Raw genomic sequence first — 136,048 nt, forward strand, 5'->3', positions numbered from 1 at the left:
TTTTCCTTTAGCTGCACGCCGTCTCCCTTGTAGCAGTGCTGCTGCAGTGTAATTACAGCATGGGGTGTACAGCGGTAATTACACTGCCCCACCACTACAACATAGAGGCCGTGCAGGCAAACACTGGAGAGGGCACAGCTCTCGCACTACAGCCCCTTCAAGTAGCTGACTGACGGGGGTGCCTGAGGATAGCTCATCCATTTCATGAAACTAGAAAACCCCAATAATTTATGCTGCAGATTTTTGCTGGTACTGTAAACTGCTGTGATTTTGCCACATTTCGCAGCATATCTGTCCCATGGGGATGTCCTCTAACGTCGGCCAGTCACATTTATCTTTATTTAAGCCAGTTTTCTGGCATCAGTGAAGAGAGAAAGCTTGGAGCTGCCACAGAATTCAATTTAGGTGTCAGAGCACCCGCCTAATATCTGACGAAACCTGCACCTCAGCACATCCTCCAGCAGCAGGAAATAGCAAGACCGCCATCAAAAAGTCTTAATAAATCGATCTCCTCCCATGCGTCTAACATTAAGGCTAGGTTCACATCACCGCTTCGTTTTCTGTTCTTCTCAACTCTCAAAAATGGATCCTGTATTTTAAGCATCCGTTATGCACATTTTGCATCTGTTTTAGCCATTTCCGTCTTCGATCCATGTGCACGCACACTTTTTGGAGTCTTTTGCTGTCAGTATACACCCCTGGGGTGACTGTATCCCCTCACAACCGGTTAACCATAATCCAACATAATTTATATTTCACGCTGTCTAGGCTAACCGTGTGGGTCTTCCTTGCTCCCGCTATGTATATTCTATTATTCATCAACATAAGCTTAATGAGTTTAGGAATATCTGGGACCGGTCTATTGATCAAGGCTTCCCAAAAATGGGATTTGTGGAGAGAAATGGAGACGAGTGAAGTATTTAAAAATTTGATTCGGCTGCTTAGGCAAATTTAACAAAAAATAATAATAATCTGGTGACGGCGGCCCATCGCAAGCAAATGGAGCAGGTAAGTATTATTTTTTTGTTTCGTTTTTTTACACAATTTCAGGTTAAATTGACTCACTACCGAGAAGCACAAGGAAATTCGGCTTTGCGGCAAATCGAGTTTATCCGGAAATTCGGATCAACATCCACTTTGTGGACTTCGATTCGCTCATCCCTAGAGAGAAACATCAGTTACAGATTTTAAGAAATAGAAAAAACATATCCAGAAATGACAGTCACTGAAACCTCGAAAGTTACAGGAGGACAGGAGACGCTGGTCTTAATGACCCCTATAGCTGGCGCTGGATCCACCGAGGTTATGAAGAGGCGCCGGCCTCTACATAACTTTGGCGCATCCAGCACCAGTCTAAATCTATGCCAGCTTCCTTGCTGTCTTATATTTAGACTATTTTCTACGCCTAAAACAAGTGTACAAAATGATGAATGAGACGGTCTGCCGGCCTGTCACCTTCCTCGCCCAAGCCATACCAGCTTTATAAGACCTGGCGTGAGCAAGGAAAAGTTGCAGATTGTGGCCCGAATAGCCTTTCTGCTGCAATCTGCACCAGAAATACAAATAATATAGGCGTATTTCTGGATAGTAAATGACCCCCATTGTGTATATAAATTTGTAGGGGTGCCCTAAGAGCCATTTACAAGAGACAGTCCTGAAAACAATTGGCCAGGTCCATGTCAGTCTCCACGGTGCTACGAGGATCAGCAATCACTTTTAGGCTTATTGCACACAAACGTGCGCGCTCCGTGGCAGTATTGCGGATTCGCAATACACGAGCACCATTCCGTGTGCATATCAAAGTTCATTTTCTGGGGGATTGAAACACCGCAAAAGTAAAAAAAAAAGTACGATTCACATGATATGTGTGTGCACCGCAGTGCAGATGGGAAATGAGGCGATGGACTCCCTGTAAACCAGTCAATTCACAAGCAGCAAGTGACTTTTTTGGACTGTGATGGAAAAATGAGCGATGAATGGTCCTTTGAGGTCCATTGTCCCGATGATAAAACGAGATTTTTGAATAACTTACCAGTAAAATCTCTTTCTCGCTCTTTCCTTGGGGGACACAGAAGACCTTGGGGTATAGCTCATCTCCATAGGAGGCGTGACACTAAGTGAAGACTGTTAAGCCCCTCCTCCACAGCTATACCCTCAGCCTGGAGAGAGAGACTGCCAGTTGTGTGTCCAAGTAGTGAGAAAAGGCAAAGTCCAAAAAGTGGAACCAACAAGCCAACTACCCAAAGGGTAAACAAACTCGGAAACCGTCAGAGAAGAACAAAGAATGGGTGGGTGCTGTGTCCCCCAAGGAAAGAGCGAGAAAGAGATTTTACTGGTAAGTTATACAAAAATCTCGTTTTCTCGCCCAGTTTCCTTGGGAGACACAGAAGACCTTGGGACGTTCAAAAGCAGTCCAAAAGGGGAGGGACCACAGCACCAAGGCGAAGCACCCGAAGGCATCAAAAAACCGCCGCCTGCAGAGCAGGCGGCCCAAGGCAGCATACGCCGAAACCCGAGTATGCACCCTGTAGAACTCGGTAAGGTGTGCAAGGAAGACCAGTGACCGCCTTGCACAAATGCATGGCCAAAGCCTAATGCCTCCGGCCCAGGAAAAACCGACAGCTCTGGCAAAATGAATGGTGACACCAAAAGCAGAACCCTGCCCTTGGTGCGGCAACCACAGCAAGAGCCACTCTGAGAAAGCGGAGGAAAGCCACCCTGGAGGCCGTCAACCTTTTGCGCGGACCTCCTGGAAACACAAGAGACCGAACGTCGACAAGAGTCGGAGATCTCCAAGCAAAAACTGCAAGGCCCAAACAACGTCCAAATCGGTGAAATGTCCGTTCCCGGGGGTGGGAAGGGGAGGACGACTGCCTCAATGAAATGAAGGACAAACACCACCTTCCGAAGGAAGGAAGAGACGGAATGGAGAACAGCGCTGTCCTGGGGGAAGACAGAAGGCTCAGAACAAGAAGGGCCGCCACTCAGGCACCTGTCAGAGACACGATGGCTACAGAAACACAACCGTACAGGACAGAAGGAGTAGAGAGAACTTCTGTAACGGCTCCAAAGAAAAATTGGAGCGCCAAGAGCCCAGTATGTAGTTCCCAGGACGGTACCGGAGGGCAGTACAAAGGAACCCAAGAGCCGCTCCATGGAAGAAGGTCCTGACAGGCCCAGAGGGTCGGGGAACGCTGAAAGAGGAAGGACAGGAACGACACTTGATACTTCAAGCAACAGAGTCCCAGCCCCAGGTCCAGGCTGGACTGGAGAAAGACAGAACCATGGAGAGAGAAAGGCAGAGTGGGGGAACGCCCAGCTTCCCACAGAACCCCAGGTAAAGCCCTAAGTCCTACCACAGATCCTGGACGAAAACTCGGCTAGAAGCGAACACTAGCGAGACCACTAGAGTCGCCTGGGCAAGCGGGTGAAAACCCAATGATCAGTAACACAGGCAGAACGGTCGGTAGATCTGGTCCCGTCGGCCCCGAGCAAAGTTGTCCCGTATCCACCCGGAGTGGGGGAGCAGACGGACAGGAACCGAAGGGTCCGCCCAGCAACCGCCCGATGCCAGGACAAGACAGGCTAAAGCCCAAGCCGATGTAGCCACCACAGGAAGACGGACTAAATGGTAGTCCTCCCAAGTTACCGAGAAGGTAAATCCATAGCAGAAACATTGCCTAGAATGGAAAAAACGCAATCTGCACCCAGCGGGAGGACAGAACGCGGTAGACCCGGTAAATAGGCACACAGCTAGTACAGTCAGTGTGGACAAGGGGGACAGTACGAGGCCAAAAGGAACACCAGAACCATCCACATGAACAACCATGCTCTCCCCAGAGGGGAGGGCAGAGAAGGAACAGCCTCTGAAGCGTGGCCGGAACAGAAGCCACATCGGAGAGATCCGTACCGAGTGGGAGCCAAACAGAACCGGCGAGAAAAGGCAGTCGAGACAGAGGCCGGCATAACACCCTCCAAAAGAAAGGAGGAGTGGGCAACAGAGAAGCCATAGGACAGCTCAAAAGCAGAACCCCGCTACACTGAGACGCCCGGTTCACCGCCTCGCAGAAGGCGAATACCCTGAAGAACCCAAGGTGGAGGTCCTCCGGACCTGGGTAAGCGAGCACCCAAGAGAAGTTGGGTGACCTTCCCAAGAAGAGCGGCCCGAACCTGGTAGGAGGAAATAGTAGTAGGCGAGGGGACCGTAGTCCCGCCAGAGCCAACATAGAATGCGAAGGGCACTGCAGACAGCACTCTCGACCATGTGACCGCTAGCGCAGGGAAACAATGCTGCGGGAAGACGAATGGGTACGTATCTAGGAACCACGAACACTCCCCGGCGGAAGGGCCAACGAAATGAATGAGCACCGCCCAGCTCGGTGCAGTAGTGAGCAGGTAGAGCCCGTCTACTTATATATAAGGCATTCATTTGTTGTTTGTAGGACAACACCTTAGGCTTACACAGGTGGACAGAATGATCTCTTTAGAGAATAGTGCAAGGCTTGCTGCAAACACCGTCTCCCAAGAGAAAAAATATGTCGCAGGAGGAAAGGAGGCATACGTACGAGTAGCCCCGTAAGCAGTGAGAAGGCCAACCCACCTACGGGATGAGAAGGTATACACGGCCCAAACAACGCACAAGAACGTCCGCTCACTGCAAAAATATCACTCAGCGGAGAGGGCCAGCCACAGAGTGCCACAGTATCTACGGAAGTGCAAGTGCAAACTGAAAGGGAGTTATGCACAAGACTAGTATGGTATGCGATGGAACGCAAAACTGACCGCCCCGAAAGGGGGGAAATGTACCTGGCAAACTGCAGCCGGCAAGGGTGCCAAGGCCCGCCCCAAAAAAGGGGGGAATGCCCAAGGCCGTACCTACGTCAGAGAAGTAGGGCATACCATACTTCGCCCCGAAGGGCGCCATGCACATGGCCACACAGTATCCAGCAGGAATGCAGGAGGTCCACCTAGTGAAAGGGGGATATGCACAGGGCTATCCTAGCATTAAGTGAGTGTGCAACAATTCACCCAACACCGAAATTTCGTGAGAGTGTAACTACTCCGCCAATGAAGGGGAACATGTGCAAGTCCAATACGGCACATACAAGGACAGCCTTGAATCTCGTGAGCGTGCAAAATTCCGCCCATGGAATGAGGGGTGGTCACGCACAAGGCCAGCACCGTATCCAATGGGAGCGCAAGCGTTCCACCCATGTTAGAGGGCCATGCTCAAGGCCAACGTATCCGGTGAGAGTGTAGTATGCCACCCAGAAAAAGGGGGGGGGGGGGGTCATGCACATGGCCAGCATCGCATCCAGGGAGAGTGCGATCAGTCGGTGAGAATGTGTGTATGTCACCTGAAGGAGGCATGCCCATGGCTGGCAGCGAATCCAGTGAGAGTGCGTACACCGCCCACGGAAGAGGGGTCATGCATATGGCTGGCAGCGGATCCAGTGAGAGTGCAAGCACCCCGCCATGTATGGGGTTCATGCACATGGCCAACAACGTACCGGCGAGAGAACATCACCGACCGAGGGAGTGTATGTATGCCGCCACAGGGAAGGAGGCATGCCCAAGGCCGGCAGCGAATCCAATGAGAGTGCATCATACCACCTATGGAAAGTGGTCATGCACATGGCTGGCAGTGAATCCAGTGAGAGTGCCGAATGCCGTCCACGGAAGGGAGTCATGCCTATGGGCGTCAGCGAATCCAGAGAGTGCAGCGTTCCGCCTATGGAAGGGGGTCACGCACATGATCGGCAACGAATCCAGTGAGAGTGCAGCGTTCCACCTATGGAAGGGGGTCGTGCACATGGCCAGCACCGTATCCGTAGCCATACAGGCCCATCTGAAGCCGGCCTGTACCCAAAGGGTTAACAGGGATCCGGCCTGGAGGGCGGCGCTGCGATCCCCTGGGGGCAGCCATACAGGCCCATCTGAAGCCGGCCTGTACCCAAAGGGTTAACAGGGATCCGGCCTAGAGGGCGGCTCTGCGATCCCCTGGGGGCGGGGGAACCTCCCGGCGGGAAGAATTCACGCCTGGAGAAGTTCCAGCCCCCTCTAACAGAGGCCGGAATCATGCGGCCTAGTAGGCCGTGAAGCCGGGGCCTAAATTTTTAGCGGCGCCCGGCTGACCGGGGCCGCACAGTATTCAAGTACCGGCCGGCGCATGCACATGCCGGCCGTGGGTGCCCACCCCGCGGGCCGGAAGAGCCGGGGACCCGGATAGACGGTCGGCCGGGGGCTGTTGAAGCATAGCGCTCATATTGCAGGCCGCGGGTGCCCAACCCGCTGCCCGGAAGCGAGGACCCTGCGCTCGGCAGCCAATTCACCCATGGAGCGGGCCCTGGCTTGTAACAGCGCACCATGTGGCCGACAGCCACAACCACCTTGCCCTTGGGCCGGTGCCCGTGAGGGCAGAGGAGGGTCAGGGGAAGCAAGGCTCTGGCCCTGAAGCAGTAGCCGGTAAGAGGGAGGGGGACCCTGAGACCGGGTGCCTGTTAGGGTGGGACGCCTGCATAACCCCTCTGTCAGGGGCAGCTAGGTGCGGACCTCTGCAGCTCCCCAGGCATTCTTCTTGTAGGGAGAAGGGTGCCAATGACCTATGGAGGCCAGGAGAGAGGGAGCAGAATGTCGCCCTGCGGCAGCCCAGGGGCCAGCCTAGGTCTAGCAGGGACAGAAGGGTCCATAGGCCCAGTATAGGGTCAGGCACGCAGGAGACCGGGGGGGACGGGGACGTAGGGCTGGAGAAGCCAATCTCTCACCATAGCCGTCTTCACCCTCGGTCCGTTCCAGCAGGGTCGCCCCTTCAGCTACTGGCACCGTAGTGGCAGGACGCTGGAAGAGGGACTTGGCGTGCGGGCGACCCTTGCGCTGGCGGGATGCAGGGGAGCTGGGCTGCCCTGATCCACCTTGTCTTCTGTGGGGGAGGAGGCAGTGCGGGTGACCGGCACTGGCGCAGCTCAACCCCGGGAGAAGCAGAGAGGTCTAGTGCGTCTCTGTTGTCCCTGATGATCTGGAACAAAAAGAAAAGAAAAAAGTAAAAATCTAAAATTTAAACAAGGAGAAAACAGCCCTGCAGAGCAGGGAGTGTCTTGCCTCCTTGGACACTAAGCAAAAACTGGCAGTCTCTCTCTCCAGGCTGAGGGTATAGCTGTGGAGGAGGGGCTTAACAGTCTTCACTTAGTGTCACGCCTCCTATGGAGATGAGCTATACCCCAAGGTCTTCTGTGTCCCCCAAGGAAACTGGGCGAGAAAACAGATCTGTTAGTTCTCCACGCTTGATGTACCAATGAAAAAAAAAATGGTGTAGTCCGGAGTTCACATAAAAGGGAATTTGACAGAAAAGAAAAAAAAAAACATTTCTCATTTCTAAACTTTCAGTCTGAAAAAATATGAAAATTTTGAAATAAAACAAAAATGCCAGATACAGACATATAAAGAGGCTTTATTAAAAATCCATTAGATACATTAACGTCTCACAGTTACATATACATTGTAGTGGGTGATCGTGGTACCATCAATGCAGAGAGGGGGAACCGCAAAGGTTCATGTCTAACAAATGTGCTGCAGACATTTATGCAACTATTCCATGCGCCTGAATAGTGCAGACCTTTCAGATGTACAGAATCCAAATCTACTGTGTGTGAACACAGTCCAAAGGTGATCGGGCAGAATCAATGTTGGAATCAGAGAGTATCACTCAGTACTGCATTATCCAGTTAGTACGTTGCTGATAGAACTACAGCTCTGGAGGATTTAATTTTCACTTAGTGTAACTTTATACACATTCTACAGAAGTTAGATCTGTCTCATCATAGATGTGCTTTAAAATATATGTAAAATCATAAGAAAGCCAGACATAGTCACATTACACTACACATACATAGCTGGTGAGGCAGAGATCGCTCCCAGTGTAGCTGCTGGCCAGGGCCCCTCAGCACTGGTATCACTGGTCATGTACAACCGGTACATTGTTGCTGTGAAGTTGGGGGAGCGTGTCCTGTCTGTTATGTATAAGGTTATAGGTCAGTACAGCTGCAGGTATGTTATATAAGGGCGGGGGTCTCCATTCTGGATAATACTGAGTGAGGACTTCATGTTACATACATGTTACATACTGACAGAACACGCAGACATTACATTATAATACTAGCTGCATGCTGAGGACTTCATGTTACATACATGTTACATACTCACAGATCACGCAGATATTACATTATAATACTGTTCTGCTGGTGAAGCTCATGAACGTCTTTGTCACCGAAATCTGAATAATTAAAAGAAATAACTTTATTTTGGACTATGTTAAACAAGACTCCATTTACACTGTATATTCTCCATATCTGACTCTTATTCTACAGGATGAAAAGGTAGCCGCCTCCAGCAGTAGTACAAGATGAACGAGCCACTTCTCCACAAGTCACAGAAGATGCTGGAAGTGGTCCCCGTTCAGGTCGGATTCTGTCGGATTCTGATACGGCTTGTGATGCTGCGGATGGTGTTTGTGAAGTTCTCCTTGAGTTCCTCCAGGGGATGTGGATGGTTAGAGGACACTTTCTGTTTCAAATTTCCCCACAGATAAAAATCGCATGTGCACAAGTCTGGGGACCATAACCCCTCGCTTACAGTTTGGTCGTCCATAAACCGTTCAGGAACCCGTCCAGTGAGGTCTGTGAGGGGCGGCATGTTGCTCCATCTTGTTAGAAAAAGCAGGACATTTTTTCTTCTGCAGCCTCACTGCTGAAGAGCTGCGAGCAGTATCAGCCAAGATAATCCGACCGGAGACCTGGACGGGGACCACTTCCAGCATCTTTTTTGACTTGTGGGTAATTAAAAAAAAAAAAACGATCCGCTTACTCGTTCAACTTGTCATAGCTGCTCGTCAGTGGAGGTGCAGAGATGCATTTACAAGCAGAGATCACCTCCACTGTGAGGCCCCTTTCACACGGGCGAGAATTCCACGCAGATGCGATGAGTGAGGTGAATCCGGACCCATTCACTTCAATGGGGCTGTGCACATGAGCGGTGATTTTCTGCGTGAAAATCGCAGCATGTTCTATATTGTGCGTTTTTCATGCAACGCAGGCCCCATAGAAGTGAATGGGGCTGTGTGAAAATCGCAAGCATCCGCAAGCAAGTGCGGATGCGGTGCGATTTTCACGCATGGTTGCTAGGTGACAATTAGGATGGGGACCTGATCTTTATTATTTTCCCTTATAAAAATAATAGCATTCTGAATACAGAATGCTAAGTAAATTATTAAACTCACCTCATCCACTTGTTCGCGTAGCCCGGCTCGTCTTCTTTCAGGACCTGGGAGGAAAATCTGGTGACGTCACTGCGCTCATCACATGGTCCATCACCATGCGCAGTGACGTCAAAAGTCCTTTTCCTCCCAGGTCCTGAAAGAAGAAAATGAAGACAAGCAGGGCTGCACGAACAAGTGGATGAGGTGAGTTTTATTATTTATTTATTTTTTAACCCCTCCATCCCTAATTTACTTAGCATTCTGTATTAAGAATGCTATTATTTTCCCTTATAACCAGGTTAGGGTACTTTCACACTAGCGTTTTTCATTTCCGGCATAGAGTTCCGTCCTAGGGGCTCTATACCGGAAAATAACTGATCAGGCATATCCCCATGCATTCTGAGTGCAGAGTAATCCGATCAGGATGCACCAGGATATCTTCAGTTCAGTGATTTTGACTGATCAGGCAAAAGATAAAACCGCAGCATGCTACGGTTTTATCTCTGGCGAAAAAAACTAAAGTCTTGCCTGAATGCCGGATCCGGCATTTTTCCCCATAGGAATGTATTAGTGCTGGATCCGTCCTTCCGGTCTGTGCATGCGGTAAAAATGTAAAAAAAAGATACAAGACGGATCCGTCTGTCCGCATGACAAGCGGAGAGACGGATCCGTTCTTGCAATGCATTTGTGAGATGGATCTGCATCCGGATGCGCCTCACAAATGCTTTCAGTCACATCCAGATCGGCAGATCCGGCGGGCAGTTCCGATGACAGAACTGCCCGCCGGATCACACTGCCGCAAGTGTAAAAATAGCCTTATAAGGGAAAAAATAAATATTTACACAACACCTAACCCAAACCCGAACTTCTGTGAAGAAGTCCGGGTTCGGGTACCAAACATGCCGATTTTTCTCATGGGCGTGCAAAACGCATTAAAACGCATTTTCCCGCAACGCACCCGCATCTTGTCCGGCCCTCACACCGACGCCCATGTGAAAGAGGCCTAAGGGGCCAAGCGATGTCTAGTGCAATCACTCGTCCAAACACAGCACAATCTGCTGCCCTGAAACAGTGATTGCGGCGTCAGCACCAAAGATAATTTCACACAATGAAGGAGCGCTACGCTTTTTCTTTGGGTGATCTGCGGCACCTTTACAGGCTCGTTCCTATTAATCTGCCCGACAACCGTAAGTGAGCAATTAGTCACATGTTGGTGTTCTGCATTAGGCATTGTTATCTAAAATCTGGAGCAAAATTAACCTCTTAAGGGCTCATGCACATGACCGTGCCTTTTTTGCGGTCCGCAAATTGCGAATCCGCAAAAACCGGATGCTGCCCGTGTGCCTTCCGCAATTTGCGGAACGGAATAGGAGGCCCATTATAGAAATGCCTATTCTTGTCCACAAAACGGACAAGAATAGGACATGCCTCATAATTTTTGCGGGGCCACGGAACAGAGCAACGGATGCGGACCTATTGAAATGAATGGTTCCGTATACAGACCGTATGCAGAATCAAAATATGGCCCGTATACGGAACGCAAAAAAAAGTCACTTTAAAATTGGAAAACCCTCCCAAAAATGTCACTTTTTTTTATTGTATATTTTTTTGTGTGTGTCCGCAGTAAATCTTGTTGGCACACAACTCAGGGGACACTATTGCATTTTTAACCCCTTCGTGACTTCATTAATTTTAGCCTTAAGGACCAACAATATTTTCCCCCTTTGTGTTCTAGCAGTCACAACTTTTCAATTTTTTCTTCTAAATGTTTTTTTTTATTTATTTATTTATTTATTTAGCGGGATTAGTTGTAGGTTTTTTAGGAACCATTTTGGGGTACATATAGTGTATTAAGAAACTTTTATTATTTTATTTTTAGTGTGAAAGATAAAAAAACAGCAATTTTTACATTATTTTGTGTATTTTTTTTTTACGGAGTTCACTGTGTGGTAAAAATAATATAATTTTATTATGTGGGTCCGTACAATGATGATAATGTCATATTTCTATATATTTTTGCTGTTTTTTTCTCTCCTCCTGCAGCGGTCAGCTCTGCTGCTGCTCCCTCATTCTCCTCCACACTGAAGGGGATGGGGGGGAAGCTGCTTTTTATCTCCGGTTTGGTACCAGCTAGAAATATTGTTTGGAAGCTGACATTCCACGCATTTAGACAATACCAGAATGACAGCAATCTGTTCAGTACAGGGGAAGATATCACTGATAGAAATCGCGATGTAGTGAATGCAGGTGAAAGTGAAAGTAAAAGCAGGTTTTACCCCAGATTATTCCAGACTCAATTTCTAACAGTGATATAGAAACATAGAATGTGTCGGCAGATAAGAACCATTTGGCCCATCTAGTCTGCCCCATATACTGAGTACTATGGATAGCCCCTGGCCCTATCTTATATGAAGGATGGCCTTATGCCTATCCCATGCATGCTTAAACCCCTTCACTGTATTTGCAGCTACCACTTCTGCAGGAAGGCTATTCCATGCATCCACTACTCTCAGTAAAGTAATACTTCCTGATATTACTTTTAAACCTTTGCCCCTCTAATTTAAAACGATGTCCTCTTGTAGCAGTTTTTCTTCTTGTAAATATTCTCTCCTCTTTTACCTTGTTGATTCCCTTTATGTATTTAGCAGTTTCTCTCATCTCCCCTCTGTCTCGTCTTTCTTCCAAGCTATACATGTTAAGGTCCTTTAATCTTTCCTGGTAAGTTTTATCCTGCAATCCATGTACTAGTTTAGTAGCTCTTCTCTGAACTCTCTCCAAAGTATCAATATCCTTCTGGAGATATGGTCTCCAGTACTGAGCACAATACTCCAGATGAGGTCTCACTAGTGCTCTGTAGAGCGGCATGAGCGCCTCCCTCTGTCTACTGGTAATGCCTCTCCCTATACAACCAAGCATTCTGCTAGCATCTCCTGCTGCTCTATGACATTGTCTGCCTACCTTTAAGTCTTCTGAAATAATGACCCCTAAATCCCTTTCCTCAGATACTGAGCTTAGACTTTAGCTGTCATGTTTCCATCATACCTTATCCTGGTGGAAGATCCACTCCTAATTTTGCATCACTTATCAATCACTTATGCAAAACACTGACATGTGAATAAGGCCTAGGGGGTGTAGCTACTTAGGCCATACAAAGTAGACTCTGCAAATACACAGCAAAATTTGCAACGATTCAGCAACAGAATTCCTGTGCATGCTGTGAATTTTGCACAGATTTTTAATGCTATATGTGGATGGGGTATCGAAAACCGTATCCTCATATACCGGACTGTGAACTGTTGTAATATATTTGTAACATGTAAACTCACTCCAACAGTTGCCTGAGATGCTAGTTACCAGAGATTACCAATACTCTGCAGAGGACACTACTACAACTGAGAAGTGATGATGGATATTCAATGTATTTAAAGGGAATCTGTCACCACCTAGATCGCTTCTAACTCTTCATATGGCACTGTAGCTCTGCCATAGCCTTTTTCATATAAACCTTAATGTCTAGAACAATATTCACTATCCCCCCAACACACGTTTTTATAAATATGCTAATTGGGTTTAAAGGAGCCCAACGGCTGTACTTAACCATCTATGTTACAGATTCCCTTTAACACTGAGATATGCAAGTTAATTCTGATTTTTATTTGATATCTACTAATAACGCAGCGTCTGATACTCACCAGCTATCTGCAGCGCTCCCGTACTCTTTTGCATGGGCTGCTCAAGGCTCGGATGTTCCACCTGGAAAATGAATTCTGCGCCCTGATCCGATTCCACAGTGGGAGTGAAGATCAGACATGACTTATAGCAGTATGTATTACTGGGCTGTCGGCCTAACTCCTGGTTGCAGATCCTGTACGCCCCTTCTCCAGCTATGGGATGAGTCTCTCCGGATAGTCTGTCCTTCTTCAGCCACATCCCATTCAATACACCTGGAAAGCAGTTGGAGATTGTACATTCCAGGGAGGCCTCAGTGTTATTATAAAGAGGGGGCACCTGTATCTTCACTTCAGGATGATATGGGAAATCTACAGGAAATCAATGAATTCTGCGTGATTCACATGATCCGATAAAAATTACAGCAGTAACAAAACATTACAAAAAAACTTTGATAACAATTAAACTACAATATAATTACAGTGGTGCTTGAAAGTTTGTCCAGTTTCTGTTATGCAGTAGACTCCTCTCCTGCATAACAGAAACCGGACAGATCCGTTATGCTGGCCATAAGCTTCTAGTTCCTCTAATGGCACTCCGTTATGCAATTCCGTCATTGAATTGCTTGTTAGTCCGTGGTAACGGAATCCATAACATAATTCAGCAAATAGCCAAACCTCAAAACTTGAAGTTCGCTCATCCTTATTTGTGAACCCTTCAGAAGTTTCTATAGTTCTACATAAATTTGACCAAAAACTACATAAAGCTATGAATATTTTAGAATGGCCAAGTCAAAGTCCGGACCATAATCCAATAGAAATGTGATGGAAGGACCTGAAGCGAGCAGTTCATGGGAGAAAAACCACCATAATAACAGAGCTGAAGATATTGTGTATGGAAGAATAGGCTAAAATTCCGATGTGCAGGAATAATCAACAATTACTGAAAAGTTTAGTTGCATTTATTGCTGCACAAAAAGGTCGCACCACATACAGAAAGCAAAGGTTCACATAATTTTGCCACTCACAAACATGATATTAAAGGGGTTTTCCGAGAATTTTATACTGATGACTTATCCTCAGGATAGGTCAACAGTATCTGATTGGTGGGGGTCGGACACACGGGATCCCCTCCGATCAGCTGTTTGAGAAGTCAGCAGCGCTCCTGTGAGTGCCATGGCCTTCTCGCTGCTCTTCCTAGGCCAGGGACGTCACGTTCATCGTTCACGTGGCCTAGGAGCAGCTCAGTCCCATTCAAACAGCTGAACGGCGGGGGTCCTGGGTGTCGGTCCATCACCGATCAGATACTGATGCGCTATCCTGAGGATAGGTCATCAGTATAAAATGTTGGAAAACCCTTTCATTTAACCTAAAAAAATAAAATGGCCAAATCAAATATTTTGACTTATTAGTTCGATTTGGTTATCTTGATCAACTTTTAGGACTTGTGAAAATCTTATGTAGCTGTAGGTCAAGTTTATGCAGAAATATAGAAAATTCGGAAGGGTTTACAAACTTTCAGTCACTGTATAATGTTCACAAATAGATGACAATTATCACTAGAGTAAATTGTACATTGCACCCCAGGAAGGTATGTACTTACTGCACAGCCACTTACCGCCACTCACATACAGTCACATTACATTATATTTCTGGCTTCATTGAGTCCTGAGCTATAAGTACTTGGCTAGATTAGATAGACATAACAACTAGGGATGTCCCGATACCATTTTTTTAAGACTGAGTACGAGTACCGATACTTTTATTTAAGTACTCACCGATACCAATTACCGTTACTAATTTTAACAATAAAATACACACACATGTATTTTCTGACCACTGACCAACCAAAAGGCCCAAAAACAGAACTATAACATTCCAAGGAGACGTTATACTGTATGGGGGCAGCCACAAAGAGACGTTATACTGTATGGGGGCAGCCACAAAGAGACGTTATACTGTATGGGGGGGCCACAAGGAGACGTTATACTCTATGGGGCGGCCACAAGGAGACGTTATACTGTATGGGGGGGCCACAAGGAGACCTTACACTGTATGGGGGCAGCCACAAGGAGATATTATACTGTATGGGGGCAGCCACAAAGAGACGTTATACTGTATGGGGGCAGCCACAAGGAGACGTTATACTGTATGGGGGCAGCCACAAGGAGACGTTATACTGTATGGGGGGGCCACAAGGAGACGTTATACTGTATGGGGGGGCAGCCACAAGGAGACGTTATACTGTATGGGGGCAGCCACAAGGAGACGTTATACTGTATGGGGGGGCCACAAGGAGACGTTATACTGTATGGGGGGGCAGCCACAAGGAGACGTTATACTGTATGGGGCGGCCACAAGGAGACGTTACACTGTATGGGGGCAGCCACAAGGAGATGTTATACTGTATGGGGGCAGCCACAAGGAGACGTTATACTGTATGGGGGCAGCCACAAGGAGACGTTATACTGTATGGGGCAGCCACAAGGAGACGTTATACTGTATGGGGGCAGCCACAAGGAGACGTTATACTGTATGGGGGGCAGCCACAAGGAGACGTTACACTGTATGGGGGCAGCCACAAGGAGACGTTATACTGTATGGGGGCAGCCACAAGGAGACGTTATACTGTATGGGGGGGCCACAAGGAGACCTTACACTGTATGGGGGCAGCCACAAGGAGATATTATACTGTATGGGGGCAGCCACAAGGAGACGTTATACTGTATGGGGGCAGCCACAAGGAGACGTTATACTGTATGGGGGCAGCCACAAGGAGACGTTATACTGTATGGGGGCAGCCACAAGGAGACGTTATACTGTATGGGGGGGCAGCCACAAGGAGACGTTATACTGTATGGGGCGGCCACAAGGAGACGTTACACTGTATGGGGGGGCAGCCACAAGGAGATGTTATACTGTATGGGGGCAGCCACAAGGAGACGTTATACTGTATGGGGCAGCCACAAGGAGACGTTATATACTGTATGGGGCAGCCACAAGGAGACGTTATACTGTATGGGGCAGCCACAAGGAGACGTTATACTGTATGGGGGCAGCCACAAGGAGACGTTATACTGTATGGGGGCAGCCACAAGGAGACGTTATACTGTATGGGGGGCAGCCACAAGGAGACGTTACACTGTATGGGGGCAGCCACAAGGAGACGTTATACTGTATGGGGGCAGCCACAAGGAGACGTTATACTGTATGGGGCAGCCACAAAGAGACGTTACACTGTATGGGGGCAGCCACAAGGAGACGTTATACTGTATGGGGCGGCCACAAGGAGACGTTATACTGTATGGGGGGCAGCCACAAGGAGACGTTATACTGTATGGGGGCAGCCACAAGGAGACGTTATATACTGTATGGGGGCAGCCACAAGGAGACGTTATACTGTATGGGGCAGCCACAAAGAGACGTTATACTGTATGGGGCGGCCACAAGGAGACGTTATACTGTATGGGGCGGCCACAAGGAGACGTTATACTGTATGGGGGCAGCCACAAGGAGACGTTATATACTGTATGGGGGCAGCCACAAGGAGACGTTATACTGTATGGGGCAGCCACAAGGAGACGTTATATACTGTATGGGGGCAGCCACAAAGAGACGTTATACTGTATGGGGCGGCCACAAGGAGACGTTATACTGTATGGGGCGGCCACAAGGAGACGTTATACTGTATGGGGGCAGCCACAAGGAGACGTTATACTGTATGGGGGCAGCCACAAGGAGACGTTATACTGTATGGGGCGGCCACAAGGAGACGTTATACTGTATGGGGCGGCCACAAGGAGACGTTACACTGTATGGGGCGGCCACAAGGAGACGTTATACTGTATGGGGGCCACAAAGAGACGTTATACTGTATGGGGCGGCCACAAGGAGACGTTATACTGTATGGGGGGCAGCCACAAGGAGACGTTATACTGTATGGGGGCCACAAAGAGACGTTATACTGTATGGGGCGGCCACAAGGAGACGTTATACTGTATGGGGGGCAGCCACAAGGAGACGTTATACTGTATGGGGCGGCCACAAGGAGACGTTATACTGTATGGGGCGGCCACAAGGAGACGTTATACTGTATGGGGCGGCCACAAGGAGACGTTATACTGTATGGGGGCCACAAGGAGACGTTATACTGTATGGGGCGGCCACAAGGAGACGTTATACTGTATGGGGCGGCCACAAGGAGACGTTACACTGTATGGGGCGGCCACAAGGAGACGTTACACTGTATGGGGCGGCCACAAGGAGACGTTACACTGTATGGGGCGGCCACAAGGAGACGTTATACTGTATGGGGCGGCCACAAGGAGCCGTTATACTGTATGGGGGCAGCCACAAGGAGACGTTACACTGTATGGGGGCAGCCACAAGGAGACGTTATACTGTATGGGGCAGCCACAAGGAGACGTTATACTGTATGGGGCAGCCACAAGGAGACGTTATACTGTATGGGGCAGCCACAAGGAGACGTTATACTGTATGGGGGCCACAAGGAGACATTATACTGTATGGGGGCAGCCACAAGGAGACGTTATACTGTATGGGAGCAGCCACAAGGAGACGTTACACTGTATGGGGGCCACAAGGAGACATTATACTGTATGGGGGGCCACAAGGAGACGTTATACTGTATGGGGGCAGCCACAAGGAGACGTTATACTGTATGGGGGCAGCCACAAGGAGACGTTATACTGTATGGGGGCAGCCACAAGGAGATGTTATACTGTATGGGGGGCAGCCACAAGGAGACGTTACACTGTATGGGGGGCCACAAGGAGACGTTATACTGTATGGGGGCAGCCACAAGGAGACGTTATACTGTATGGGAACAGCCACAAGGAGACGTTATACTGTATGGGGGCAGCCACAAGGAGACGTTATACTGTATGGGGCAGCCACAAGGAGACATTATACTGTATGGGGGGCCACAAGGAGACGTTATACTGTATGGGGGCAGCCACAAGGAGACATTATACTGTATGGGGGGCCACAAGGAGATGTTATACTGTATGGGGTCAGCCACAAGGAGACGTTATACTGTATGGGGCGGCCACAAGGAGACGTTATACTGTATGGGGGCCACAAGGAGACGTTATACTGTATGGGGGCAGCCACAAGGAGACATTATACTGTATGGGGGGCCACAAGGAGATGTTATACTGTATGGGGGGCCACAAGGAGATGTTATACTGTATGGGGTCAGCCACAAGGAGACGTTATACTGTATGGGGCGGCCACAAGGAGACGTTATACTGTATGGGGGCCACAAGGAGACGTTATACTGTATGGGGGCAGCCACACTGAGACATTATACTGTATGGGGCGGCCACAAGGAGACGTTATACTGTATGGGGGCAGCCACAAGGAGACATTATACTGTATGCGGGGCCACAAGGAGACGTTATACTGTATGGGGGCAGCCACAAGGAGATGTTATACTGTATGGGGGCAGCCACAAGGAGACGCTATACTGTATGGGGGCAGCCACAAGGAGACATTATACTGTATGGGGGCAGCCACAAGGAGACGTTACACTGTATGGGGGCAGCCACAAGGAGACGTTACACTGTATGGGGGCCACAAGGAGACGTTATACTGTATGGGGGGCAGCCACAAGGAGACGTTACACTGTATGGGGGCAGCCACAAGGAGACGTTACACTGTATGGGGGCCACAAGGAGACGTTATACTGTATGGGGGCCACAAGGAGACGTTATACTGTATAGGGGCAGCCACAAGGAGACGTTATACTGTATGGGGGCAGCCACAAGGAGATGTTATACTGTATGGGGTCAGCCACAAGGAGACGTTATACTGTATGGGGGCAGCCACACTGAGACATTATACTGTATGGGGCGGCCACAAGGAGACGTTATACTGTATGGGGGCAGCCACAAGGAGACATTATACTGTATGCGGGGCCACAAGGAGACGTTATACTGTATAGGGGCAGCCACAAGGAGATGTTATACTGTATGGGGGCAGCCACAAGGAGACGCTATACTGTATGGGGGCAGCCACAAGGAGACATTATACTGTATGGGGGCAGCCACAAGGAGACGTTACACTGTATGGGGGCAGCCACAAGGAGACGTTACACTGTATGGGGGCCACAAGGAGACGTTATACTGTATGGGGGCAGCCACAAGGAGACATTATACTGTATGCGGGGCCACAAGGAGACGTTATACTGTATAGGGGCAGCCACAAGGAGATGTTATACTGTATGGGGGCAGCCACAAGGAGACGCTATACTGTATGGGGGCAGCCACAAGGAGACATTATACTGTATGGGGGCAGCCACAAGGAGACGTTACACTGTATGGGGGCAGCCACAAGGAGACGTTACACTGTATGGGGGCCACAAGGAGACGTTATACTGTATGGGGGGCAGCCACAAGGAGACGTTACACTGTATGGGGGCAGCCACAAGGAGACGTTACACTGTATGGGGGCATCCACAAGGAGACGTTATACTGTATGGGGGGGCCACAAGGAGATGTTATACTGTATGGGGGCAGCCACAAGGAGACGTTATACTGTATGGGGGCAGCCACAAGGAGACGTTATACTGTATGGGGGCAGCCACAAGGAGATGTTATACTGTATGGGGGCAGCTACAAGGAGACGTTATACTGTATGGGGGCAGCCACAAGGAGACGTTATACTGTATGGGGGCAGCCACAAGGAGACGTTATACTGTATGGGGGCAGCCACAAGGAGACGTTATACTGTATGGGGGCCACAAGGAGACGTTATACTGTATGGGGGCAGCCACAAGGAGACGTTATACTGTATGGGGGCAGCCACAAGGAGACGTTATACTGTATGGGGGCAGCCACAAGGAGATGTTATACTGTATGGGATCAGCCACAAGGAGACGTTATACTGTATGGGGTCAGCCACAAGGAGACATTATACCGTATGGGGCAGCCACAAGGAGACGTTACACTGTATGGGGCAGCCACAAGGAGACGTTACACTGTATGGGGGGCAGCCACAAGGAGACGCTACTGTAAGGAGTCAGGACAACAATTTTTAAAGCCCCCCCTCCTCAGTATAATAGTCTTGTGGCCATCATACAGTAATGTATATTTCTTCTTGCCCTAATGCCTGCTTTTAGAGATCAATGTGCAGCTTGTAGGCAGGAAGGGAAGGACCAGGGCCATAGAAGACAGACACTATCACTTTTAGAGGGACTCGCTCCTGGCAAACACAGCTCTGCTGCAGTGAATGCAGTGGAGCAGACTGTGATGTAATTACAATGTATAGTTATTGCAGGGACTCAGAGAATCGTCTGAGAGTTTATTAGTTAAAAGAATCTAATGAGTCAGAGACTGTGTCTCCGAGTCCCTGCCGGGCCTCCTGCTCTGCTACATGCCCCCTGTACACACACAGCTCCACTACATGCTATGTTAATAATGCCCCCCCTTCCCCCGGACGGACTTACAGGGAGCCGCAGAGCAGGAGGCCTGGCAGGGACTCGGTGACACCGTCTGTGACTCATTGGATTCTTTTAACTAATAAACTGTCAGACGATTCTCTGAGTCCCTGCACTACGCTCCCTGTGCTGTGAGTCTCTGATTGGTTGGAGGGCGGGGCGGGCGGGGCTAGCTTCCACTGTCTGCTCCTATTACACTGCCTGCTGCTGCCTCTGAAGCTGTTAGCTGTGCGAGACGCAGGGGCCGCGGACGACACATAGAAGCGGCGCACAGGTATCGGCAGTGGTATCGGGGACATTTGCACGAGTACATGTACTCGTGCAAATGCCCGGTATCGGTCCCGATACCGATACTGGTATCGGGACATCCCTAATATGGAGCCGAAAGTGCCAGATGGTAAATGATATAAATATAGACTTTTATTATAATATATCAAGACACAATTAAAATTGCAATTACATGCATATGATGCCAGAGGACAGGGAACAAAAAAGGAACAGGGAAGGAAAAAACGGAGCCACCCTGGGAGGGACACACTGGTCAAAAATACGTAAATACATAGGATCAATAGGGATGTATATGGTATAATAACCTACCCTAGGATCACATACATGTACATAATGAATGGTGAGTCACTAATCAACTGCAGAGAGCCAATAGCAAACAAAAAATAATAAAGTAGGTGAAACAAACACCCCCTGACGAAGGCACGCCGAAACGCGCGTTGGGGTAGCGCCATCCTGGTTGTCACACTTCTGGTCTACTTTAGGTGAGTCCCTTCTGCATGTTTACCCTCTTGATTTCTCTTACCTGGATGTTTACTGACATCTTAGGTTCACATCCAGTGTGGCTATCATCTACAGCTGTTTGTTTCACCTACTTTATTATTTTTTGTTTGCTATTGGCTCTCTGCAGTTGATTAGTGACTCACCATTCATTATGTACATGTATGTGATCCTAGGGTAGGTTATTATACCATATACATCCCTATTTATCCTATGTATTTACGTATTTTTGACCAGTGTGTCCCTCCCAGGGTGGCTCCGTTTTTTCCTTCCCTGTTCCTTTTTTGTTCCCTGTCCTCTGGCATCATATGCATGTAATTGTTATATTATAATAAAAGTCTACATTTATACCATTTACCATCTGGCACTTTCGGCTCCATTTTCTTTTGTTGTTCTGCCATTGTACTCGGGAGCTTGTGCCGAGTTATTTCTCGGGGGTGTCATTTGTGGATATATTAGGTGGGCACTGTCCCCCCTTTTCACTCTCCAAACCCCCTGGGGTCTTTTTCCCTTTTCTGATTAGATAGACATAACCTAATATTTATACTAATTATTAGGGATGTCCCGATACCGATACCAGTATCGGGACCGATACCGGGCATTTGCACGAGTACATGTACTCGTGCAAATGTCCCCGATACCACTGCCGATACCTGTGCGCCGCTTCTATGTGTCGTCCGCGGCCCCTGCGTCTCGCACAGCTAACAGCTTCAGAGGCAGCAGCAGGCAGTGTAATAGGAGCAGACAGTGGAAGCTAGCCCCGCCCCTCCCCGCCCTCCAACCAATCAGAGACTCACAGCACAGGGAGCGTAGTGCAGGGACTCAGAGAATCGTCTGACAGTTTATTAGTTAAAAGAATCCAATGAGTCACAGACTGTGTCACCGAGTCCGTGCCGGGCCTCCTGCTCTGCGGCTCCCTGTAAGTCCGTCCGGGGGAAGGGGGGGGGGGTGCATTATTAACATAGCATGTAGTGGAGCTGTGTGTGTACAGGGTGCATGTAGCAGAGCAGGAGGCCCGGCAGGGACTCGGTGACACAGTCTCTGACTCATTAGATTCTTTTAACTAATAAACTCTCAGACGATTCTCTGAGTCCCTGCAATAACTATACATTGTAATTACATCAGTCTGCTCCACTGCATTCACTGCAGCAGAGCTGTGTTTGCCAGGAGCGAGTCCCTCTAAAGGTGTAGTGTCTTCTATGGCCCTGGTCCTTCCCTTCCTGCAAGCTGCACATTGATCTCTAAAAGCAGGCATTAGGGCAAGAAGAAATATACATTACTGTATGATGGCCACAAGACTATTATACTGAGGAGGGGCTTCAAAAATTGTTGTCCTGACTCCTTACAGTAGCGTCTCCTTGTGGCTGCCCCCATACAGTATAACGTCTCCTTGTGGCTGCCCCCATACAGTATAACGTCTCCTTGTGGCTGCCCCCATACAGTATAACGTCTCCTTGTGGCTGCCCCCATACAGTATAACGTCTCCTTGTGGCCCCCATACAGTATAACGTCTCCTTGTGGCTGCCCCCATACAGTATAACGTCTCCTTGTGGCCGCCCCATACAGTATAACATCTCCTTGTGGCTGCCCCCATACAGTGTAACGTCTCCTTGTGGCCGCCCCATACAGTATAATATCTCCTTGTGGCCCCCATACAGTGTAACGTCTCCTTGTGGCTGCCCCATACAGTATAACGTCTCCTTGTAGCTGCCCCCATACAGTATAACGTCTCCTTGTGGCTGCCCCCATACAGTGTAACGTCTCCTTGTGGCTGCCCCCATACAGTATAACGTCTCCTTGTGGCCCCCATACAGTGTAACGTCTCCTTGTGGCTGCCCCCATACAGTGTAACGTCTCCTTGTGGCTGCCCCCATACAGTATAATGTCTCCTTGTGGCTGCCCCCATACAGTATAGCGTCTCCTTGTGGCTGCCCCCATACAGTATAACATCTCCTTGTGGCTGCCCCCATACAGTATAACGTCTCCTTGTGGCCCCCCATACAGTATAATGTCTCCTTGTGGCTGCCCCCATACAGTATAACGTCTCCTTGTGGCCCCCATACAGTATAACGTCTCCTTGTGGCCGCCCCATACAGTATAACGTCTCCTTGTGGCTGACCCCATACAGTATAACATCTCCTTGTGGCCCCCCATACAGTATAATGTCTCCTTGTGGCTGCCCCCATACAGTATAACGTCTCCTTGTGGCCCCCCATACAGTATAACGTCTCCTTGTGGCCGCCCCATACAGTATAACGTCTCCTTGTGGCTGACCCCATACAGTATAACATCTCCTTGTGGCCCCCCATACAGTATAATGTCTCCTTGTGGCTGCCCCCATACAGTATAACGTCTCCTTGTGGCCCCCCATACAGTATAACGTCTCCTTGTGGCCGCCCCATACAGTATAACGTCTCCTTGTGGCCCCCATACAGTGTAACGTCTCCTTGTGGCCGCCCCATACAGTATAACGTCTCCTTGTGGCCGCCCCATACAGTATAACGTCTCCTTGTGGCCCCCATACAGTGTAACGTCTCCTTGTGGCCGCCCCATACAGTGCAACGTCTCCTTGTGGCCGCCCCATACAGTGTAACGTCTCCTTGTGGCCGCCCCATACAGTATAACGTCTCCTTGTGGCCGCCCCATACAGTGTAACGTCTCCTTGTGGCTGCCCCCATACAGTGTAATGTCTCCTTGTGGCTGCCCCCATACAGTGTAACGTCTCCTTGTGGCCCCCATACAGTGTAACGTCTCCTTGTGGCTGCCCCCCATACAGTGTAACGTCTCCTTGTGGCTGCCCCCCATACAGTGTAACGTCTCCTTGTGGCTGCCCCCATACAGTATAACGTCTCCTTGTGGCCGCCCCATACAGTATAACGTCTCTTTGTGGCTGCCCCTATACAGTATAACGTCTCCTTGTGGCTGCCCCATACAGTATAACATCTCCTTGTGGCTGCCCCCATACAGTATAACATCTCCTTGTGGCTGCACCCCATACAGTATAACATCTCCTTGTGGCCGCCCCATACAGTATAACATCTCCTTGTGGCTGCCCCCATACAGTATAACGTCTCCTTGTGGCCGCCCCATACAGTATAACGTCTCTTTGTGGCTGCCCCTATACAGTATAACGTCTCCTTGTGGCTGCCCCATACAGTATAACATCTCCTTGTGGCTGCCCCCATACAGTATAACATCTCCTTGTGGCTGCCCCCCATACAGTATAACATCTCCTTGTGGCTGCCCCATACAGTATAACATCTCCTTGTGGCTGCCCCCATACAGTATAACGTCTCTTTGTGGCCCCCATACAGTATAAGGTCTCCTTGTGGCCGCCCCATACAGTATAACATCTCCTTGTGGCTGCCCCCATACAGTATAACGTCTCCTTGTGGCTGCCCCATACAGTATAATGTCTCCTTTTGGCTGCCCCCATACAGTATAACGTCTCCTTGTGGCTGCCCCCATACAGTATAACGTCTCTTTGTGGCCCCCATACAGTATAACGTCTCCTTGTGGCTGCCCCCATACAGTATAACGTCTCCTTGTGGCCCCCATACAGTATAATGTCTCCTTGTGGCTGCCCCCATACAGTATAACGTCTCTTTGTGGCCCCCATACAGTATAATGTCTCCTTTTGGCTGCCCCCATACAGTATAGCGCCTCCTTTTGGCTGCCCCCATACAGTATAACGTCTCCTTGTGGCCCCCATACAGTATAATGTCTCCTTGGAATGTTATAGTTCTGTTTTTGGGCCTTTTGGTTGGTCAGTGGTCAGAAAATACATGTGTGTGTATTTTATTGTTAAAATTAGTATCGGTAATTGGTATCGGTGAGTACTTAAATAAAAGTATCGGTACTCGTACTCAGTCTTAAAAAAATGGTATCGGGACATCCCTACTAATTATATATACCATATATATATATATATATATATATAATAATGAAAGTTCAGGGCAGCACACCTAGTAGCAAGTGTTGGGTGCCAGCGGTGTCGACACTCGATCAAAAGTATCAAACAGCCAGAAGAATAAACACACCGCAGCACATCCGTATGGTGAAAAATGGTGGGATCCTTTATTCACCCAAGCAGCGACGTTTCGGTCCGCTTGCTGGGACCATTTTCAAGCCTATATATATATACACACACACACACACACACTGGGAGTAACATTAGGTTAGCCAATCAATGGGAATTTGAAGAACCAAGTCTAAAGCAAACAGATAAACAGATGAAGACAACTTAAGGCTATGTTCACATGTTTAGGATTGGAAGACTATTAAAGGCTGTGTACACCTTTGGGGCAATTTTTTTTTATTATTGCATTGTACTCATTTTGAGCTAAAAATCATTTTTTTAATCGGTCTTTATTAATTATATGGAGCCCTTTTCTCTGTACAGAGCTGAGATGCTCTAGTAGCAGCCTTTGGATTTTCTCTCCTTTATGTCAGACCAGGAGCTGATGGCTCTTTATCTCTGCTCTCTGACATTATACACACTCATTATAGCTCAGTTATTATCTTACTGATAAGAATGTGGCTTAAATAAGTTTATCACCTTTTAGTAATTTACAGATAAGGATTATTAGATGACCGGCACAAAGTGAAAGTACCAGTCAGTTAGAAAAACAGTTAAACCTTTGTGACAGAACAGCTCAATATTTTAACCCTTTCCCAACTGCAATCTGTATATATACGTGATAGCTGCACATGCCCCGTGCAGCTATCACGTCTATAAACGTCAAGACAGTTCTTTAATCCAAGCGCTGCAAAGCGCTTGGATTAAAGCTTCTGCCCCCGCACTGCTGCTGTCACGGACAGCATACAGTTCAGTAATGCCGGCAAGGGACCAATCAGAGTGGCCCCTTGCCGACAATCGATCCGATTGGTTAGTTTGTGCAGACTAACCAATCGGATCGCGGCAGTGGAAAAAATGCCGGTTTCAGGCTCTGATCTGCGCTCTGCAGATCACAGCCTGAAATCAGGTAGTGTCTCTGTGGCCCCCAATCTGTGCCCCCTTCCTGTGCCCCCCGATCTGTGCTCCTCCAACACCCCCCTGTGCGCGCCTGCCCCTGATGAAGTAGTTTCCCCGCCCGATCCATATTTATGTAGTCCCTCCCTGATGCGGTCCGCCCCATGCTGTCTCCCCGCCCCTCCTGCCCCAGCCTCCCTCACCCTCAAGGTTAGCCGTACCCCAATACAACCCCCCCCCCCCATTCCAGCGCTGCCCCCGATCCTGTGCCCCCGATCCTGTGCCCCCGCTGTGTGTGATGGCGGCGGCTCCATTCCTGAGCCGCCGCCATCAGCAGCGAGTGTCAGCTCTATGCTGACACTCTGCTGTAACCCCATAGATGCTGCGGTTGCAGCATCCATGGGGTTAATAGAGGGAGGGAGCTCCCTCTCTGAACCATCGGGGCTGCAGCGCTGATAGCAGCGCCCGATGGTTGCCATGGCAACCGGACGCTTTGCAAAGGCGTCCGGTTGCCATGGCAAAGGCATCTGGTGCTGCCACCTACAGGGCATCTAATAGTATTATACTTTGCAATGCAAGAGCATTGCAAAGTATAGTACAGCCATCAGCCCCATTGGATCTTCATGATCCAAGAGGGACTTGATAAAAAAGGAAAGTGAAAATAATAAAAATGAAAAATAAATAAAAATGTAAATTAAAAAAAGAAATTGCCTTTTCCTATAAAAAAAATAAAAAAATAAAATACACATATTAGGTGTCACCGCGTCCGTAACGACCGTCTCTATAAATATATCACATGATAGACCCAGTCCGATAAACACTATTAAAAAAAAATAAAAAAAACTGTGCCAAAAAAAGCTATTTTTGTCACCTTACATCACAAATAGTGCAACAGCAAGCGATAAAAAAGGCTTATGACCCCCAAAATAGTACCAATTAAACCGTCACCTCATCCCGCAAAACATGATACCCTATTTAAGACAATCGCCCAAAAAATATAAAAGCTATGGCTCTCAAACTATGGAGACACTAAAACATAATTTTTTTGGTTTCAGAAATGCTATTATTGTGTAAAACTTAAATAAATAAGAAAAAGTATACATATTAGGTATTGCCACGTCCGTAACGATCTTCTCTATAAAACTATCACATGACCTAACTCCTCAGATGAACGCTGTAAAAATAAATAAATGAAAACTGTTCCAAAACAGCCAATTTTTTGGTCACCTTGCCATATAAAGTGTAATAATGAATGATCAAAAAATCCTATGTACCCAAAAATGGTACCAATTAAAACCTCAACACTTTCTGCAAAAAACGAGCCCTTGCACAAGACGATCGGCAGAAAAATAAAAAACATATGGCGTTCAGAAAACCAATCCAGCAAAATCTGCCTTCCAAAAACCGTATGGCATTCCTTTCCTTCTGCGCCCTGCCGTGTGCCCGTACAGCAGTTTACGACCACATGTGGGGTGTTTCTGTAAACCGCGGAATCAGGGTAATAAATATTGAGTTTTGTTTGGCTGTTAACCCTCAATGTGTTAAATAAAAAAATGCAATAAAATGGAAAATCTGCCAAAAATGTGAAATTTAGAAATTTCATCTCCATTTTCCTTTAATTCTTGTGGAACACCTAAAGGGTTAAAAAAGTTTGTAAAATCAGTTTTGAGTAACTTGAGGGGTGTAGTTTTTGCAATGGGGTCATTTATGGGGGTATCCACTATGTAGGCCCCACAAAGTGACTTCAGACCTGAACTGGTCCTTATAAAGTGGGTTTTGGAAATTTTCTTAAAAATTTGAAGAATTGCTTCTAAACTTCTAAGCCTTCTAACGTCCTAAAAAAATAAAATGACATTTCCAAAATGATGCCAACATAAAGTAGACATATGGGAAATGTTAAGTAATAAATATTTTATTAGATATGACTTTCTGTTTTAGAAGCAGAGAAATTGAAATTTGTAAAATTGTGAATTTTTCAAAATTTTGGGTACATTTTGGATTTTTTCATAAATAAAGGTGAAATATATTGACTCAAATATATGACTATCATGAAGTACAATATGTCACGAGAAAACAATCTCAGAATGGTTTGGATAAGTAAAAGTGTTCCAAAGCTATTACCACATAAAGTGACGCATGTCAGATTTGTAAATTTTGACCTGGACATTAGGGCATCAATGACCCTTGGTCACGAAAGGGTTAATCAAAGCGAATCGAAACTATGATTTTATCCAAAAATGAGTAAAATGCGATCATAAAAAATTGCCCCCGAAGGTGTACATAGCCTTTAAAGGTGCAGATTCTGTTTATAAATTCGTAGTGAAACCGTTGACATTTCATGTCCAGAGCAAGTGAATGGAACATTTCATATCTCATTTACATGCAAGAAAAAGTAACTGTGGAATATGTAACCAGAGATTACACAATCTAGATTAGTCAATGGGGTTTATCCTTGTGCGGATTCGCAGCACAAATCTGAGGTCCAGTTTTGGTTTTCTGCCTCGGATGTACAACACACGTCAAATTTAAGCTCGACTGCAGTCCCAAAAATAGTTCACATATTTACAAGGGCCACCTACCACCATTATCATCTTATTCTGCATCAGGTAAAATAGATAATACATTCATAATAGTTTCCCCTAACTTATTATCATCTGTATTATATTATTATGGAGTTGCACAATTATACCTGTTCCCCTCTCCTCGTCTCTCACCTTTATCTCTTATAGACACCTCTCTGCTCCTGGGGTCATCCATGGACTCATGGCTCCACGTCACACAGGTTTTGAAGTTGGGGTTCTTCATCACCTCCTCAGATACTGTACATTCACTGGTAACAGAATATAATTTATCCACGTTATTTGGATATCTTTCTGTTGATGGGCAGGTCTGTGTCTCTTGGTCCGATCCACAAGTCCACTTTATCTGGATATCTTTGGGATAGAATCTCTCTAGAACCAGAGAATATTTCACCTCTTCTTTGCCCAGAGTTACTCTGACTGGTTTTCTATTCTTTGGCTGACCTAGAAAATAATGAAAAGATTCAAGGAGACTGAGTTTAGTGTATTTTGGGGGAGAAGGCATGCAAAAACTCTGCAGCCAGATCTGAATGGAAAGTATATGCTGAAATCTGAAAAAGTCAATAAACAAGTCAATAAACATGCGATTATACCCTAGAGAGGATGTCCACTCCAGATCCAAGGCCCTGCGTGGTGTCATGCACTTACCTGCCTATGCTCCACTTCCAATTCTCCTCCCAGACACCAGAGCAAACAGTAATGGCAGGCAGCGCATGCGCAGAGCATGAGTCTCTCCTGCCAATTTTAAGTTGTTCAATACCGGTGTGCTTTGATACTTGAACCGCTGCGATCCAGCTTCCCCTACTACGGTTTCAAATTCTTACTCTACCACATCCTAATCTAGTTTGACCTCCGTTACCTGACTCCCTGGCACTGCATTATTGTTGTGCCCGACTTACATATCCGTCCTTGCAGATTGCACAGCTCAGAGGAGAAGATCTGTGGGTTGATTCTATCCCTGGTATAGCAGGAATCAGATAAATGCACATGGACATAGCACTAAATAATTCTAGCTGCTTGAATGGACAATAAATAATAACACAGTATGCAATAAGCTCCTGCACTCCCCCTAGTGGTGGCTACAGGAAGACAAATTTTAATCATTAAATTCTATCTGAATGCAAAGGATTTGGAGCTATGTATCAGAAGAAAAGTTTCAATCCATATAAAGATATATTAAGACACTAATGAGCAGAAATTTGATCTAAAATTATGTTAATGGTTGGATGCTTTAAACTAGGGCTGCACGATATGGGAATTTTGTGCGATTGCGATTAGGGCCCTAAAAATTGCGATAACGATGTGCGATGTGATATTTTAAGGGAATTGTGCTAGAGGTCTATTTGCTTGGATTTTCCCATATGAGCCGCTGACGCGGCTGGGTATGACATAGTTATGGGGGATCTGTGGATGACGCTGTTATGCGGGAGATCTGTGGAGGACGCTGTTATGCGGGAGATCTGTGGAGGACGCTGTTATGCGGGAGATCTGTGGAGGACGCTGTTATGTGGGAGATCTGTGGATGACGCTGTTATGTGGGGGATCTGTGGAGGACGCTGTTATGTGGGGGGTCTGTGGATGACGCTGTTATGTGGGAGATCTGTGGAGGACGCTGTTATGCGGGAGATCTGTGGATGGCGCTGTTATGTGGGAGATCTGTGGATGACGCTGTTATGTGGGGGATCTGTGGAGGACGCTGTTATGTGGGGGGTCTGTGGAGGTGTAGATCTGTGGATGACGCTGTTATGGGGGATCTGCGCAGGACTCTGTTATGGGGGATCTGCGGAGGACACTGTTATGGGGGATCTGCGGAGGACACTTATGGGGGATCTGCGGAGGACACTGTTATGGGGGATCTGCGGAGGACACTGTTATGGGGGACCTGCGGAGGACACTGTTATGGGGGACCTGCGGAGGACACTGTTATGGGGGACCTGCGGAGGACACTGTTATGGGGGACCTGCGGAGGACACTGTTATGGGGGACCTGCGGAGGACACTGTTATGGGGGACCTGCGGCGGACACTGTTATGGGGGACCTGCGGAGGACACTGTTATGGGGGACCTGCGGAGGACACTGTTATGGGGGACGTGCGGAGGGCACTGTTATGGGGGACCTGCGGAGGGCACTGTTATGGGGGACCTGCGGAGGGCACTGTTATGGGGGACCTGCGGAGGGCACTGTTATGGGGGACCTGCGGAGGGCACTGTTATGGGGGACCTGCGGAGGGCACTGTTATGGGGGACCTGCGGAGGGCACTGTTATGGGGGACCTGCGGAGGGCACTGTTATGGGGGACCTGCGGAGGGCACTGTTATGGGGGACCTGCGGAGGGCACTGTTATGGGGGACCTGCGGAGGGCACTGTTATGGGGGACCTGCGGAGGGCACTGTTATGGGGGACCTGCGGAGGGCACTGTTATGGGGGACCTGCGGAGGGCACTGTTATTGGGGACCTGCGGAGGGCACTGTTATGGGGGACCTGCGGAGGGCACTGTTATGGGGGACCTGCGGAGGGCACTGTTATGGGGGACCTGCGGAGGGCACTGTTATGGGGGACCTGCGGAGGGCACTGTTATGGGGGACCTGCGGAGGGCACTGTTATTGGGGACCTGCGGAGGGCACTGTTATGGGGGACCTGCGGAGGGCACTGTTATGGGGGACCTGCGGAGGGCACTGTTATGGGGGACTTGCGGAGGGCACTGTTATGGGGGACCTGCGGAGGGCACTGTTTTGGGGGACCTGCGGAGGGCACTGTTATAGGGGACCTGTGGAGGACACTGTTAGGGGGGGATCTGCGGAGGACACTTATGGGGGACCTGTGGATGGCACTGTTATAGGGGATGTGTGCTATGACACATGGGGCCATGAGGGGGGCCAGCATAAGACACACATAGCATCTTATGCTGGTCCCCCTCATGGCCCTATGTGTCCCTTCATGTGTCCTAAACGCACATAACTCTCTTATTCATAAAATGGCCAGCCTCTGTACTTTCACTATGAATGCACTGCAGTGCAGAGAGCGGCAGAGAGCGAGCCGGCCGGCGCGTGACTGACGTCACTGTCACGCTCCTCCCACTTAATTCAGGAAGAAGGAGCGTGACTAAGTGACGTCAGTCACGCGCCGGCCGGCTGCCTCGCTCGCTCCCGCTCGTCGCTGCAGTGCATTCATCGTGAAAGTAAGTACAGAGGTTGGACCTGTTATCAATAGGACAGAGGACTTTTTATCAATAGGGGCCCCTTCATATATAATCGCGGCATTTTCGGGTCGGCCGAATCGCCAAATCGCATTTGCCAATTATCGCGATTCGATTACTTTAGCGATATATCGTGCATCCCTACTTTAAACCTCTTGTAAAATGGACATGCCCAATGCACTCACCCTGCACACGTAAGGGTCCGCTGCTTCTCTCTAGTGGTCTCTCCAGGCTGGGATGCTCCACTCTGCAGATGATTTCTGATTCCTGGTCTTTCAGAGTCGGGGTGAACAGCAGACTGGCTGTACAGGAGTATGTGGAGTCCGGCTGTCTCTGGGACTCAGTGACTGATGTCTTATACTTATCATTGCCGTGTAATAGAGCATATTCCAGAGCGTCCTTCTCCTTCTTATACCAGCTCACAGTCACAGCATCAGGGAAATAGCTGGAGATGTTGTACTGGAGAGTGTTTGATTGACCCATCAGGACATGAGGTACGGGAACCTCCTGGATTACAGGATGCCACGGAAAACCTTGAGATATTGAAAGAAAGTGAGTGCGTCTGGCAAATTTGTCTTCACTTTACACCTATACCACATAGAAACATGGATGTGCATGTTATAGTACAGGGTGGGTAGATGTATCACACACTGAATTATCTATGAACTGTTACTGATGAGTGTTGTCTTCATGAAACAGATTTGCTCCAGTTCTCACCTGTCTTAACTAGACATTAAAGGGGTTTTCCGGGACTTTAATACTGATGGCCTATCCTCAGGATAGGCCATCAATATCTGATTGGAGGGAGCCCATCACCCAGCTCCCTCGCCAATCAGCTGATCTGCAGTGGCTTCAGAGCCAGAAACCTGTAGTGTGGTGGACGGAGCTGGTAACTGCAGTGCTGCTCCCATTAAAGTGAAGTGAATTAAAGCTTTAAAGGGGTTATCCCATGACTTATGTTGAAAATGAAAACGAGATATGATCTAGTACATGACAACCTCTTTCTAACAAAGCTAGAACCAGCCCTGTACCTCACATGGATCCAGAGATCTCCACATTCATTGCTCTGCTAGATTTATATCAAGCTGACAGCTCAAGGGGAGTGTCCTTACTGCTGCAGCTCAGGGGGCGTGTCCATGCTCTCCTATCACAGCTCAGGAGATAGTTGAAGGATTAAACTGAGCATGTGCGGCCATCTCAGTGAGCAGGTCAAAGAAATAAGAAAAAGAACTAACAGCAGGTGGTGCTATGCAGATAAATGGAATAACTCAGTGGCTATGCTAAATTTGTAATTACATGCAACTACAAAAGAATTCAGATTTAGGTGCTGGTTTGAAAACTGTAGAATATTTTTTATGGGACAACCCCTTTAAACGTGTTTTCCTAGAATTTACATTTATCATCTATACATAGGATAGAGAATGTGTCTGACCCCTGGGGACCCCACCACTGGGACCCCCACTGATCACAAAAACCGGGGTCCAGTGTGCCCCGTTCCTCTTCACTGCATCCCCTGCACTAAGGAGAAGCTTAAATTAGGTGGCAGTTGAGCATACATGCTGCTACTCCATTCCAAGTCTGCAGGACTGGTTGAGACACTCAACTACAGCACTTTGCTAACTTTGTAAGTGCCACAGACATTAAATGAATCTGCACAGCATCTGCTCGACTGCCACATTCAAACTCCCCCTTTAATGCTATGTGCAGTGAAGAGGAATGGGGGACATTGGCCAATGCCAGGACACTGATGAGGTACAAATCTTTCCACTAGAAATTCTCTATAAGTCAGCTTACAAATACTGATACAAAACATTGACCATAAGTGTGAAGAGGCCAGAAATATTAGGTGTCACGTGCCGGAGGTCCCGGGGGCACCTCCGAGACGCATTGCGAGCCAGGCGTGGAAAAGGTATCGCTTGGAACGGGAATTCCCCCTCCGGGAAATTCATGGAGCCCGCTTTCGGAGGCGGTCCTGCTACCGACTGGAGCCTTCTAGGAGCGCAGCCATGATGTCATGAACAAGGAACGCAACCAACATGACATCAACCGAAACCGACTAAGAACGCAACCATCATGGAACCTGGAGCCGACTGGAACGTCTAGGAGTGCAGCCAGCATGTCATGAACAAGGAACGCAACCATCATGACATGAACATAGAATGGAAACATGAACAGGCATAGCGAGGTACAAGACACGGAACGGAACAGAAGACAACAATGCAGAACCAGGCGGCCCATACCGAGATGTAGGTGGCCGGACAAAGGCAAAACCTGGCAAAGCAAGACATAGACAGACATGACAAAGCCAAAAGGGCATGACACCCATCGGGCATGGACATGAACAGACATGAACAAAGACATAGCAGGGTACAGACACCCTCAAGGTATCGCATGGCATGGTGTGGCATGGATAGCAGAAACAGAAACATAGCAGGGTACTGGACAGCCTGAATTAACAGAACTGGCCCCCAGAATGCACACAAGAACAGGAACTGACTGAATTAACAGAACTGACCACAAGCTATGTAGACTGAGCCCTGAACCTCCACGCTCAAAGACAGAAGTAGCAGCCTACCCAGCGCACCTAAAAGGACACGCCCAGCAGGGAGGTACCTAATCAGGTCAGGGGTAAACATGAAACCACAGAAGAGAAGCTGCGATACAGGACGTTTCCCCTAGCAACCACGGAAAGCCGTAGCCAGAACGCAAGGGCGCAACAGGCCTGAATACCCACTGGGAGACGATACTGCCTGAGAGCAGTCACAAACCACGACGTGACATTAGGTTAGCTAATCAATGGGAATTTGAGGAACCAAGTCTAAAGCAAACAGATAAACAGATGAAGACAACTTAAGGCTATGTTCACATGTTAAGAGTATTAAAGGCTGTGTACACCTTTGGAGGCAATTATTTTTTTATTATTGCATTGTACTCATTTTGAGCTAAAAATCATTTTTTTTAATTGGTCTTTATTAAACATATGGAGCCCTTTTCTCTGTACAGAGCCGAGATGCTCTAGTAGCAGCCTTTGGATTTTCTCTCCTTTATGTCAGACCAGGAGCTGATGGCTCCTTATCTCTGCTCTCCGACATTATACACACTCATTATAGCTCAGTTATTATCTTACTGATAAGATTGTGGCCTAAATAAGTTTTTTATCACCTTTTAGTAATTTACAGATAAGGATTATTAGATGACCGGCACAAAGTGAAAGTACCAGTCAGTTAGAAAAACAGTTAAACCTTTGTGACAGAACAGCTCAATATTTTAATAAAGGTCAATTAAAAATAAGATTTTTTGCCAAAAATGAGTAAAATGCAATCATAACAAATTGCCCCCGAAGGTGTACATAGGCTTTAAGGTGCAGATTCTGTTTCTAAATTCTTAGTGAAACCATTGACATTTCATGTCCAGAGCAAGTGAATGGAACATTTCATATCTCATTTACATGCAAGAAAAAGTAACTGTGGAATATGTAGCCGGAGATTACACAATCTAGATTATTAAATGGGGTTTATCCTTGAGCGGATTGGCAGCACAAATCCGAGGTCCAGTCTTGGTTTTCTGCCTCGGATGTACAACACGCGTCAAATTTAAGCTTGACTGCAGTCCTTAAAATAGTTCACATATTTACAAGGGCCACCTACCACCATTATCATCTTATTCTGCATCAGGTAAAATAGATAATACATTCATAATAGTTTCCCCTAATTTATTATCATCTGTATTATATTATTATGGACTTGCACAATTCCCCCCCCCACCGCAAAATACTGGTGACCACGTACAGTGGACATGAAGTGACATAAGGGAGTGTGTCTTGAGCCGTGAGCTCCACCATATTTAATGGATGGTACATAAAATCTTCATCTCTTTGGAGCAATGTTCTCCAGCCTCAGTGTCTTGCTCTCCATTTGTAAAGTCTCATTGGTATAATTCTAATTATACCTGTTCCCCTCTCTTCGTCTCTCACCTTTATCTCTTATAGACACCTCTCTGCTCCTGGGGTCATCCATGGACTCATGGCTCCACGTCACACAGGTTTTGAAGTTGGGGTTCTTCATCACCTCCTCAGATACTGTACATTCACTGGTAACAGAATATAATTTATCCACGTTATTTGGATATCTTTCTGTTGATGGGCAGGTCTGTGTCTCTTGGTCCGATCCACAAGTCCACTTTATCTGGATATCTTTGGGATAGAATCTCTCTAGAACCAGAGAATATTTCACCTCTTCTGTGCCCAGAGTTACTCTGACTGGTTTTCTATTCTTTGGCTGACCTAGAAAATAATGAAAAAATTCAAGGAGACCGAGTTTTAGTGTATTTTTGTTGTAGAAGGCATGCAAAAACTCTGCAGCCAGATCTGAATGGAAAGTATATGCTGAAATCTGAAAAAGTCAATAAACAAGTCAACAAACATGCGATTATACCCTAGAGAGGATGTCCACTCCAGATCCAAGTCCCTGCGTGGTGTCATGCACTTACCTGCCTATGCTCCACTGCCAATTCTCCTCCCAGACACCAGAGCAAACAGTAATGGCAGGCAGCGCATGCGCAGAGCATGAGTCTCTCCTGCCAATCAAAGTCCTAGGCGGACTATTTAAAGTTGTTCAATACCGGTGTGCTTTGATACTAGAACTGTTGTGATCCAGCTTCCCTACTACGGTTTAAAATTCTCTACTCTACCACATCCTAATCCAGTTTGACCTCCGTTACCTGACTCCATGGCACTGCATTATTGTTGTGCCCGATTTACATATCTGTTCTTGCAGGTTGCACAGCTCAGAGGAGAAGATCTGTGGGTTGATTCTATCCCTGGTATAGCAGGAATCAGATAAATGCGCATGGACATAGCACTAAATGATTCTAGATGTTTGAATGGACAATAAATAATAACACAGTATGCAATAAGCTCCTGCACTCCCCCTAGTGGTGGCTACAGGAAGACACATTTTAATCATGAAAATCTATCTGAATGCAAGGGATTTGGAGCTATGTATCAGAAGAAAAGTTTCAATCCATATAAAGATATATTAAGACACTAATGAGCAGAAGTTTGATCTAAAATTATGTTAATGGTTGGATGCTTTAAACCTCTTGTAAAATGGACATGCCCAATGCACTCACCCTGCACACGTAAGGGTCCGCTGCTTCCCTCTAGTGGTCTCTCCAGGCTGGGATGCTCCACTCTGCAGATGATTTCTGATTTCTGGTCTTTCAGAGTCGGGGTGAACAGCAGACTGGCTGTACAGGAGTATGTGGAGTCCGGCTGTCTCTGGGCCTCAGTGACTGATGTCTTATACTTATCATTGCCGTGTAATGGAGCATATTCCAGAGCGTCCTTCTCCTTCTTATACCAGCTCACAGTCACAGCATCAGGGAAATAGCTGGAGATGTTGTACTGAAGAGTGTTTGATTGATTCATCAGGACATGAGGTACGGGAACCTCCTGGATTACAGGATGCCACGGAAAACCTTGAGATATTGAAAGAAAGTGAGTGCGTCTGGCACATTTTTCTTCACTTTACACCTATACCACATAGAAACATGGATGTGCATGTTATAGTACAGGGTGGGTAGATGTATCACACACTGAATTATCTATGAACTGTTACTGATGAGTGTTGTCTTCATGAAACAGATTTGCTCCAGTTCTCACCTGTCTTAACTAGACATTAAAGGGGTTTTCCGGGACTTTAATACTGATGGCCTATCCTCAGGATGGGCCATCAATATCTGATTGGAGGGAGCCCATCACCCAGCTCCCTCACCAATCAGATGATCTGCAGTGGCTTCAGAGCCAGAAACCTGTAGTGTGGTGGACGGAGCTGGTAACTGCAGTGCTGCTCCCATTAAAGTGAAGTGAATTAAAGCTTTAAAGGGGTTATCCCATGACTTATGTTGAAAATGAAAACAAGATATCATATAGGACATGACAACCTCTTTCTAACAAAGCTAGAACCAGCCCTGCACCTCACATGGATCCAGAGATCTCCACATTCATTGCTCTGCTAGATTTATATCAAGCTGACAGCTCAAGGGGAGTGTCCTTACTGCTGCAGCTCAGGGGGCATGTCCATGCTCTTCCTATCACAGCTCAGGGGGCATGTCCATGCTCTCCCTATCACAGCTCAGGAGGCAGTTAGAGGATGAAACTGAGCATGTGCGCCCATCTCACTGAGTAGGACAAAGAAATAAGAAAAAGAACTAAGGGTCCATTCACACGTCCGTTTTGGTGTTCCGCATCCGTTCCGATTAAAAACGGAACGTTATGCGGATCCATTCATTTTCAATGGAATCCGCAAATAATCGGAGAGCACTCATGGTGCTCTCCGATTCCGTGATTCCGTTCCGTTCCGTGGGTTCCGTTATTCGGATCCTGGAAAAAAAATATACGCTGTCCTACTATATGTCCGATTTTGCGTTCTGTCATCCCATTCTAGTCAATGGATCCGTCAAAAAATCGGATGACATGCTAAAAGCATCCTCATGTCATTCAGATTTTCGGATCCGCAAAAAACAGAAACGTTTATCTGGAAAGGTAAAAATACTGACGTGTGAATGCATCCTTACAGCAGGTGGTGCTATGCAGATACATTTTATGGAATAACTCAGTGGCTATGCTAAATTTGTAATTACATCCAACTACAAAATAATTCAGAATTAGGTGCTGGTTTGAAAACTGTAGAATATTTTTTGTGGGACAACCCCTTTAAACGTGTTTTCCTAGAATTTACATTTATCATCTATACATAGGATAGGGAATGTTTCTGACCCCTGGGGACCCCACCACTGGGACCCCCACTGATCACAAAAACCAGGGTCCAGTGTCCCCGATCCTCTTCACTGCATCCCCTGCACTAAGGAGAAGCTTAAATTAAGTGGCAGACCAGCATACATGCTGCTACTCCATTCCAAGTCTGCAGGACTGGTTGAGACACTCAACTACAGCACTTTGCTAACTTTGTCAGTGCCACAGACATTGAATGAAGCTGCACAGCATATGCATGACTGCCACATTCAAACTCCCCCCTTACTGCTATGTGCAGTGAAGAGGAATGGGGGACATTGGCCAATGCCAGGACACTGATGAGGTACAAATCTTTCCACTAGAGATTTTCTATAAGTCGGCTTACAAATACTGATACGAAACATTGACCATAAGTGTGAAGAGGCCATTGGACCACATTGATTGTTTAGTTTATGCCTGATTTTGGAAGTTGCATTTACAATTGTGCCAAATCTACACATTAATTGATGCCATTTGCCTTATTACACCAAAAAAAGAAAATTGACAAGAAAAGTTGGCATTGTCAAGATGTACATTTTTTGTAAGGCCTCATGCACTCTGCCGTTGTGCGGCCGTTCCATGCATTGAGGTTCCTAATGCACGGGCAACATCCGTGTGGCGGCCGGGACGGATCGAGACCCATTCAACTTGAATGGGTCCGTGATCCGTCCGCAGTGTAAAAAAATAGAACATGTTCTATTTTTTTGCAGTGCGGAGGCACGGGCAGAAACACCATGGAAACACTCCGTAGTGCTTCCGTTCCGCACCGCATCTCCCGGATTGTGGACCTATTCAAGTGAATAGGTCCGCATCCGTGATGTGGGGTGCACACGGCCGGTGCCCGTGTATTGCGGACCCGCTGTACGCGGGCCGGCCAACGGCCGTGTGCATGAGGCCTAGCGGTTACAAACCAGCAAGTCAGTGGTGCAAATGTAAATTAACTTAAAGCTGGTGCAAAAAATTAAATAAAAAAATACATAAAAAGGTCATACAGTTCCAAATGCACCACACTTAGGAGTGTGCCTTCTTAACAACTGCTCAATTTTTTTTGTGCAAAATTTCCTTATTAATAAATGTGGACCAAGGTGGAAGAAATGGCCACCAGCCTTGTAAACATATGAGAGGTATAGAGTCTTTCGTATCTTTCTTACTGTTAGCTAGGTCTCTCCAGGACAGGACGCTTGTTCTCTTTTCCTTCATGGTTTTGTGACTCCAGGTCACGCTCAGTTTAAAGTTCGGATCTTTAAAGAGACTTCCTTGGACAGTGCACTGGCTGCAGACATTATATGTGTGATCAGCATTTTCCTGGAAATCTTCTTTGGATGTCAGTGGATTTTGTTCTGTTGCCCATTTGACAGTTATATGTTTTGGATAAAAGTTCTGCAGAGTCAGAGCACAAATCACCTCCCCGGACTCCGTAAGAGCTGCTTTTACAGGATCTAACAATTGGGGCTTAGCTAGAAGATAATATATAACATATCAGATACAGTATATAAATGTCTGCATTGTCATTGGCTAAAGAAAAAACAGATTATACATATGTGTACAGGATCAGTCAGCAGGAATTACTTCATCAAGTCGTATACTCCATCACATCCAGAGCGGACTTCAAAGTTCTGCTTCTTTACTATTAGTATTTCTGCTGCACTTCTGGTGCTTTAAAGGCTATGGACACCTCTACAGCTTCACTTTCAGTCCATTTGTGGACTAGCAGGCTCTCTGTTTCACAGTGAATCCATCAAGTTGCCGCTATAATGGCTCGATCTGTAGCCCTTATCTCTGAACGCCTGACATCATAAACATTCACTATAGCGAAACTCTTATCAAGTTGATAAGAATATGGCATAAATGAGTGTTTATTAGCTTCAGGAGTTCAGAGATAAGGGCTACCCAAAAACTCTCTACGGATGGCTGACTTTGCTATATTGCCCTGTCAAATCTTAAGGCTTGTTGGGAAGTTGGATTTGACTCATAGGGAGCCAGTTCCAGGAAGCGGTGCTAGCAAGTTGGTTCTCTTCCTTTGGAGATACCTCTTTGAATATTGAGAGACTCAATTTTTAGGGGTACAGATAGGGCGATCAGTCACAAAGACCGGGATCATCGAACGGTGTGTTGTTTTCCTGGCGCTCAAGTTCGACACATCGTGGATCGTGTTGACAGATTACTGGGAGGGGCTGGAGAAGATCTAGTGGTCATGGTCCATATCAGAACCAATGACAAAGTTAGAGGTAGGTGGAGCGTCCTTAAAAATGATTTTAGGGTTTTAGGTCAAAAACTTAGGGCAAGGACATCAAAGGTAGTATTTTCCGAAATACTGCCTGTACCACGAGCCACACAAGAAAGGCAGTGGGAGATTAGGGAGGGGAACAAGTGGCTCAAGAACTGGTGTAGGAAAGAGGGGTTTGTGTTCCTGGAGAACTGGGCCGACTTCTCGATCGGCTACAGGCTCTATCATAGGGACGGGCTGCACCTCAATGGGGAAGGGGCAGCTGTGCTGGGGAGAAAGATGGACAGAAGGTTGGAGGAGTGTTTAAACTAGGGACTGGGGGGGAGGGAAATTACATTATAGGAGGGGAAGATAGTGCAGATAGAGACCGGTAATGGGACTAGGGGACTAGGGGAGGAATGGAAGGAGGGACTAGAACAGCTCAGAAGGAAAAGTGTAGGGTAAAAAATATACATAAACCTCTTAAATGTATGTATACTAATGCCAGAAGCCTGACTAATAAAACTGGTGAACTGGAATTAGTGATGTGTGAGGAGAACTATGACAGTGGGAATAACTGAGACATGGCTGGATGATCGCTATGACAGTGGGAATAACTGAGACATGGCTAGATGATAGCTATGACAGTGGGAATAACTGAGACATGGCTGGATGATAGCTATGACAGTGGGAATAACTGAGACATGGCTGGATGATAGCTATGACAGTGGGAATAACTGAGACACGGCTGGATGATAGCTATGACAGTGGGAATAACTGAGACATGGCTGGATGATAGCTATGACAGTAGGAATAACTGAGACACGGCTGGATGATAGCTATGACAGTGGGAATAACTGAGACATGGCTGGATGATAGCTATGACAGTGGGAATAACTGAGACACGGCTGGATGATAGCTATGACAGTGGGAATAACTGAGACATGGCTGGATGATAGCTATGACAGTGGGAATAACTGAGACACGGCTGGATGATAGCTATGACAGTGGGAATAACTGAGACACGGCTGGATGATAGCTATGACAGTGGGAATAACTGAGACACGGCTGGATGATAGCTATGACAGTGGGAATAACTGAGACACGGCTGGATGATAGCTATGACAGTGGGAATAACTGAGACATGGCTGGATGATAGCTATGACAGTGGGAATAACTGAGACATGGCTGGATGATAGCTATGACAGTGGGAATAACTGAGACATGGCTGGATGATAGTTATGACAGTGGAAATAACTGAGACAAGGCTGGATGATAGTTATGACAGTGGGAATAACTGAGACATGGCTGGATGATAGCTATGACAGTGGGAATAACTGAGACATGGCTGGATGATAGCTATGACAGTGGGAATAACCGAGACATGGCTGGATGATAGCTATGACAGTGGGAATAACTGAGACATGGCTGGATGATAGCTATGACAGTGGGAATAACTGAGACACGGCTGGATGATAGCTATGACAGTGGGAATAACTGAGACATGGCTGGATGATAGTTATGACAGTGGGAATAACTGAGACATGGCTGGAGGATAGCTATGACAGTAGGAATAACTGAGACACGGCTGGATGATAGCTATGACAGTAGGAATAACTGAGACACGGCTGGATGATAGCTATGACAGTGGGAATAACTGAGACACGGCTGGATGATAACTATGACAGTAGGAATAACTGAGACACGGCTGGATGATAGCTATGACAGTGGGAATAACTGAGACACGGCTGGATGATAGCTATGACAGTGGGGATAACTGAAACATGGCTGGATGATAGCTATGACAGTGGGAATAACTGAGACATGGCTGGATGATAGCTATGACAGTGGGAATAACTGAGACATGGCTGGATGATAGCTATGACAGTGGGAATAACTGAGACATGGCTGGATGATAGCTATGACAGTGGGAATAACTGAGACATGGATGGATGATAGCTATGACAGTAGGAATAACTGAGACGTGGCTGGATGATAGTTATGACTGGGCAGTTAATGTACAGGGTTACAGTCTGTTTATAAAGTATCGCCAAAACCGGAGAGGGGGAGGGGTTCTCCTTTATGTAAAGTCCTGTCTAAAGCCCACATTCCAGGAAGATATAAGTGAGGGACATGAACATGTGGAGTCACTGTGGGGAGAGATACATGGAGGCAAAAACAACAATAAATTACTAATAGGAGTTTACTATAAACCACCTAATATACCGGAGTCCACAGGAAATCTACTACTAAACGAGATAGACGAGGCGGCAAATCATAATGAGGTGGTTATTATGGGGGACTTCAACTACCCAGATATAGACTGGAAAACTGAAACCTGTACATCTCATAAAGGAAACAGGTTCTTGGCAATAACCAAAGACAATTACCTTTCCCAACTGGTTCAGGACCCGACTAGAGGGACGGCCATACTGGACTTAGTATTAACCAATAGACCTGACAGAACAACAAACGTGCAGGTCGGGGGACACCTGGGAAATAGTGACCAGAAAGTAATAACCTTCCAATTATCATTCAGAAGAGCGTTTCTTCAGGGAGGAACAAAAATTCCAAACTTCAAAAAAGCAAAATTTAGCCAAGTAAGAGAGGCCATAGGCCTAACTAACTGAGACAAAGTCCTCAAAAATAAAAATACAGCCACAAAATGGAATATTTTTAAAAGCATCCTAAAATCTAATTGTGAGAGATACATACCTTATGAGAATAAAGGGTTAAGGAACAAGAAGAAACCAATGTGGATAAATAGAACTGTAAAGGAAGTAATAAATGACATAAAGAAAGCATTTAAATCACTAAAACAGGAGGTTAGCGAGGAAGCACTGAAAAACTATAAAGGAAAAAATTGAATATGTAAAAAAAAAAAAATGCCAAACTAGAGACCAAGTGACTAATTGCCAAAGAGAGCAAAACTAACCCTAAAATGTTCTTCAATTATATAAATGGTAAAAAGTATAACTCTGAAGGTGTCGGCCCTCTACAGAGTAATGAGGGGGGAGTGGCAGAGAGCGACGAGGAGAAAGCAAAGCTATTAAATATTTTTTTCTCCACTGTATTCACTGAAGAAAATAAACTGTCAGATGAAATGCAGAATGTAAAAGTAAATTCCCCATTAAAAGTGTCCTGTCTGACCCAGGAAGAAGTACAGCGGCGTCTTAAAAAGATCAAAATAGACAAATCGCCAGGACCAGATGGCATACACCCCCGTATCCTAAGAGAATTAAGTAGTGTCATAGTTAGACCCTTATTTCTGATATTTAAGGACTCTATACTGACAGGGAGTGTTCCACAGGATTGTCGCATAGCAAATGTGGTGCCAATCAAAAAGGGTAGGGTACAAAAACAGAGCCCGGAAACTATAGGCCGGTAAGTTTAACACCTGTCATGGGTAAACTGTTTGAAGGTTTTCTAAGAGATGCTATTTTGGAGTACCTCAATGAAAATAAGCAAATAACGCCATATCAGCATGGCTTCATAAGGGATCGGTCATGTCAAACTAATTTAATCAGTTTCTATGAGGAGGTAAGTTCGAGACTTGACCGCGGCGAATCAATGGATGTCGTATATCTGGACTTCTCCAAAGCATTTCACACTGTACCGCATAAAAGGTTAGTATATAAAATGAGAATGCTCGGACTGGGAGAAAACGTCTGTATGTGGGTAAGTAACTGGCTGAGGGATAGAAAACAGAGGGTGGTTATTAACGGTACACACTCAGATTGGGTCACTGTCACTAGTGGAGTATCTCAGGGGTCAGTATTGGGCCCTATTATCTTCAATATATTTATTAATGATCTTGTAGAAGGCTTGCACAGTAAAATATCAATTTTTGCAGATGACACTAAACTGTGTAAAGTAATTAACACTGAAGAGGACTGTATACAGCTACAGAGGGATCTGGATAGATTGGAGGCTTGAGCAGAGAAGTGAAGTGGCAGATGAGGTTTAACACTGACAAATGTAAAGTTATGCACATGGGAAGGAATAATGCAAGTCACCCGTACATACTAAATGGTAAATCACTGGGTAGCACTGACATGGAAAAGGACCTAGGAATTTTAGTGAACAGCAAACTTAGGGCTCTTTCACACTTGCGTTGTTCTTTTCCGGCATAGAGTTCCGTCGTCGGGGCTCTATGCCGGAAAAATCCAGGATTATCCCAATGCATTCTGAATGGAGAGAAATCCGTTCAGGATGCATCAGGATGTCTTCAATTCCGGAACGGAATGTTTTTTGGCCGGAGCAAATACTGCAGCATGCTGCGCTTTTTGCTCCGGCCAAAAATCCTGAACACTTGCCGCAAGGCCGGATCCGGAATTAATGCCCATTGAAAGGCATTAATCCGGATCCGGCCTTAAGCTAAACGTCGTTTCGGCGCATTACCGGATCCGACGTTCAGCTTTTTCTGAATGGTTACCATGGCTGCCAGGACGCTAAAGTCCTGTCTGCCATGGTAAAGTGTAGTGGGGAGCGGGGGAGCAGCACACCCACCGTCCGCGCGGCGCCCGGGGCGCCCCAGAGTGACGCCAGGGCGCCCCACGCGCATGGACCACGCGATCGCATGGATCACGCGATCCATGCGCATGGGGCGCCCCGACGCCACCCCGGAGCGCCCCGGGAGCCGCACGGGCGGCAAGCACACTGCTCCCCCGCTCCCCACCACTACCATGGCAACCAGGACTTTAATAGCGTCCTGGCTGCCATAGTAACACTAAATGCATTTTGAAGACGGATCAGTCTTCAAATGCTTTCAGTTATCTTGCGGTGTTACGAATCCGGAGGGCACCTCCGGCAACGGAAGTGCACGCCGGATCCCAACAACGCAAGTGTGAAAGAGCCCTAAGCAGTAAAAAACTGTGTCAGGCAGCTGCTGCCAAGGCCAATAAGATAATGGGTTGCATCAAAAGGGCATAGATGCCCGTGATGAGAACATAGTCCGACCACTTTACAAATCACTGGTCAGACCACACATGGAGGACTGTGTACAGTTCTGGGCTCCTGTGAACAAGGCAGACATAGCAGAGCTGGAGGGGGTTCAGAGGAGGGCAACTAAAGTAATAACTGGAATGGGTGAACTACAGTACCCTGAAAGATTATCAAAATTAGGGTTATTCACTTTAGAAAAAAGTATAAATGTATGTATAAATATATCAGGGGTCAGTACAGAGATCACTCCCATCATCTATTTATCCCCAGGACTGTGACTGTGACGAGGGGACATCCTCTGCGTCTGGAGGAAAGAAGGTTTGTACAGAAACATAGAAGAGGATTCTTTACGGTAAGAGCAGTGAGACTATGGAACTCTCTGCCTGAGGAGGTGGTGATGGTGAGTACAATAAAGGAATTCAAGAGGGGCCTGGATGTATTTCTGGAGCGTAATAATATTACAGGCTATAGCTACTAGAGAGGGGTCGGTGATCCAGGGAGTTATTCTGATGCCTGAATGGAGTCAGGAAGAATTTTTTTCCCCTTAAGTGGGGAGAATTCGCTTTTACCTCATAGTTTTTTTTTTGCCTTCCTCTGGATCAACTTGCAGGATAACAGGCCGAACTGGATGGACAAATGTCTTTTTTCGGCCTTATATACTATGTTACTATGTTATATTGGTTTCCCATGGATAATTACCAATAATTCTCCATACAGGACTGGTCTTTGTGAGGAGATTCAGCACCCTGTCTGAGCCACATTCAGTGCTTAAAATTACATATATCGATGATCATTCTAGGAACCCATCTAACACAAGGTTAATACAGGAGATTCATTCACATGCAGATAGTTTTACCATTAACTGATTTCGGCTGAAGATTCTTGGTCTTGGTTTCACCATCAGAGGTAACTGTGCAGGTGATAAGAGATCCATAATGTTTCCTCACTGTTGGTATAAATGTCATTATACTGGTGATATGAAACAGTCCTTCTACATCAGACTCATCGGTTTCCTTTACAAGGAAATAACCAGAAGTCTTCAGAGCTTCCCTCTTCCCGAGCGGCTGTGCCGCAGAGCTGGATAATTCCTGGACGTTGCCGTCCCCCTCAGTCACCGTCCACACGACTGTAACGTCCTCAGGACAATAAGACACTGGACACTGAAGAGACAGCTTTTTCTCATGCGTCCACTGATCACTTCCTCTGATGTCCCCAACAATAAGTCGCTGGTAATCTGACAGAACAAGAGATAAATGACAAACTAAGGTCAAAGGGTCAAAAGGTTAATGGTGACTACACATTTACAGCCATTTTTCCACTAGGAATGGGGACTGGACCCGCAGGCTTATGTTTGGTGGTGGCCACAACAGTCCGATCCCCTATAATGAGAGGTGATATAATTACTGGATATACCGTAGACATCTTTGATAGGAAAACCTTATTAAGTGCACAATCCAATTTGGGGGAATTTATCATTCCGCTTGAGCCAGAAATTTTTTATCAAAGAGTGGCAAATTTTGGTGCATGTTTTTCTAAATTTACATTATATTCACCACTTTTTGAAATAGTGTGCAGGTCTTAGCGTGACCTGATAGACTTACTATAATTTATAGAAGAAACTGGCGTAGGCTATGGTGCAGTGTTTTTTTGTTTCAAATCTACTCAGCTTAGATGTCACAGGGGCACATATTTATTATAATATTTATATGCCTGTACCTTTTACTTCTTATTCTGCACTTTGGACTAAGGCTGGCATATGAAAAACCAGTCTTACTAAATTTCATGAATAATAGAAGCTCAGTTCTCTTTCCAAAACTAATAATCAGCCAGCGAGTGCGATAAAGCCAGCCGTAGACACCTCACCAACACTGGCCGGCTATCAGAGAGATATTTGCTTACCCTCTAACCCCCGACCACGCGGTGCTTCTATCCACACCAAGGTCTGATTTTACCTACAGTATATGAAAAAAGCAGAAGTGGCCGATTGTCTCTACAGTGAGGCTTCTGATTTGGCTCGGCAGAAAAAGAAAAACAGGGCATGTGTGGCGATACAGCAGTAAGGGCGGGTTCGCATTGGTACACAGAATTCCGTTATAGCTTCTGTTATAACGGAATATAAAGGAATTTAGGACGTAATGCAAACGGAAGCCTTTAAGAGGCATTTTCCGTCATGTATAATAGATACAAACTGAACCATTACACTTCCCCATAGACATGTATTAGGACGGAGCAAAACGGAATGCCTCTTAAAGGCTTGCTATTTTGCATTCCGTCCTTAAATTCCATTATAACTCTGTTATAACGAAACCTATAACGGAATTCCATAACGCCAATCCGAACCCGCCCTAACACTTAAAATCAGAGTTGCTTTTGCTGCATCTAGACCCAGCAGTTCTACCACAAGACTGAAACCTCAGGAAATTCAGTCATTGTGGTTCTACAGAAATCCTGTGATAACCACAAAGAGGAAGCAGTAATACCACAGCCTGATCCTGTGCCCATGGAAAGCGGTGTATAAAATTATTTATACATGACCATATAACAATCTCCTCTCGCTAGACTCGAGCGCAGCTCCATTACAGCATCAGAAAAAGGCACTGCAAGGAGCTAAACCCCTCGGTAGAGGGCACTCATTACAAATTTAGGCTCCTAAAAACGTGACTTTACTGGTTTAGAAAGAGTTTATAGATGGTGTCCCCTGTTCAGGGCAATCATCAGAAAACAGCCACAGAGGACCTCTCTTTCTCTCTCTCTCTATATATATATCTATATAATATGGAGCCAGGGGGCGGATTGGCCATAGACCTTACTGGGAAATTTCCCGGTGGGCCAATGCCCAAGGGGCCACCTGAGCCCTTCTCACGGCTGGTCAGTGGAAGATTTTGGAGTTGTATTTTGTGATGGACTGTGGTATTTGGTTCTGTTGGGGTGGTATAATGTGCCGCAATATAATATTGCTAGGCCTGCCTACTTGTGTTGGCCCTGCCTTCCATCAATTTGGATTCGACTACAAAATGGGGCCACTTTTAGTATTTTTTCCAGGGCCACTTTAAGTTCCCAGTCTGTCCCTGTATGGAGCACACAACAAGTTGATTTCAATAGTAATTTAAAAGGGTATTCCGATTATTAAAAGTTATCTTATATCCACAGGGTAGAAGATAATTGTTAGAAATAGATTGCCCAAAAACTCACTTTTCTGTGGTATTATGGATGCCAAGTCCTGCACCCCATCATGAGGAGCAGAAACTGCTTGCAGTGTTTTAGGAGCAGAATCTGTTTGACTTTCTTCCAGAGGAGCAGAATCTGTTTGACTTTCTTCCAGAGGAGCAGAATCTGTTTGACTTTCTTCCAGAGGAGCAGAATCTGTTTGACTTTCTTCCAGAGGAGCAGAATCTGTTTGACTTTCTTCCAGAGGAGCAGAATCTGTTTGACTTTCTTCCAGAGGAGCAGAATCTGTTTGACTTTCTTCCAGAGGAGCAGAATCTGTTTGACTTTTATCCTGAGGTGGAGCTGAGCTCTTGACATCTGGAAAACACATCACACGTCCATCTTATGGCACTCCAGACATCCAGACTGCCTCCTTTATGCACCGGCCACAGATCCCTTGAAAAAGGTCAGTTTTGACCGAAACGTTGGGACTTTTCTATATGGCCAATAATCTACCTATTCATTCTTTATATCTGGATGGCAATTGATTATGTAAAGATATACAAGATGTATTAAAACTACACTTTGCAAGACAAATCTCCAGTGTGCCATAGATTATTCTGAGACATCTTATGGCACTGACCTCAATATGTTTCATGTTGCAGAGTTTACTGTCAAAACACCGTATGATGAAGGTGTCCAGGACAAGTCTCTCATGACCTTCAATAAGTGTTCTTTCCACTCAGTGTCACACAGTAAACCACCAATGTGGAGCGAGGCAGACATTTATTACAGAGAGGTGACAGGCCATGGGAGAGGCAGTTGTCCGCTGGTTCCCACACTTTCTACTCTTCATTTTGGGATGCCGGCAGCTGCACCAGCAGGAAGGAGTTGGATGTGAGTGTTGTTCAGTCTGACTATAGGATCTGAATTAATCTGGTAGGCATTGTGGACGGCAGCTTTGGCTGGCATGGGGGAGTGCGAATACCATGAGGTATTGTAGCTGAATACACACAATGAATGCTTATGATTGACATGAAGCACCATCAAAAAAGAGGTAGCCCAGTTTGTTTAATTCGGTCATAATCTCTTCGACCATGGTATAATTCTTAGAATGTATACAAGGGGGTACATTATCACTTATGTATTCCACTATGTAAAAGGGTTTGTCCAGACTTCAGCATATTTTATAAAAAGTTTATAATACTCCTTACTAATACTCCTGTAACCGATCCCCCACAGGCCTTCATTGATGATGCTTTTGACATGGAAGTGCGACCGCCAATCACTGATCCATGTCTGAACGTCCTTGCTGGAAGCCGTACTATACAAATAGGCAGAGGGTCCGCTCAGCAGCAGCACAAGAGTGGCGGGGGACTGGAAAGGGGAGTACAGTGGTCCTTCAAGTTACAATATTCATTGGTTCCAGGACGACCATTGAATTAGTGAAACCATTGTAAGTTGAGTCCATAACTCTATGAAAAACTAGTAATTGGTTCCAAAGCCCAAAAATGTCATCCCAGAATAAGAAAAAGTAAAGTTCTAAGAAAAACAGGCAGATAACCAAAGACATATAAAGCAAGTCCTTAAGTAAAACAGACAGGAATAGATGCTGGAAGTTGTAAATGGCTTTCTACATTGAGGGCAGGAGCTTCTTCAGGATCTTGCATAGTACATACATCTACCAGAAAAATAAAATTGAGTTGCTGCTCAGCTGGTATCTAAAAGAGCAGCTCATCCTGGCACAGACGGGGGGCAGAACAGAACGTTCAGTACCGCAGAGGAGCTACTAGACAACCAAAAAGGTTGAGTCTAGTTTCAACTTACGATGGCCCAGAAAAGACCATTGTATGTTGGAAATATTGTATCCTGAGGCCCTTGTATCATGAGGGAGCACTGTATTAGTTTGTTATTTTACACCTTTGTAAGACACACAACCCCTTTGAGCTGTGAAACTTTTGGCTTCTCATAAATTAGGTATTTATAATAAATATACATTTCTATAAAGGCCGTATGGAAATGACAATAGAATACATTCACATGGTCTTTCAGCATCACCTTGTATAGAGAGGGGTCCGGTGCGCTTTTCTGCTGGTTTTTCTAAACTGGGATGCTCCACTCTGCAGATGAACTCTGTTCCATGGTCCGCGATGATGGATGGAGTAAACTTTAAGCATGCTTTATATGTGAGTGTGTTATCCGTCTGCCGCTCGGGTGTAATGTCTGAAATGCTATATTTGTCACTGAGAACCAGCGGGAATAATTCTTGACTGTCCTTCTCCCTCTTCAGCCACTTCACATTCATTACATCAGGGAATACGTTAGACACCTCACATTTCAGTATAGCTGTGATACCACCAAGAAGGTTGGGAATGGAAATCTCTTGTAATTCTGGCTTCCATGGAAAATCTACAAGATGACAAAGAAATATACAATGAACACATCAACAACAAAATGCATTGTACAAAGTTTTATAGCAAAACATGGGACACAGAGAAACATCTCCCACTAAGGCCTCATTCACACGACCGTTGTTTTGCTCCGCATCTGAGACGCTTTTTTTTGCGGCTTGGATGCGGACCCATTCACTTCAATGGGTCTGCAAAAGATGAGGACAGCGCTCCATGTGCTGTCCGCATCCGTTGTTCTGTTCCGCAGCCCTGCAAAAAAACACAAATAGAACATGTCCTATTCTTTTCCGCTTTACAAACAAGTATAGTAATTTCTATCATAGGGCGGGATGTTCCGTTCCGCAAAATGCGGAATGCACACGGCTGGTATTCGGGGCAATTTGCGGACCGCAAAACACAGTACGGTCGTGTGCATGAATACAGTGTAATTCATGCTACATAGGCCGATTCCTGTATCTGCTTACAAGGTTTATATCTAGAAATCATGTAATGTAAACTGAAGCGATTATCCGGCCCCACTGATCAGCAGACGCTACACTTGTACCTTTATCCACAGCAGACATCTGCCTCCAGTCCCAGCCATCCATGGACTCATGTTTCCAGGAAACTTTCACAGTGAATTGTGGGTCTTTGAAGAAGCTTCTGGGAAGTTTACATTCGCTTTGTACGTTGTAAGTGCCACCTGCATTCTTAACGGTTTTATCTGAACTCAGATTTTCTTGATGGTTCCATTTTATCTGGATATCAGAAGGATAAAATTCCTCTATGTCCAATGCACACAGAACATCAGCTGAATCGGTCAGGGACAATTTTATAGGATTTAACACTTTGGGCTTTGCTGTAAAATAAAAAGTATTAAAAATTCAAACATCTACTTTAATATACAGTTGCAAGAAAAAGTATGTGAACCCTTTGGAATGATATGGATTTTTGCACAAATTGGTCATAAAATGTGATCTGATCTTCATCTAAGTCACAACAATAGACAATCACAGTCTGCTTAAGCTAATAACACACAAAGAATTAAATGTTACCATGTTTTTATTGAACACACCATGTAAACATTCACAGTGCAGGTGGAAAAAGTATGTGAACCCCTAGACTAATGACATCTCCAAGAGCTAATTGGAGTGAGGTGTCAGCCAACTGGAGTCCAATCAATGAGATGAGATTGGAGGTGTTGGTTACAGCTGCCCTGCCCTATATAAAACACACACCAGTTCTGCGTTTGCTTTTCACAAGAAGCATTGCCTGATGTGAATGATGCCTCGCACAAAAGAGCTCTCAGAAGACCTACAATTAAGAATTGTTGACTTGCATAAAGCTGGAAAGGCTTATAAAAGTATCTCCAAAAGCCTTGCTGTTCATCAGTCCACGGTAAGACAAATTGTCTATAGATGGAGAAAGTTCAGCACTGCTGCTACTCTCCCTAGGAGTGGCTGTCCTATAAAGATGACTGCAAGAGGACAGCGCAGACTGCTCAATGAGGTGAAGAAGAATCCTAGAGTGTCAGCTAAAGACTTACAAAAGTTTCTGGCATATACTAACATCCCTGTTAGAGAATCTACGATACGTAAAACACTAAACAAGAATGGATTTCATGGGAGGATACCACAGAGGAAGCCACTGCTGTCCCAAAAAACATTGCTGCACGTTTACAGTTTGCACAAGAACACCTGGATGTTCCACAGCAGTACTGGCAAAATATTCTGTGGACAGATGAAACCAAAGTTGAGTTGTTTGGAAGAAACACACAACACTATGTGTGGAGAAAAAGAGGCACAGCACACCAACATCAAAACCTCACCCCAACTGTGAAGTATGGTGGTGGGGGCATCATGGTTTGGGGCTGCTTTGATGGGTCAGGGCCTGGACGGATTGCTATCATCGAAGGAAAAATGAATTTCCAAGTTTATCAAGACATTTTGCAGGAGAACTTAAGGCCATCTCTCCACCAGCTGAAGCTCAACAGAAGATGGGTGTTGCAACAGGAGAACGACCCAAAGCATAGAAGTAAATCAACAACAGAATGGCTTAAACAGAAGAAAATACGCCTTCTGGAGTGGCCCAGTCAGAGTCCTGACCTCAACCCGATTGAGATGCTGTGGCATGACCTCAAGAAAGCGATTCACACCAGACATCCCAAGAATATTGCTGAACTGAAACAGTTCTGTAAAGAGGAATGGTCAAGAATTACTCCTGACCGTTGTGCACGTCTGATCTGCAACTACAGGAAACGTATGGTTGAAGTTATTGCTGCCAAAAGAGGTTCAACCAGTTATTAAATCCAAGGGTTCACATACTTTTTCCACCTGCATTGTGAATGTTTACATGGTGTGTTCAATAAAAACATGGTAACATTTAAAGGGCTTCTGTCACCCCACTAAACCGTTTTTTTTTTTTTGGGTTACTAATAATCCCTACACTGCGATGTCTGCATACATAAGCAAAAACGAGATTTTTGTATAACTTACCAGTAAAATCTCTTTCTCGCTCTTTCCTTGGGGGACACAGAAGACCTTGGGTATAGCTCATCTCCATAGGAGGCGTGACACTAAGTGAAGACTGTTAAGCCCCTCCTCCACAGCTATACCCTCAGCCTGGAGAGAGAGACTGCCAGTTGCGTGTCCAAGTAGTGAGAAAAGGCAAAGTCCAACAAGGAACCAACAAGCCAATTACCCAACGGGTAACAAAAAACTCGGAAACCGTGCAGAGAAAAACAATGAATGGGTGGGTGCTGTGTCCCCCAAGGAAAGAGCGAGAAAGAGATTTTACTGGTAAGTTATACAAAAATCTCGTTTTCTCGCCCAGTTTCCTTGGGGGACACAGAAGACCTTGGGACGTTCAAAAGCAGTCCAAAAGGGGGAGGGACCACAGCACCAAGGTGAAGCACCCGAAAGGCATCAATGAACCGCCGCCTGCAGACCCAGGCGGGCCAAGGCAGCATCTGCCAAAGCCAGAGTATGCACCCTGTAGAACTCGGTAAGGCGTGCAAGGAAGACCCGTGGCCGCCTTGCCCAAATGCATGGCCGAAGCCCAATGCCTCCGGCCCAGGAGGCACCGACCGCTCTGGTGAAATGAACGGTGACACCAAAGGCAGAATCCTGCCCTTGGTGCGGTAACCTCAGCAATAGTCAATCTGATAAAGCGGAGGAAAAACCACCCTGGAGTCCGTCAACCCTATGCACGGACCTCCTGGAAACCCAAGAGGCCGAACGTCGACAAGAGTCGGAGATCTCCAAGTAAAAACGGCAAGGCCCAAACAACGTCCAAATCGGTGAAGTGTTGAAGCGAAAGGCAAACACCACCTTCAGAAGGAAGGAAGAAACGGGATGTAGAACAGCCCTGTCCTGGGAAAAGACAGAAGGCTCGGAACAAAAAGGGGCCATTCAGGCACCCATCAGAGACACGACTGATACGGAAACACAACCGTACAGGACAGAAGGGGTAGAGAGAACTTCTGTAACGGCTCCAAGGACAAAGATTGGAGCGCCGAGAGCTCAGTATGTAGTCCCCAGGGCGGTACCGAAGGACAGTACAGAGGAACCAAAGAGCCACTCCGAGGAAGAAGGACTTGACAGGCCCAGAGGGCCGGGGAACGCTGGAAGAGGAAGAACAGCGCAGACACTTGACACCTCAAGTAAAGGAGTCCCAGGTCCAGGCCGGACTGGAAAAAAGACAGAACCATGGGGAGAGAAATTAGAGTGGGGAATGCACAGCTTCCCACAGAACCCCAGACAAAAAAACCCTAAGCCTTACGACAGATCCTGGACCAAACACAGCCAGGAGCGGACAGTAGCAAACCCGCTGGAGTCGCCTGGCAAGCAGGCGAAAACCCAATGTGATCAGGCGCAGACCAGTAACACGGGCAGAAGGGTCGACAAAAAAACTGGTCCCGTCGGCCCTCGAGCAACGTTGTCCCGTATCCACCCGAGTGGGGGAGCAGAAGGACAGACGGAAAGGACCCAAAGGATCCGCCAGATGCCAGGACAAGACAAGGCTAAAGTCCATGCTGATGTAGCCACGTTGTACAGTCCCGGTGAGGGAGATCAAAGGACAATCTGGACCGAAAGGTAGTCCCCCCAAGTTACCGAGAAGGTAAGTCTACCGCAGGACCATTGTCTTAGAATGGACCACGCAATCTGCACTCAGCGGGAGGACAGAACGCGGTAGACTCGGTAAATAGGCACACAGCTAATACAGCCAATGTGAACAAGGGAGACAGTACCAGGCCAAAAGGAACACCGGAACCATCCACATGAACAACCATGCTCTCCCAGAAGGGAGGACAGTGAAAGAACAGCCTCTGAAGTCTGGCGGGGCAGAAGCCACATCAGAGTGATCTGTACCAAGCGGGAGCCAAACAGAGCCGGCGATAAGGTAGTCGAGACAGAGGCCGGCATAACACCCTCCAACCGAAAGGAGGAGGAGTGGCAACAGGGAAGCCATAGGACAGCCCAAAAACAGAACTCCGATACACTGTGAGACGCCCGGAACACCGCCTCGCAGAAGGCGAATACCCTGAAGAACTCAAGGCGGAGGTCCTCCGGAGCTGGGTAATCGAGCACCCAAGAGAAGTTGGGTGACCTTCCCGAGAAACGCGGCCCGAACCTGGTAGCAGATCAGACTGAAGCGTAGAGGCGCCAAGAGGAAGGACTCATACCACACTGCATCTGAAGAGGAGGAAATTGCAGCAGGCAAGGGAACCGCAGTCCTGCCAGAGCCAATGAAGAATTCGAGGGGCGCAGCAGGCAACAGCACTCTCAACCATGTGACCACTAGCGCAAGGAAGCAATGCCGCGGAAGGACGAATGGGCACGCATCTAGGACCCACGAACACTCCCTGGGATGAAAGGCCAACTAAATGAATGAGTACCACCCAGCTCGGTGCAGCAGAGAGCAATAGAGCCTGTCCGGGTCAGGTGGACAGAATGAACTCCTTAGAGACGAGTGTAAGGCTTGCGGCAAGCATCGTATCCCAAGAAAACAAAAGAATGCCGCAGGAAGCAGGTGAGGCATACGTATGAGCAGCCACGTAAGCAGTGAGAAAGCCAACCCACCTACAGGAGGAGAAGGCATACACGGCCCAAACAACGCCAAGAACGTCCGCTCACTGCAAAAAGGTTACTCAGCGAAAAAAGGTGGGGCTCGCCACAGAGTGCCACAGCATGTACGGAATTGCAAAGTGCAACCTGAAAGGGGGTTATGCACAAGCCTAGTATAGCATGCGATGGAACGCAATCAGTCCGCCCCGAAAGGGGGGAAATTGTACCTGGCAAACTGCAGTCGGCAAGAGTGCAAAGGCCCGTCCCAAAAGGGAGTGATGCCCAAGGCCGTACCTACTTCAGAGAAGCAGGACATACCCTATAATCCAGCATGAACGCAGGAGGTCCACCTAGTGAAAGGGGAACATGCACAGGGTTATCCTAGCATTAAGTGAGTGTGCAATAATACACCCAACACTGAACTCAGCGAGAGTGCAACTACTCTGCCAATAAAGGGGGACATGTACAAGTCCAGCACAGCCATACAAGAACAGCCGTGAATCTCATGAGCGTGCCAAATTCTGCCCATGAAATGAAGGGTGGTCACGCACAAGGCCAGCACTGTCCAAGGAAGTGCAAGCGTTCCACCCATGTTAGAGGGCCATTCTCATGGCCAGCAATGTATCCGGTGAGAGTGTAGCATGCCGCCCAGAAAAAGGGGGGGTAATGCACATGGCCAGCATCTCATCCAGGGAGAGTGCGAGCACCCCGCCATGTATGGGAGTCATACACATGGCCAGCAACGTACCGGCGAGAGACAACACAGTCAGTGAGAATGTGTGTATGTCGCCTGAGGAAGGAAGGCATGCCCCTGGCTGGCAGCGAATCCAGCGAGAGTGCGTACACCGCCCACGGAAGCGGGGTCATGCCTATGGATCCAGTGACAGTGCAAGTACCCTGCCATGTATGGGGTACATGCACATGGCCAGCAACGTACCTGCGAGAAAACATGTATGTATGCTGCCTGAGGGAAGGAGGCATACCCAAGGCCGGCAGCGAATCCAATGAGAGTGCAGCATACCGCCTATGAAAGGGGGTCATGCCTATGGCCGGCAGCGAAACCAGTGAGAGTGCAGCATAGTAACATAGCACATAACATAGTACATAAGTACATCATAGCACATCAGTGAGAGTGCAGCATTCCGCCTATGGAAGGGGGTCGTGCACATAGCCAGTACCGTATCCGGTGAGAGTGTAGTATTCCGCCTAAAAAGGTGGTCATGCACATGATCGGCAACAGATCCAGTGAGAGTGCTGCGTTCCGCCCATGGAAGGGGGTCACGCACATGGCCGGCAGCGAAACCAGTGAGTGCTGTGTTCCACCCATGGAAGGGGGTCACGCACATGGCCGGCAGCAAAATCCAGAGAGTGCAGCGTTCCGCCTATGGAAGGGGGTCGTGCACATGGCCAGCACCGTATCCGGTGAAGGTGCAGTATTCCGCCTAAGAAGGGGGTCATGAACAGCCGGCAGCCAGGGAGAGTGCAGTATCCCGCCTAGGAGGGGGGGGGAATGCACATGGCAGGCACCATAACTGGAGAGATGATGAATGCTGCCTACGGAAGGGCCGCATGCACTTGGCCAGCGCCGTATCCTGGAAGAGGGCAAGAAAAACCGCCTAAAAAGGGAAAATGCCCTAGCAGCGACGCAGGCTGGGAGCGCAACACCATGCCGCCTGTGGAAAGAGGTCATGCAGACATGCCGCACTACTGATGAGGCTGCAGCGTCCTGCGCAGTCCAATAGAAATTAGTTATCTATTATTCATTATTATTTATTTTATTATTATTATTTCTTTTTTTTTTTTTTTTTTTTAAACACAGCCTCTCTGAGGCTAAAAGGGGGGCCACCATATAGGGGCACAGATCGTCTGAGAGACAGAAAAAAAGGGGGGCCAACCATACAGGCCCATTGGGAGTCGGCCTGTACCCAAAGGGTTAACAGGGATCCGGCCTGGAGGGCGGCGCTGCGATCCCCTGGGGGCGGAGGAACCCCCAGGCGGGAAGAATTCGCGCCTGGAGAAGTTCCCGCCCCCTCCACCAGAGGCCGGAATTTTGCGGCCTAGTAGGCCGCGAAGCTGGGGTCTAAATTTGCGGCGCCCGGCCGGGACCTGAGGTGGAGTGGCGCTTCAAACCGGCCGCGGGTGCCCACCCCGCGGGCCGGTCGGAATTGCGGCCCAGCAGGCCGAAGCCTGGGACAAAATTCGCGGAGCCCCGCCGACCGGCATAGACGGTCGGACGGGGCCTGCTGGGGCATAGTCAAGCCCAGTGCCGGCCGCGGGAGCCCACACCGCCGCCGGAAGAGACAGGGGCCCGGAATGGTGGCTTGCCGGCCGCGGGAGCCCACCCCGCCGGCCGGAATAGTCAAGGGCCCGGAATGGCGGCTCGCCGGCCGCGGGAGCCCACCCCGCCGCCGGAAGAGACAGGGGCCCGGAATGGTGGCTTGCCGGCCGCGGGAGCCCACCCCGCCGGCCGGAATAGTCAGGGGGCCCGGAATGGCGGCCTAGCAGGCCGCGGAGCCTGAAATTTTTGCGGCGCCCGGCCCACCGGAATATTAATGCTGGCCGGAGGCGAGGCCTTACGCAACACTGCGGTAAGGAGATGGGGGGACCCAGAGACGGGGTGCCCGTGAGGAGAAGGCAGGCGACAGCAGCACTATGTCGCAGCTTCTGCAGCTAGCTGTGGGGAGACAGCCACTAGCTAGTTCATATCCTATGAGGGCCAGGAAAAGGGGAGGGAGGCAGAGAGCAGATTGTCGCTCTGCGGCACCCCAGGGGCCAGCCAAGGTCCAGCAGGGGAAGAGTCCAGAGGCCCAGTATGGGGGTCAGGCACGCAGGAGACCAGGGGGGGGACGTAGGGCTGGAGAAGCCTCTCTCTTACCACAGCCGTCTTCACCCTCGGTCCATTCCAGCAGGGTCGCCCCTTCAGCTACTGGCACCGTAGTGGCAGGACGCTGGAAGAGGGACTTGGCGTGCGGGCGACCCTTGTGCTGGCGGGATGTAGGGGAGCGAGGCTGCCCTGATCCACCTTGCCTTCTGTAGGGGAGGCAGCAGTGCGGTTGACCGGCACTGGCGCAGCTCAACCCCGGGAGAACAGAGAGGTCTAGTGCGTCTCTGTTGCCCCTGATGATCTGGAACAAAAAGAAAAGAAAAAAGTAAAAATTTAAAATTTAAACAAGGAGAAAACAGCCCTGCAGAGCAGGGAGTGTCTTGCCTCCTTGGACACTATGCAAAAACTGGCAGTCTCTCTCTCCAGGCTGAGGGTATAGCTGTGGAGCAGGGGCTTAACAGTCTTCACTTAGTGTCACGCCTCCTATGGAGATGAGCTATACCCAAGGTCTTCTGTGTCCCCCAAGGAAACTGGGCGAGAAATAATGATTTTCGTTCAGTAGAATTTGCTAAAAATCGATTTTTAAAATATGCAAATTACCTTGCTACCAGCAAGTAGGGCGGCTACTTGCTGGTAGCAGCCGCATCCTCCGATCGTAATGACGCCCCCTCTGCATTGTGATTGTCAGGGCCAGGGAACGGAATCATTCTCTGCTGGCCCTGTTAGAATTTCAAATCTCGCGCCTGCGCCGTACATGTCTTCAATCGGCGCAGGCGCATTGAGGATGGAGCGGTCGAGCCAGCGGCCGCCTCTCAATGCGCCTGCGCCGATTGAAGACATGTACGGCGCAGGCGCGAGATTTGAAATTCGATTTTTAGCAAATTCTACTGAATGAAAATCATTATTTTGCTTATGTATGCAGACATCGCAGTGTAGGGATTATTAGTAACCAAAAAAAAAAAAAAAACGGTTTAGTGGGGTGACAGAAGCCCTTTAATTCTTTGTGTGTTATTAGTTTAAAGGGCTTCTGTCACCCGCCAAAAGTAATTTTTCATTTTTGGGCTAATTAAAATCCTTATAGTGCGATTTATCAATATATAGTGCTCTTACCCTTTTCCGTTGTCTAGTTTCTTTAAAAAACGCCTTACCGGTCTTCAGTCAGCGCAGGCGCACTGAGAGGAGGACGCTCACTCGGCCGCTCCTCCCTCAGTGCACCTGCGCCGATGACATCACATCTACACCCGGCGCAGGCGCACTGAGGAAGGAGCGGCCGAGCGAGCATCCTCCTCTCAGTGCGCCTGCTCCGACTGAAGACCGGTACGGCGCAGGCGCGAGATTTAGAACGCAGACAGGGCCAGCCAGAGGAGGAGAGCGCTCGCTGGCCCTGTCAATCAACAGGAGGAGGGGCGTTTTTTTGAAAGGAGGATGCGGCGGCTACCAGCAAGTAAACGCCCTACTTGCTGGTAGAGAGGTAATTTACATATTATAAAAGTGCGTTTTTTAAAGAAACTAGACAACGGAAAAGGGTAAGAGCATTATATATTGATAAATTGCACTATAAGGATTTTAATTAGCCCAAAAATGAAAAATGACTTTTGGGGGGTGACAGAAGCCCTTTAAAGGGATTCTGTCACCTCCCCTAACCCAAAATCGGATTTTAAAGCAGTCATGCAGCACAGCTTACCTTGAATCGGCTGTGCTCTTCTATCTTGTAATCCGTCCAGTAGTTTATGAGAAAAACGACTTTTATGATTATGCAAATTAGCCCTGAAGGTGCCCAGAGGGGCGTTTTGTTCCCCTTAGTGTGCCCAGTAACGCCCCTCTTACAGTGCCCAAAACGCCTTCCTTCCGACTGCCTAACCGCCCACAGCCTCTCATCCCTCTCCTCCCCCTCCCTCACGGCCGAACGAACTCTCGCGCAGGCGCAGTACCCACTGAGGGCTGCGCCAGTGCGATCTGCAGGAGACTGAGGGCAGGAGCTTCATCCTCGTCACTGGGCATGCGCCGAGCCCAGTGACGTCCGATGCTCGCTCTTCCCTCAGTGGGTACTGCGCCTGCGCGAGAGTTCGTTCGGCTGTGAAGGAGGGGAGGAGAGGGATGAGAGGCTGTGGGCGGTTAGGCAGTCGGAAGGAAGGCGTTTTGGGCACTGTAAGAGGGGCGTTACTGGGCACACTAAGGGGAACAAAACGCCCCTCTGGGCACCTTCAGGACTAATTTGCATAATCATAAAAGTCGTTTTTCTCATAAACTACTGGACAGATTACAAGATAGAAGAGCACAGCCGATTCAAGGTAAGCTGTGCTGCATGACTGCTTTAAAATCCGATTTTGGGTTAGGGGAGGTGACAGAATCCCTTTAAGTAGACTGTGATTGTCTATTGTTGTGACTTAGATGAAGATCAGATCACATTTTATGACCAATTTGTGCAGAAATCCATATCATTCCAAAGGGTTCACATACTTTTTCTTGCAACTGTAATTGTATTAATATTATAAAATATCTATATTCAGACAACAGACATAACTATAGGATTATATTCACGAACATCAACATAAGGAAGATTTATCAATACATGGAGTACAGGCAGCTGCAGAAGCCAAATACAGTAAGGCTCCATGCATATGACCGTATCTGTTTTGCGGTCCATAAGCTGCTTTAGATACTGCTATCTCCTAAATGGTAGCAGCTAGAAACATGCAACTGGTATTGTTTAAAAGCTGACACAGGCTTTCATACAAGACCAAAATGACAGCATTAGCCCAAGCAACAGAGGAGAAATCACTGTTAGAAATCGAGTCAGGAATAATCACGGGTAAAATCTGCTTTTGCTTTTACTTTCAGCTGCATTCACAGCATCCCGATTTCTATCAGTGATATCCTCCCCTGTACTGAATGAATTACTGTCTTTCTGGTATTGTCTGGAAGCTTGGAATGTCAGCTTTCAAACAATACAAAGCAAACCAGAGATATGAGCGGTTAAAGCAGCTCCTTCCCCCCCTCTTCAGTCTGGAGGAGAATAAGGGAACAGCTAGAAATGGGGTATTATCATCAATGTACGGACCCACATAATAAAATTGCGTTATTTTTACCACACAGTGAACACCGTAAAAAAATTCCGCAAAATGTAAAAATTGCTGTTTTTTTATCTTACCCCTAAAAATAAAATAATAAAAGTTATTTAATACACTATATACCCCAAAATGGTTCCTAAAAAACCTACAACTAATCCCGCAAAATTAAAAAAACATTTAGAAGAAAAAATTTAAAAGTTATGACTGCTAGAACACAAAGGGGGAAAATATTATCGGTCCTTAAGCCTAAAATTTATTATGTCACTAACGGGTTAAAAATGCCATAGTGATCCCTGAGTTGTGCGCCAACAAGATTTACTGCAGACACACATTAAAAATCTACAATAAAAAAAATATAACATTTTCCAATTTTAACGTGACTGTTAGGAGGTTAATATTCAGTTGATAAGTTAGCGTTTTAAAGTCCTGTGTAAAACAAGTCACATCATCCTGCTCCACTCACCTTGGGGCTACAGTCCTTCTCTCTCCTGCCCACCCATACTGAAGTGCCTCCATCAGCCAGCGCTTGCCAATACATCTGCTTCCCAACCACTGTTCTGTTGGCACTGATTCTTTAAGGACCTGACCTATGGGTGACCACCTTTGTGCCAGAACGCTGTCTGCCACCAACCTTTGCCTGACAAGTATTTACTACTTCCCGGTGTCATCTGTTGGTAATGTGGCTACTTCTGGGATTATCAATCTGGCATTTAACTGCAGTGAAGTCCAGATCCGGCACAGGGTTTAAAGGCTTAACACAGGGGAATCTCCTACACTTTGCATCTTGGTTTAGCCAAATCCGTTGCAACTATTGGACCCACATCATTTCCAGCAAGGAGTGTCACACCCATTCACAAATTAAAGCAGAGTCGAAACCTATAGTCTGTATACTAAATCTTCATGTAACAATTATTTTCTGTTATTAGTAAATGTTTCTCACCAAAAAGCTGTTTCCGCTGGAAAGTCTTCGGCTTGCTTCTCCCGTCACAGGTGATTTTGCAGCTTATTGTGATATCTTTGTGTTTAGAAACATAAGGTGTGAAGCTGAGACAACTGGTGACATCCAGGAGACCTGGGATATCAGATATGTCCGTCCTCTCTCTATGAGCCACGTAGCCTGGACACTGACCGCCATCTTTCCTCACACCTCCAGAATCCTCACATATTTCATGTTCTGCCCCATCTTTTCCCGTCACAATCCATATCACCTGGGTGTTCTCGGTACAATATGAAGCTGCACAGTACAAGATCACCTTCTCCCCTCCATACCACTTCTGGGGTCCCTGGATGTTGTTAACAAAAAATGCCTGGACCCCTGTGGAATAAGAAAATGAATGGAAACCAATTGTTTTTATATTTGGTTAGGGTAGATTTACTCAAGGAAAAGTGGAGAATTTCTGAAAAAATAAAAAACAAAAGATCTTTAAAGGCAAAATTTACTATAAAGAATTTTATGGAAGATGTTAAAACCTCAGTGACTATAAAAACTTCTTAAATAATGTTATCCTTAATGAAGTTGTTATAACCTGAGAAATAAAATCTGTGCATTAAATGGGGAAAAACGTACTTCCACTTGCTGGATGATTGTACATTGTATTTTAATTAGCATTTAACTAACTGGAGGCCTTTAAGCCATAGAGAAGATTTACCGGTGTCTCTGGGCTGCACTGACGCAGTCTTGGCCTCGATTGGTTTTTCCAAGCTGGGGTGATCCACTCTGCAGACTAGACCCACGTCTTTATCTGTCACTAGTGATTTCTTCACAGACAGACGAGACATTGTAGTGAAAGTTTTCTTGTCTGTTCTGTTTGATATCATTTTTGGAATTGTATATTTCTCAGATTCTGTAACTTCTATTAAATCTGGACAATCTTTCTCCTTCTCAAACCACTTCACAGTCAATGCATCAGGAAAATAATTTGATACAGAACACTTGAAAATAATCGTATCATCCTGGCTAACACTTTCTATATAGTCTCCAATCTGGGGACGCCAAGGAAAATCTGCAATAAAAAAAGAAATAAATTATTGTAAACCTGCAAAAGAATTTGAGACCAGTATGATATCTGGTGTGCTGGAAAGTCGCAAATTAAAAATTCAGCACAAGGTTAGAATGTCACCAATAAATGTATGAAATGGATGCCTCTGGGAGAAAAGTAAGAGAATATATGTCACTTATCTATATCATCCTTTTAAGGGCCTATTTAAAGTTGAATTAAAAAACACAATATGACAGTAAAAGGCCAACAAGTGAGTTCTAAGTATGTCCACAAGTCAGCCATGGTACCCCAGGACAAGGTATTTGCAAACTGTTATTAATTGATCTGTTTATGCATTATTATTATTTATTATTAAAGAGCCTTTCATTACATTGCGCTATACATATGAAGAGGGGTATACATACATAATACAAAACAATTGCAATAATCACGAACAAGACAAGTTACAAACTGCTACAGAAGACGGGAGGACCCTGCCCAGGAGGGCTTACAATCTAAGTTCTCCAGGGCTTGTGGTATAAAAACTACCCTCCCACTGCTGAAAAGCAGGAATGCTTCAGACTAAGGCAACTTTCTCATGGTCAGTATTTCTCATCAGCATTTGTAAGTCAAAACCAGAAATGGATCCTATGTATAAAATATATAAAGCAAAGATTTGTATATCTTCTGTGTTTCGGACCCATTCCCGTTTTTCACTTACAAATACTGACCGTGTGAAGATGGCCTAAGGGCCCATTTACAAGGGTCAACAAATCAGGTAAAGAGAATGATATTTCAAAACTCAACACATATCCAAGTTTTTACCTTTTGCAGAGAGCTCCTTGCTTAGAGAGTTATCCATGGATTCATGTTTCCAAGTAACTGTGACTTTATATGTCGGATCTTTGAAAAGTTCTCCAGAAACTGTACATTTACTTGTGAGGTTACACGTGGCATCAGGATTCTTCATGACTTCCTCTTCTGATGGAATTTTCTCATGAGCCTGACCTTTCTTAGATGCCCAGGTAATCTGCAATGGTTGGGGATAAAATTTGTCTAAACTGGCTGCCAGCTGGACATCTCCTTGACTGGTAATGGTGAATTGTACCGGCTCCCTGAACTGAGGTTTAGCTGCAGAAAACAAAAAGAATATATTGAACTCGCCTTCAGTAGTCGTACTAACCAAAACTGTTACCATGACTGGGTGTTTTCTGTAGTAATACGGATCCTCTTATGGGTCAAGTTAATCTAAAGTAGGACTCTAAAGCAGACTGAAGTCAACTCAAGAAGTAGGAAGCAATGAGGTAGTTTAAAAAATAAAATAAATATCTCTCACCACAAATGTCTTTGAGCTCATGGGTTTTCTCTTCAGACTTCTTGTCTGTAATAAACCTGCAGGTCACAGTTGACCCCAGATGTCTGGATACTGAAGAAATAAAGGTCAGTTTGGTAGTAATGTCATGAAGAGATGTCCTCTTTTGGCTGGCCACCTTCTCTGTTGAAGCCTTATACTCCATGGACATTAGCGGCTGCTCTTCCTCGTTATTTACCAGTTCGTTCTCAGTGATCTCACAGGTTGCGCCGTCTTTGTTTTTGATGATCCATTTTACCCGGGTCTCTTGGGAACAGTTACAAGCAGTACAATACAGGGTGGTGCTCTCACCGTCGATCATTTTGGTGCCATGAATTTTATAGACTAGAACGTCTGAGGGTCCTGTTTAGAACAGAAATATTAATTGTACTGGATGTTTGAAGGCGAGCATTGACTTATACAGTATTAAACCCATGAAGTGTCCCTGTAGTTTAAACATACATACTATGTCATAGCAACATATCAAAAAAATTTGATCAGTGGGAGTCCACTGGTGAGAACTCCACTGGAACTAGGAGAGAGAAGCGCTCACACATAGCACTCTCTCTCTCATGGCTGCAGGAGATAGATTTGAGAAAGGATCATAGACTTCCTATTTAGCCTGTCTCCTGCAGAGAGGAGATAGAGCTCTCTGTGTGAGTGCTTCTCTCTCTTCATTATAGCAACTGGCGGTGGTCTCAGCACTCGGACCCCACCAGTCAAAACCTTTGACATGTCAACATGTCACCATGATATATCAAAAAGTATAATTACACTTACTGGTAATTGGATATCCTAGAAATCTCCACAACAGCACACCTGAGATTGCTACTCCCCTGTTAGGGACAGGAAAAACACATCCAGAGAAGTTAAATCCCCTCCCCTTCCTGTCTATTCTCAGTATTTTACCAAGAAGCAACAGCAGCTTATGCTTATACCACAATCTTTAATTAACCAGTTTTATACCTCAAACCAACTTGGAAACAACAAGAGAACAAAAATAAAAGAAGATAGAAAGGGAGAGAAATTCAGGGTGCTGTTGTGGAGACTTCCAGGAAACCCAATTACCGGTAAGTATAATTACACTTTTCCCCCAGTCGTCTCCACAACAGCATTGTGAGAAATAACAAAGATCTATTATAGAGGGACAGCAACCTGTGAAGGCTGTATTACACAGCACAATGTGGCAGACAATTGTCGGGAGGGAAGCGTTGCTTCCGAGCAATATCCTGCTCGCTAGCGGAGGAGACCGCTGCTATTACATGCAGTGATCTCCTCTGCAGCATGGGGAGGAGCGATCACTATGCCAGTGTTATTAGACACCACAATCTGCCGTCTGCAAATTATAATTTTTTTTACATGTCAAAAGATTTTGATTGCCCGATGATCGAGCATTTGCTCATTTATCGGGTAATCGGCGGCAGTATTACACTGCCAGATGATTTCTAATAAGAGTTCATGCAAAAGCTTGTTAGCAATTATTTGCCCAAAAATCGGGCAGTGTAATACAGGCTTTAGACTTTGTGACCAAAGGCACAGTCCTGATCAGACAATACATCTAGTCTGTAATGCAAATCTGTTCAACTGAAGCTTTTTCTGCCGTTGCTCTTTATCTGAGTAGGAGCTTCTTTTCCTCTAGCCTTGTATGCCTCTGTAATAAGATGTCTTATGCATCTGGAGATGGGACTCCTTGCAGCTTTCCTACCTCTAATTGGACCTGCAAATCGTAACAGATTTCTATTGTTTCTCCAGAACTTCGTAGCCGGAATGTAATGCAGAACAGTTCTTCTAATGTCCAGGTTATGGAAGTGTCTTTCCCTTTCATTCCTCGGTCTGTTGCAAAAGGAAGGTATAGCTATATCTTGTGACAGTGGAAAGATGTTGATACTTTAGGTAAGAACTCTGGTTCTAGCTTGAATACTAATTTGTTCTCAAAAACATGAAAATATGGAAAGGTAGTAGACAATGCCTGTATCTCAGTAACAACTCTCCTTGGTGAGGAAATGGCCACTAAAAAAATTGTTTTTGATAGTAAGTAATTTAATCGATGACTATTCTATAGGCCTGAAAGGAGGAGACATCAAAGCCGTCGGAACTAAGATTCCAGAAGGTATCAAATTTCTAATGGTAGGATTTATTCTGTCAGCTGCTTTAAAGAGGCGATTTGGTTCAACTAGCCGGGGACTTGAATTTGTTCTGGGCATGGTTATCTTCTCCCTGGCTGCGAGCGCATCCAATCAGAGCACCCCGCTCTTAGCCAGGGAGAAGTTGCTCAAGTTCTCGCGGGAGAAGGAGCTGCGATTCTCACGAGAACTTGAGCTCCTTCTCCCTGGCTAAGAGCGGGGTGCTATGATTGGATGCGCTAGCAACCAGGGAGAAGATAACCGCGCCCAGGACAAATTCAAGTCCCCGCCTAGTTGAACCGAATTGCCTCATTAGCATATGAGGCACCAAAACAAACGGGGACCACAGCGGATGAAAGGGGGGTCTTTTAAAAAAATAAAAGGCAGAAAGACATCACTGGGGGCCGCACTGTAAGGTAATATAACTATTTCAATACATGTATCCTGGTGAAAAGGTCCTCTTTAAAGAACCTTTCCACCATATATCATCGGACAATCCAAAACACTAAGCGCTGCAACCTGAACTCTTAACGTATTTGGTCTTAACCCCTTGACTAAACCCTCCTGAAGAAAATCTAAGAGGATGGGAATCTTGATCTCCTTAATGGAAAAAATGATTACCACTGTAAGAAGCAAATTTCCTCCAAACTTTACTGTAGATAAATCTGGTAGCGGGTTTATGGTTCAGGACTAAAGTGTCAACTACCTTGTTGAAGAGGCCTTTCGCATTCAGGAGCTCCCTTTCAGCATCCTGGCCGAGAGACACAGGGGTTTCAAACCCAAATGTAAAACCGGGCCCTGTGTCAACAGATCCTTTTATGTTGGTAATATCATCAGAGAGTGAACACACATGGATTCCAACATCGTGAACCTTTTTGGCCAGTAGGGTAGCACTAGAATCACTGAAGCCTGATCCTCTCTTATTTTCCTGAGGATCTTTGGGTTCATTGGAATTAGTGGGAAAGCATATGTCAGCTGGAACCTCCATGTTATTGACATTGCATGTACCGCTAGAGGCCTGTCCTGAGGATTTAGGGAGCAGAATAGAATTCTGTTGTTCCTGTTTGCGAACAAGTCCACCTCTGGAACTCCCCATTTCTCAGTCAGAGATAGATAAACTCGCTGAGATAAGGTCCATTCTCCTGGCAGGAGTGCCTTCCTACTTAGATAACCTGCCACTGTATTCTCCGAGCCCTTGAGATGTACTGCAGAAAGTGAAGGAACATGAGTCTCTGCCCATCTGAATATCTTCATTGTTTGATCTAGAAGAAAAGGATTTCTTGTGCCACCTTGATGACTGATAAAGGCTACAGCTGTTATATTGTCTGACTGTCTTGACACATTTCAGAGTCTCCCAACCTGCTCTGAGTTCTCCATAATTGGACAATCTTTTGCTTATAATCTGGGTCCATATTCCCTGTACTAACATCTGGTTCGCATGCACTCCCCATCCCCAAGCACTGGCATCTGTTGTTATCTTTACCAACGGTACCTTCTTCTAAGATATTTCTTTTGTCAGATTCTCCTTTTTCTTCCACCATGGGAGAGACATCTTTACTTTTGTTGACAAGATCATTGGCCTGTCTAGGGATGAGAGTGATCCATTCCAATTTTGTAGCATCAGGGCGTGCAGTGGTCTTGTATGTACCTGCACCCACTGTACTGCTGGGATACAAGATGTCATGGGGCCTAATATCCTCATAACCTGTCTTATTTTCGTTCTCCCTATTACCGATAATTCTCTGGATTTCCGGCTCAATTTGAATGCTTTTTCTTCTGGTAGAAAGGATCTCTGGGATAAGGAGTCGAGTTCTATCCCCAGAAACCTCTTCCTTGTAGATGGGTTTAACGAGGACTTTGAAAATTGATGATCCATCCTCTTTCCTGTAAAGTCTCTATTATAAACTGTAAAGTCTCTGAACATTTTATTTGACATTCTGTATGATGAGGAGGTCATCCAAATACGTTATTATCATCGCCTGATTTAGCCTTAAAGGGGTTGTCTCATCATGGACAATGGGGGCATATCGCTAGGATATGCCCCCATTGTCTTATAGGTGCGGGTCCCACCGCTGGGACTCACACCTATATAGAGAACGGAGCCCCGCAAGGTGGTGGCTTGAGGACTCTGGTCCGGCCACCACCAAGCCGGCTCCCCATAGAAGTAAATGGGACCATGCGGTTGCGCATGCGCAGTGCACCCTCCTTCATTTGCAACGTTCTCCGTTCTCGATATAGGTGGGACCCGCACCTATAAGACAATGGGGCATATCATTGTCCATGATGAGACAACCCCTTTCAGTATGCAACTACTTCTGAAATTACCTTTGTGAAAAGCCTCGGGGCAGCTAAGATTCCAAAGTGCAGCCATCTGAACTGATAATGAAATATCCTCCCTTTGTTCTTGATTGCAAACGTTAGAGACCTCTGGTGGGCTTGGTGAATTGGAATATGCAAAGAGGCATCTTTTAAATCCAACTTAACCATTACAGCATCCTTGTGTATCAAAGGTATAGCTGATTTTATTGTTTCCATCTTTAACTTCCTGTACCTGATTAGCCTGATTTTCAGATTCATTATTACTCTGTAGCTGCCATTTGGCTTTTTTATTTTTTTACTAGGAAGAGCTTTGAGTAAAACCTCTGTTCCTGTTCTTCCCTGGGAAGAGGACAGATTGCTCGAACACATAAGAAGTCCTCCACTCCAGTCCATACCTCTTTCTGAAGATGATCCTTAAATCTGAATCTTTTTTTCCTGGGCCTATCTTTCTGACTAGAATCTTCTTCTTCCTCAGGAAATCCTCTTTTTTTTTTTGCCTGAGGCCTTTTCAAGAATTTTGTCTAAGTCAGGAACATATAAAAATTCTCCGTGAAAGGTACAGAAACTAGTTACTCTTAGATGCTAAATCACCCTGCCAGGATTTTAGCCAGAAGACTCTCCTACATGAATTAGAGACCCTATCTGCCATCTTTACTGCCTCCTCCGAGGCATCAGCCAGAAATCCTGCTGCCATTTTCAATAACAGCATAGAATCCAGAATCTGCTCTCTGGGAGTGCGGTTCTTTATATAAAGTTCAAACTGTGTAAGCCATAAGTGGAGACTTCTGGCCACACAAGTACAGGCAACATTCGGTCTTAATAATGCCATGACTGCTTCTCAGTTTTTCTTAAAGAAACCCCTCAGCCTTACTGTCCGTACTGTGTAGCATCCTCAAAAAGGTAAAGATCTTTTCTTGGCAATCTTTGCCACAGAAACATCTACCTTTGGAATAGAATCCGAATTTACAGTATTTTCTTTGTTAAATGGTTATCGTGTCTTTAGACCCTTGGGTAAAATGAAGCTCCTCTCCGGTCTTGAACATTCATTTAACACTTAATTTTTACATTATCATGCATCGGGAATACTCTTTTGTTTAACCCCCAGACCACCAAACATTTCAGTACTTCTTACGGCTTTAGTTCCTTTCTGCTCTAGAGGCTCACCGTGTATCTAGAATAGCTGGTGTAGAACACATATACAGCCTAAGGGCTCATTCACACGACCGTGGTTTGGTTCCCCATTCAGTTCAATGGGGCCACAAAAGATGCGGACAGCACTCCATGTGCTGTCCGCATCCATTTCTCCGTTCTGTGGCCCCGCAAAAATTGTAAGTCATATCCTATTCTTGTCCGTTTTGTGGACAAGAAAAGGCATTTCTATAATGGCCCGTCCCTTCCGTTCCGCAAATTGCGGAAGGAACACGGGAGGCATCCGTGCTTTGCGGATCTGCAATTTGCGGACCGGAAAACACGGCACAGTCGTGTGAATGAGCCCTTATACAGTACAGTTCTGCACAATTGGTGCATATTCTTCTGCTGCAGAATTCCGGCACGTTCTCTGAGGTCCCGTGCTGGCTGCATCATTGCCTTCTTCAGTGCAAGATCTGGAAACTATGGGGGAGATTTATCATTCCCTTTACGCCTGAAAGTGGCATTAAAAAGTCGTAGGCGAGACTTTTTAACTGCAACTTTTAAAAAAATTGCTGCATCTCCCCTTTTTCGCCGTCCTCGCCACTTTTCTAAAAGAGGGTGTGGCCAGACACAGTGGTGAAGGGGGTGTGGCCACACACAGTGACTAATTTATCTTCATTTACGCTAGTTTTTTGCCGTAAATGAAGATAGAAATCTACGACAGCTCTGGGATGTGGTCGATTTCTGGTTAGGGTACTTTCACACTTGCGTTGCTGGATTCCGGCAGGCAGTTCCATCGCCGAAACTGCCTGACGGATCCGGCAATCTGTATGCAAACGGATCCCATTTGTAGACGGATCCGGATCTGGATCCGTCTGACAAATGCATTGAAATACTGGATCCGTCTCTCCGGTGTCATCCGGAAAAACGGATCTGGTATTTATTATTTTCACATCTTTAAAGGTCTGCGCATGCGCGGACCGGAAGAACGGATCCGTCAATGCGGAAATTTTAATGCCGGATCTTGCACTAATACATTTCAATGGAAATTAATGCCGGATCCGGCATTCCGGAAAGTGTTCCGGAATTTTGGACGGAGAGAAAAATACAGCATGCTGCGTTTTTTCTCGGTCAAAATACTGTGAAAGGACTGAACTGAAGACATTCTGATGCGTACTGAACGGATTGCTTTCCATTCAGAATGCATTAGGATAAAACTGATCAGTTTTTTTCCAGTATTGAGCCCCGAGAACGGAACTCAATACTGAAAAATTTTGACGCAAGTGTGAAAGTATCCTTAGGCACACAGACTGCAGTAGGATACACATCGTCCTATGCATAGGTTAGGCACGAAGGGATATCAAGACAGGCACAGAAAGCGCCAGTCCGGATAAATCTCCCCCTATGAATTTATGGAGGTAGGATTTGGGGTGCTAAATTACTTGAGAAGGGTAATCATTAGCTCCTCACCCTATCCATACTCCCTTTATCATAAAACTACTAAACCTACCATCCCCTAGTAAATTATTTACAGACTGACTTCTCCTGGAGATATAGAAGAGCAGCAGCCAGGTCATAGGTTGTTTACCAGCAGTTTGTACAATATCTCCCATTGTAAAGTAATAGATGTAATAAAACCGATCTGATAAACGTATCACGTATTCACAAAGAGTTTGTAGTTACAGAAATGATCACATCTACAGTAACCAGGCCGGCAGGTTCAAGACACTCCCCATACACTTTACATTCACCATGACATCGCTGTAACGTACCTGATTTCTTCTTGTATAAAACGGCGCCAATGATCAATAACACGATCAATACGACTGCTCCAGAGATCGCACCCACCACCAGGCCAGTGTTACCACCGCTATTTTCTGCAGGGAGATAGGAAATAAACTTTACTTAATGTAATATAATATAATCTGAAGCATTCTGTGTCAGCAGTCAAGTCATAGTAACTGCAGGCACAAAGAGGCAGGATACAGCAGGAGTATGGATTGTGGTGATGCTCATCTTGGATGGAGGCATAACTAGCTATACTACGCTGATTCCATTGTTCATATGCACTGCAATTGGAGCTACTGAAACACCGGTGAGACGGCCTGCTTAACTTGTTCGGGGCCTTAGTAACAATAGGATGAGATGAGACAACCACTTTAAGACTAATTTCAGGACCCTGATGCTACAAAAGGGAAGATGCACCTAAAGTAAAGGCATTTTACATGCGCTGATGACTGGGAACGAACCAGGTCATCGACCCAAGTAAACATGTTGCAGATCACCCAGCATCCCCTTGTCTGCCAGGGAACCACATCTTGTATGCACCATTAAAAAATGTAGTTTTTAAGTGGTACATCACCCTGTGTAAACAAAGGATGTGCAGCCAACAAATGACAACTGTATAGGGACAGAGGATCGTACTGCCGGTCATTCATCCTGATATTAATGCTGCATATGTTTGCAGGTCACAAGTGGCGATCGACAAGCTGTTATTGTAGTGGTGTTTGTTACTGGGCAGAATATCGGTTACATAGGTACATATGATCGGCAGGATTATTCTCCTCCATGTGTTTTAAAAAGTTCACTTTAGTACAGCGCCTACAGCAACAGGGAAAATAATTCAATTATCCCTAGACAAGCAGATAATTGTTACGATTGCAACACTAGCGATAGAAGATGAACGCTTATCATTTCATGTAAATGTTTCTAGCGATTGAGCGTTCTGACCAAAAAGCTCGCTCAACGTCTGTGAAATTGTTACTGGGAACAAGTACAATCATCAGTTGTCGTTAATGAAATGCACGATAATCGTTTAATTTAACTGCTAGTTGTCTGCTACAACGTTTGGTCGTTTAGTCGCTGGTGCCTGTGATCACTTTACAACGTGGGAGGTAGAGGTGCAGCCCAGCAAATAGTATTCACCTACATGAATGGCCACTCAGTGTATGGAACCTGAAGGGTACGGCCGCATGTGTGCCTTTTTTTAATGCAATTTTGGAGGCCAATACCATGAGTGGATTGTCTCCTTAAAGGGAATCGGCCACCCAGATTTTGGACAATTTTCTAAAGCTATACAGGAGTAGTCCTGCAGATAAGGAGTCCAGATCTTTTTTTTTTTCCTACTGCCCCCCTTTCCCCGCTGTCAGCACTCAGAACTGCGTTAAAATACAATCAGGACTGGCATGCGCATCTGAATCCTTTCCATTATGTTGCCACAGCACAGTGCCTGCGCCTCTACATAACTTCGGCGATCCATCGACAGCGCAGGCGATTTATTAAGACCGGCGTCTAAAACGCCAGTCTATATAACTGACCCCCCTAGTGGTTATATCTTGTAAGACAGATTCACTAAACTGGTCTAAATAGTATGATGATCAATCTAAAACTTAACTTTTAATTGATATACAGTTAGAAAAATAGGTCCCAATATATGGATACTAAGATAAATTATCTTAGTATCCATATATTGGGACCAATTTTTCTAACTGTATATCAATTAAAAGTTAAGTTTTAGATTGATCGTCTTCCAATTTGCTACATGATTCAGGTGGTCTTAATTTGTTATCTAGTTAATAATTTGATTTTGTACATCTAAATAGTATGAACATGAAAATGTGGCTCAAGTGAGCTGAATTTTGGAGCATGTTTCCATGAAAGTTGACAAATTGTGGTGCAACTCACCACTCATAACAGAAACAGAAAAGTTTGCCAGCCCTGGAGTGGAGTAGAAATTTGACTGTTTTTACAACAAAATCTGGCACAAACTGAGTTTGAAAACTTTTGAAATTGTCTTAAAACTCAAAATAGGTGCAAATGCCTCCTGGCCTTTTACACAACAGGTGGTGACACTTTTGTAAATGTGCCCCAAGATGTCTATTTTCAAAACAGATATGACTATGGGGGTATAATGTGATTTCATAATTCAGGTATTGTGTATTTCAAGTGTGAATATTGCCCTGGCCACAAAAGTAAAATAATATTAATTGAATGGAAAAAAAAGTGTAAGAATCTCACCGTTATACACGAGCCGGATGTCTTGTTGCAGATCTGCCGTGAGAGAATCGTGTTGGACTTTACATGAGAGGGATTTCGGTTTCTCTGTGGATGGTAATATCACTGAGCTATTGATGGAGAAAGTATTATCATTATTCTTGTGAAGAGAGGATACAACAGAGCCGCTCATGACTGTCCCGTCCTTTATCAACTGCACAGTGATCCGTTCAGGGTAAAACCCAGTCACCAAGCACAAGATCTTCTCCTGCTCATCACCCACATTAATCTTCTCAAGGGCTGAGATGGACGGACGAGCTGTGAGAAAAGAATAAAAATGTGTAATCATTGTGATGTTGTGCACTACCCTGTGTGTTGGTGTAGTAATCACCTATATACTGGTTTTAATAAATGCAACAACCCAAAAAAAAAATTGGAACCATGTGGAGACAGAAATAAATGGAAATAGATTGAGGCCTGATGCTTAATATCATGTTATCAATCAGACATATTCTAATGTGTCATCAGTGCAGATGACATCATGGAAGGGGTTAAAACACTTCCAGTATGTGGTCAGCTGCTTCCATAGCTTAGCTGTAGTCGATGGTGTATCCCTCTGGGATGGGGACAATGTTTTATGCAGTTTTTAGGGATTATCAGTCACTGCTGTAAACTTACCATAAACTAGCAGATCAATGTCCTTGTGAATGATATCAGGGCTGTAGATTATGGTGCACCTATAGATCCCAATGTCACTGACAGAGATATTATTGATGTATAAATCAGCTGCTCCTTCTGCAATGTTCTTTTCCTCAAACTGCATCCTTGGCTGAATGTGAAGCCCCTTGTTGTCGTACTTTACAATTCCAGTTCCCTGAAATTCCCACAAAACAGCAAGATACTGACGGTTTATTGTACTGCGCACCTTGAACGTACAAGGTATCATGACATTAGTTCCCAGCTCTGCTTTTCGGGAAGAGGGAGCAAAGACGTCCAAGGCGGATCCAGCAGAAGTTAACACTGAAAAACAGACAGCATTATGTAGGCTTTTTAGGGTACTAGTAGCAGGCCAATCACAATAAAATACATGAGCAATCGGGAAAAAGGTCGGTGTGATGTCCACATTTCTAGGACTGACCCCTGCTTGTATAACCTAAGCTGTGAGCTTCTACCCCATGGCGGGTCTACTCTACCCATGACTCTGTGGACAGAAATTTCTTTGTTGAGACTTTTCCACATCAGTGATGAGATAATGAAAACTTATTGCCAGACGTTCAATAACAGAAATCCATATTTTCTCACTGCTAATTGTGTTTATTAGTAAGTCAGATGGGTTTGTCCTTTTGCATTTAACTAAGTGTTAAATAGGTTCTCCCATGATTAATGTAAAAACTGAAAAATCAGACATCATATAGTACATGACAATACTTTTCTATGGCTACTTTCACATCTGCATTTTGGCATTCTCGTTTTGAGATCCGGCAGAGGATCGGTTCTGTTTTTGTCCCCATGCATTCTGAAAGGAGTATGCTTCGTTCAGTATGCATCAGGATACCTTCCATTCCTTTGTGTCCGGTCATCGAAACAGAACAAACGGATCCGTCACTAAAAACAGTGTAAGTCAATGGTGTCAGATCCGGTTTGTTTAGTTTTGAATTCACACAACTGCATCCTAACGGAACGGATGCATACTGATGTGTAATCAAATCGGATCCGTTTTGGTCAGGTTTTGAGATCCTCTGCTGGATCTCAAAACCTGAAACCAAAACACAGATGTAAAAAGTAGCCTAAGAAAGCTAGAACCAGCCCTGGACCTCACATGGATCCAGAGATCTCCACGTTCAATACTCTGCTAGATTTATATCAAGCTGACAGCTCAAGGGGAGTGTCCTTACTGCTGCAGTTCAGGGGACGTGTCTTTTCTGCTGCAGTTCTATACCTATTTGTTGTAAAATAAGAAAATGGTGCAAGTGTCGCAAAACACAACAAAACAGGCGCAACAATGTTAATAAATTGTGCGGATACAAAAGAAAACTACATGGGTATCAAGGAGAGAATACAACAAAAAAGTGGCGCAGACACTTTAGTAAATGTGCCCCAGTAGGTGCTGTCTGCTTTAAATATGGACAGCACCTGTGAATTAAACGCACACATCTGCATGAGACCTATGAAGAGAGTTGCCAAATACACTGCCCGTCAAAAAAAAAAGTCGCCACCAAAAATATTTCTTTAGCTTTAATTACGGCACGCATTCGCTGTGGCATTGTTTCGATAAGCTTCTGCAATGTCACAAGATTTATTTCCATCTAGTGTGGCATTAATTTTTCACCAAGATCTTGCATTGATGATGGTAGAGTCTGACCGCTGCGCAAAGCCTTCTCCAGCACATCCCAAAGATTCTCAATGGGGTTAAGGTCTGGACTCTGTGGTGGCCAATCCATGTGTGACAATGATGTCTCGTGCTCCCTGAACCACTCTTTCCCAATTTGAGCCCGATGAATCCTGGCATTGTCATCTTGGAATATGCCCGTGCCATCAGGGAAGAAAAAATCCATTGATGGAATAACCTGGTCCTTCAGTATGTTCAGGTAGTCGGCTGACCTCATTCTTGAAGCACATACTGTTGCTGAACCTAGACCTGACCAACTGCAGCAACCCCAGATCATAGCACTGCCCCCACAGGCTGGTACAGTAGGCACGAGGCATGATGGGGGCATCACTTCATCTGCCTCTCTTCTTACCCTGAGGCACCCATCACTCTGGAACAGGGTAAATCTGGACTCAGACCACACGACCTTCTTCCATTGCTCCAGAGTCCAATCTTTATGCTCCCTAGCAAATTGAAGCCTCACTGATTAGTGGTTTTCTTACGGCTGCACAGCTGTTCAGTCCCAATCCCTTGAGTTCCCTTCGCATTGTGCGTGTGGAAATGCTCTTACTTTCACTATTAGACATAGCCCTGAGTTCTACTGTTGTTTTTCTTCAATTTGATTTCACCAAACGTTTAAGTGATCACCGATCACGATCATTCAGGATTTTTTCCCACCACATTTCTTCCTCGAATACGATGGGTCCCCACTATCCTTCCAGTTTTTAATAATGCGTTGGACAGTTCTTAAAGGGAACCTGTCACCTGCAAAACGCATATTAAACCGACCACAGTACCTTACAGTATCCCCCAGTGTGTTGCTAATCATGTTTTTTTTTTCCTCTTTGTGTTTCTTCATACTTAAAAACGCTGTTTTAATGTCGGTTGGCGCTGTCTCCGAGTCAGGCTTGAAGTCAAGGGGGGCAGCGGCCTCCTTGCTTCAAGTAAAGCTAAGCCCGCCCCTTACCCCTCCTCTCTACAATTAGATGGACATGCTGCCGTGGAGCCGGGATCGCGCTCTTCTAGCGCATGCGCGGTACGCTGCCGGTTACAGCGAGATCCTCACTCACCTGCATTTTGCTGACTGCGGATGTGCCGGACAGCTCGATCGCGCACGCGCCCGGCCGTCACGCTGTAACCGGCAGCGTACCGCGCATGCGCTAGAACAGCGTGATAACGGCAGCATGTCCATCTAATTGTAGAGAGGAGAGGTACAGGGCGGGCTTAGCTTTACTTGAAGCAAGGAGGCCGCTGCCCCCTTGACTTCAAGCCTGACTTGGAGACAGCGCCAACCGACATTAAAACACAAAGAGGAAAGAAAAACATGATTAGCAACACACTGGGGGATACTGTAAGGTACTGTGGTCGGTTTAATATGCGTTTTGCAGGTGACAGGTTTCCTTTAACCCAAATTTAGTAGTTTCTGCAATCTCCTTAGATGTTTTCTCTGCTTGATACATGCCAATGATTTGACCCTTCTCAAACAGACTAAGGCCTCTTTCACACTTGCGTTGTCCGGATCCGTCTTCAAAATGCGTTCAGTGTTACTATGGCACCCAGGACGCTATTAAAGTCCTGGTTGCCATAGTAGTAGTGGGGAGCGGGGGAGCAGTGTACTTACAGTCCGTGTGGCTCCCGGGGCGCTCCAGAATGACGTCAGAGCGCCCCATGTGTCATCCATGCGCGTGGGGCGCCCTGACGTCATTCTGGAGCGCCCCGGGAGCCGCACGGACGGTAAGTATACTGCTCCCCACTACTACTATGGCAGCCAGGACTTTAATAGCGTCCTGGGTGCCATAGTAACCATTCAGAAAAAGCTAAACGTTGGATCCGGCATAAATTCCGGATCCGGCCTTGCGGCAAGTGTTCCGGATTTTTGACCAGAGCAAAAAGCGCAGCGTGCTGCGGTATTTTCTCCGGCCAAAAAACGTTCCGTTCCGGAACTGAAGACATCCTGATGCATCCTGAACGGATTTCTCTCCATTCAGAATGCATGGGGATAATCCTGATCAGGATTCTTCCGGCATAGAGCCCTGGCGACGGAACTCTATGCCAGAAGAAAAGAACGCAAGTGTGAAAGAGCCCTTAGGCTACTTTCACACTAGCGTTTTTCTTTTCCGGCATAGATTTCCGTCCTAGGGGCTCTATACCGGAAAAGAACTGATCAGGCATATCCCCATGCATTCTGAATGGAGAGTAATCCGTTCAGGATGCATCAGGATGTCTTCAGTTCAGTCATTTTGACTGATCAGGCAATAGGAATGTATTAGGAATGTATTAGTGCCGGACGCGGCATTCAAAATACCGGAATGCCGGATCCGTCCTTCCGGTCTGCGCATGCGCAGACCTTTAAAAATGAGAAAAAAAATAAATACCGGATCCGTTTTGCCTGATGACACCGGAAAAACGGATCCGGTATTGCAATGCATTTTTCTGACTGATCAGGCATTTTTCAGACTAATCAGGATCCTGATCAGGCAGGCAGTTCAGGCAACGAAACTGCCTGCCGGAATCAAACAACGCAGGTGTGAAAGTACCCTAACATCTTTTCCATGACCGCGAGATGTGTCTTTCGACATGGTTGTTTAAGAAATGAGAAGCAACTCATTGCACCAGTCGGGGTCAAATAACTTGTTGCCAGCTGAAATAAAAATCGCCCCCATGCAGTAATTATCCAATAGGAGGCTCAGAACTATTTGCTTAGTTAAATCCAGATGGCAACTTTTTTTTTGGACAGGCAGTGTATATCTTGCAAAGGTTACATTTCTGGGACTAGGGAATGCTGGCGTTGCAGCTATGGAGGCAAAAACGGCAAGCTCCTGCTATACACGAGGAGACCCTGCTCCAGCTATCCGTATGGACAGTGCATCTGCTATACTTACATGTACGGCACAGTGAGAGCAGGAACAAGGCTCTGAGCTCCGCCATTTCACAATCCAAGGATGAATTTAGCTCCGCAATGTCTGATTTCTATTTTCACTTTCATTTTCTCTGTAGGAGGGAGGTTGGAAGCTGCAGAAGACTCTGCCGTGTAGTCACACCTCTTGTCACCAGCCATAGACGCAAGCCAAAAGCCTGATGTACTCCTGTACAACCGCAGCAAGCATCATCAGATAAAGGGCGTCATTTATCACACTCGTCTGTTTTTTTAGAGTGCGTAGTGGATTAGCTGCCAGTACTTTGCATAGTTTTATGCCTTATTCACACATCAGTGATTGTGAGCCAAAACCAGGACTGGAGCCTCCACAAAGATAGGGGAATAAGGGAAAGATCTGCAACTGTTCAGTGTTTAGAGCTTAATATCACTGACCAAACACTGGGGGTCATTTATCAAGCGCGCCGGTTTTTGGCCATTAAATTAGACAGGCATACTGTATTTCATTCGTGTGTCTTCCTTTTGCCGAATATTTATTAAAAGTGGCACAGCGGTTAATGGATTACACTCTGTGTATTGGTATTAGGGCTCATGCACATAAACGTATTTTCTTTCCGTGTCCATTCCGCTTTTTTTTGCGGACCATATAGGGAATCATTCATATCAATGGGTCCGCAAAAAAAACGGAAGTTACTCCGTGTGCATCCATTTCCGTATGTCCATTTAGCAAAAGAATGGAACATGTCCCAATTGTCCACACAACAGACAAGGATAGGACTGTTCTATTAGCGGCCAGCTGTTCCGTTCTGCAAAATACAAAATGCACGCGGACATCATCTGTATTTTTTCGGATCCGTGTTTTGCTGACCGCACAATACATATAGTCGTGTGCATGAGCCCTTATGGTCCATTCACACGTCCGTGGTGTGTTGCGGACCCGCAAATTGCGGATCCGCAACACACCCGCCCGGCACCCCTATAGAAATGCCTATTCTTGTCTGCAAGCTGCGGACAAGAATAGGACATGTTCTATCTTTTGCGGAGCTGCGGACCCGAAGATCAGGGCCGCGCTCCGCAAATGCGGACAGCACACTGTGTGCTGTCCGCATCCATTCCATCCCCATAGAAAATGAATGGGTCCGCACCCGTTCCGCAAAATTGCAGAACGGATGCGGACCCATTTGCGGACGTGTGAATGGAGCCTTAGTCTGCTCTCTCGGGGTTGTTTTTCAGTTAGACAGGTCCATATTCACTTAGACTGGTCAAATTTATTTGCGCATGAAAAAAGTCGCAACTTTGTGAGAAAAGTCGCATGTCTCCCGGAAACTATGACTTAATTAATGCAAAAAAAGTACACCAGTCTTGGGGTGGCGTACAAATTAGACTGCTTTTGCAACAAATTCAGGCCCAAAAAAAAGCGCTCCTACATAAATAGAAAAGTCGCAAAACTTCTAAATTAGTCAAAAAAAATCAAAATAGTCTAACAGGGCAAAACTGTCTAAAAAACAAGTGCAATTTCAGTAGCAAATGCAACAAAAAAATTTCACACAGCATTTTTAAGACTAAAAACAGGCACCAGCACTTTAGTAAATGTGCCGCAATGCAACGTTTTTTTGGTCTAATAAATGTTGTTTTAGGCCTCATGCACATGACCGTTGTTTGGGACCACATCCAAGCCGCACTTTTTGCGGGTCAGATGCGGACCCACTCACTTCAATGAGGCCACGAAAGATTCGGACAGCTCATATGTGTGCTGTCAGCATCCGTATGTCCGTTCCACGTCCCCGCAAAAAAAAATAAAAAAATAGAGTATGTCCTATTCTTGTACGTAACACGGATAAGGATAGGACTGGTCTATTGACGGTCAGACCTTCCGTTCCGGACCGCAAAACATGGGGGCACATTTATTAAGACAGACGTTTTAAATGCAGATCTTAATAAAGTCCTGCACTGGTGGTGGATTCGCCGCAGTTAGGTGGAGGTGCCGGCCTCTACATAACTTCCGCAGATCCACAGCCCTTCTAAATGTAACATCCCACACCACGCCCACTTTTCACACTGACTTGCGGAAATTTTGTGAGTTTTCGCATTTTTACACCACTCACTCCAGTTTTGTAATATGGGTGGGGAAGTGGGTGTGGTTAGTTATGTTAATGAGTTTCACTCCAGATTTATCCTTGTGACTTTTAAAAAAAGTTGCAATCTCACTCCAGGAGGAGGCCAGAGTAGGGAAACTGGAGGAGCTTCTCTAGACAGAAGTGTTAGGTTTAGGCCTCATGCACACGACCGTTGTTTTATTCCGTGTCCGTTGTGCCGTTTTTCGTGATTTTCTGCGGACCCATTGACTTTCAATGGGTCCCTTGAAAACTCAGCTAATGCACCGTTTGTCATCCGCGTCCGTGATCCGTGGTTCCAGTCCGGCAAAAAAATTTAACCTGTCCTATTATTTTCGCGGAAAACGGTTCGCGGACCCATTCAAGTCAATGGGACCGCTAAAAAACACGGAGGCACACAAGATTGTCGTCCGCGTCCGTTTCTTTTCTATGATTTGCATGGCAAACCTGTCTTAGATTTTTTTTACTTTCCTTTATGTCTGGTGATCCTCCAAAAATAAAGGAAGACACACGGAAACAAAAACCGAAACGGATCACGGAACAACTGAACCCCATTTTGCGGAACGGAACGCAACAACGGTCATGTGCATGAGGCCTTAAAGGGAATCTGTCACCTATTTTGAGCCTATAAAACTGTTAACATAGCAATGTGCAATAAACTACCTTCATTCCTGCATGTGTCTTCTTTCTTTTATTCAACTTTTCATTCAGATGAAAAAGCGATTTTTCTGATATGCAAATTAACCACCTCAGCCCCCCTAGCTTAAACCCCCTTAATGACCAGGCCACTTTTTACACTTCTGCACTACACTACTTTCACTGTTTATTGCTCGGTCATGCAACTTACCACCCAAATGAATTTTACCTCCTTTTCTTCTCACTAATAGAGCTTTCATTTGGTGGTATTTCATTGCTGCTGACATTTTAACTTTTTTTGTTATTAATCGAAATTTAACGAAATTTTTGCAAAAAAATGTCATTTTTCACTTTCAGTTGTAAAATTTTTCAAAAAAAACAACATCCATATATACATTTTTCTGTAAATTTATTGTTCTACATGTCTTTGATAAAAGAAAATGTTTGGGTAAAAAAAAAATGGTTTGGGTAAAAGTTATAGCGTTTACAAACTATGGTACAAAAATGTGAATTTCCGCTTTTTGAAGCAGCTCTGACTTTCTGAGCACCTGTCATGTTTCCTGAGGTTCTACAATGCCCAGACAGTACAAACACCCCACAAATGACCCCATTTCGGAAAGTAGACACCCTAAGGTATTCGCTGATGGGCATAGTGAGTTCATAGAACTTTTTATTTTTTGTCACAAGTTAGCGGAAAATGATGATTTTTTTTTTTTTCATACAAAGTCTCATATTCCACTAACTTGTGACAAAAAATAAAAACTTTCATGAACTCACTATGCCCATCACGAAATACCTTGGGGTGTCTTCTTTCCAAAATGGGGTCACTTGTGGAGTAGTTATACTGCCCTGGCATTTTAAGGGCCCTAATGTGTGGGAAGTAGTTTGAAATCAAAATGTGTAAAAAATGCCCTGTGAAATCCGAAAGGTGCTCTTTGGAATTTGGGCCTATTTGCCCACCTAGGCTGCAAAAAAGTGTCACACATCTGGTATCGCCGTACTCAGGAGAAGTTGGGCAATGTGTTTTAGGGTGTCATTTTACATATACCCATGCTGGGTGAGATAAATATCTCGGTCAAATGCCAACTTTGTATAAAAAATGGGAAAAGTTGTCTTTTGCCGAGATATTTCTCTCACCCAGCATGGGTATATGTAAAAAGACACCCCAAAACACATTGCCCTACTTCTTCTGAGTACGGCGATACCAGATGTGTGACACTTTTTTGCAGCCTAGGTGGGCAAATGGGCCCACATTCCAAAGAGCACCTTTCGGATTTCACAGGTCATTTTTTACACATTTTGATTTCAAACTACTTCGCACGCATTTGGGCCCCTAAAATGCCAGGGCAGTATAACTACCCCACAAGTGACCCCATTTTGGAAAGAAGACACCCCAAGGTATTTCGTGATGGGCATAGTGAGTTCATGGAAGTTTTTATTTTTTGTCACAAGTTAGTGGAATATGAGACTTTGTATGAAAAAATAATAAAAATAAAAAATCATCATTTTCCGCTAACTTGTGACAAAAAATAAAAAATTCTAGGAACTCGCCATGCCCCTCACGGAATACCTTGGGGTGTCTTCTTTCCAAAATGGGGTCACTTGTGGGGTAGTTATACTGCCCTGGCATTTTAGGGGCCCTAATGTGTGAGAAGTAGTTTGAAATCAAAATGTGTAAAAAATGCCCTGTGAAATCCGAAAGGTGCTCTTTGGAATGTGGGCCCCTTTGCCCACCTAGGTCTACTTTCTTGTTCTGGCTTGAACCAAATAGATCTATTACCAGCATGCCTCAAGACTTTGTGATCATGGTAAATATTGAATTGTTCAGGGACCACTCCCCTTGCTTCAAGGGGTACCTGCTTAGGAAGTCTGCATGAACATTCTCCTTCCCTTTTATATGGAGAGCTGATACATGACTGACTTGTTTTTATAATGTTCCTCGCAATCTTCTCGCTTCCCACCCTAGGGTTATCGATCTTGTTTTCCCCCTGGTGATTCACATATGCCACGGTCACCTGATTGTCTGAGAGAATCCTCACGTGACCCGTGCCAAGAAGGGACTGAGAAGCTTTCACGGCCAGTCTTACCGCCACTAATTCTTTTCGATTGGAAGAGAACAATCGGGGACCATAGACCCTGAAAACTGTACCCTTGAATATGGGCTTCCCACCCCCCAAGGGCTTGCATCAGTGGTCAGGACAATAGGATCTGGATAGGACCAAGGGACTCCCTGTACTAGATTGTCCCTGTCCAGCCACCAGAATAGACTCTTTACTGTCGTGTTTGAAATTTTTATTCTGACATCCAATGCCCCCTTGTATTTTTTGAAGGCTGTTAAAATCTCTGACTGTAACTGGCGGGAGTGAAGTTGTGCCCACTCCACCGCAGGGATGCAGGAAACTAGAGACCCCAGAACCGACATTGCCTTCCGAAGAGTTAGAGAGGTGGAGGAAAGTGACCTGATTTGTTTCCAAATTTTAGAAATTTTTTCCTCTGGAAGATATACCTTCTGTGTTTCGGAATTCAAAACCAGGCCCAGAAACCTCTGTATTTTTACCGGTTTTAATCTGGATTTTTTGCAGTTTATTATTTACCCCAGTTCTTGAAAAGTCTGCACAACCATCTGAACGTTCTTCTTGCAATTGAGCCGGGAATCCGCTATGATTAAAAAATCATCCAGGTATGGAACACATTCTTGATAATTATGAATGAAACCATCTCTGCTACTACCTTTGTGAATATCCTTGGGGCCATGGACAAGCCAAAGGGCAATGCCTGGAGCTGATATTGTTGAATGTGACCCTCCATCGGAATCGCCACCCTGAGGTATTTCTGAAATTCCTGGTGCATAGGAATAGGAAAATAGGTGTCTTTTAAATCTATCACTGCCATGAAACAATGAGGAAAAATAAGCTGGACCGTATTCCTCATTGTCTTTATTTTGAACTTTTTGTACACCAGAAATTTGTTCAAATCCCTCAGATTGATGATAGTTCTGTGAGAACCATCTGGCTTTGGAACTAGAAAAAGATGGGAGTAATAGCCTTCGGATTGCTCTTCTAGGGGAACAGGAATCAGGACATCTTTCTTTATAAGGTCTAATACTTCCTTTATTATGGGAAAACAGCCTTTTACACAAATGCTTTTTGTAATAACGAACCTTTGCGGAGGCAAGGAAAGGAATTCTGGTTTTAGACCTGAACGAATGACCTCCAAGACCCAGGGACCCGCAATCTTTTCCCAGGCTGACTGGAAGAATTTTAGCCTTCCTCCTATTCTTGACCTAGCGTCATTGTTGAGGCTGTTTCTTATTTGTAGAGGAAGAGTTTCCAAATAGGAATCCTCTTCCCCCCCAAATTCTTGGATCTAAATCTCTGTTCTTTATCTCTGACTTGTCTTCTAGCCGCGTTATTCTTATAGGGACGAAAGGACTGCCTATTCCTAGAACCAAATACCCCGGAAGGGTTAGGGACCGGAAACCTTCTTTTCCTATCAGCTGCTTTCTCTAAAAGGTCGTCTAGCTCAGGACCGAACAAAAATTCTCCCTGGAAGGGGATGCCACAAAACCATTGTTTAGAGGCTATATCCCCCCACTCCAACTCTTAAGCGAAAGGGCCCTCCGAGCGGAATTGGTAAGGGATGCCGACTGAGCACTGAGCTTGATAGAATCGATGAAGCATCTGTTAAGAAGTCATCCGCTTTCTGTAGTGTGGGCAAGGAAGATAAAATCTGTTCCCTAGGGGATCTTTCTTTTAATTGCCCTTCCAGTTGCTGCAACCAAAGAGCCAGTGTTCTAGCCGTAACAGTAGCGGCTATAGCAGGGCAAAAGGATAACGTGGAGGCCTCCCAAGCTCCCCTAAGGAAAGACTCAGCTTTTTTGTCTAAGGGTTCTTTAAGCACACCAGTATCCTCAAAGGGAAGTGAAGATTTGTTCGAAACCTTAGAAATGGCGACGTCAATTTTTAGCGCTTTATCCAGGAGGATACTTTCGCTTAAGGACCTAGTGGCAAAGACTTTCCTGCCTGGCTTTCTCCACTCCCTCTGAATTAAGGACATGATACTATTATGTACAGGAAAACAACGACCTTTCCTTTCCTGTAACCCTTCAAACAAAGAGTCCACTACTGATTTATCTTCTTTAACGTCCTCAATGTTCATGGTAGATCTTATGACCTTTAGTAACTTATCCGTGTCTTCCGGAGGAAAAAAGGAATTAGCCATAATCTTCTGAAGAAGAACCAGAAGAAGACGACTCCTGTGGAGAGTCACTGTCGTCAGACGAGTAATTCTGAGATAGGCTAAATTTAGAACTTTTCTCCTTCACTGATGTTCTAGCCCTCTTGCTTGGCTTCAAGGAATTTTTAACTTCCGTTTTAATGAGGGATCTTATATTTTCTAACAATGAAGGTGACTCGTCTGATATGGTCTTGTCGATCCAAGCTTGGCATAATTTCTTCCCATAAGAAGAAGATAGCGATGTCCTACACAGCGCACACTCTTTGTTTTTTTATTTTTGCCAGCATCTTCTTAGGTTTAATGGATGTGGAAAAACCAGCACTCACTCAGGTGCACGCTGCCCGGGAGAGGACGTCAATCCACAGCAATATTATAAGAAAGGATTCCCAGCAGTCGTGTCTTGATGCAAATCAGGTATCTTTTATTCCATAAACGGAAATAGTCCTATAACCAACAGGTATATCCAAAAGTAATTCTAACAAGCTATATATATCTTCTTCGGTTTAGGCTGGAAAAAAGAAAATACAAAGGGCCAAAAATGAGATGGAGTATCATAAATGAGCCACTTACCCCAAGGAAGATTGATCAACTACCAGGATGGGATTCACCATTTCTCCCTCTGCAGATTCTTGTCTTCTTTCTTCCTCCATGGCAGAAAAGAGGTAGGGAACCTATTCACTAAAGAAAAAATTTATAGTTAACCCCTAATCTGCATTACTAATGGTGAGGGAATCGTTTAGAGGAAAGCATACATTCAGTCAAGCACAGACCGTCCTGTAATAGCTCAGGGACTGGTCTGGCTTGTTCTCTTAGATACCGCACAAGCGGCGTCCCCCACAGGAAGCGCGTCATCACCTCAAGGATGCCCGCATGTCGTGTCCACTCCCGGATGGAGCTTTCATGGGGAAGAGCTCTCCCTGAGAGGTAACCCACATGCCTGCCGCAAGATACAGAGGGCCCCCGGAGCACCTCCATATCCTAGGGTCCTGTCAGCCTGCCCAGCAGCGCGATGGACCCCGGCAGCTACCGTCAGCCCTCTAGGGCCCCCTAGGAAACATAGACCGACGGTAAGAAACCTAAAAGGAAAAAACTGTAGGTCTCCCACTCCAGGGACAGGAAACCACTGAAGGGGTAGTGAGGCTCCACCTTTTTATTCTGTAGGTTTCCTGTCCCTGGGGGTGGATCCCTCTCTCTGTGGTGCTGTCGTGGGGGAGGGGAAAATACCTGCTTCCACAAAATACTGATTAAGGGTTTTGATATACCTGCTTCTACAAAATGCTGATTAAGAAGTGCGATATACCTGCTTCCTCCAAATATTGATCAGGTGTTCTATATACCTGAAACAAAGTGGAACTGGGCACTCTTAGGGTACTTTCACACTAGCGTTTTTCTTTTCCGGCGCTGAGTTCCGTCCTAGGGGCTCAAATCCGGAAAAGAACTGATCAGTTTTATCCTAATGCATTCTGAATGGAGAGTAATCCGTTCAGGATGCATCAGGATGTCTTCAATTCAGTCTTTTTGACTGATCAGGCTTTTCAGAAAAACGTAGCATGCTGTATTTTTACCTCCGGCCAAAAATCCTGAACACTTTGACTGAACGCCGGATCAGGCCTTTTTCCCATTGACTTGCATTAACGCCAGATCCGGCACTGTGTGTTCAGTCAAACCGGATCCGGCTTTTGCATGTTAAACCCGAAAAATGTGAAAAAAAAAGTTAAAGTCCATAAATGGCGGATCCGTTTTTTTCAAATGCATTTTTTCATTGTGATCAAAATCCTTATCAGGATTCAAATGTAATCAGTTTTCACACGTTTTTCCGGATCCGGCGGGCAGTTCCGGTGTCGGAATTGAACGCCGGATTAAAACAACGCTAGTGTGAAAGTAGCCTTAAAGTATCCGGACCATAAGAAATTTATTAACACATAAAATAAATGAATTAAAAGTATCAATATGCGCAACCCATGATATACAATGACATCCTGATAAAACAAAACTAATCAGCAAAAATTGATAATATATGAGAATAAATAGTATGTGAAAATATATAAAAGCAATATCAAGGTCCAGTAGATATAATATATATAATAACAATGAGATGAATGACGTATGGGCTCCAATATACTAGTAAAAATGTCCTGGGATAAAGCCAACGAGTAATCCTGGTATGATACCACAAAAGAAGGTCCTGTATGGCACAGTAGAAACAATATATGTAGACAGAGGTAGCGGCGTCCCACTGGGAATTGCATAGAGCGGGACGCCACTACCTCTGTCTGCATATATTGTTTCTACTGTGCCATACAGGATCTTCTTTTGTGGTATCATACCAGGATTACTCGTTGGCTTTATCCCAGGACATTTTTACTAGTATATTGGAGCCCATACGTCATTCATCTCATTGTTATTATATATATTATATCTACTGGACCTTGATATTGCTTTTATATATTTTCACATACTATTTATTCTCATATATTATCAATTTTTGCTGATTAGTTTTGTTTTATCAGGATGTCATTGTATATCATGGGTTGCGCATATTGATACTTTTTATTCATTTATTTTATGTGTTAATAATTTCCTTATGGTCCGGATACCTTGAGAGTGCCCAGTTCCACTTTGTTTCACGTTTTCCATTTACAAGGGGACAGGGTGAGTCCTTTTTTACTGAGTGCACCTCTGTTGGTCCAAGTTATTCCTGTGCGCCACATTCACTATTTTGTTCTATATACCTGTTTCCACAAAATACTGATTGAGGGGTAGGATATAGCTGCTTTTACAAAATACTGATTAAGGGGTTCTATATACCTGCTTCCACCAAATATTGATTGAGGGGTGCGATATACCTCAGGGCTCCAGACTAAAAAAATATCAAGGAGCCAAATTTAAATTTTTAGTCACCAAATTTTATAATAAATAATAATAATAATACATATAATTACGGTATAATTAAAATTAAAAAAAAGACATGTCTTACCTAGTGTTGTCACGATACCAAAATTGTGACTCTATTTCGATACTATAAAAAAGTATTGCGATACTCGATACCACGTGAAAAAAATAAAACACCAAAAAAGCCGCATGCATTCCACATTTTATGGAACGTCTGGACCATAATAGAACAGTCCGATCCTAATTTTTGTTGGGACAAGGTGACTAAAAAATGGCAAATTGCACGTTTTTTTTTTTTTTCTGTGACGGACCACATAGGAGATATTTTTAAATATTTTAATAGTTCGCACTTTTTTGGATGTGGCGATATGTAATATTTATTTATTGTTTATATATTTTATATGTAAAATTGGGAAAGGGGGTGATTTATACACAAATATTTTGGTGTGTGTTATTTTTATAATTTTTTGAAACTTTTTATTTAATAACTATTTCTCCCCTTAGGGGCTAGAACCTGGGATATTTTAATCCCTTGTCCTATTCACCCTAATAGAGCTCTATCAGGGTGAATAGGACTTCACACTCTGCCTGCTGCCCTGTGCATAGTACACACAGCAGCAGGGAGCTCACCATGGCAGCTAGGGCCTAAGTAGCAGATCGGAGACCCGCAATACACTGCTGGGGCTCCGATCAGAACTGCCACTGCCACCAATGATTATAATAGTTATAATACTGGGGGGGAGGGGGGTTGGGGGCGCGCTGCGCCACCAATGATTATACTTTATAATACTGGGGTTTGGGGGAGGGTGGGGTGCGGTGCACTGTGCCACCAATGAATATAGTTGATGCCTGAATACAAACGCAGGCTGCGGGTGCCGGCCATATCTTATACCCGGCACCCAGCCTCTATGACTGCGCGCTGTGATCTGCCGCTATAAACCCCTAAGGTGCGGCCCTCCTCCTCCTCGCTTCTATCAGCCCATTGATGGCAGCAGCGGCACAGGGGGAGGGACTGCCTCCTTCTCCCCTGTGTTGTTGAGAAGAACATGGGACGCGCAGCGAGTCCCATGTCAGTTCAACTCCTGTGTGACAGGCAGAGCAGCGGAGGGTCTAGGCGCAAATGGCGACAAGACTACAAAGTCTTGTCGCCATTTTGCAATTCTAAGTCACATTGGCGACCATTTTGGTTGGCATCTGGAGCCCTGTACCTGCTTCCACAAAATATTGATTAAGGGGTTTGATATACCTGCTTCCACAAAATACAGATTGAGGGGTGCGATATACCTGCTTCCACAAAATACATAATCAGTTTTCTGTCAGGTGAATGCCTAATGTTTGGGGCCTGTAGTCCACTGGCCTGCAGTAAAATTGTTATCCACTGACTGTCTAATATACCTCCAGCCACATACTCACTTGTTCTTTTCTGTCAGGTGAATGACTAATTTTTGGGGCCTGTACTCCCATGGCCTAAAATAAAATTTTTATAGTCTCCAGCAGGGCACATTTTTGAGAGTTTCCCTTTAAGACGCATAAAAATTGCCCCTGATTAAATTACATATTTATTGTGGGAATTTTTGCCATTAATCCCCCTCTGGTATATCATTGTCCATGTTGTGGGACTATTTATGCACTTCTAGTAAGTATTTGGTGGCAGTAAATATGACCTGAAGGTTTTTCAGGTTTTCCTGCCATTAAAGTAATTGGGGCCTGCAGTGAACTCGCTGTTCGCGAACATTTGATTGCGAACGCGCATTCGCGAAACGTCCGTCCATCACTGGCCAACACCAGTGGTGGGTATAACCCCACAAAAAAATGTCTACATCTCAATAACTTTTCATGTGGCCTTGAGCATCAAGTGTAGGGCAGTTCTGTATTGACTAAAACACACCTGTCCACACTGTAACACCACCACTACCAAAGGCTCGTCTGATGACAACAGTGGCTGATGCATTGCGCTCTCCTTGACGTCTTCAATCTTGTTGGCAGCCATCATTTCTATTCAGCATAAATTGACTTTCATCAGTGAACAGCATTAAGGCCCACTGGTCCCTCGTCCAGCGTGGATGCTCCCTGGCCCATGCAAGACGATGAAGCCTGTGCCTGGTGGTGTGTTCAGGTACCCTTGCAGGTCGTCTAGCATGCAGACCACGCTGATGTAAACGGTTCCGAATGGTTTGATGTGACACTTGGATGCCTCTCACCTCCCCTAAATGTGCCTGGAGTTGTGCGGCATTCATCATCCGGATCGGCAGGGCAGTGTTCACAATGAAGCGGTGTGGAATGTGGCCAAAGAACATCCACTTCTCTGCCTTTATGTGACTCTTCCAGTCTATCTGTATCTCTGATACAAGCTGCTGATTACACTCTGTGACACTCTAAGCTCAGTGGCCACTTCTGTCTGAAACCATCCTGCTTGAAGCCTCACAATGGTGAGGTACTGTTGATCAATTGTTAGGTGTTGTCTTGGTCTCATGATGTCAAAATGTGAACAGCGTGATGAGGAGGACTGTTTGAATACCAATTCTAATTGAACCAGGAAATCTATTGGGATTTGTGGATCAAACACCTGTATTTGGCTGTTAAGCTTCTTGTTAGAGAACAGCAAGTGCAACAAGTACTGAAACATTAAACAGTGGGACCTGTGCATTCAGAAGTTTAGAGAAGGTCATATTAAGTTCACCTGTAAAGGTTAGAGGGCATTTTAGATTCATCCTGAAATTTCACCCACAAGCCAAATATCCCAAACTTTTTGCGAGTATTGAAATATACATATATATGAAATATACATCAATATACTTTGATCAAAACACATCTAAGCCCGCCTACCAAGCGCCAAGGTGGTCTCAGGTCAGGCGGGTCCTACGCTAAATCCACCCAAGCCGTTGGGCTTCTATGTTCAGGAGCGCAGACGCCGCACAGTAGTCTAATTATTAGGGGCACTGTTATATATATATATATATACTAGCAGAAGGACCCGGCTTTGCACGGGTATATTTCATCTATTTCATTTCATGTTTCCATATGTCGTAAAAAGATATCAACAGTATCCCCCATAACAGTGACCTCTACAGTGCCCGTCCCTTTAACATTGACCTCCACAATGGCCGCCCCTTCAACATTGACCTTCACAGTGCCTGCCCTTTTAACAGTGACCTCCACAGTGCCCATCCCCTTTAACAATGACCTCCACATTGCCCGATCCTTTAATTGTGACCGCCCCTTTAACAGTGACCTCCACAGTGCCCGCCCCTCTAACAGTGATATCCATGGTGCCCGCTTCTTTAACCCCTTAAGGACACATGACGTACCGGTACGGCATGTTTCCCGAGTCCTTAAGGACACATGACGTACCGGTACGTCATGGCTTTAAAACGCGATTGCGGCGCCGCAGGGGTTAATCGGAACAGGGTGACCGCTGAAATCCTTCAGCGGGCATCCTGTAACAACGCCGGGGGGGGTCATTTGACCCCCCCGTATCGGCGATCGCAGAAAACCGCAGGTTAATTCAGACCTGCGGTTTGCTGCGTTTCCGGTCCATTCGGGTCTCCGGTGACCCGATGAACCGGAAAAAAACTGCGATCGGTGGCGTGATTACACACCACCAATCGCAGTACGAAGATTTGGAGAGGCGGTGCTGGCTGTGGTACTGAATGCTGCTGTCCAGGGTGCTGATTGGTGCAGGGGAGAGAGGCGCGAGATTCAAACTTCCTGCGCTCCTCTCTCCCCTCCTCTTCCTGTTCTGCACGAGCACCCTGCAGCACCATCTCCTGAGTCCCCCCTAATCGTCATCCATCACCCTCCTGCACCCATCGCCCTTCAGGTAGGTTAGGGTCAGTGAGGGAGAGGCACCGTTAGGCAGGGATAGAAGGGAAAAGTTAGTTAGGAAAAGAAAAAAAAAAGCACTTTTATCTAAACTTATTTTTTGTTCCAGCTTTCAGACCCTAGATCATCCGGGCCTCTGCGTTATTGGTTGCTTCAGGGAGTATCACACTTCCATGGAGTACTAAATTTTTATAATCCCCACAAGGGACTCCTAGAGAACATAAAACACTATGGCTCTCAGACTTTGGAGACACGGAAACAATTTTTTTTCCCCAAAAAAATATTAGTTTTAGTGCAGGCATCCTCAAACTGCGGCCCTCCAGATGTTGTGAAACTATAACTCCCAGCATGCCCAGACAACCTACAGCCATCAGCAGGGCATGGTGGGAATTGTAGTTTTACAACATCTGGAGGGCCGCAGTTTTAGGATGCCTGCTTATTGTTTCCAAAGTCTGAGAGCCATAAATATTGGGCATCGCCGCGTCCGTAAAAATCTTCTCTATAAAAATAACATTTAACCCAACCCCCCCGGATGAACAGCGTTAAAAAAAAAAAAAAAAAGTGTAAAAAAATGCAATTTTTTTGTCACCTAACATCACAAAAAGTGTAATAGCGAGCGATCAAAATGTCATATGCACCCCCAATTAGTGCCAATAAAACCGACATCTCATCCCGCAAAAAATGAGCCCCTACATTAGATAGTCGCTTAACTAAAAAAAAAAAAATTTTGCTCCCAGGCTATGGAGATACTAAAATAATTTTTTGGGGTTCCTAAAATGATAATATAGTGTAAAATCTAAATAAATTCTAAAATGTAGACATATTAGGTATCAACGCGTCCATAAGAATCTGCCCTATAAAAATAACATTTGACCAAACCCCTCAGATGAATAGCGTTAAAAATATAAAATAAAAACGGTGCCAAAACACCCATTTTTGGGCAAAATTTCCATTTGAATCCTTTTTTCCCGGTAATAAAGCAAGGGTTAACAGCCAAACAAAACTAAATATTTAAAGCCCTGATTCTGTAGTTTGCAGGAACACCCAATATGTAGTCGTCAATGGCTATATAGCCACACGGCAGGGCGTAGAACGAAGGGAACGCCATATGGTTTCTGGAAGGCAGATTTTGATGGACTGTTTTTTTGGACACCATGTCCCATTTGAAGCCCCCCCTGATGTAGCCTAGACTAGAAACTCCAAAAAAGTGACCCCATCTAAGAAACTACACCCCTCAAGGTATTCAAAAGTTACTTTACAAACTTTGTTAACCCTTTCGGTGTTCCACAAAACTAAATAGTGAATGTAGAAACAATTTTAGAATTTACATTTTTTGTTACCTTGCCTCAAAAAAGTGTAATATAGAGCAACCGAAAATCATATTTACCCCTAAAATAGTCCCAAAACAACAACCACCTTATCCCGTAGTTTCCTAGATGGGGTCACTTTTATGGAGTTTCTACTCTAGGGGTGCATCAGGGGGCTTGAAAGGGTACATGGTGTAAATAAACCAGTCCAGCAAAATCTGCCTTCCAAAAACCATATGGCGTTCCCCTTCTTCTATGTCCTGCCGTTTAGCCAAATAGTAGTTTACGACCACATATGGGGTGTTTCTGCAAACTACAGAATCAGGGCAACCCATATTGAGTTTTGTTTGGCTGTTAACCCATTTTATCCAGTAATAAAGTAAGGGTTAAAATAGAAATTCCAAAATTGTTTCTCCATCTGCCATTAACTCTTGTGGAACACCTAAAGGGTTAACAAAGTTTGTAAATCCAGTTTTGAATACCTTGAGGGGTGTACTTTCTTAGATGGAGTCGCTTTTTGGGAATTTCTATTCTAGGGGTGCAAGGGGGGCCTTGAAATGGGACATGGTATAAACAAAACCAGTCCTGCAAAATCTGCCTTCCAAAACCCATATGGCGTTCCCCTCTTTCTATGTCCTCCCGTTTGGCAAAACAGTAGTTTAGGACCAGATATGGGGTGTTTTTGCAAACTACAGAATCAGGGCAAGCCATATTGAGTTTTGTTTGGCAGTTAACCCTTACTTTATTGCTGGAAAAAATTGATTATATTGGAAAATTTTCCAAAAAAATCAAAATTCTTAAATTTTATGTCCATTTGCCATGAAGTCTTGTGGAACACCTAAAGGGTTAACAAAGTTTGTAAAAACAGTTTTGAATACCTTGAGGGGTGTAATTTCTAGAATGGGGTCATTTTTGGATGGTTTCTATTATGTAAGCCTCACAAAGTGACTTCAAACCTGAACTGGGTCAGGCGTATTGTATCCGATGAAGGTGTTTTTACACAAAGGGTGGTTGCCATGTGTGATAAGTTCTCACAACGAGGTTACCCCAGGAAGCTCTTGGATAGAACTAGAAACAGAATCACATTGGTTGACAGAGATTCTGCTCGCTGCAAATCATCAAGAACTAAAGCCACGAATAGAGTTCCTTTTGTATCCATATATGGGTGGGACAGTGGGGACATTGCCCACATCCTCAGAAAAGAATGGCATATATTGCAGCAAGGTTTACCCGACATTGAGGAATTTAATGCCCCCCCCTTGGTGGCATACAAAAGGAACCCTAATTTGCGTGATAAATTAGTAAAGGCCGATGTTGGAAGCTCAGGTGTTGGTACACAGAAACTTTTGGCTCCACGTAGAAATGGTACCTTTCTGTGTTTGTCCTGTTGCAACTGTAGTAACATCCTTAAAGGTGATCATTTCTTTCACCCTTACAGTGGCAAGAAATACAAGATAAATGGCTATTACACTTGTACAAACTGGTTTCCAAAAAAGTTGAGACACTAAACAAATTGTGAATAAAAACTGAATGCAATGATGCGGAGATGGCAAATGTCATTATTTTATTTGTAATAGAACGTAGATGACAGATCAAACGTTTAATCCGAGTAAATGTAGCATTTTAAAGGAAAAATACGTTGATTCCAAACTCCAAGTAGCAATAAGAGGCTGGAAAAAGTAAATTTGAGCATAACGAAGAGCTGGAAGACCAATTAACACTAATTAGGTCAATTGGCAACATGATTGGGTATAAAAAGAGCTTCTCAGAGTGGCAGTGTCTCTCAGAAGCCAAGATGGGTAGAGGATCACCAATTCCCACAATGTTGCGCAGAAAGATAGTGGAGCAATATCAGAAAGGTGTTACCCAGCGAAAAATTGCAAAGACTTTGCATCTATCATCATCAACTGTGCATAACATCATCCGAAGATTCAGAGAATCTGGAACAATCTCTGTGCGTAAGGGTCAAGGCGGTAAAACCATACTGGATGCCCGTGATCTCCGGGCCCTTAAACGACACTGCACCACAAACAGGAATGCTACTGTAAAGGAGATCACAGAATGGGCTCAGGAATACTTCCAGAAACCATTGTCAGTGAACACAATCCACCGTGCCATCCGCCGTTGCCAGCTGAAACTCTACAGTGCAAAGAAGAAGCCATTTCTAAGCAAGATCCACAAGCTCAGGCGTTTTCACTGGGCCAGGGATCATTTAAAATGGAGTGTGGCAAAATGGAAGACTGTTCAGTGGTCAGACGAGTCACGATTCGAAGTTCTTTTTGGAAATCTGGGACGCCATGTCATCCGGACCAAAGAGGACAAGGACAACCCAAGTTGTTATCAACGCTCAGTTCAGAAGCCTGCATCTCTGATGGTATGGGGTTGCATGAGTGCGTGTGGCATGGGCAGCTTGCATGTCTGGAAAGGCACCATCAATGCAGAAAAATATATTCAGGTTCTAGAACAACATCTGCTCCCATCCAGACGTCATCTCTTTCAGGGAAGACCCTGCATTTTTCAACAAGATAATGCCAGACCACATTCTGCATCAATCACACCATCATGGCTGCGTAGGAGAAGGGTCCGGGTACTGAAATGGCCAGTCTGCAGTCCAGATCTTTCACCTATAGAGAACATTTGGCGCATCATAAAGAGGAAGGTGCAACAAAGAAGGCCCAAGACGATTGAACAGTTAGAGGCCTGTATTAGACAAGAATGGGAGAGCATTCCTATTTCTAAACTTGAGAAACTGGTACATTTTCTCAGTTTAAACTTTTGTTCCGTGATTTATGTTCTATTCTGAATAAAATATTAGAAGTTGGCACCTCCACATCATTGCATTCAGTTTTTATTCACGATTTGTATAGTGTCCCAACTTTTTTGGAATCCGGTTTGTAGATCCCGCGATGTCATATATGTATTACAGTGCCCTTGTAGTCTCATCTACGTTGGTGAGACTACAATGGAGATTCGTGAGCGGATCAATAAGCATAAAAGCACAATACGCAAAGCCAATTTGGACAAACCGGTAGCCAAACATTTTGTAGAGGCGGGGCACTCTGTCAACCAATTACGCTTTAGGGTCATAGGCAGCGTGGGAGTTTTACGCAGGGGTGGAGACAGGGAGGCAGTTCTTAGGAGAAAAGAACTCAAATGGATATACACCTTGAGATCCCTACAACCACATGGACTCAATTTGGAGTTCAATGTGGCTGGGATCAGCTAGGTACCCATCCGGCACTTGTTTACATCATGTTTTTAATCTATATATCTTTATGTACACACCCCTAAGATTATCCTTATACTTATACAGGATGCTGCATTTCTATACTATGGCCATTCAGCATTTTCCACTTGTGATATTTTAATATGCGGTGTGGGTGCTGAATAATTCCATCCCTGAATACAGTTTTTCCCTCTCCCTGTAAACGGACCAATGTCCCTTGTGCCTCGCTGCCCTCTATGTATGGAGGCGCTTGCCCTACATCATAACATTATGCGATGCGCTTGTCCTATATTACAATATTATGCGCTTGCTCTACATTACAATATCATCCGATTTAATACTGCTTGACGGGCGACCATGTTAACACAGACAGCGGTCATGTGATCGGGTTTCCCAGTCACGTGACTTGCACGTCGACGTCCTCTGTGCGACTGCCTCCCGTTGGTTGAGGGCGTCGCTCTCTGATTATCATGTTCATTTCCATATTGTAAGCGGTTTCAGTGCGCAACGGCGATGCGTGTTCGTCGCCTACCTATGACGTTTTTGATCATGCGCACACAGTAGATGGGCACGCCGAGGCACATTATCGCCACGATAATGAGATGTCCGTTCAGGTGAGCTATAGGTGTATCCTTATACACAGGTGTATTCATTATTAGTCTGCCCGGATTGGTCTTATCTATGCTGTGGTAACATTCCTGTATTTTTATTGGATAGATGATCTTGTGGGAGGGTTGTTTTTCACTTTATATGTTGGCACTTTTTATTGATGTTGTATGCTTGACAAAGGCTATACTTAGTCGAAACGTTGCATTTTTGCACTGCACCTTGGAGACCTGAATAAAGAATTTCGTGGAGATGCTGCTGTAGCCTACATTTCTTCAAACCTGAACTGGTCCATAAAAAGTGGGATTTGGAAGATTTCTGAAAAATTTCAAAATTTGCTTCTAAACTTCAAAGCTATGTAACGTCCCCAAAAAATAAAATATCATTCCCAAAATGATACAAACATGAAGTAGACATATGGGGAATGTAAAGTCATCACAATTTTTGGGGGTATTACTATGTATTACAGAAGTAGAGAAACTGAAACTTTGAAATTTTCAAATTTTTCAAAATTTTTGGTAAATTTGGTATTTTTTAATGCAAAAAAATTAACTTTTTTGACCCAATTTTAGTAGTGTCATGAAATACAATATGTGACGAAAAAACAATCTCAGAACGGCCTGGATAAGTCAAAGCGTTTTAAAGTTATCAGCACTTAAAGTGACACTGGTCAGATTTGCAAAAAATGGCCTGGTCCTTAAGGTGAAATAGGGCTGAGTCCTTAAGGGGTTAACAGTGATCTAAACAGTGGCCGCTCCTTTAACAGTGACCTCCATAGTGCCCGCCTCTTTAACAGTGACTTTCACAATGCCCGCTTCTTTAATAACAGTGACCTCCACTGTGCCCGCCCCTTTAATAACAGTGACCTCCACTGTGCCCGCCCCTTTAATAACAGTGACCTCCACTGTGCCCGCCCCTTTAATAACAGTGACCTCCAACTGTGCCCGCCTATTTAAGCAATAAAGAAAAATGGCTGGGTTGTTATGGAAACCTGGAGTAAAACTGTGTTTATTGCAGTTGGGATTTGAAGAGAAGGACTTGCAGGCTTGTATTGGCTAATGTGGGTCATTTTTTGGGAATATCTCAGGAGGTACGTCCTAGAGAGCTGAGTCCCGGACACCTGATGTACCTGTGTGCCAAATATGGTGAAGATCGGTCCAGTCGTTTGGTCGCGCATAAAGAACAGACACTCATTTATATATATATATATATATATATATATATATCATACACACACAGGCTGTGGCAGGTGATGTCTTCATACCTGCCTGTGTGGAGAGCAGGAGTCGGGAAAGGTGGCGGTCCTTGGATCACTTGGGGGGGGATGTGTGTAGTGTACGGGGATGGTAATGCCCGCCACTACAAAAGGGTCACTTGTGTGCTGTCGTCCCCCTTATTTATGGGGAAGTTGGTATATGTCCTCTTTATAAAATGTCATGTAATGTAATGCTATGTATTTCCCTGTCACTGTGAAATTTGCATGTACAGGCCTGCTAGGGGTGTCATTCCAGCTCTTAGTCACTAGAGGGAGCTAGGGAGCCCTAGTTTATATAAGGCCCAGTCAGGGAAGGGAAAGTCAGTCTGGAGTCTAGTCTAAAGTCAGTCTACAGCAGTTGGAGTTTAGACTATGTCAGAGACAAATCCAGGCCTGAAGCCTGCGGACCAGGAGAGGGTATTGCAGTCCCTGTAACCGGGTTCCAAATCCAAGGAGAAGGTTCCCCTCCTGAATTTATATATGCAGAAGCAGGAAGACCACTGTTAAACACAGCCTGGGGGGTCAGAAGTTTCCAGAAACTGAGAGAGACAGAGGCAAGCCAAGAAAAGCAAGAGGTACTCAAGACAACAGAGGAGGTACTTGATAGAGATAAAACCAAGGATATACGCCAGAGCTAGGGCATTGGACCTTGGAGAAGAGTTTCTATGTTCCAGGATCAGACAGGAATAGAGTGCAAGCTGCCTGTACTGCAAGTCCTGTATTTAACCCTCTGAAGTCACCTTGCTAGATACATTTATATTGCCTGCTTCAACTGTATTGAAAATCAACTGTCCTCAAAGGAACTGTGCTTCCGTTAATGTCCCTATATGATAACTACTAAAGTTGGAGTTCTGTTTTAACATCACGTGGTTCCTCAGTTATTCCTGCTATCAGCAAACGGCGTGCCACCGTTTAACCTCCTCAGGACCGCCGTACGCAGGATTGCGTCTTTGCGGCGGCCCTGCTCTTCTGGGTGGACGCGCCGGCGCGTCCTCTCGCGAGACGCGAGATTTCCTGTGAACGCGCGCACACAGGCGCGCGCGCTCACAGGAACGGAAGGTAAGAGAGTTGATCTCCAGCCTGCCAGCGGCGATCGTTCGCTGGCAGGCTGGAGATGTGTTTTTTTTAACCCCTAACAGGTATATTAGACGCTGTTTTGATAACAGCGTCTAATATACCTGCTACCTGGTCCTCTGGTGGTCCCCTTTGTTTGGATCGACCACCAGAGGACACAGGTAGCTCAGTAAAGTCCCACCAAGCACCACTACACTACACTACACCCCCCCGTCACTTATTAACCCCTTATTAGCCCCTGATCACCCCATATAGACTCCCTGATCACCCCCCTGTCATTGATTACACCCCTGTCATTGATCAACCCCCTGTAAAGCTCCATTCAGATGTCCGCATGATTTTTACGGATCCACTGATGGATGGATCGGATCCGCAAAACGCATACGGGCGTCTGAATGAAGCCTTACAGGGGCATGATCAATGACTGTGGTGATCACCCCATATAGACTCCCTGATCACCCCCCTGTCATTGATTACCCCCCTGTCATTGATCAACCCCCTGTAAAGCTCCATTCAGATGTCCGCATGATTTTTACGGATCCACTGATAGATGGATCGGATCCGCAAAACGCATCCGGACGTCTGAATGAAGCCTTACAGGGGCATGATCAATGACTGTGGTGATCACCCCATATAGACTCCCTGATCACCCCCCTGTAAAGCTCCATTCAGATGTCCGCATGATTTTTACGGATGCACTGATAGATGGATCGGATCCGCAAAATGCATCCGGATGTCTGAATGAAGCCTTACAGGGGCATGATCAATGACTGTGGTTATCACCCCATATAGACTCCCTGATCACCCCCCTGTCATTGATTACCCCCCTGTAAAGCTCCATTCAGATGTCCGCATGATTTTTACGGATGCACTGATAGATGGATCGGATCCGCAAAACGCATCCGGACGTCTGAATGAAGCCTTACAGGGGCATGATCAATGACTGTGGTTATCACCCCATATAGACTCCCTGATCACCCCCCTGTCATTGATTACCCCCCTGTAAAGCTCCATTCAGATGTCCGCATGATTTTTACGGATGCACTGATAGATGGATCGGATCCGCAAAACGCATCCGGACGTCTGAATGAAGCCTTACAGGGGCGTGATCAATGACTGTGGTGATCACCCCATATAGACTCCCTGATCACCCCCCTGTCATTGATTACACCCCTGTCATTGATCACCCCCCTGTAAAGCTCCATTCAGATGTCCGCATGATTTTTACGGATGCACTGATAGATGGATCGGATCCGCAAAACGCATCCGGACGTCTGAATGAAGCCTTACAGGGGCGTGATCAATGACTGTGGTGATCACCCCATATAGACTCCCTGATCACCCCCCTGTCATTGATTACACCCCTGTCATTGATCACCCCCCTGTAAAGCTCCATTCAGATGTCCGCATGATTTTTACGGATGCACTGATAGATGGATCGGATCCGCAAAACGCATCCGGACGTCTGAATGAAGCCTTACAGGGGCATGATCAATGACTGTGGTGATCACCCCATATAGACTCCCTGATCACCCCCCTGTCATTGATTACACCCCTGTCATTGATCACCCTCTGTAAAGCTCCATTCAGATGTCCGCATGATTTTTACGGATGCACTGATAGATGGATCGGATCCGCAAAACGCATCCGGACGTCTGAATGAAGCCTTACAGGGGCGTGATCAATGACTGTGGTGATCACCCCATATAGACTCCCTGATCACCCCCCTGTCATTGATTACACCCCTGTCATTGATTACACCCCTGTCATTGATCACCACCCCTGTCATTGATCACCACCCTGTCATTGATCACCCCCCCTGTCATTGATCACCCCCCCTGTCATTGATCACCCCCCTGTCATTGATCACCCCCCTGTCATTGATCACCCCCCTGTCATTGATCACCCCTCTGTAAGGCTCCATTCAGACATTTTTTTGGCCCAAGTTAGCGGAATTTTTATTTATTTTTCTTACAAAGTCTCATATTCCACTAACTTGTGTCAAAAAATAAAATCTCACATGAACTCACCATACCCCTCACGGAATCCAAATGCGTAAAAATTTTTAGACATGTATATTCCAGACTTCTTCTCACGCTTTAGGGCCCCTAGAATGCCAGGGCAGTATAAATACCCCACATGTGACCCCATTTCGGAAAGAAGACACCCCCAGGTATTCCGTGAGGGGCATATTGAGTCCATGAAAGATTGAAATTTTTGTCCCAAGTTAGCGGAACGGGAGACTTTGTGAGAAAAAAATAAAAAATATCAATTTCCGCTAACTTGTGCCAAAAAAAAAAAATTTCTATGAACTCGCCATGCCCCTCATTGAATACCTTGGGGTGTCTTCTTTCCAAAATGGGGTCACATGTGGGGTATTTATACTGCCCTGGCATTCTAGGGGCCCCAAAGCGTGAGAAGAAGTCTGGTATCCAAATGTCTAAAAATGCCCTCCTAAAAGGAATTTGGGCACCTTTGCGCATCTAGGCTGCAAAAAAGTGTCACACATCTGGTATCGCCGTACTCAGGAGAAGTTGGGGAATGTGTTTTGGGGTGTCATTTTACATATACCCATGCTGGGTGAGAGAAATATCTTGGTCAAATGCCAACTTTGTATAAAAAAATGGGAAAAGTTGTCTTTTGCCAAGATATTTCTCTCACCCAGCAAGGGTATATGTAAAATGACACCCCAAAACACATTCCCCAACTTCTACTGAATACGGCGATACCACATGTGTGACACTTTTTTGCAGCCTAGGTGGGCAAAGGGGCCCATATTCCAAAGAGCACCTTTAGGATTTCACAGGTCATTTACCTACCTAACACACATTAGGGCCCCTGGAAAATGCCAGGGCAGTATAACTACCACACAAGTGACCCCATTTTGGAAAGAAGACACCCCAAGGTATTCCGTGAGGGGCATGGCGAGTTCCTAGAATTTTTTATTTCTTGTCACAAGTTAGTGAAAAATGCTGATTTTTTTTTTTTTTTTTTTTTTTTATACAAAGTCTCATATTCCACTAACTTGTGACAAAAAATAAAAACTTCCATGAACTCACTATGCCCATCAGCGAATACCTTGGGGTCTCTTCTTTCCAAAATGGGGTCACTTGTGGGGTAGTTATACTGCCCTGGCATTCTAGGGGCCCAAATGTGTGGTAAGGAGTTTGAAATCAAATTCAGTAAAAAATGACGAGTGAAATCCGAAAGGTGCTCTTTGGAATATGGGCCCCTTTGCCCACCTAGGCTGCAAAAAAGTGTCACACATCTGGTATCTCCGTACTCAGGAGAAGTTGGGGAATGTGTTTTGGGGTGTCATTTTATATATACCCATGCTGGGTGAGAGAAATATCTTGGCAAAAGACAACTTTTCCCATTTTTTTATACAAAGTTGTCATTTGACCAAGATATTTATCTCACCCAGCATGGGTATATGTAAAAAGACACCCCAAAACACATTCCTCAACTTCTCCTGAGTACGGGGATACCAGATGTGTGACACTTTTTTGCAGCCTAGGTGGGCAAAGGGGCCCATATTCCAAAGAGCACCTTTCGGATTTCACAGGTCATTTTTTACTGAATTTGATTTCAAACTCCTTACCACACATTTGGGCCCCTAGAATGCCAGGGCAGTATAACTACCCCACAAGTGACCCCATTTTGGAAAGAAGAGACCCCAAGGTATTCGCTGATGGGCATAGTGAGTTCATAGAAGTTTTTATTTTTTGTCACAAGTTAGTGGAATATGAGACTTTGTAAGAAAAAAAAAAAAAAAAAAAAAAATCATCATTTTCCGCTAACTTGTGACAAAAAATAAAAAGTTCTATGAACTCACTATGCCCATCAGCGAATACCTTAGGGTGTGTACTTTCAGAAATGGGGTCATTTGTGGGGTGTTTGTACTGTCTGGGCATTGTAGAACCTCAGGAAACATGACAGGTGCTCAGAAAGTCAGAGCTGCTTCAAAAAGCGGAAATTCACATTTTTGTACCATAGTTTGTAAACGCTATAACTTTTACCCAAACCATTTTTTTTCTACCCAAACATTTTTTTTTTTATCAAAGACATGTAGAACTATAAATTTAGAGCAAAATTTCTATATGGATGTCGTTTTTTTTTGCAAAATTTTACAACTGAAAGTGAAAAATGTCATTTTTTTGCAAAAAAAATCGTTAAATTTCGATTAATAACAAAAAAAGTAAAAATGTCAGCAGCAATGAAATACCACCAAATGAAAGCTCTATTAGTGAGAAGAAAAGGAGGTAAAATTCATTTGGGTGGTAAGTTGCATGACCGAGCAATAAACGGTGAAAGTAGTGTAGGTCAGAAGTGTAAAAAGTGGCCTGGTCTTTCAGGGTGTTTAAGCACTGGGGGCTGAGGTGGTTAATTGGCACTGGCGTCACGATCATTTCTTATCATCACCTGCCCTTGCAGAGAGTCAGCCGTCTCAGGTTAGTGTCTATTGCACTACAACACCCAGGAACATTTCTAAACATAACTTGAGTACGCTGCACCTCTCTTTTGGCGTCACGAACAGGATACGCACGCTTTCTAGTGCAAGAAGCGTGAACTTTGTGCCTTATACCGTTGCCCTGTGACCAAAGTGACAAATTGCCTGTTTTATTAAAGTGGACTTTGTGGACCGAAAAACATACTAAAAGTGTCCCTAAAACCCCTAAAAAGCGCTGTGCAGTGTTGCGCTATCAAGAGGAAGAAAATCGCCACGTTGGAGTGTGGTTTTATGGACTTTTCATCATCCTGCTTGCTGTCAGTGAATAGACAGCGTTTCTACCCAAAGATGGCCGCTGAGGCTACTGAAATAGCTGCTGCGTCATCTTCATCCCGAAAAGGCGGGAAAAATTGGCGCCTTTTTGAGGAAATAGCGGGAAGGAGTTCAAGGTCAGGTGCCACTGCTTATCTGGACATTTGCATGTCGGCCAGCATGGACTCCGCCTTCCATATACTGGAATACCTGGGGGGCGGCCTCCCAGTGCAATGGGAGGAGCTGGCTGATTTAATTGACGCGACCCTATCGCTCTCCAGAGAAGGATCGAGCATGTTGGAGAGTGAACAGAGCTTTGCTGCGACGTCCGCGCCTGAGATCCCAAAAATGAATGATATTGGTGTAGAGCCAGAAGAGGCTCCACCGGCCTACTCTCCGGGACCGGAGAAACCCGCCTGCCCGCCACGGGAGAAAGAACCAGAGCCCTGCTATGGCTCTTGGAGAGACTTCTTTCAGCCCTCTTTCAAGTGGTCCTCACTAATGGCAGAGATCCGGGAGGCCGCTATAAAGCGGAATACAAAGACTAAGATCTATTATGAGGAGTTGACCAAGACTATCCATGAACGACACACCAACACCCAACCCCGCCTGGAAAGGAGAAAGGGAGTGGTGGTGTCCTTTGACAAAACCCGTGGCTACGGGTTCATACAAGATTACCTGACTGGCAGAGACTTATATGTTAACAGAAGATCTGTCAAGAGAGACTACCTCCCTTCCTATCAGCACAGCCTCCGCGAGGGAGAGGAAGTGGAGTTCACCCCTGCCGAGAGCCTGAGAGGCCCTTATGCAACTGCCGTGACCCGTCCCAAGCGAGAACCTGAGGACTGGGAGGCAGAAGAAGAAGACTACTCTGGCTGCGAGCGGGGACCGGAACGCTCTCCAGAGCCGGCCCATCACGCCTTCCAGGAGCGGAGCTCCTTCATTGGGCCTAACGTCTTCTGGCAGCCAACCGTGTTGGAAAAATGGGTGAGCCCCTATCCTTCCCCCGAGCTGCCCCGTCGGGAGAAGACCATACAAGATATGGAAAACTTAAAAGGACTTCGCAATACCTTTGAGAACATCCGGAGGGGTCGGAGACCCGATGCACCACCAGAACCTGCAGAGGCCGAGGCCGAGTCCGTGCCATCGTTGACTGTACCTGCGCCGGCGGCGCCAGCAGATGACAGCGACTCCGACACGGAGAGCATCGGTGAGCAGATTGTCCGGCTGGAGGAGAAGTTGCGGGAGCTGCGCAAGATCGCGACCGCCAGGATCCGGACGCCGCCAAAGAAGGACGAGGTAAGGGTGCCTGTCACCACCCGTAAACCACCGTCTGCTAATGTTACTCCGTCAAGGCCCCAAGGAAGACCCGTTATTCCTGTGAGTTGCTGCACCGAGCCCACCGGACCGCTTGCGGCGGCGGTACCAACTGCCTTACATCCCACAATCATCATGCCGGGACCAGTACGGTCCACCCAAGGGTTTACCCCTAGGCCCATGGGGCCAATACCTATTAGGGGCCCCTTTACCTTGCAGATGCCCCCTAACACAGTTATGTGGGCACATCCTCCTGTAGAGGACTACTACAGGCCGTACTTGCCAGCAGAGTCGGGTAATTATGACATACCCCTGTGAATCAGCCTGCTAGGCCTTTGATTTATTTCACCAAGGAATGATGTTATTAACCCTTCCAGGACAGGAGTCCTATGTTTCCTGGTCGTTTGTTGCTGCTGCCAGTTTATCCACGGCTCAGTGGTGGGTGTTGACCACTGAAGTATTAAAGTCAACGAAGCCCAGTTTGTTTCCAGGACCTCCTGCCTGCTTTTGCTACCCCATGCCAAGTTGTGCCTGTTCCTTAGTTGCACCTTTTACCCTTAACCCCCTTTTCAGGTTGATCAGGGGTATTACAGCACTTGTCTTTGCTGTCATTTTATTGTGCAACTTGATACTAAGGAACCGTGCCCGGAGACAGACTCAAAAGAACCTGAGCCTCTGAGATTTTTGCTCTTTTAAAAGGAAATGTGCCCAGAGATGGACTCCACCGCATGAGAGCCTCTGTGATTTATAGGAAAATAACCTGGGTACGGACTCATGTTTGTTCTTTGAGCCTCCAAGAACTTTTATACTGTTTTATCTATTTTGCTGTTCTAATATGGACTTATTCATTGTTATGGACTATCCTGGTTATAATGTTACGCTGTGCCAGGTCAGCGCCCCAGTTCCATTCACTATCCTGAGAAGAAGAGAACGACGCCCCTTGTCACCACCCTTTACCTTTGCCAATTGGACCTGATATGAACGTAAATGCAGATGAATTACATACACTCACCTAAAGAATTATTAGGAACACCATACTAATACGGTGTTGGACCCCCTTTTGCCTTCAGAACTGCCTTAATTCTACGTGGCATTGATTCAACAAGGTGCTGATAGCATTCTTTAGAAATGTTGGCCCATATTGATAGGATAGCATCTTGCAGTTGATGGAGATTTGAGGGATGCACATCCAGGGCACGAAGCTCCCGTTCCACCACATCTCAAAGATGCTCCATTGGGTTGAGATCTGGTGACTGTGGGGGCCATTTTAGTACAGTGAACTCATTGTCATGTTCATGAAACCATTTTTCCAGTCTTCAACAGTCCAATTTTGGTGAGCTCGTGCAAATCGTAGCCTCTTTTTCTATTTGTAGTGGAGATGAGTGGTACCCGGTGGGGTCTTCTGCTGTTGTAGCCCATCCACCTCAAGGTTGTGCGTGTTGTAGCTTCACAAATGCTTTGCTGCATACCTCGGTTGTAATGAGTGGTTATTTCAGTCAACGTTGCTCTTCTATCAGCTTGAATCAGTCGGCCCATTCTCCTCTGACCTCTAGCATCAACAAGGCATTTTCGCCCACAGGACTGCCGCATATTGGATGTTTTTCCCTTTTCACACCATTCTTTGTAAACCCTAGAAATGGTTGTGCGTGAAAATCCCAGTAACTGAGCAGATTGTGAAATACTCAGACCGGCCCGTCTGACACCAACAACCATGCCACACTCAAAATTGCTTAAATCACCTTTCTTTCCCATTCTGACATTCAGTTTGGAGTTCAGGAGATTGTCTTTACCAGGACCACAACCCTACATGCATTGAAGCAACTTCCATGTGATTGGTTGACTAGATAATTGCATTAATGAGAAATAGAACAGGTGTTCCTAATAATTCTTTAGGTGAGTGTATATGTATGCCTGCATGTCTCTTTTCTGTTTCAGGTACAGATTCCAGTTGGGAGAGCCCTGATGTAGTACGAGGTCGTACTCAGCTTAAAGCAGTGGGGTATGTAGTGTACGGGGACGGTAATGCCCGCCACTACAAAAGGGTCACTTGTGTGCTGTCGTCCCCCTTATTTATGGGGAAGTTGGTATATGTCCTCTTTATAAAATGTCATGTAATGTAATGCTATGTATTTCCCTGTCACTGTGAAATTTGCATGTACAGGCCTGCTAGGGGTGTCATTCCAGCTCTTAGTCACTAGAGGGAGCTAGGGAGCCCTAGTTTATATAAGGCCCAGTCAGGGAAGGGAAAGTCAGTCTGGAGTCTAGTCTAAAGTCAGTCTACAGCAGTTGGAGTTTAGACTATGTCAGAGACAAGTCCAGGCCTGAAGCCTGCGGACCAGGAGAGGGTATTGCAGTCCCTGTAACCGGGTTCCAAATCCAAGGAGAAGGTTCCCCTCCTGAATTTATATATGCAGAAGCAGGAAGACCACTGTTAAACACAGCCTGGGGGGTCAGAAGTTTCCAGAAACTGAGAGAGACAGAGGCAAGCCAAGAAAAGCAAGAGGTACTCAAGACAACAGAGGAGGTACTTTATAAAGAGAAACCAAGGATATACGCCAGAGCTAGGGCATTGGACCTTGGAGAAGAGTTTCTATGTTCCAGGATCAGACAGGAATAGAGTGCAAGCTGCCTGTACTGCAAGTCCTGTATTTAACCCTCTGAAGTCACCTTGCTAGATACATTTATATTGCCTGCATCAACTGTATTGAAAATCAACTGTCCTCAAAGGAACTGCGCTTCCGTTAATGTCTCTATATGATAACTACTAAAGTTGGAGTTCTGTTTTAACATCACGTGGTTCCTCAGTTATTCCTGCTATCAGCAAACGGCGTGCCACCGTTTAATTGGCACTGGCGTCACGAACATTTCTTATCATCACCTGCCCTTGCAGAGAGTCAGCCGTCTCAGGTTAGTGTCTATTGCACTACAACACCCAGGAACATTTCTAAACATAACTTGAGTACGCTGCATGTGGTGCATCAATGAAGGGGGCCGAGATGAGCTCGAGGTGCTCACCCATAACTGGCCTGCTATGTGTGTTACAGCCCCTAATACACATGGCAGGTGTCATTATCAGCTCCGGGCCCAGCGAGCCTGCCATGTGTATTAGGGGCTGTAGAACATACCGCCGGCCAGTGCCATTATCATACACTTTGTATAATCAGTCATGTTTTCCTGTTTTTATGAAGCTCTGATTTCTCATCAATAAATCAGCACTTCATGAAAACAGGGACAGCGCAGAGACCCAATAGGCATAAGAATGCAGGCCGGAGACCCCCGCAAAACCCCCTGTATGCCGCAGGCAGCTTTGACAGCGGCTTACTAGGGGTTAATTCGCAGACATGGCCATTTACAGCGATGCTGGCGGATACAGCAGGGGCTCCATACAGAATGTACATAGGTGTTCATGATAGACGCTACTAACCCATTAACTGCCATCTCTCCTCATCTACATGTGGGACATTGAAGGACAAGCCATCCATATCACCTCACATATCTATGTCTTGACCAAAATACTCATCTTGTCAGGGATTAAATACCTTGGAAAAACGTCTAATTCCATAATTGGGATAATAAACAGTATTCTATCAGGACTGGCTGCACTCATACACCGTCCTCAGTGACATAATACACGGTATTCCAGTCAGCAGCATCACACTCAGAGCCACCATTTTATGATTTCCACCTCAGCGCAACCATAGGCGGAGTCTGATCACGTGGTATCTAGCGCGGGAAGAACTTTTACCTCGGCTCTCGAACATTTGTGTCAGGTCGCGGCTGAAATGAATGGGAGGGTCACAGGTTTGATTGATGGTTATTGCAGCAAATCAGAAGCTGGCGCGGCAGAAACCCCGCCTCTGAAATTGGTGAAAGGCTTGTCAGTTTTTATGAAACGGCTCCACCCCCTTTCAGCCTCGGCGGTTCCGAACTTGAAATGGCGGGAAGACATCTATGAGGTAAATGTTCTTCCTGTAACCAGACAGCGGTGGACGCAATCCTCCTGTGTCTTCTAGGAGCTCTCCAGTTGTGGCATGAGCCATACTTGCCCTTGTTATTATTATTGAGGAGAGTCTTGCAAGATATCCCATAGTAATACCTTCCATATTTAGTATTTTCCTTCTTTTATCCAGTCAGTGTGATTGAGTCACTTTTTCAACTTTCCTGTAAGCGTGTATTCACACCTTTCTGTCATCACATTTTCCATATAATCATAGCCTATGACAGGAAAGAAAAACAGAACATAACCACAATGTGCGTCTACAAGGTAATAACTGAGGTCTGATGCTTCACATGGTAACATGTTTGTCACAATTTCCAGAAAATCTCAGCAGATCCACCACATGAATGCCCTGTGTGAATAGACCCTGGCACACGTTCACACGGCGGACGATGAGTGTTTCCGAACACAGACCTGGCGCTTGCGCAGTTATGGCTTTTTGCATGCCAAAAACTGATGAAAAGTGATAGTAAGTTTGCCCCAGTGTCACCCAGGGCATATGAGAAAAAGGGGGAATATCTGCAGGGTTGGCATAACATGGAGCAAATAAGCCCCAAAAAATGTGGAACGCTCTTCTTGCCAGCATGAATTTCAGGTTATTGTGCGCTAAAATCGAACGCATTTTGGCGCAAAATGTAGCACCTCATATTTATTAAATGAATGCACCGAATAGAAGTCGTCCCAAGTGTCCCTCTTGATGGGACAGTCACTCTTTTTTACCTAAGTCCCTCTGTCCCTCTTTGCACCTTAACCACCTCAGCCCCCCTAGCTTAAACCCCCTTAACCCCTTAAGGACACAGCCTTATTTCACCTTAAGGACCAGGCCATTTTTTGAAAATCTGACCAGTGTCACTTTAAGTGGTGATAACTTTAAAACGCTTTGACTTATCCAGGCCATTCTGAGATTGTTTTTTTTGTCACATATTGTACTTCATGACACTGGTAAAATGAAGTCAAAAATTAATTTTTTTTGCATAAAAAAATACCTAATTTACAAAAAAATTTGAAAAATTTTCAAATTTCAAAGTTTCAGTTTCTCTACTTCTGTAATACATAGTAATACCCCCAAAAATTTTGATGACTTTACATTCCCCATATGTCTACTTCATTTTCGTTTGAATTATTTTGGGGATGATATTTTATTTTTTGGGGATGTTACAAGGCTTAGAAGTTTAGAAGCAAATCTTGAAATTTTTCAGAAATTTACAAAAACCCAATTTTTAGGGACCAGTTCAGGTCTGAAGTCACTTTGCGAGGCTTACATAATGGAAACCACCCAAAAATGACCCCATTCTAGAAACTACACCCCTCAAGGTATTCAAAACTGATTTTACAAACGTCGTTAACCCTTTAGGTCAGACCTGGGCAAACTACGGCCCGCGGGCCGTATACGGCCCGGCGACCTTTTAATCCGGCCCCCGGCATTTTTGTTGCCGCCGCCGGCCCTGTAACAGCACGGAGTCACTGTCCGGAGTGAGGAGGGGGCGGGGCCCGCGGCCGCTCTGCGCTCCGCTCTGCTGCCTGGCCTGCCTGTCTCTTTAACAGAGCAGACCAGTGGCTGCTGGAGCGTGATGCAGCTGCCGCACAGGCAGAAAGAGGAAGGAGGCGGAGCCCCAGCCAGCAGCCACAGCCAAAGCCAAGCAACTAACAGAACTTACAGGTATTTGGTGGGGGTGGGGGGGGCTCATATAGGACAGGGGGACAGTGTGTGCTTTCCTGCCTGCTACTACATCACCCCCCCCCCCCCCAGGGATTGTGGGGGTCATTAAGGGTTGGACTTGCTGCTGATGTTGAGTGTGCCAGTGTGTGTGTGTCCGTCCCTGTGTGTGTGTGTCTGTCCCTTTGTGTGTGTGTGTGTGTGTGTCCGTCCCTGTGTGTGTGTCTGTCCCTTTGTGTGTGTGTGTCCATCCCTGTGTGTGTGTGTTTGTCCCTTTGTGTGTGTGTGTGTGTCCATCCCTGTGTGTGTGTGTTTGTCCCTTTGTGTGTGTGTGTGTCCCCGTCCCTGTGTGTGTCCGTCCGTGTGTGTCTGTCCGTCCCTTTGTGTGTGTGTGAGTGTGTCTGTCCCTTTGTGTGTGTCTATCCCTGTGTGTGTGTGTTTGTCCCTTTGTGTGTGTGTGTCCATCCCTGTGTGTGTGTCCGTCCCTGTGTGTGTGTGTCTGTCCCTTTGTGTGTGTGTGTGTCTGTCCCTTTGTGTGTGTGTGTGTCTGTCCCTTTGTGTGTGTGTGTCCATCCCTGTGTGTGTGTGTTTGTCCCTTTGTGTGTGTGTCCCCGTCCCTGTGTGTGTCCGTCCGTGTGTGTCTGTCCCTTTGTGTGTGTCCGTCCCTTTGTGTGTGTGTGTGAGTGTGTCTGTCCCTTTGTGTGTGTCCCCGTCCCTGTGTGTATGTCTCTCCCTGTGTGTATCACCTTGCCCACAGTGTTCCTATGTCTTGACGCAGCTGCTTCAGAACGTTCTGTGCGGGGAAGAAGATGGAAGAGGAGGCAGCGCCAGCATGGAGTCTGTGCGATAGACACAGGGAGGCACACTAAGGACGAAGGTAACACTTCCACATGATCTACACTAGTGTTATCTGTGGTTTTACATAGGACTGCAGGTAACACTACTACATTATTTAGCACTAGTGTTATCTGTGGTTTTACATAGGACTGCAGGTAACACTACCACAAGGTTAGCTCACACAGGGCGCCTGAACACCTAAGGCCGGCCCTGGCTGCGCACCCCAGCGCCAAGGGATGACGTCACTGATGTAATATGCCTCTTATATGTGGAGAGCGGTGATGTCACAGATGTAATATATTACTTATAAGTGATATATTACATCAGTGACATCACCACTCTCCACACATAAGTAATATATTACATCAGTGACATCACTGCTGTCCACATATACCGGTAAGTAATACATTACATCAGTGACATCACCGCTCATCACATATATGTGGAGAGCGGTGATGTCACTGATGTAATATATCGCCTATATGTGGACAGCGGTGATGTCACTGATGTAATATAACATTATATGTGGAGAGTGTTCATGTCACTGATGCAATACAGCGCTCCAGATGGCGACCAAAATGGTCGCCAATGCGCCTTAAAATTTGCAGATGGCGACAAGACTTGTCATAGGCTACAGGCCTGAGGTCTATTTGGTAGTGAAATCCCAGCGCAGGCAGGCATGATGATGTCATCACGCCCGCCTGTGCCAGGACGCGGTGATTTTATGCAGTATTGAGTTTAGCCTTTTGGCCCGGCCCTCCAAAATATTTTCAGTTTCTCATGTGGCCCCATCGAAAAAATAATTGCCCACCCCTGCTTTAGGTGTTGCACAAGAGTTAATGGCAAATGGGGATGAAATTTGAGAATTTAATTTTTTTGCCTAATTTTCCATTTTAACCCATTTTTTCCACTAACAAAGCAAGGGTTAACAGCCAAACAAGACTGTATCTTTATTGCCCTGACTCTGCCGTTTACAGAAACACCCTATATGTGGCCGTAAACTACTGTACGGCCACACAGCGGGGCGTAGAGTGAAATGTGCGCCGTTTGGTTTTTGGAAGGCAGATTTTGCTGGACTGTTTTTTTGACACCATGTCCCATTTGAAGCCCCCCTGATGCATCCCTAGAGTAGACCCCATCTAAGAAAAAAAAGTGACCCCATCTAAGAAACTACACCCCTCAAGGTATTCAAAACTGATTTTACAAACTTTGTTAACCCTTTAGGTGTTGCACAAGATTTAATGGAAAATAGAGATACAATTTCAAAATTTCACTTTTTTGGCAGATTTTACATTTTAATATTTTTTTTCCAGTTACAAAGCAAGGGTTAACAGCCAAACAAAACTCATTATTTATGGCCCTGATTCTGTAGTTTACAGAAACACCCCATATGTGGTCGTAAACTGCTGTACGGGCACACGGCAGGGCGCAGAAGGAAAGGAATACCATACGGTTTTTGGAAGGCAGATTTTGCTGGACTGTTTTTTTGACACCATGTCCCATTTGAAGCCCCCCTGATGCACCCCTAGAGTAGAAACTGCAAATTTTTTTTTAGAAACTACGGGATAGGGTGGCAGTTTTGTTGGTACTAGTTTAGGGTACATATGATTTTTGGTTACTCTATATTACACTTTTTGTGTGGCACGGTAACAAGAAATAGCTTTTTTGGCACCGTTTTTTTTTTTGTTATTTACAACATTCATCTGACAGGTTAGATCATGTGGTAATTTTATAGAGCAGGTTGTCACGGACACGGCAATACCTAATATGTATACAATTTTTTTTATTTATGTAAGTTTTACACAATGATTTCATTTTTAAAACAAAAAAAAAGTTTTAGTGTCTCCATAATCTAAGAGCCATAGTTTTTTCAGTTTTTGGGCGATTATCTTAAGTAGGGTCTCATTTTTTGCGGGATGAGATGATGGTTTGATTGGAACTATTTTGGGGTGCATATGATTTTTTGATCGCTTGCTATTACACTTTTTGTGACGTAAGATGATAAAAAATTGCTTTTTTTACACCGTTTTTATTTTTATTTTTTTACGGTGGTCATCTGAGGGGTTCGGTCATGTGATATTTTTATAGAGCCGGTCGATACGGACGCGGCGATACCTAATATGTATACCTTTTTTTTATTTATATAAGTTTTACACAATCATTTCATTTTTGAAACAAAAAAAATCATGTTTTAGTGTTTCCATAGTCTAAGAGCCATAGTTTTTTCAGTTTTTGGGCGATTATCTTGGGTAGGGTATGATTTTTGCGGGATGAGATGATGGTTTGATTGTTACAATTTTGGCGTACATGCGACTTTTTTGATCACTTTTATTACCTTTTTTGGGAAGTAAGGTGGGCAAAATTTCAATTTCATCATAGTTTTAAATTTTTTATTTTTATGGCGTTCACCGTTCAGGTAAAGTAACATGACCGTTTTATAGATCAGGTCGTTACGGACGCGGCGATACCAAACATGTGTAGGGAATTTAATTTTTTTCATTTTTAATCAGTGATAAGTGTTTTTTTATTTTTACCTTTTTTTCACTCTTTTTTTGACCCAGACCCACTTGGTTCTTAAAGATCCAGTGGGTCTGATGTCTGTATAATACAGTACAGTACAATATATAGTGTACTGTACTGTATTTTACTTACACTTTGTCTGAACAGATCTCTGCCTTTAGCACAGATCTGTTCAGTACCATGGACAACAGGATGCCTGAGACGTCCTGTTGCCATGGGAACCTTCCCCGTCTGCTCAGTAGTGGCCAGAACTGCGCAGACGGGGAAGGGTAAGGACGGGGCTCTCTGGGGGCTCTCTCCCTCTATATCGGGGGGCTGCAAAGGCACAGCAGCCCCCCGATGGGAGAGGGAGGGAGCCCCATCTTACTGTTAAAATCATTCAGGGGTGCAGGGGGGGTGAAACATATGTATTTTAGGCACACTAAAGTTTCTGATCCCCGTGGTCAGGGACCGCGGGGATCAGAAACTGCAGAAAGCGCAATAAACCGCAGGTCTGAATTGACCTGCGGTTTGTTGCGATCGCCGACATGGGGGGGTCACGGGACCCCCCCGCGCATTTAGCCGAGGTGCCTGTTCAATGATTTGAGCAGGCACCTTGTTCCGATCACAGCCGGCCGGGCGGCAGTGATCGGAACAACACATGACGTACCGGTACGTCATGTGTCCTTAAGGACTCTGGAAACATGCCGTACCGATACGTCATGTGTCCTTAAGGGGTTAATGACCAGACCACTTTTTACACTTCTGCACTACACTACTTTCACCGTTTATTGCTCGGTCATACAACTTACCACCCAAATGAATTTTACCTCCTTTTCTTCTCACTAATAGAGCTTTCATTTGGTGGTATTTCATTGCTGCTGACATTTTTACTTTTTTTGTTATTAATCGAAATTTTACGAAATTTTTGCAAAAAAATGTCATTTTTCACTTTCAGCTGTAAATTTTTTTTTAAAAAAACGACATCTATATATAAATTTTTCTCTAAATTTATTGTTCTACATGTCTTTGATTAAAAAAAAATGTTTGGGTAAAAAAAAAATAGGTTTGGGTAAAAGTTATAGCGTTTACAAACTATGGTACAAAAATGTGAATTTCCGCTTTTTGAAGCAGCTCTGACTTTCTGAGCACCTGTCATGTTTCCTGAGGTTCTACAATGCCCAGACAGTAGAAAAACCCCACAAATGACCCCATTTCGGAAAGTAGACACCCTAAGGTATTCGCTGATGGGCATAGTGAGTTCATAGAACTTTTTATTTTTTGTCACAAGTTAGCAATGTGTTTTGGGGTGTCTATTTACACATGCCCATGCTGGGTGAGATAAATATCTCTGTCAAATGACAACTTTGTATAAAAAAATGGGAAAAGTTGTCTTTTAGAGAGATATTTCTCTCACCCAGCATGGGTATATGTAAAAAGACACCCCAAAACACATTCCCCAACTTCTCCTGAATACGGTGATACCACATGTGTGACACTTTTTTGCAGCCTAGGTGGGCAAAGGGGCCCACATTCCAAAGAGCACCTTTAGGATTTCACAGGGCATTTTTTACACATTTTGATTTCAAACTACTTCTCACGCATTAGGGCCCCTAAAATGCCAGGGCAGTATAACTATCCCACAAGTGACCCCATTTTGGAAAGAAGACACCCCAAGGTATTTCGTGATAGGCATAGTGAGTTCATGGAAGTTTTTATTTTTTGTCACAAGTTAGTGGAATATGAGACTTTGTAAGAAAAAAATAAATTAAAAAAAAAATCATCATTTTCCGCTAACTTGTGACAAAAAATAAAAAATTCTAGGAACTCGCCATGCCCCTCACGGAATACCTTGGGGTGTCCTCTTTCCAAAATGGGGTCACTTGTGGGGTAGTTACACTGCCCTGGCATTTTAGGGGACCTAATGCGTGAGAAGTAGTTTGAAATCAAAATGTGTAAAAAATGCCCTGTGAAATCTTAAAGGTGCTCTTTGGAATGTGGGCCCCTTTGCCCACCTAGGCTGCAAAAAAGTGTCACACATGTGGTATCGCCGTACTCAGGAGAAGTTGGGCAATGTGTTTTGGGGTGTCTTTTTACATATACCCATGCTGGGTGAGAGACATATCTCTCTAAAAGACAACTTTTCCCATTTTTTTATACAAAGTTGGCATTTGACCAAGATATTTATCTCACCCAGCATGGGTATATGTAAAATCACACCCCAAAACACATTGCCCAACTTCTCCTGAGTACGGCGATACCACATGTGTGACACTTTTTTGCAGCCTAGATGCGCAAAGGGGCCCAAATTCCTTTTAGGAGGGCATTTTTAGACATTTGGATCCCAGACTTCTTCTCACGCTTTAAGGCCCCTAAAATGCCAGGGCAGTATAAATACCCCACATGTGACCCCATTTTGGAAAGAAGACACCCCAAGGTATTCAATGAGGGGCATGGCGAGTTCATAGAAGATTTTTTTTTTTTGGTACAAGTTAGCGGAAATTGATATATATATTTTTTTTCTCACAAAGTCTCCCTTTCCGCTAACTTGGGACAAAAAGTTCAATCTTTCATGGACTCAATATGCCCCTCAGCGAATACCTTGGGGTGTCTTCTTTCCGAAATGGGGTCACATGTGGGGTATTTATACTGCCCTGGCATTTTAGGGGCCCTAAAGCGTGAGAAGAAGTCTGGAATATAAATGTCTAAAAAATTTTACGCATTTGGATTCCGTGAGGGGTATGGTGAGTTCATGTGAGATTTTATTTTTTGTCACAAGTTAGTGGAATATGAGACTTTGTAAGAAAAAACAAAAAAAATAAAAAAAATATCAATTTCCACTAACTTGTGCCAAAAAAATGTCTGAATGGAGCCTTACAGGGGGGTGATCAATGACAGGGGGGTGATCAGGGAGTCTATATGGGGTGATCACCCCCCTGTCATTGATCACCCCCCTGTAAGGCTCCATTCAGACATCCGTATGTGTTTTGCGGATCCGATCCATGGTTCCGTAAAACACATACGGACGTCTGAATGGAGCCTTACAGGGGGGTGATCAATGACAGGGGGGTGATCAATGACAGGGGGGTGATCAGGGAGTCTATATGGGGTGATCACCCCCCTGTCATTGATCACCCCCCTGTAAGGCTCCATTCAGACATCCGTATGTGTTTTGCGGATCCGATCCATGGATCCGTAAAACACATACGTACGTCTGAATGGAGCCTTACAGGGTGGTGATCAATGACAGGGGGGTGATCAGGGAGTCTATATGGGGTGATCACCCCCCTGTAACGCTCCATTCAGACATCCGTATGTGTTTTGCGGATCCGATCCATGGATCCGGAAAACACATACGGCCACAAACGCGCGTCAAAACGCCCCAAAGAAGCTCAAGTACTTGTTTGAGCGTAGGGCGTTTTACAGCGCGTTTTTCAGCGCTGTAAAACGCTCAAGTGAGAACCAGGGCCATAGGGAAGCATTGGTTTTCATGTGTTGAGCGTTTTACAGCGCGTTTGAACGCGCTGTAAAACGCTCAAGTGTGAACCCAGCCATACGGACGTCTGAATGGAGCCTTACAGGGGGGTGATCAATGACAGGGGGGTGATCAGGGAGTCTATATGGGGTGATCACCCCCCTGTCATTGATCACCCCCCTAAAAGGCTCCATTCAGACGTCCATATGTGTTTTGCGGATCCGCAAAACACATACGGACCTCTGAATGGAGCCAGCCTTACAGGGGGGGGATCAGGGAGTCTATATGGGCTATATGTCATTGATCACCCCCCTGTAAGGCTCCATTCAGACGTCCGTATGTGTTTTGCGGATCCGCGGATCCATGGATCGGATCTGCAAAACACATACGGACGTCTGAATGGAGCCTTACAGGGGAGTGATCAATGACAGGGGGATGATCAGGGAGTCTATATGGGGTGATCACCCCCCTGTGAGGGGTATGGTGAGTTCATGTGAGATTTTATTTTTTGTCACAAGTTAGTGGAATATGAGACTTTGTAAGAAAAAACAAAAAAAATAAAAAAAATATCAATTTCCACTAACTTGTGCCAAAAAAATGTCTGAATGGAGCCTTACAGGGGGGTGATCAATGACAGGGGGGGTGATCAGGGAGTCTATATGGGGTGATCACCCCCCTGTCATTGATCACCCCCCTGTAAGGCTCCATTCAGACATCCGTATGTGTTTTGCGGATCCGATCCATGGTTCCGTAAAACACATACGGACGTCTGAATGGAGCCTTACAGGGGGGTGATCAATGACAGGGGGGTGATCAATGACAGGGGGGTGATCAGGGAGTCTATATGGGGTGATCACCCCCCTGTCATTGATCACCCCCCTGTAACGCTCCATTCAGACATCCGTATGTGTTTTGCGGATCCGATCCATGGATCCGTAAAACACATACGTACGTCTGAATGGAGCCTTACAGGGTGGTGATCAATGACAGGGGGGTGATCAGGGAGTCTATATGGGGTGATCACCCCCCTGTAACGCTCCATTCAGACATCCGTATGTGTTTTGCGGATCCGATCCATGGATCCGGAAAACACATACGGACGTCTGAATGGAGCCTTACAGGGTGGTGATCAATGACAGGGGGGTGATCAATGACAGGGGGGTGATCAGGGAGTCTATATGGGGTGATCACCCCCCTGTCATTGATCACCCCCCTGTAAGGCTCCATTCAGACATCCGTATGTGTTTTGCGGATCCGTAAAACACATACGTACGTCTGAATGGAGCCTTACAGGGTGGTGATCAATGACAGGGGGGTGATCAGGGAGTCTATATGGGGTGATCACCCCCCTGTCATTGATCACCCCCCTGTAAGGCTCCATTCAGACATCCGCAAAACACATACGGACCTCTGAATGGAGCCAGCCTTACAGGGGGGTGATCAATGACAGGGGGGGATCAGGGAGTCTATATGGGCTATATGTCATTGATCAACCCTCTGTAAGGCTCCATTCAGACGTCCGTATGTGTTTTGCGGATCCGCGGATCCATGGATCGAATCTGCAAAACACATAGGCTGGGTTCAGACCTGAGCGTCTTTGATATGCGCGTTTAACGCGCGTTTTTGACGAGCGTTTTTGGCAATAGTAAACGCGCGTTTGACGCGCGTTTGTGTGATTGACTGCAATGTCCTATGGCCACAAACGCGCGTCAAAACGCCCCAAAGAAGCTCAAGTACTTGTTTGAGCGTAGGGCGTTTTACAGCGCGTTTTTCAGCGCTGTAAAACGCTCAAGTGAGAACCAGGGCCATAGGGAAGCATTGGTTTTCATGTGTTGAGCGTTTTACAGCGCGTTTGAACGCGCTGTAAAACGCTCAAGTGTGAACCCAGCCATACGGACGTCTGAATGGAGCCTTACAGGGGGGTGATCAATGACAGGGGGGTGATCAGGGAGTCTATATGGGGTGATCACCCCCCTGTCATTGATCACCCCCCTAAAAGGCTCCATTCAGACGTCCATATGTGTTTTGCGGATCCGCAAAACACATACGGACCTCTGAATGGAGCCAGCCTTACAGGGGGGGGATCAGGGAGTCTATATGGGCTATATGTCATTGATCACCCCCCTGTAAGGCTCCATTCAGACGTCCGTATGTGTTTTGCGGATCCGCGGATCCATGGATCGGATCTGCAAAACACATACGGACGTCTGAATGGAGCCTTACAGGGGAGTGATCAATGACAGGGGGATGATCAGGGAGTCTATATGGGGTGATCACCCCCCTGTCATTGATCACCCCCTGTAAGGCTCCATTCAGACGTCCGTATGTGTTTTGCTTATCCGCAAAACACATACGGACCTCTGAATGGAGCCAGCCTTACAGGGGGGTGATCAATGACAGGGGGGGATCAGGGAGTCTATATGGGCTATATGTCATTGATCACCCCCCTGTAAGGCTGCATTCAGATGTCCGTATGTGTTTTGCGGATCCGCGGATCCATGGATCGGATCTGCAAAACACATACGGACGTCTGAATGGAGCCTTACAGGGGGGTGATCAATGACAGGGGGGTGATCAGGGAGTCTATATGGGGTGATCAGGGGTTAATAAGGGGTTAATAAGTGACCGGGGGGGGGGGGGGGGGATGTAGTGTAGTGGTGCTTGGTGCTACTTATTACAGAGCTGCCTGTGTCCTCTGGTGGTCGATCCAAGCAAAAGGGGACCACCAGAGGACCAGGTCGCAGGTATATTAGACGCTGTTATCAAAACAGCGTCTAATATACCTGTTAGGGGTTAAAAAAATCACATCTACAGCCTGCCAGCGAACGATCGCCGCTGGCAGGCTGTAGATCCACTCGCTTACCTGCAGTTCCTGTGAACGCGCGTTCACAGGAAAACTCACGTCTCGCGAGATGACGCGTATATGCGTCTAGGAGGAATGAATCGACCGCCGCCAGGACGCATCCCTGCGTTAGGCGGTCGGGAAGCAGTTTTTAAAGGGGTTATCCGAGTTGATGAAAAAAAATAATAATAACTCTTAAAACCCATCAGGATATACATATAATTTGGTTAAGCTAGATTTCATCAAGTTAAAACCCATATGTACACCTTTTCATGGTTCTGTCATTGCTTCGTTTACATGCTGAGCTCTGCCTCATGAATATTTCTGGGCGTGAACAACCTGACCTTCCCCGCCCACTGCTCTGCACTTTGCATTAAAAAAAACACACACACGATCATCTCCTAGCTCACACTGGCAGAAGATCTTCCTGTCACATTGCAGCTGGAGCTGCCTGCCGGATCCGCCGATCAGTGTGACAACTGACAGCATTTGTAGACGGATCCGGGTGCGGATCCGTCTAGAAATGCATTGCAATAACGGATCCGTCTATCCGCTTGTCATGCGGATGGACGGATCCCTCTGGCAGTCTTTTTCACAGTTTTCCTCACATTCCTCACAGAACAAGACAGAAGGAGATGCCGGGCTGCGCGAACAAGTGGATTAAGGTGAGTTAAATTATTTTTTTTTATTTTTTTTTAACCCCTCCAGCGCTATTTTACTTAGCATTCTGTATTCAGAATGCTATTTATTTTCCCTTATAACCATGTTATAAGTGGAAATAATAATGATCGGGTCCCCATCCCGATCGTCTTCTAGCAACCGTGCGTGAAAATCGCACCGCATCCGCACTGGCTTGCGAATGCTTGCGATTTTCACGCAGCCCCATTCACTTCTATGGGGCCTGCGTTGTGTGAAAAACGCAGAATATAGAACATGCTGCGATTTTCACCGCTCATGTGCACAGCCCCAAAGAAATGAATGGGTCCGGATTCAGTCCGGGTGCAATGCGTTCACTTCACGCATTGCACCCGCTCGGAAAACTCGCCCGTGTGGAAGAGGCCTAAGGCACCTGACACGCTACCACCATCTGTGACATTTAAATTAATACACCAATTAATTAGAGGCTCGTAGAAAACCCCACAGCACCCCACTCGCAGGCAGGCTCACAGTAGCACAGGCCACACTAATAGCAAATACATGGTAAGGGATCATTCACACGACCGTGGCACTTATTGCGGTCTGCAAAAAACGGATGCCGCCCGTGTGCCTTCAAAAATTTGCAGAACGGAACAGGAGGCCCATTATAGAAATGCCTATTCTTGTCCGCAAAACGGACAAGAATAGGACATGCCTCATAATTTTTCGATTTTTCCACGGACCCATTGAAAGTCAATGGGTCCGCGAAAAAAAACGGAAAATGGAAAAACAACGGCCGCGGATGCACACAACGGTCGTGTGCATGAGGCCTAAGGCATATTTCATCAGGCCGATTGTTCTAACACCAAATATGACCGGTGTAGGGGTCCCGGAAAGAGAGATTCTCATTACGCGGGAATATTTGTACTTCCTACGATGCCCACATTATACAGAATGCAATTATCACAATAATTAATATGTGAGTTGTACCAGAGACGAGTTATCGCTTATGATATATTTCCTTCATCTTCTAGTACTCCAGTTGAAAAGCACCTAGATGTCGGCCATGCACCGGTGCCAATACGTCTGACGTGTCAGGCATTACCATTAGGAGCTTATTCACACGATCGTATGTATTTTGCGGTCTGAAAAAAACGGATCCGCAAAAAATATGGATGACTTCCGTGTGCATTCCGTTTTTTGCGGAACGGAACAGCTGGCCCCTAGTAGAACAGTACTATCCTTGTCCATAATGCTGACAAATATAGGACATGTTCTATTTTTTTGCGGAACGGAAATACGAACATACGGAAACTGAATACACACTGAGTAACTTCCGTTCTTTTTGCAGACCCATTGAAATGAATGGTTCTGTATACGATCCGCAAAAAAAACGGAACGGACACAGAAAGAAAATACGTTTGTGTGCATGAGGCCTAAGAGCTACAAGAAACGTTGTCCCTTTCTTACACTGGGAGTAAAAAATGGAAAAGCAATAACGGAAAATCACCGGGTTCTCTAGGGGTTAAAAGGTAATTGTATTTATATTGTTTTGCTTATTTAACCCTTAGAGGAACCTGCAAATTTCCCTTTTTTGCATTTTCGTTTTTCACTCCCCGCCTTCACATAGTCCTAACTTTTTTTTATTTTTCCGTTCACATAGCCTTATGAGGGCTTATTTTTTTGCGGGACAAGTTGTACTTTCTAATGGCACAATTTATGGTTGCATGGCATGTAGTGGGAAGCGGAAAAAAATTCCAAATGGGGTAGAACTGAGAAAAAACACAATTCTGGCAAAGGTTTTTATTTATTTATTTTTTACACCGTACACTGTGCAGTAACATTTACCTGTTATCTAACCTTCTCCAGGTCAGTACGGTTACAACGATACCACACTTGTATAATTTTTCTTGCGTTTTAATACAGAATTTTTTTTTTTTAAACCTTTGAGAAAAAAAAAGTTTATCACCATTTTCTGACCCCTATAACTTTTTTGTAGTTATGTGTACGGGGCTGTGTGAGGGCTCATTTTTTGCGAGCGATCTATACTTTTCAGTGATACCAATTTGAAGTGTGTGCGACTTTTTGATCAGTTTTCATAAAATATTATTGGGGATTTAAAGTAACAAAAAATGGCGATTTCCCCCCCCCTTCCGATTACGCCATTTGCCGTATGCTATTAATATTCAATATGGTCATTGATGGATATATAGCCATCATTGAACACTTAATTTTCAATATAATCTAGTGGCCTGTATTGGCATATTCCTCTAATAGACTCCAAAGCCTGGGAATGCTGTTACCGGAGCGGGAGCGGGAGTCTCCCGCTTCCGGACTGCTCTGATGCCGTGGTCACATTTGACCACAGCATCTGAAGGGGAAAATGTATGCGATCAGCCTTATACATTTTCTGCAGTTCTCTGCTATTTTAAGTAGTAGGAACCCAGCAGCTATGGCGCCCTCTGCACGTGCAAACGGGCGCCATGCTTAAAGACCGGACTTCCACTGTACATGTATGGCGGAGGTCCTGAAGGGGTTAAAAACCAACAAAACCTGAGATTTCACTGAATTTCTCAACAATGGTTGGAATGGGTTTGTCTGAAGAAGATCTTTAGGGTGATGTCTCATGTAGCGGCTACCGCTCAACCAAAATGCGGGCAAAAGCATTGGGTCTGAACTCTACTAATGAGAAAAGCGTTCTCAGCAAACCATGCAGCCATTGCAGCCAGCCAGTCGCAGGGGCAACACGTGAGGTGCACGGTGGACCGATGAGGGGCCAAATGATATAACACACAGTTCATCAGTTTACTCACGGTTAGCAGAAAGCCTCCCTGGGCCGGCAGCACAGTGTTGAGGTGGACAGCACGAAATCCTCCGGGGCACGCTCTGTGGTAGGGAAGCATCAGCCAAGATGGTGGTTGAGGTGCTCTTGATGTTAGGGGTGCTTAGGGTGCTTGTTGTGGCTGAGTCCCTTGATGGTTTTTGTCGTGACGCCAGTACCGTTAATGGTGGTACAACCATAGGTAGTAATAATGAGGTAGACAGTGGTGAAATGCAACTCACAACTTTTACTTTGGATGTCTTTGGTTGCAGCAGTACAAATATGCAGTCTCTAGATGGTACAGAGTCAATTCTGCAAATCCACTGTTTCTAGGCTTTTCAGGTTTCTAGTTTTGGAGCAGTGGGTTATTTCAATGTCAGTGGAATTTTGGTGAGGTTGCCGGAGGCTATGGTATCCTTCACCTGAATATCCCAAAGGTCCTTTATGCCTGTTTTACGGCTTTTATCCTTTGGATGTATTTAAGTCTGTCCTTTTTCTCTTGTGCCTTTCTGGACTAAAACTTTTATTCAGAGCTGAAGTGCTGGATCTGCACCTTTTCACTCCCTCAGTATCAGTCTACTTACTGATCTCCACACTGAACTCTGGTCCCACTCTATTCAACTAACTAACTAGGACTGACCTAGGTATATATATATATGAGACCTGACCTTTATCCCCATCTAGTGGCGGGATGTATAAATTGCACCTAATCTGCCTGTTAACAGGGATTTTGCAGATACATACATACAAAATCATACATTACAACATAGTACTGTTGACAAGGTAAAAAGTGCTTTTAAGCAGTGCCCACACACCCGTAGTGGGATGCTGCATACCCCCATGGTAAAATGTAAGTCGCCCTCGACGTTGGTATTGTCTGAAGCTGTGGATCTCTAAGCCGTGTCCTGAAATACACCAAATACACACCTCCAAATATGCACATGTGAATACAGACATTGCAATGTATTATCATGACTCTTCAATAACCTCCTGTGAATAAAGGGTTATGCACAAAAATACATTCTAGGCAAATATATAAAATATACCACATACATTTTTCTCTTTATGGTAGATGTGTTACGGCCAAAATAGTTATAAGAGAATGATCTCACATAAGGGCAGTAAAGTCCATACCTAAAATGGGGTATAAAACATGTATAAGAACATTTTAAAGTGCAAAAATTTTTGTTGTAAAACAGTTAAGCACAGAAAAGTCTTTCTGGGTATTTTGCTTTAAATGATGAGTTAACAAAGTCCCTTGATAACCTGAAAATGGGGTAAAAAGGGGTTAAACGTGGTAAAACACACAATTATAGTGCAACATTCTTGAAGTAGGTGGAGTCCTTGCAAAAAGAACTTAGAGAGGGGCTCAAAACAAAAACAATACGAGAAGTCCTCTCAAACAATGGCAGCTCCTGCTCCATATTATGAATATTGAACGGCCTACTTAGTTGTAAGGATCCGAACAGGAAGACACGTCTGTCAGAATAGGGCTCCCAGAATCCAAGGAATCAGGGGATGATCCTTCTGGACGTCCCTCCATCACTTTCTGTTTAGGAGTAGATGGCAGACCAAGTTCCTGCTTCACCTTTTCAAAGATAGGGGGCAGTTATCTTTTTTTCTTTATAAGCCAGCCCAACATTAGGGTCACTCCGGGTCACCGGATTTGGACTCTCAGTTGCTCTCTGTGTTGAAGAACTAGCAGGCGGCTCCTCTCCATAGTGGGGGATAGAAAATCCCTGACATTGCTGTACAGCCAGTTGTAATAGCATAGCACAGTCCTCTGTAGCTGCAGTGAGGTTTTGAGGCTCGGGCCTTTTTCTCCTAACCCTTTCCGTTTTGGTTTGGTGTCATGATCTCTGGTGACAATGGCGGGTTGACAAAGGATGTTAGTTCCTGCAAACCCAGTAGCATATTCATTCTGGGTGGAACTGGGCGGTGTATACTCAGCATCAGGCCGCACAGGGGCAGTAGGAAGTTTCTTTTCTGACTCTTCCTCAGATTCGGAGTCTTGAGTAGGCTCCTGGGGCTCTGTAGGTTGTCCTGGCCTACGGACTGCTGTGGTATAGGGCCCACGTGTACCCTCAGCAGGGGTGAACTCGACCACTTCTCCAATATATAAGCTATGTAGCCAAGGGGGAAGTTCCTTTCTTTTTACGGACCGGCGGTTAACATAATACTCACGATCCGTTGACAAATCACGGATGAGTCCGAATCCCCTCTGTTTACAAAAACCCAGTACTCGGCCCAGTTTGCGTACTGGTACCGGGAAATCCTTTACCGGTGCCTCCAACAGTCTGCGGGTTAGTCCCTCATTATAATGCTTGCAGGCATGATTGCGCGGCAGCCTGGCAGACTTTATTTCTGCAGACAACTTTGCCCAGAGCGCGGTATGTTCCATGGTGGGCCACGCTATGGTGGGTACATCCTCAGACTGACCGGACCTTTCGGTTAATTTCAGAGACTGGGGTCGCGGCGTCATGGGTGCATTCTGACCTGTACTATCTCTTGCAGACTCAGGGCCGCGGTCTCCACTACGCTCCCTCCAGTGACGGTCCCGGAACTCCTGCACACGAACCTGCAGCTCCGGAGTCATTTCTGTGGGGGTCCAAGTCGGAGCGGCGACCGATTTCTGTCCGGAATCATTTTCAGATACAGAGCGCTCTTGTTTCTCAGCCATGCTGCTTTGGCACTTTACTTCTCTCTCTCTGCAGCAATCGGCGCTTCTGCTTCCAGCGTGCGCACGCACGTCATCGCTCTTCTAAAGTTCTAGTCTGGCCTCCCAGGTCTGTTTGAATGACAGGAGCGGCGTTATTACGGAAGCGATGATACCAAATAAGCATTTTTGGAAAAAAAATTATGTTTTTGTGTCTCCGTCTTCTGAAAGCCATATTTTTTAATGCCAAGCGTCTTGTGTAGGGGTTATTTTTTTGCGGGAAGAGTTGACTTTTTTTATTGGTACCATTTTTGGGTACATATGATTTTTCGATCGCTTTTTTACACATTTTTTTAATTTTTTTTTTTACTGCGTTCATCAGATAGGGTGAATTAAGTGATATTTTTATAGAGCCGGTCGTTACGTACGCAACGATACCTAATATGTCTATTTTTCCGCAAACACCTTCTATGCTGCGGTCAGCGTTGACCACTGCATAGAAGGGGTTAATCTGCCTGCACTAATCTGGCGCACTGCTCCGCTGCCCGTCCAATCAGCATGACGTACTAGTACGTCATATGTCGGGAAGGGGTTAATTACCACGGTATTTTAGTGACGTCACCCCTGCTTCTGCCATGAGACAGGGGGGGGTGGCAGTGTTCCTCTGGCTCCTGTCCCATCCGTTCAGCTCCATAGGCCTAAGGCCTCTTGCACACCTATTTTTTTTTTTATCCGTTCCGTTTTTGTGGATTCCGTTTGCGGACCGTATGCGGAACCATTCATTTCAATGGTTCCGCAATAAAAACGGAATGTACTCCTTATGCATTCCGTTTCCATATTTCCATTCCGTTCAAAGACAGAACATGTCCTATTATTGCCTGCAAATCACGTTCCGTGGCTCCATTCAAGTCAATGGTTCAGCAGAAAAACGTAATGCATTCGGAATGCATCCGTATGTCTACCGTATCAGTTCAGTTTTTGCGGAACCATCTATTGAAAGTTTTATGCCCAGCCCAATTATTTTATGTACTTACTGTTAAAACATTATAGTATGCTTCCGTTTCTATTTGCGATCTGCAAAAAACGGATCACAAACGGAACGGAAACGTATACACTACTGAAACAAAAAAATGGATATGTTTAAAACGGACCGCAAAACCATATACGGTCGTGTGCAATAAGCCTAAGAGGCAGTAGAACGGCGCAGGCAGTCGGGATGACATCATCCTGACCTCCTGTGCTGGGTCATGGTCGGCGGAATGACATAGAGACGTCAATAAATCATTGCGCCGCCTGTGACCGCCGCCTGAAAGAACACATGAAGCATTAGATAGTGTGATTAGAGCTTGTGTTCTGATGCCTCATGCGTTCTTTCATTGCGATGACAGATCCAGATAGTTTTTTCGCTATTTACCACAAAAAGGAGAGGTCATGGGTGTAACCCTTTATGCTTCTACATAGTATGTACATGTATTGAGTGATATATACTGTGAACAAGGACTCAGGAAGGAGTCCGAAACTCGTACCGCTAATGGGGGAAGAGCATTACATATGGGGGCATTATACTATGGGGGGGGTGAAATTATATATTAGGGCATTATACTGCATGGGGGAGCATTACATAACTGGTATTATACTAGAGGGGAGGCGCATTATATATGGGGGCATTATACTAGAGGCATTATTATTGGGCACAATATGGAGGGCACTACTAGGTTGCTATTTGGGGGTACTGTAGGGGCAGTATTACTATCGAGGGCAGTCTGTGAGCTATTGTGGGGGACTATCTGTTTAGCACTATTATTTCTGCAGTATAGTGTTTGTGGACATTGGGGGCCATGGTGGGCACGGCATTGGGGGTAGCAGCAGGATGACGATGTTGGGGAACCAGTAGGGGGAGAATGATGGAAAAGTGAAGAATCTAAGATGTCTGAGTGTCAAACTTCGCAGAGAGACGATACGAGTCTGACAGAAATCATCATGGTCTCATCTCCGAATGGAGAAGAGGAGGAAGGAGAATGTCTACATCAAAGGAGACATCACTGTATGTAAGAGTTAGGGTCCATTCACACAACCGTAGCGTGTTTTGCGGATCCATGGATCCGCAAAACACGAACACCGACAACGTGCGTTCCGTATTTTGCGGACCGCACATCGCCGGCACTAATAGAATATGCCTATTCTTGTCCGCAATTGGGGACAAGAATAGGACATGTTCTATTTTTTCAGGAATGGAATTGCGGACCCGGAAGTGCGGGTCCGCAATTCTGTATCCGGGCAGCACATTGTGCGGCCCCATAAAAATGAATGGGTCCGCAATTCCGTTCCGTAAAATTGTGGACGTGTGAATGGGGCCTTACAGTACGTGGATCTGTATTGTCCTGTATGTTTAGCAGCGCTGTATGTAATGTCCATCCAAATATGGCCTCATACACAAGACCGTATTTTCGGTCCGCATTCAATCTAGAATTTTTTGTGGATGAAATGCAGACCTATTCATTTCTAAATCCATGTGCCCGGGCCGCTTTACATTGTGTGGGACAGTGGGGCCGCAAGCAGACATTACTATAATGTATAGTGGCAACACAGAGATATTTTACTGTATAAGCCCCATACAGTATAATTTCTCCTTCTTCCCCATACAGTATACAGTAATATCTCCTTGTTGCGCCCCATACTATGAGGGCAATAAGGAGACAATTTACTGTATGGGTACAACAGTGAGACATTATACTGTATGGGGGCCACAAGTAGACATTATACTATATGAGGGCCACAAGTAGACATTATACTGTGTGGGGGCCACAAGGAGCCATTTTCATGTATGGGGGCAACAAGGAGACATACCGTATGGGGGCCACAAGGTGACATTATACTGTATGGGGGCAACAAGTAGACATTATACTGTATGAGGGCCACAAGTAGACATTATACTGTATGGGGCAACAAGGAGATATAATGCATGGGGGCCACAAGGAGACAATGTATGGGGGCCACATAGAGGCATTATACTGTATGGGGGCTACAAAGAGACATTATCATGTATGTGGGCAACAAGGAGACATTATCATGTATGTGGGCAACAAGGAGACATTATACCGACACCGTATGGGGGCCACAAGGAGACATTAGACTGTATGGGGCCACAAGGAGACATTAGACTGTATGAGGGCCACAAGTAGACATACTGTGTGGGGGCCACAAGGAGACATTTTCATGTATGGGGGCAACAAGGAGACATACCGTATGGGGGCCACAAGGTGACATTATACTGTATGGGGGCCACAATGAGACATTATACTGTATGGGGCAAAAAGGAGATATAATGTATGTGGGCAACAAGGAGACATTATACCGCATGGGGGCAACAAGGAGACATTAGACTGTATGGGGGCAACATTGAGACATAATATATGTGGGCAACAAGGAGACATTATAATGTATGGTGGCCACAATGAGACATTATACTGTATGGGGCAACAAGGAGACATTTTACTGTATGGGGGCCACAAAGACATTATACTGTATGGGGACAATAAGGAGACATTTTACTGTATGGGGGCCACAAAGACATTATACTGTATGGGGACAATAAGGAGACATTATAATGTATGGGGGCCATAATGAGACGTTATACTGTATGGGCGTCCCCGCTTATCTCTTGGTTGAACTTGATGGACTTATGTCTTTTTTTTCAACCGTATGAACTATATAACTATGTAGCCTTCTTTTCATTCCAATTCTCCCTCTAAGGAGGGGAGGGCTCTAGTTAGAGGTCAGTGGAGAGTACCCCCTGCTAGGGGAAAGAAGCAGGTCTACGTCCCTGCTGGACGTGTCGTGCCTAAGCCAGCTAGAGCACTTTCAGCTCTGCTGGATGTGGAGGCCACAGCTTTGAGCCTCTGAAACCAGGAGGAAAAGATCCCTGGTACTGATCTAGAGTCAGACTACAGAGAGAAGTTGCAGCATAAAGAAAGAAGCAAAGTTATACAGTAAGCTTGTCAGCACAGCAGAGCCAGAGAGCAACAGATGTAGCAGAGTTGAGTTTGTTTGCCTGCCAGAGTTAATGCGAACGCCTGCTGGCAACCAAGACAAAGCCTGAAACTGTTGGAAAAACGTTTATTCAAGTAAAGCTGTTATTGAACTTTATCACAAAGTCTGGACTTAATTTATTTTTTCAAATCCCTCGACAACGCTTGGGTTCCAGCGTATCCAGGTAGGAGCACCGTGACACATGCACAAACATTAAGGGACATTTAGGCCACCCTACACCACTATGGCATTCCTACACCTGGGTACCATCTACTACATCACTAAAAGGGGCCCTGTGCCCTTGATGCTTTACTGCAACTGGCGTCACGAAAAACATTTTGCTTTAAGGGAACCATGGCCGTTGCCGTGCGTCGCATTTGGCTTCACAAAAAGGATCCGAACAGGATAAAACTTTTTCCCCCTGGATTACACTGCCTATAGAATTGACAAAAAATTATTTTACTTGATTTGCTGCGGAGCGGCAGGCGCAAAACGGTGCGCGCCGGAGTCTGAAGGGTTAATCAGCCATCTTTAATGGTGATCGCGCAGCTTCTTCTACCAGCCCAGAAGCGGGAAAATAGAGGAACGCCCCCATTTGGAGCGGGAGAATCCAGCCCTGCCCGCAGGGAGCAACAGTGAAGAGAAGGGAAGTGGAAACTACTCCCCTGAAGCCCTGCCTTCGTTACCAGTCTGTTCCAGCGCAAGAAGAGGTAAGATGGCGCATTCTCGGCAGCCATACTGGGGCGGTATGTGCTGGGAGGATGAATTGCCTGAAGGGAAAGATTCCCCACAAGAGGTGTCTGTATCGCAATACCAGTGACCCTCTGAGACGATGCCGCGCCGTAGTTCCCACTCTGCCGCCCAAGAAGCATGGCACATTTGAAGGGCTAAATCCGATGGTGCCCAAAGAAGTAACAGCCCGTGCTGGCGATTTGCTGTAGCCGTAACCCTCCAAGAGAAGCCACTGGTACCATTGTCAGCATCGGAGTGCTGGCCGGATGACCCAGCTGCAACAGGACGGGTGCGCTGTCTGCAGGAATCGTCGGATGGTGTGCTGCGTTTCCATGAGAGGCCTCAAACTCAGCCAGAGCCGGAGGTCCTCATACCGGGACTACCTGCACCCCCAACATCCACCCAACATCTGGGATGTATGTCTAGTACCTCCATTGTATTCAGCCCTACCGTGGTGGCATACCAGCTGCCATGGAAGGCAGAGCCACTGCTTAAGAAAGTCGACCCAGAGCTGTGTATAAGGCAGCCCAGCAAAGAAAATGACCTTCCAGCCCCTATGCAGCTGGATGTACTGGACCCTTGTATGATGGCAGGAGAAACCGCTCCTATGAAGCAAAAGATTGCGGCCCAGGTGAAAAGTGTGACCACCCGGTCAATTCCAAGTTCCACCACGAGAGGGCAGTGGCGCTCCACCACAGCTGCAAGAGTGGACTACAGACGGCAGGACACCCCACTAATATCCTTTACCAGCAGCAGTAGCAGCGAGGAGGATCTGAAGTCCTTCCTCTGAAGAACTACCCTTCTCTAATCATCATTCAAAGAGAGAACCAAAGACCATTGGGAGCCACGGCGTGGACTACTCCTGAAGGGTGAGGGCCTGTTGGCATTGTTTTTATGTTTCAGGTTACCCTTGTTTTTAGTCCTCACCTGGATGGTCATGTTTAGTAAGGACTCCCCCCAGCTACCAAAATTCCAAGTTGCGTACGGTTACGCATAATATTCCTTTTCCCCCCCTTTTCAGGTTATTTGGGAGCCTCCTTTGCTAAAAGGGTTCTCATTGTCCTGTGTTGCTATTTTACATCCTACCCACGTGGATTACAAATATCATTATTGCCTTATGTGGATTACGAATGACTTTCACTAACTCATTTGGATTACAAATAATGACATTATTTCCCGTGGATTACAAAGGAACTCTTTGCACTATTTGATTCCCGTTTGGTGCATTTCATCCTCCAACACGGAAGGAGAGACTCTAATGTCATTTATTTGCACTATTTTATTGCAATATTTGATTGCAGAGGTGGGACCCGCACCTATCAGACAATTGGGGTATATCCTAGCTATATGCCCCCCATTGTCTGTGATGGGAATACCCCTTTAATTTTGTGCAGATATAATGCTCAAGAAATCAACAATAAACATTACAACGATGGTTCATCATTCATATCAATCGAGCATTAACCCCTTAGTGAGCACCCCTACGTGTTTTTACGGCAGTCACTAAGGGGCCTTGGGCTGGAGCGCCGCCTTTTTACAGCGGCACTTCAGCCCAAGTTAGCGATAAAATCAAGCACTGTAGTTCCGTGCCAGCAGCTACTGGACGTAGCTGAGGGCTCGGGGCAGTGATCAGAGACCGTAACAAGCGATCTCTGATCACGTGATCGCCGTGATACACTTTATCACGGCGATCACAGAAAATGCCGGCAGCGGAGCTGCCCGCACTAAACTTTCTCCCTCCTCTCATGTAAGAGAGGAGGGAGAAAGTCTCCGATGCAGCGATTGGATCCCCCAACGCTTCTGGCCCTAAGCTGGGTCCCGATCCTCACCCCCCACCCCCCTTACCCTCAAGAAAGATGGTGGCGGCGGCCCGTCGCATGTGCAGACTGAAAGACGGCCGCCGCCACTCACCGCTGCTCTCAGTAAGTTCTCTCTCCTCAGGAGAGGAGAGAGAAGTTCAAATTATGCCCCGATCGGGACAATATGGCCCCCAGATGTGTTAAAGTTATTAGGGCGCCCTCCCCCACATCTAAATAAAAAAAAAAGTACACATTTTTTGTAAGTGGAGCCAAAATAAAGTAAAGATGTGGAAATATATTTCTGATAAAAATATTGAATAGTATTTATTTAT

The 136,048-nt window shown here is 45.7% G+C and overlaps 1 protein-coding gene across 1 annotated transcript; it reads right to left on the reverse strand.

Moving 5' to 3' along the window:
* Positions 1-7,431: 7,431 nt before the first annotated feature.
* On the reverse strand, positions 7,432-80,599 carry LOC121008694. The gene is made up of 18 exons (XM_040441391.1): positions 80,497-80,599; positions 75,925-76,266; positions 75,271-75,564; positions 73,026-73,130; positions 65,666-66,043; positions 65,155-65,460; positions 64,000-64,353; positions 63,291-63,665; positions 51,955-52,248; positions 51,058-51,408; positions 49,336-49,377; positions 49,045-49,155; positions 46,709-47,086; positions 39,854-40,159; positions 32,095-32,442; positions 28,850-29,158; positions 12,943-13,290; positions 7,432-8,269 (listed from the first exon to the last, which is right to left on the reverse strand). The coding sequence occupies exons 1-18, from the start codon at positions 80,540-80,542 to the stop codon at positions 8,214-8,216; spliced, it is 4,743 nt and encodes a 1,580-aa protein (XP_040297325.1). The 5' UTR covers positions 80,543-80,599; the 3' UTR covers positions 7,432-8,213.
* Between the last annotated feature and the right edge of the window lie 55,449 nt (positions 80,600-136,048).

Source organism: Bufo bufo, chromosome 7, assembly GCF_905171765.1.
Source record: "Bufo bufo chromosome 7, aBufBuf1.1, whole genome shotgun sequence".
Taxonomy (NCBI): Eukaryota; Metazoa; Chordata; class Amphibia; order Anura; family Bufonidae; genus Bufo; species Bufo bufo.

Coding starts and splice junctions, on each gene's coding strand:
- LOC121008694 (XM_040441391.1), bottom strand. CDS start 80,542: ATGGCGGAGCTCAGAGCCTTGTTCCTGCTCTCACTGTGCCGTACAT. Junction 49,156..49,335: donor TCAGGATAAAAGTCAAACAG/ATTCTGCTCCTC, acceptor AAAGTCAAACAG/ATTCTGCTCCTCTGGAAGAA. Junction 29,159..32,094: donor CGGACCCTTACGTGTGCAGG/GTGAGTGCATTG, acceptor ATTATTTTCTAG/GTCAGCCAAAGAATAGAAAA.